This window comes from Diadema antillarum, unplaced genomic scaffold (assembly GCF_040938485.1).
Source record: "Diadema antillarum isolate AM-2024a unplaced genomic scaffold, OU_Dant_1.0 seq00000858_RagTag, whole genome shotgun sequence".
Classification (NCBI taxonomy): domain Eukaryota; kingdom Metazoa; phylum Echinodermata; class Echinoidea; order Diadematoida; family Diadematidae; genus Diadema; species Diadema antillarum.
This window is the reverse complement of record NW_027271729.1, coordinates 571583-713059: the sequence shown is the minus strand read 5'-3', so window position 1 is coordinate 713059 and position 141477 is coordinate 571583. Positions and strand designations below refer to the sequence as shown.

Sequence of the window (141477 nt, the reverse complement as noted above, 5' to 3'; positions counted from 1 at the left end):
TGTGTTACTAAAAAGAGGCATTTGATCAATTGAATGGAAATATAAATGAAAAGTTAAAGTGATTGGAATTCGGCAACGAGTGTTAACTTGTTTTCCATTTTAGGTACTTTCTTGGATATAAGTCAAGCATTTCCTGAGTCGTTGTATGAACTGCAACAGGGCCTACCTATGTTCTGTTGTAATAGAGGATGTACTCGTGAAGTTTACCAGGAATGTATGACATGTTGGAAGCTGATCTGCTATGAACATTTTGTCGCAAAGGATCCTTGCAGTTGTCACGATGGCAAAGCTTGGGAGGTAAGAGTTAGCACGTTAAGTCTAAGCTTTAATTTAAAAATATCAAAAAGAAACTAAATACTAACAGTTCACCAATAATTCCGCGTGAGGTTTCACATACTTGACATAGTAGACAGACCTTGACATACTATTGTTATTTTCATGAACTTCTCATAAAAAATATTGTCATGGTGACTTACAGTAAGCTTGGAGCTCGTTATTCAATATACACATGCATACATGAACTTGAATGTGATAAACATTGCCAGTCAATATTTATTCTAATTCTTCAGAGACTGTACCACAACATATGATTATTTCTAATGTTTCTATGTTGTAATCAAAATCAAACAAAAACTTAAGTCAATGGAAATGAACTAATATTTCTAATATTGATTTCTTCTTGCGAACAAACTAATGCAGATAGCATAAGAACTAAACAAGAAATCTTCAACACTTCGTTCACATGTAAACGGAAATAGTGTCGGAATTGAAACCAGATATGTTTTGATGCATTGTGTGTGACTCGTACTAATTATAGATAATTAAAATTGCGTTTAGTTCTTTATGAGAATTAAATTTCTGTTTGATTCTGATATATATATATATTATATATATATAATTATATATATGTAGGATGTTACAGACTTCGAGCGAGAGCGAAGCGACCGTGAGCAGCAAGATCCAGAGGTCTCACTTAACCATGCAGACTTCGAGCGAGAGCGAAGAGACCGTGAGCAGCAAGATCCGGAGGTCTCACTTAACCATGCAGACTTCGAGCGAGAGCGAAGCGACCGTGAGCAGCCAGACCCGGAGGTCTCACTTAACCTTGATGATGCTGAACAGCAGAAGGTAATACGGATTTTTTTTCTTCTCTTTCAAATATAAATCAGTGTGACAACAAGCAATCACACAATTAAAGACATATCGTCCTTTTTGCAGATCAGCAGAAAACCATCCAAACATCTGTAAACCCTAGAGCATGGTGGGCAGGTTGTATATTCAAAATGTGAAATAGTTAAATCATGTAAAATTCAAATAATGCACGTAAACAGTGCATGAGAGATAGTCTTGCTCAGACACTTGGAAGTTTTGTTTCTTGAAATAATAGTTATCTGTGTGTAATTTAAATTACAAAACACATTATGAACATAATGTACATTATAGAAGACATTATTCAATATTTTGTAAAAAGTAATTAAAAAGGACTGTGTCAGAGACTAATATATTTTTTCGAGGTTCGAAAAAATAAATTCAAATTATAACGGTAGTTTGTACTTCACAAGTGAAGACCCTACAGGTCTAAAAACTACACAAAGGTTTTTGTAACAGTGTCTTCTTCATTATATACCTTATTGTTTTACACCAATTGTATACACAAATTCAATGCAAAAGGGACATAATGTCTTTAAGGCTCTCCTTATCAATAAGTCCTCTAAATCACAAACTTATTAAAACAATCATATCAATTGTGCTTGTACTAGCATTTTGCTTATTTCTCCTGATGGCATAACGGCAATTGACTAAGCTCCTTCAAATTTAGCCAGGCAGAACGATAGCAGCCTCTTCCCGTGTTTTGAATAAAAGCGATATTTTTTATTCTTAATTCATAGATTTGTGAATTTATAACATAGTTCCCTGAAGACAGCATGAGCTTTCAGTTAAAACTATTAACATGTCATCACAGGCACCTTCAAAGCTTTTGAAAGGCTAATGAAAACTTTGCTAAAAATTTAACCCCCTTTTTGTATTCTCTGTTTCTTTTTGTTTTACTGAGTCCAGTTAGATATTCAGATAATGCTCTTACGTTGGCTTCTTGTCTCCATATATCACTCGAAGGATGAAATAAATGAGACGGAGCAAGATCAAGGTGACCGTGACTCCCTCGAGCATCAAGAGGGTCAGCATACCCAACATGAAGATAACATGCACGAGGTTCAAGACAGTCAGTCTGAGGTGATTATATGATATAAAAGGTGTCATGAATTATGATAATATGAGCAGTATTTCAACAACAAAAATCTCTGTCAAATCATTATCTACACTTAGTAACTGCTTATTTCGGAAAGTGTGATTGGCTCTTCATACACGGGTTATGTACTGTAGTTCAATTACAGACTTGCAATAGCTTACAATCAAGTCCATTGCAAACGCGCCAGAAATTTAGTTTCTAAATTCTAAATTCCAAAATTCGCTACAACTTGGGGCACACAAGGATCAGACTGGTTCCACTGTATGGAATAATCTCCTTTTAGTTAGATAAACTTTGCTCTTCATCAGAGTCCTTTAAAAGTAGTTTAAAACTCACTTCTTTAATGCTACCTTTTGATTACCCATGCCTTGTATTAATAATTTACTTTCTATCTTACTCTTCTATTTTCGCGTGGAGCATTCTACAGAGTGGATTTGCCGCATTACAAATCTCATCAATCATTATTATCATTATTACTTACTGTTGCAGAATTTTAGGGAAACTAATATGAGAACTGCCTCGTGCCGTTTTTTCGACCTCTAATTTACGTCTGTAAACTCGCTGAAAAACGCATACGTTTTTAGACGCTAAACGGTTCAGTGTAGGACAGTACCTTTGTATTCACGAAACATGGCCCATATCTAATATTGACTTTTCACTTGCATATTGACATGTTTCTGTGGATTATTTTTGAACCTTCAGTATATTCCCACTTTTTTACAATAAACTTATGAAACAAATTTCCTTTTTACATTCTGTGTGCTACTTGTAGCAAGGAGAAAGAAAGAGTTAATCATGTGTTATTTTCTATTTCAGAAACGTGGGAGGAAGAGAAAACGGAATCCAGAAGAATGGAAGAAAAGACAGCAGTCAAGAAAACGTAATCGGGGAGAGGAATATGTTGTACGTAATAAAACAATCCCTGCCAGAAAGATAGGAAAGAAGTGTAACACAAAATGTCCCCATAAGTGCTTCTCTAAGTTCTCTGATGAAGACAGGAAAACATTGTTCGAGGATTACTGGAAAACGGGCTCCTACACCCGTCAGCGAGATTTTATTCATCACCATATTTCTCGGTCCAAAGCAATACCTAGAAAAAAGAGAAAAAGTCAGAAGCGAGTGCGTCACATGTACAAATACCATCTCCCGCTCACATCACAAAGGGAACGAGTGTGCAAACATTTCTTTCTCAGTACTTTGGGAATTGGTTCCAAGCTTATTGAGTATACATTGAAGAAGTATGAAGGCCCGTTTGCACGAGAAGACAGGAGGGGAAAGTTACCGTCAGTGAACAAAACTTCAGAAGAAGATGTTAAGAAAGTATGTGAACACATTGATTCATTTCCTGTTGTTGAATCACATTACTGTCGTGCGTCTTCAAAAAGGAAATATCTGGACCCTTCTTTAAGCGTTTCCAAGATGTACGCAATGTACGAATCGTCTGTATCGAAACCAGTTTCCTTCGCAGTGTATAGAAACATTTTCAATTCCCAATATAATTTGGGATTTCATCATCCGAAGAAAGATGAATGTAACACATGTGCTTCATTCAATAATTCAACTCCGGAAGAAAGGGAAGTTAAAGAGCAGAACTACAAGAAACACATTGCTGAAAAGGAAAGTGCAAGAGAAGAGAAACAAAGAGACAAGGAACGAGCAAAGATCGATCCAATCTTTAGCTCCTTTACTTTTGATCTTCAACAGGTCTTGACTACACCCTATGGCCAGACATCTTCGTTCTATTACAAGCGGAAAATGTCTACGTATAATTTCACTGTATACAACCAGGCTACTGCATGTGGAAATTGCTTTGTCTGGCATGAGACTACAGCGAAGCGGGGAGCATGTGAGATTGGCTCATGCCTCTTAAAGTTCATGCAGTCACTTGATCCTGATACCACACACATAAGTTTCTTTTCTGACTGCTGTGGAGGCCAAAATCGGAACAGAATTATAGCTTGCACTTTGCTATATGCAGTTCTGCACACTAATGTTGCCATCATTGACCATAAATTCTTGATCAGCGGACATACTCAAATGGAATGTGACGCGATGCATTCCTGCATCGAAAGGAACAAAAGGGGAGTGACAATCCATCACCCCGACCAGTGGATACCAGTTATTCAAACAGCAAGGAACAGGAATCGGTATGAAGTTACCCACATGACGAAAGAGGACTTCCTTGATCTGCGTCAGTTGACAACACCCTGTGTGAAGTACATGAAGAAAGACAGGGCTGGCAATCCCGTCAACTGGTTGAAAATTCGTCAGATCCGCGTACAGAGGACAGACCCCTCTGTCATCAAAATAAAGTATGATTTCAACGAAGACTTCGTAGAAGTTCGCGTCTCGGGCTCAAGTCGAAGAAATGACATGCGTCTGCCTCTGTTGTACAAGCAACATCTCGCCCTCTCAAGGGAAAAGAAGCAAGATTTGCTTAGTTTGTGCAAGGACAACATTATCCCATCGATGTATCACAGCTACTATGAAAACCTCACGACAGAGGTACAACAGTCTCAGAGTGATGAATCCGAGGAGGAGGAAAATGATGGACACATGCATCAAACATCCGAACAGTGAATCATATTGTAGGCCTACTGTTGTGGCTTGAACACAGACGACAGTACAAATACATATACAGCTGTAGTACTCTTGTGCATCGTTTGAATTCTACACATCTTGCGACTTTGACATTTCACAGACATGATCCAAATACTAGTATCATTAGTTGTATACAGTGTTTGGTGTATTTAGGGAAGTCTGCAAAAGGACTTTCTAACTTTAAGGCGGAGATACACATACAGTATATAACATGAGCCAACCTGATGTCTGCATTAGAGCCTATTAGCATATGGAATGGAACTTTAGATTTCATACTGCCTTACTTTGGTAAAAGGAATCAAGAGACATACCATCCAAATTTGAGTAATTGACGTTTTTATATTACACCTAATGTGCTCTTCTTCCAAGTCAAATTTAATGCACAAACACTCACCTTGCTCAGAGATATAATAGGTTATACATTGTGATATTCCATTGATGCCCTTGCAAATTTGAGACACATTTTGGTCATTACAAGGAGTATCACTTTTGTCGCTTACTTCGTTTTGCCCAACTAGGGCACCACATTGAAGGGAGAATGCAATGACTTGGACTTGGACATTACTTAGATTGAACACGTAGGCCTGTACTTAGAAAATACAGTAAGTATGTACACATTTTTGGATGAATTAAAATGTATTCTAGGAATTCTGTTTTTCCATTGGTAATTCGAAATATTCAAAATTAAGTGCAAATAAGGACACTAACAATAATTACAGAAATACCTGGTATAATGTGTGCTTGTGTGACAATTGTATCATAATAAATTACAAAACGAATTGAATCGAATCTGCAAATCCTCAAACCTTGGGAAATTTGAATACATGTCTTCTTGTATTTCAAAATATTCCGATGAACTTGATGAGATTTGGGGTTTTTCGCCCAAAGTGAAGAAAATTTATGCTTAATTTACACCATTATCTTTATTTTTTGAAATGTAAGTATTGGAAGAATGTGACATGCCCTGCAAAATTACAAATGTGTTGTTTGAAAATTGATTTCTAAGTTGCAATTTGAAATGCCACGATTTCACTTTCTTAGACTACTTTCACAACATAACTAATAATTGTGATTAGCATTTGGATATTCTGCGATGCAATGACAGCAAGGAGAGCATGAATTCATATTAATGTAAATAAAGGCAAGAACAGTAAAAAAATGTCAACAAGTTTTGAAAAAGTATCATAGTTAGAGACGCGAGTATATACCTGGCAGAATGTCATCACAAGTCCTGCATAGATGCAACACTGTGTATTATTCGAAATGTATTAATCTAATTGTCGATTTCACTTTCGTAACTATATCTGCACAGCATGAACAAGAAAGTGAATAATATTTTGATATTTAGCATTGTTTCATATTTTATGCCTCCGCCAACGAAGTGGCCGCAGGCGTTATGTTTTCGGGTCGTCCATCCGTGCGTATGTCCGTCCCATTTTGTTTTTTTCAATATCTCAAGAACCGTGATGGTTTGACATCAAACTTAGTATGAGGGTATATGGGGGGGGGGGGGAATAATACTTTGGTTCGATTTTGGGGTCATTGGGTTAAAGGTCAAAGGTCACAGAGGTCATTTTGTGGAAAAATGAGGTAACTTTGAGAAAATAAATAAAATGAATTTGATTGTATTAACTGCCTTAAAGATGGTTCGTTCCTTGAATAGCTATGCAACATCGTAAGTTGATTAAAATGTAATTTTAGACAATCTGAAGCTTTCACGTTTGGAATCTTGATGTATACACGCAAAACATTATGCCGTTAAATTTCAAACGACCTTTTTTCATACCTCGAAACAAATATTAGTCTGTATTACAGTCCCTATTTGTAATTATGTAATGATGTGTGAAGTCCTTATTTTCACCATATTATTACAATATTTTCCAAAATATCTTCTACAATAATGAATAATATGTTCAACATTTGTTTTTTTTTTCAAATTATACACAGAAACCTATTATTTCAACAAATAAACATGTCAATTGTCTGAGCAAGAACTATCAATCATGTATTGTTTATGTGTATTATTTGAATTTCGCGTGACTTATCGACTTCAAATTTTGAATATATAGCTTAAAAGTGTCATGTCAGGTAGACCGATGCCGCAATTTAAATGTTAATTGGCTGTATATATATATATATATATATATATATATATAATAAACTCATTTGAACATACATGGTGTTTGATTTGATTTCATTGTTGGTATTTCATTGGTCAGCTACATTAGACCATTAAAGCACAAAGATAGCTTTGATAAATCTGAAAACCTTTGAAAAATACTTCTCAAAAAAATTGTAGTATCAATTTTGATCATGATCGTTGTGCCAAGTCATTGAGCAGTAGTAATTGCTCTAAATTTCTTCATTAATTTCTAAATAATTTATGTGAGTTATTTAAGAATGGTCTCGAGGGCATTCGAATGAATACATGCACATTATCAGCTATAGTTTACAAGGTGTAACTATGAATAAATCGTTAGTCTAATATTTGTTCAAAGCGTGAAAATTATTTAGAAACACTTGCGAGAATGTCTTAAGATATAAAGAGCAAGTTCTATTTTATTTTCTGTTTTTCATTCCCAAAACTATCTCTGTGCTTAGTACCAGACCACATTTAAAATTTTCTCGTACAATATACATGTATTATCTGTGCGTAACTCTTGATTATTTTTTTCTTTAAAAATTATGAATTATGTACCAAATGAAATAACCAATGCTGCAAAATATTATCCCCTTTTGTCACGGGCAAAATATGTTGAAATAGCTTGCAGGAATTATCTAAAGGCAAAATAAGCTGCAAATCCTTAAATTGGCAACATAATTCTATACACTGTTGTAGGTGCAAATTGGCAACTTTTTCGATTGGAAAGGATTGCCACATGTTTTTATGCCATATTGTATACACAAAGCATACATTTTCATAGAATTGACTTAGAAATGAAGAAATTTATGTTGCTAATTTTAATACTAAAAAGCGATTGATGTCCTCTTAGGAATGTGGTCTGGTATGCATGGGGTTAATGCATTTCTCACAAATACAATATATTGAATCCTATAATTTAGAATTTTCCAGTAATAAAATGGGGATAAGGCCCCACTACAGTATATAAAAGACACGACTGATAAAGCCTAGCAGTTACGTTAAAATCACTATTGGGTACAGACAAACTTAATGCACACATGTTATGGAGTGACAGTACCCTTTCAACACCGTCAGTTCGTGCGATGTTAAATGGCAAGAAGGGGTTATCGACGCGCGCTTTAGCGTTAACCCCTTTTTGCCATTCAAAAGCACGCGAAGATATGGCTGTATTAAGGTTACTAATGGAAAAATTGTAATTACTCAAAGATTTAATGAGGATTATCGCTGAAAGTACGCTTGTAAAGTAATTAATCGTTAATCTACACTATATATAAGAAATGAAGGAATCAACCTTGATTAAACCCAATTTTGAAGCCAAAAAACCTTTAAAGTCGATTATCTCGAAAACTTTTTTCGCGCAGCCCCGCGTAGCTCGGATGCGTTAACCCCTTTTTCCATTGAGGCGACGATACTATGACAAACGTATTTTCGCTTGCCATCTTCTATGCGAAGGGAAACTAAGATTAACTTTTACTAAATTTGAAAGGCGATGCATACACGAAGGCAAGTCTATGAGATACTATGACAAACTATAGATTGCGAAGTGATACGAATACGAGCGAATGACCTGACGAAAAAATTGGCGAATGCTGAGCTGCTCCCTGTGACCAGCCACTCACCACGCTACTCATATATAAACATTCCACCTGAAAGTTTCAAAATTTCTTCAGAAAAATGGCAGATGCAGCCCACCTCAGAGTCCAGTATTTACTGGCAATGGCTCAGAATGATATACATCAGCAGCTTAACCTACACCACTTCATCAGAGGCCGATTCAGATGAAGACGAGGCTTCAGACGACGTCGTATCTGGAGAAGGACGTGGCTGAACCCTGTCACAAGAAGGGCTTTTAGAATCTACGACCAGCTGTTGGTTGAGCTCCGAAAAGAAGACCCTCCGACTTTCAAGAAATTTCTCTGCATGCCCCTGAACTCTACGATGAAATCCTGGAGAGGGTCAGAGGAAGAATCAGGAGGCAGTACACCTGGTACAGGGAGCCGCTGGAAGGTGTCAAGTTGGCAGCTACTCTCCGTCATCTTGTGTCTGATGGCACCAAGTACTCCGACATGCAGTATGGGTGGAGGGTGCGTGACAACACCCTATCTGTAGTGGCCAGGGAAGTGTGTCAGGCCATATGTGACGAGTATGCAGATGAAGTCATGACAGCCCCTTCAACCCCTGATGGATGGAAACAACTTGCTAGTGGATCCTACAAGCGGTGGAATTTTCCCCACTGTGTGGCAGCTATTGATGGCAAACATGAGTGGTCATCAGAAAGCCTCCTCTATCCGGCGCTCGCTATGCTGCAACTACAAGGGTCTTTTTAGTATAATCCTGTTGGCTATAGTGAACAGGGACTACAAATTTATCTGGTGCGATGTTGGTGGTAGGTATGATACAATAGGGGAAAGGGGTAGGTCGAGTCAATTTAGGGGTACGTCAGATTTGTTACCACCTCACCTCCATTGTTACTGTTTCAATATTTTTTTTTGTTGCTAAAATGATAGCAATTGGGGCAATTCATCTCAGTTTTTGCTTGATACCCTTTTTCTTCTTCAAAAACGTGCTTTAAGAGTAATTAATAATATTGGATATTTATTTCACACAAATGATATTTTGTGTAGAAGCAAAAATCTGAAATTGATTGATTTGTTTCATTATAATGTTAGTATTTTTATGTATGAATTTTCAATTGTTGAGCTTCCTGATATTTTTGCACATATTATGTTCATAAGAAATAACTCTCTTCATACTTACCCAACTCGTCATTGTGATGACTATCACCTTCCACGTACTCGCACAATTTTGCGAAAAAAACATTAATATTTACAGTGCCAAAAATACTGGAATCTTCTGGCTGATTTTACTGTTTATCTTTGTCGTCCTTTAAATGTAAATGTTGCGTGGATGATTTCTCTGGCCGCACTGAAATCTGGACGGACCTAGCTGGTCGCTTTTATACTCCCCGAGGAGCGCACACACATGAACGAGAACGCCTGATCTATTCTTTCGTCTTCGTTTCCAATCGCACGCCATATCAAACCATTGCTCATTGTTCGTTCGTCTTATCGGGTCATATCAACCCTTCGCTCGCCTTCGGCCGCAATTTACTCAAAGAAGTGAACCAAAAAATCGTTATCATTCGCATGTCATATTTATCCTTCGCTTAAGCTGGTATCTCACTGAGCGGCGAACGTTTGCGAACGTAGCGAATTTGAGATTCGCCAACTTTTCTGACGAATGTTTGCGAAAAATCAAAGTTCGCTTCTGCCATTAGCGACAGTTAGCGACTTTTAGCGATGTTTAGCGACAATTAGCTACACTTTAGCGAATGTTTGCGAAAGTGTTTGCGAACACAGGTGGCGACTATTAGCGAATGTTAGCAAATGTTAGCGACAATTTTGCAAATGTTAGCGACAATTTTGCAAATGTTAACGACAGTTTTTGGTTTTGCAAATATTAGCAACTGTTTGCAAATCCTTTGCGACAATTTTGCGAATGTTCTTGGACCTAGAAAAGTACCAGGCGATTGTGTATAGTAAGACCCATAAAACGACATAAAACCTTCCACTGAATTCAGATCTCTTGTGACAACCGTTCAAGATGGATTTCCAAGATATGGAAATAAATTTCTGCCAAGAAGAGGCTCAAGGTGTTGCTTTCCTTGAAGAGCTGCTTTGTCAGGCTGCTGCTACAGCTATTCTCTCTAAAAAAGAAAGAGTGAAAATGTTCACTCTTGAAGAAGTGAATAACAGAAAAGAGTGAGTTTCAAGTGAAATTAGAGTGATTTTGGAGTGAAAATGTTCATTTTCACTCGTTTTTAAGTGACCTCAGGGATCACTCGGGATAACTCCAAGATTTTCGAGTGATCCCTGAGGTCACTCCAAAATGAGTGAAAATAAATATTTTCATTCAAAATTCACTCTAATTTCACTCAAAACTCACTCTTTTCTGTAATTCACTCCTTCAAGTGTGAACATTTTCACTCTTTCTTTTTTAGAGAGTTGTGCAGCATAAGAGAAATAAAATAAAGAAAAACAAGAAAGGAAGAAGAAAAGAAAGAGAGTCAGAGAGTGCTTGTTGCAGAGGACAGACTTTAGTCAATATGAAAAGCTTTTGAAGCAATTACAATCATGATGGAGATGTCAAGAGCTTCAAGAACTTTCTTAGAGTGGAACCTTGTCTGTTTCAGAAGCTTTTATATAGGAACCATGTGGTTACTTGTTCGCTAACAGTGGCGAATCATATAAAAACGTTAGCGACACCGTATTACGACCGTTTGCGAATTCTTACGAGTGTTTTGCGAATGTTTGCCAATGTTTGCAACTGTTAGCGAAAATACAAATTCGCAAAGGTTCGCAAAGAAATTTTGAACATGTTCAAAATTTCTTTGCGACAAGAAAAACTGTTTGCGACAAGAAAAACTGTTTGCGACAATAAAAACCGTTTGCGAACTTTCTTGCGAATGTTAACGAACCTTTTGCAACCGTTTACGAACCCTGGCAAATTCCCAAATTCGCTACGTTCGCAAACGTTCGCCGCTCAGTGAGATACCCCCTTACCGTTCGTTAATCATATTTGACTTTAGTTAATAATCGGATGATTTGAAGGCAATTTTATTTGAAATCGTTGAATTCGCGCGCATTTCGTGCGTTTTTCCCATTCGTCCCCCTTCGTCCCCCTACATTTGCTCAGGTGTGAGGGGGCTTTAAGGGGGTATCTCACTGAGCGGCGAACGTTTGCGAACGTAGCGAATTTGGGAATTCGCCAGGGTTCGTAAACGGTTGCAAAATGTCCGTTAACATTCGCAAGAAAGTTCGCAAACGGTTTTTATTGCCGCAAACAGTTTTTCTTGTCGCAAAGAAATGTTGAACATGTTCAAAATTTCTTTGCGAACCTTTGCGAATTTGTATTTTCGCTAACAGTTGCAAACATTCGCAAACATTCGCAAAACACTCGTAAGAATTCGCAAACGGTCGTAATACGGTGTCGCTAATATAATTCGCCACTGCTAGCGAACAAGTAACCGCATGGTTCCTATATAAAAGCTTCTGAAACAGACAAGGTTCCACTCTAAGAAAGCTCTTGAAGCTCTTGACATCTCCATCATGATTGTAATTGCTGCAAAAGCTTTTCATATTGACCAAAGTCTATCCTCTGCAACAAGCACTCTCTGACTCTCTTTCTTTTCTTCTTCCTTTCTTGTTTTTCTTTATTTTATTTCTCTTATGCTGCACAATAGCTGTAGCAGCAGCCTGGCAAAGCAGCTCTTCAAGGATTAGCAACACCTTGAGCCTCTTCTTGGCAGAAATTTATTTCCATATACTGGAAATCCAGCTTGAACGGTTGTCACAAGAGATCTGAATTCAGTGGAAGGTTTTATGTCGTTCTATGGGTCTTACTATACACAATCGCCTGGTACATTTCTAGGTCCAAGAACATTCGCAAAATTGTCGCAAAGGATTTGCAAACAGTTGCTAATATTTGCAAAACTGTCGCTAACATTTGCAAAATTGTCGCTAACATTTGTAAAATTGTCGTTAACATTTGCTAACATTCGCTAATAGTCGCCACCTGTGTTCGCAAACACATTCGCAAACATTCACTAAAGTGTTGCTAATTGTCGCTAATCATCGCTAAAAGTCGCTAACTGTCGCTAATGGCAGAAGCGAACTTTGATTTTTCGCAAACATTCGTCAGAAAAGTTGGCGAATCTCAAATTCGCTATATACGTTCACAAACGTTCGCCGCTCAGTGAGATGCGTTTGTGTCGCAGATCTAAAGCTCGCTAATAATCTAATGATGCTACAATCCACTGCGAAGGACTAGGCATTGAGACTGAAATGCCTTCCTTAAGGCAGTTGGGGCCAGCTTCTGCCTTCAGAGGACTCGAACCATACACTTTATTATTGAGGGTCTATTGCTTCCAGACCAATTTCAAAAGTACTTTTGAGTACAATAGTCTTTATACTAGTAACAGGGCCGGCGCAGTATTTTCAAAATTGTGGGGGCCCACATCGGGGTTTCATGAGCTAACAAGCAAAAAACAAAAAGAAAAGAAAAGAAAGGTCCTCAGCTAATCTCTCCCCGTCCACTTCCGGGGTTTTTCAGCTGACAAGCAAAAAAAAAAAGGTCCTCAGCTCATTCTCTCCCCTTCCATTTCCGGGTGTTTTCACCTGACAAGCAAAAAAAAAAAAAAAAAAAAAAAGGTCTTCAGAGAAAAAACATAACCTTGCTGCCGCCATACTTCAAGATCTCTATCTATTTCTATTTTAGTGCCACTTCCGTACTTCCGGGTTTAAAAAAGTGTGGGGCCCAAAGTGATGACACCTTATGTATTCCTTTGTATTGTGCACAATAAGTGTGGGAGCCCGAGCCCCCACGGCCCCCACGGCTGCGCCGGCCATGAATAAAGCGGTTAAGCTCTCAAAATCATGACAATTGTGCAAAATTTGACTAAAGCATGAAACTTTCACCAGTGTTAGTACATACCATAAGATTCATTTGTAAGATCGGGAGGTAAGTCTGATTTGAACTCTGATGACCTCCATAGGTCAATGAACTATAAATATCGGAATATTGATTTTGGAGGCATTTGTGAATGATAGGCCTGGATATGCCATGGTTACGATGCACGAAACATGCATTTGTACTACAAAGAAATCTTCCGATTCCACAGGGCATTGACAGGTTTCTACCTGGCGACCTTTAGAGGTCAATGACCTCAAAATATGATATTTATCTGTGATGTTATTAGTTAATGATAAACATGGTTAAGATGTGCAAACAAGCATATCTGTTTTACAATGAAACTGTCTTCGTAGTCCAAAGAGCACAAACATGTTCCTACCTTTGACCTCTGGTGATCGTTAGTGGTCAATGACCTCAAAATATCATGATATTGATTTGTGGTGTCATTGGTAATGATAAACATGGGTAAGATGTACAAAACAAGCATATCTGTTTTACAATGAAAACGTCTTCATATTCCAAAGAGCACAGACAGGTTTCTACCTTTGACCTTGTTTGACCTTTTATAGAGGTCAATTACCTCAAAATATTTTGAGGTTTAATGAGGGCGTGACATCAGACCGCTCAACGGACGGCCCAGCCACACTGACGAGATTGACAATGACATAAAGACGAGGACCTCATTCCTCGACCGTACCGATGTCGAGATAAGTGGCCACACCTACTAACATCATTTCTCCCCACAAACCAAATCCCTCCCTTTCCCATAGAATAAGACGGCATATGAAATGGTCTCAAAAGCCGCAAACACTTACTTAAGTGATGAGTGGAATGCTCAACTAAGTTGTGAGGAAAAAGAATTGTTTGTGATTAAGTCTCTATTTCAGACCTACAGGAAGGCAGGTCGTTGAATGAAAATGCCGTTATCTATGTAAATTTTATAATTCTCCTGCATTTTGCATTTGGTGTTGTGGAACAATATTTAGTTTCTTCTACTTTGGGAATTCGGTGATGATTGGTGTCTATGTGTGTAGGGGTGGATGGGGTGCCAGGGAGGGTTAGTACCTCTGACGGTCGAACAGTCGCACCTCTTGTGTAACACCTCTCAGTGAGGTGGTTCCGTCCGCTTTGGTTCCCACCTGACGCTCAGCTCTCATCTGTGGCTCCAAGCAGCTGTTTACGTGCGACAGCGGCCACACCCCGGAAAACCGTCTCGACTGGCGGGCCAAACCAGGTGAGTGTAGCTGGGGGGCTCATCGCCATCCGGTAAAGTATGTGACTTGCTCATCCTAGCATGGGAAGACTGTTTCGGTGGACTGGGCGAATGAAATCAACAAGTAGATCCAACGGCCGGAAAAGCGGTTCAGCAGGCATTGTGGAGTGCTTAGGGCAGGTAAGAGCACGGAAGATGACCTGGCCTTCCACGGCAGTCAACGAAGTTACCAGTTGTAACGATTCATCGTGCCATTGGATCATGATTTCTGCGACCGAGAGGATGGGGTTGCTCCCGCGCAACAGCTTCTCCATCTAAATCTCCTTCACGTGCAGGTTTCTTGTGCTACCTATCTGACTTTCCCAAAAGCCCTACGGCGATTGGGAATTGGTGAACCGATAGGTGGAGGTTACCACTGGAAGTCGCAGTTTTGAACCTGCACGTAGGCGGTCTGTGGACAAGGGGTCGCTCTTCTTTGAACCTAGAGCAGCAAAGAACTTCGGCAGCATCCAAGGCGACTAAGCAGCCCTGTTTAGGGACAGCACTGCTTAGCCTAGTATTAGGGAGGGGACTAGAAAAGGTGTCCTACACAAAGCCTGCCCTATTTAGCAACTGGTCAGCCTGCCGCAGCTGACAGTGTAACCCACAAAGCGTTCAACATCAACAGAAACAGACACAAACCAAAAAAAAAAAATCTTCACGGTGCATGGCATAATTATTAGCACCCTTATGGCCAGAGAGGGAACCTCCAGGCCCGCCAGCTCGGTACAAGTTGGACATTGTAGCCCTTAGTGAAATACGATTAGCAAATGAAGGATCAATCTCCGAGTTCGAAGGAGGATATACTTTCTTTTAGAAAGGAGCTGCAGAAAGTGAGGACAAAATACACGGAGTGGGATTCGCCATCAGAAACGGACTCCTTCGCCACCTACCTGCTTACCCACTGGCATCAATGAGCGTTTGATGAAGCTCCGCTTCCCACATAGCTCTCTCCGTCTCGACACATCACAATTATCAGTGCCTATGCCCAAACTCTTACCAATACAGCGAGGAGGCAAAAGAAGAATTCTATGAGAACCTTGACTCCATCATTAAGTCCACCCCGGCAAGTGATAAACTCTGACGGTCGAACAGTCGCACGGTCTGACGGTCAAATATATATACGACGGCGTGATATTCAAGCTGTCCGGATCACAAGAGCTATGAGGGGAACCGAATGCTGGACTGACCACCGAATGATCAGAGCTATCCTCAGTCTACACATAGTACCGTCACATCGCAGGAGACCAAAACAGGTTCGTCCATCATTTAACATAGGAAAGCTGTGTGTGTCAACTTAGAAAGAGCAGTACCAAGCTCACCTGGATGATCTACTGGCTGCCCATGGTCCCCTGACCGGTGATCTTACTGACAAATGGAACCAGTAGAAACTGATGCTTACTGGAGCGGCTAAGGAGGTTCTTGGACCCAAGAAACGAGCCCACCAAGACCTGCTCGATGAGAATAGTGCTGAGATTGGGAGACTCCTGGAGAAAAAGCGTGCTGCATACATCAGATGGCAGAGCAACATTAATTCCACGTCAAGGAAAGACCTTTTGAAACACTTGCAACGCAAAGCCCAACGAGAGCTTCGCGCCATGCAGGATAGCTGGTGGGACAGAGAAGCTGACGAGGTCAGACAGCCCAAACAACCCAAAGGAGTTCTTCAGATCTCTAAAGACTGTGTTTGGCCCACAAAGGCTTAGTACTAGGCCCTACTCCACTCCTTGCAGCTGACGGAACCACATTGCTCAAAGACAAATATAGCATTAATGATCGTTGGAGGGGATATTTCTCCACTCTGCTGAATAGGCCCTCCAGTGTTGACACCTCAGTAATAGAACACATTGATCAAAGATCCCCAGTGGAAGACCTCAATCTTCATCCATCCCTTGATGAGGTCCTAGAGGCCATCAAAGCAGACAAGACATCGGAAAGCCCCTGGGTTGGACGGCATCCCTGCTGAACTGTTTAAAGCTGCTTCCCCTGCATCTCTCAACATATTTCACAGCATCCTTGTCAGTATATGGGCTGAGGAGTCCATGCCTCACGAATTCAGGGATGCCACAGTTGTTTCTTTATTCAAAAGGAAAAGGAAACAAATCAGATTGTGCCAATTACCGGGGCATATCGCTCCTGTCTATTGCCGGTAAGATACTTGCACGCGTCATCTGAATCGAATATCTCTGCCTGAGAAGCTCAGTGTGGTTTCAGACCTGGCCGCAGCACTGTAGATATGGTCTCACAGTGAGGCAGGTCTGCATAGAACAGAATTTGGATATGTAATGGCCTGCTACTGTAATGGCCTGCTCTACGATGCTCTAGATGAGAAATGCGGGTTCAGAATGCAGCTGCCAGACTTGCCACAGGCACATCCAAATTTTCCCACATGCAACCTGTCCTCCGTCAACTGAACTGGCTTCCCATCAGGTCCAGGATCCACTACAAGATACTTCTGCTCACTTTCAAATGTATCCATGGTCTTGCCCCTCCTTACTTATCTGATCTCATAACCATCCGCCACCATCCCGGTACACCCTCCGCTCCTCACAAGGTATCACACTGAAGCACCCAACTTCCAAGATGCTGGCCACACTTGGTGATAAAGCATTTTAAAACATCTAAAAAACATCTAAAAACACACTTGTTCCGTTAATATCAATAGTCCACTGGTAAAGCGCATTTGAACATGTATGTTTATGGAAAATGCTCTATATAAATTTATTATCATTATGTATATCGCCTTCATCGACTTTACCAAAGCTTTTGACACAGTGAACAGAGAGGCCCTCTGGACGGTCCTCGCAAAGCTTGGCTGCCCACCTAAGTTTGTGAATCTCATTCGTCTTTTTCATGATGGAATGGAAGGTCTCATCCTCTCCAATGGTGAAACATCAAAGCCCTTTGAAATTGCCAATGGAGTAAAACAGGGATGTGTGCTGGCGCCTGTCCTCTTTAACCTTTTCTTCACCTGTGTACTAAACCACGCTTTGCGAAATCTGGAGAAAGGGGTGTACCTGAAATACAGATTGGATGGATCACTCTTTGATTTGCGGAGACTGAATGTAAGGACAAGGACTATTGAGCGACACCTGCAAGAAGTACTTTATGCTGATAACTGTGCCCTTATGGCGCATTCAGAGACTGACCTCCAAGCAATTGTCAACAGATTCGCAGAGGCTGCCCTATTATTTGGTCTGGAGATTAGCCTGGGCAAGACGGAAGTCCTCCACCAGCCATCACCAGGAACCACATCTACCCCACCAACCATCTCCATTGAAGGTACTAAGTTGAAGCCTTGATCAGTTCAGGTATCTTGGTAGCACCATCAGCTGTGATGGTAGTCTGGACAAAGAAATATCCACGCGCATCAACAAAGCAAGTCAGTCACTCGACCGCCTTCGCTCACGAGTGTTGAGCCACAGGAACATCAAGTTGAAAACGAAGATCAAAGTATACAGGGCAGTCGTCCTATCAACCCTACTGTATGGATGGGAAACTTGGAACCCCTACAGAGAGCACCTCAGACACCTAGAATGTTTCGCACTAGAGCACTGCGGTCAATCCTCGGGAATAAGTGGCAGGACAGAGTAACAAACCTAGAAGTCCCCGATAGAACAGGACTCTGTAGCATTGAGTCCATGATTGTGAAAGCCCAACTCCGCTGGACTGGACATGTGATCCGAAAGGATACCAGTCGCCTTCCTTATCAAATTTTGTATGGGGTGCTCTCCTGTGGACAAAGACGAATCGGACGACCAAAGAAGAGATATAAGGACTGTATCAAGGACACTCTCAAACGGAGCGACATCCCTCCACAAAAACTTGAGGTGTTTGCTGGAGATAGGCAGCACTGGCGTGACCTGACAAGAGAGGCCCTGTCTACCTGCGAAAACGAACGCCGGGAGCGAATCAACAGTGCCAGAAAACGCAGGAAGGCCTCTATCTCCGCAGCACCCCCACCAGCATCATTCCAGTGCCCACACTGCCCCCGAATGTGTGCCTCAAGAATTGGACTTGTCAGCCACATCCGGGTCCATGAGAGACGGTAGCACAACCCTGAATGACATCATCGACTCGATGGTCTACCAAACGGTGTCTATGTGAGTACCTAACCTCCAACCAGTATAGAGAGAAGCTGACAGACCCATCCAATATTTATTCGCCTCTGTACAATAATTGGTCGCCGTCTTGGAGAAAGTCGTAAGGAGTTTTAGGGAACCTACACAATAATGACGTTGTCTTCATAATATTCCAAAGAGCACAGACAGGTTTCTGCCTTTGACCTCTAATGACCTTGACAGGTTAATGACCTCAAATTATCAGAATATTGATGTTTGGCATCATTGATTAATGGTAAACATGATGATGTTCTAGAGAGCAATTGGTAGGCCCTATCTATTAATCTCGTCTGGTGCATACCGAAAAAAAAAACATAATTAAGATATCGACCATTCACCCTTGCAAAAAATACTGACCCGGAGGCCCCCGCCCCACGCTTAGAAAAAAAAAAAAAAACACACACACACACGCAAATTCCGCCGCCTCTGTTTACGTGTACTCTTTAGGAAAATAGAACATGGAATTGCGATTTAGTGCACGTCACCATGTCCCCGGGAAAAAATATTAATTACACTGTATAATGCACTCGCAAATTTCAAAAGGCAGCAAGTGACAAATGTGATATATTTCTTATGAATGAACAAATATTGCGCTGGCGATTCCAATGACATATCTCAATAGGATTGATTTGTACGTCATATTTTTCCAGGAAAACATCAATAAATAGGATTTGAGTAATTTGTCGAACCCTCCCTCCCCCCCCCCCCGCTAAAATATTTTTTCTGTTAAATCCTCTCTGATATGCTTTTTTTCATTAGCTATAGAGTTCAGGGTTCATCATCCATCCACCAATCATTCAATCACTAAATTCATTAATACGTAATGAAATAGCCATCACAATCCTTGCACAGCTGCATGCAGCACCAACTCTATGAAGCACATTCTCAATCATCCCCTGTTCCATTTCCCTTGTTCAGCGTGTAGGTATTCTCTCATTCTCTCTTTTTCTTTCTTTCCTTCAATTCTTTTCATCTATTCTGGCAAGTTGTGTCATGTTGTTGTGTTTCTCCTGTTTTTTCCCGTCCTGTCGTATACCGTATTTGTGACAAGTGTTTGTAAATAAGTAATTCATATGTTTTATGAGTGGTTCACAATGTACAAGTTTTGCTTTTTAGTGGACCTCTCAATTCTTTTTTTTTCAACTGAAGCATGACTTTGTATTCTTTTTTTTTCCAGTATGCGCTCTTATGTTTATCGGTGTCATTATCTATTGCAAAGGCAAGTGTTTGTGATGTAATTCCTGATTCATCTTGTGTTATGTTTTGTTGGAAAAAGAAGAATTAGAATAAATTAATTGAATTGAATTGAAAAAAAATGAAAAGTAGGACAGTACATGTACATATACAAGAGAGTAATCATTTAAGAGGAATTACTTTAATTTAGGTTTGAAGACATTTCAAGAGATGTAGTCTGATTTGTTAAGGGGGGAATCATTCTCAATGTTTGCAGTTTTGTAAACATACTTGTATCTTTGGCGAAAACTGTTCGAGTACGTGAACGGTGATAAGTATAAGTCACTGTCGAGTAGATTATGTATGAACAAAATGGTTTCATTTGAACATGTATTGTGTTGAAAACTTCTTGGTAATTCTTTTGCAGGCAGAATGTGTACATGAAAATTCCGATGTTAAAATAAAAGCATGTGATGGGAAATGTAATTAGTATGTGCACATGCTTCTATGTTTCCTGCTAAACTTATCTTTTAGTGGGGAAAAGAAAAGAAAAGTGAAGTCTCGCTCTACCACGTCTACATAACGCCTACGGATATCTTTGTTTCACATTGTTAGTTGGGAAAAGAAAAGAAGAGAAAAGAAAAGTCCCGCTTCATGAGAGATGTTCAGATCCCGCTCTAACACCACAACGCCTACGTGTCTATCTTAGGCTGCGTTTATCAACTTTCCCCAGTTTAAACGACTTTCGAAAGCCCTTTCGATAGCCCTTTCGATAGCCCTTTCCATAGCCCTTTCGAAAGCCCTTTCCATAGCCCTTTCGAAAGCCCTGTCCACTCCCTGTACCATTAATGTGCTGCTTGTTAGCTCTTGTTTTCGTCGGCTGCGTTTATCAACTTTCCATAGCCCTTTCCATAGCCCTTTCGAGAGCTCTTTCCAAAGCCCTGACTGCCTGTACTATTAATGTGCCGCTTGTTTTCTAAGAAGGGACGGCGAAAAGCTATTACCATCATAAAGACATATCTTCCTTTGAGAGTGAGGAGTCATGATACAATGCCACATGAATCAATTGTCTTCCTATCTGTGAGGCAGCTCCAGTTTAGCACATACTTCAAATATTTCTGAGTAGCGGCATGAGACATGGGATCAAAGGGAATGAGACTGTTGTTACTTTATTTCTCAAACCTTGTTGGTGAGAGAAACATCTCCTTGTTCCAAGCATAATAATTATGCGTGCATTAAACACAGCTGTATGTATACACCTGTGTACACGTACTCGTGTGCACTTAACGTGGCGCGCGTCTTTTCAGAAACTGGAAACGCATGGTTGCGCAACCGCAGTATAGGGCGACCTAAAGGGCTTTCAAAACAGCTTTGCGTTTATCAACTTCGAAAGGCTTTTACAAACAGGTTTCTGATAACCTGTTTAGGAAACCTGTTTGGATCGTCACAAATTTCGGGCTTTCGAAAAGGCTTTCCTAAAGGGCTTTCAAAACAGCTTTGCGTTTATCAACTCGTGAAAATTCCTTGAAAGCTGTTTGGATAACCTGTTTCTGCCGAGAAAGGAGAGTTGATAAACGCACCCTTTCGTAAAAGGCTTTCCTAAAGGGCTATCAAAACAGCTTTGCGTTTATCAACTCGTAAAAATTCCTTGAAAGCTGTTTGGATAACCTGATTCTGCCGAGAAAAGGAGTTGATAAACGCACCCTAAGCTGGAGGTGGGTTGGAACGTCTTGTATAGAGCACCAACCGTAAGTGCATAATTGGCACGCTATCTTTTGAAGAGAATGAAACAATACTTTGTGTCACATTGTCAGTTGGGAAACGAAAAGAAAAGAGAAGTCTCGCCTCATGAGAGATGTTTAGATCAACAATTTTGATCACTACGTTCCATATGGAGAGGGAAAAATAAGAAACAACAACATTGCAAGATTGATGCATTTCTGCCGCGGGAACTGATTCCACGTAAAATACATTAACATGTATGTTGATTTTTCCATGCATTTTCCCATGTCATTCCACACAAATCCCTGTCAAGCAGTGCAAAATGTGGAAAATTTTAATTACCCTGATATAAACTGTCAGTCTCTTGAAGTATATTGGGATTGAACAAAGTTTGGAAATCAATTGGATGTAGAGTTTTCGTGTTGTTGAATTTATGTGCTTTCAAATTATCTAGTTTGTTATAGATTTTCAAAATTGAGGGATGTAAGTTCCTCAGTACAATTAATTGAGATTACTACTAAATACAATTAAATCTGACTTTAATCATTTAAGTGACTTCATTATTGTAAATCAGGACGGTATCATTTTGTTGACATTTTCCAACTAGTGTAAGAAATAGTTATTTAGAATACCATTAAGGGTGTACTGTTTTTGGCGGTACATATTGGGCATACCGTAATACGTCATTCGTATCATGACGACCTTCAGGGTCCATTAACATTCTGAGGTGCTTGGATATGGTTGGGGAGTATATTTGGGTTCACGTCACGAGACCGACCCACGAATCATACGGCCCTCAAGTCGTACAGCCCATGAGTTCGACACTAAGCAAACTTTTATGTGATGGCCCCGTATATTTGACTGTAGAGCTAATATAACGCTGTAGGACATACAGGTCCTGCACAGTTGGGCATACCGCGTATACTTGAGTGTTCAGCTCACTGTGTGCAGACTGAGCACGACCCGATAACTCAGAACCCTTGACAGAGAAAGGATTGTAGCCTACCCCGCGAGTCGAAAAGAAGCTTTCTTATCATCTCTTGCATCATGTAAGCTAATATGTGCAATGCACTCATCATAGCGACAAACTTGTCTTCACCTAAACTGTATATTGCCATTGTAAGACTGATGTTCGCAGACAGTGGTTGTGCAGAGGAGATCTGTGTGAGACCTGCAATGTAAGCTCCATCACTTCACTGAAGACGCATATGCTGCCCTACGTCTTGAAAGAGATCGAGGGTATAGATCTACACCAATTTCAGCAGGAGGTTACACTGAATCATCACTTGCTGGCAGAGGGTTTTAACCGGATCATGCAGGCGATATTACCCGCTGCCAGCGTACCCTGATTCACCGTTGGATGCAAACCGGATGGCGGCCATATTGGAAACAAGCAATATTTGGTCATGTGGGCACCACTCTTGGCCAGGCCCAATCGTTTAGGAGTATAGAATATATATATGGGGGGGGGGGGGGGGGGGAGGGGGAGAGTTCCAACAGACCTTCCCTGAATAGATCAATCTCTCTGATGTAATATTAATCTCGTGGGCCTTGTTTTCCTCTAGTGTCGAGCTCGCGGACCGCACAGCTTGTGGACCTATCATATTTGGTGTGGAGCTCATGGACCTTGTTCATCTAGTGTTTAGGTCACGGGATGTATGACCCGTGGGCTGCGTAACTCATGGGCTGTACGACTCTAAGTTGTTTGACTTGTGACGTGCAGACACCCGATGAGGTGGGCCTGCTGTTTTCTTGTTAGCATCTTTCACCCTTTCATCCAGTTCAAGGGACTTTGCCATATGCCTGTTCACAAACTGTTGTGGCGAAAATGCGATAGAGTACCTTTAAAATGCTGCGGCTCATGCTCTTAATTTCTGAACACGTGTAAAAATCCCATAGAGTTTGCCGATGTGCTTTTCCTACGGAGAAATTGTATAGAAGGTCTTAGACCGCTTCCCCGCCGAAACATAAATATCATATTGAGGTCACTGACATCACTGAAGACGCGTAAGCTTCATTTCTGAAGTAATTGACCGCTCACATTCTTGAAACCTGTTACTATCAATCAATACTCTGTTGAATATGCATAATATTTTAATTATAACGTCAAGGCGTAATCAGTACATGATTAAACATTTAGGATTAAACCAATGAAGCCAAACATCTGTAATCCTACACAAATTCCGATATTCTCAAAGTCTGACCTCACATTGTCCTTAGAGGTCAAAGTTGGATATACACGGGGTAATGACCAATGCTCTGTGGAATGAGAAGACACTTCTATTGTACCATAAATATAATGCATGATTGCACATCAGGGCCATGTTTTATAATGAAGAGATATAATTGATTAATAGTTGATTTCAATCATTAGTCTATGGCAGCCTGTGTGTTAAGGAAATTTAAAGTCGATTATACCTGTTGATAAAACGGGACCCAGGTATACAGTTAACCAATGAATATACATTAAATATCAATATTATGATATTTTGAGGTCGTTGACATGTCACAGTCCTCAGAGGCCAAAGGCAGAGACATGTAAATAATATCCTTTGATCTGAGGAATAGGAAAACAATTCAGCTGTAACACAAGAATTTGTAGGACATTGTTATCATGTTTATCATCAACCAATTACAGCAAATATCAATATTCTGATAATTTGAGGTAATTGACTTCTGGACGTCATCGGAGGTCAAAGGTAGAAACCTGTCAAGAATCTGTGGAATATTGAGGCAAATCCACTATTTAAAAAAAAATGGTTTTAGTACATCGCCGTGTTTATCATTAACCAATGACGCAAAATATCAATATTCTGATATTTTGAGGTCATTGACCTCTGGAGGTCATCAGAGGTCAAAGGTAGAAACCTGTCAAGAATCTGTGGAACATTGAGGCAAATCCACTATTTAAAAAAAAAAATGGTTTCAGTACATCGCCGTGTTTATCATTAAAGGGGAAGGCTAGTAACTGATCAGTGGGAATCAGTGGAAATGCTGGGAGATGATTGTTCCAATCCTTATGGGATTCATTCAAGAGTTCATTGTATATCTATTGTTGTGTGAAAATGATTTGCTTCAGAACGGTGTCATATTCAAGTAATGTGCAGATTAATGCTCCGTCACTGACCAGGGACGCTAACCTGGAAGCATTAAACTGCACATTACTTGAATATGAGACCATTCTGAAGCAAATCATTTTCACACAACAATAGATATACAATGAACTCTTGAATGAATCCCATAAGGATTGGAACAATCATCTCCCAGCATTTCCACTGATTCCCACTGATCAGTTACTAGCCTTCCCCTTTAACCAATGACGCAAAATATCAATATTCTGATATTTTGAGGTCATTGACCTCTGGAGGTCATCAGAGGTCAAAGCTAAAAACTTGTCAGGGCTCTGTGGAACATGAAGACAATTCCACTACAACATAAATGATTTTTTGGACGTCATTACTCAATGACGCAAAATATTGATTTTCTGAAACTTTGAGGTCATTGACCTTTGGAGGTCATCAGAGGTCAATTCAGACTTACCGCCCGATCTTAAAATGAATATTATAGCATGTACTAACAGTGGTGAAAGTTTCATATATGTACTTTAGTAAAATTTTGCACAATTTTTCGGCTTATCTCCTCTACTATTATCCATAACGTATCATTTTAGACTTTGCTGCTATGTCGTATACATTCCACTACGCTGATGAAGATTTGGGTAGGTTGACAGGTTGTCAAACATTTGGCGTGTTAATAGATACATCACCGTCACTTCGTCACGACGTCTAGTTTGTAATGTGGCTTCTATGAAAAAAAAATGCTGCATAGTATTACAATATTTGATCATAAATTTTATCATATTTCTCAGCTATATCGCATCATTCCAGTGTTTATCATGGCATGGTAACAGGACGCAAAATGCCCATCACCCACAAATGTTACTTGTTGTTTAATTTAGATTTCGTTGTTGTAATGTCCCTTCAATTTCTAACTGTTTGCCTAAAACTAATTTCAGCGCATTGAACCCTAAGAAAGCAACTTACTGTGAAGAATGCAACATAACATTTAACAACCCGAAAGCGTAACGCCGGTCAATAAACCTTCAATCCATTTCTGCTGCACCCATGAATCGGTGACTATGAAACCATACTATTTTGTAACCCTTCTACTTTTGAACTATGACCTCGCCTCCCTACCGATAGCGATTAAGGTCGACGGTGTCAATGTGCGGGGATACACCGCCTGGTCTCTCCTAGATAACTTCGAGTGGGCCTCGGGGTACAACGAACGCTTCGGTATAGCATTACGTTGACTTCAGCGATCCCGCACGTCGAAGGGAAGCCAAGAAATCAGCCGGCGTCTATGCGACGATCGTCGCCAACAATGGCTTTGTTAGAAATTGATCTATCTATGGCGGACATTGGTTTAGCAGTTGGATCCCATCGACTGTATCAGATGCTGAAAAGTAGTTATTCATCTTGACAGCATTTTGTAATTCAGAGAGCCTATCAGTTGATTGGTATATCTATTGTGATTTGATATCGTATTAAGTCATATTATGCCGTTGAGCTCACAAGATTACATGTTTTAGGTGGAGAACTTTAGAAAGAGAATGGTAATGGTGACAGTGGCGATGATGATACCGAATGTCAAGGTGTGGTTGTTTAATAATGTCTGAAAATACGACAAAAACATGGGCTTTCTAAAAGACAAGCTGCCTACATTTTATTTTCTCTGCAACCCGCTGTAAGGTTGTTTAATCTTTTGACTGGATTTCGGTCAGGATGGGGCTGCGAAAAGTCTGACCACAAATTCCTGAAAATAATGGAATAATCGTTGCATGTAAACAGATACGGGTAAACTTTTTTAAGGAGTGTAATCTTGTGCAGGAAATCTAAGTAACGACGGATATAGGCAGTATAACTGAAATCAGCCAAAGAATGCAGATTATGGACTGGATATTCCAGTAGCATATTATTGTGTGTGGACAGAATTTCTTACTGTGAACTTCCAAAGCAGTCAATGAGTTTTAGGCAAACAGTTAGAAGTTGATGAGGTTAGTATAACCGGCGTTACGCTTTCGGGTTGTTAAATGTTATGTTGCATTCTTCACAGTAAGTTGCTTTCTTAGGGTTCAATGCGCTGAAATTAGTTTTAGGCAAACAGTTAGAAGTTGAAGAGGTTAGTATAATAGATACTTACGATAAATACTATAATAAATACTAGTCTTATTCGCTTTGATCCCATGCTCGAAGCCGCCACTCAAAAATATTCGAAGTATGTGTCAAACTGGATCTGCCGCTCAGACGCGAAGACAATTGACTCGTCTCTCATTGCATAATCGCCAGCCACTTTCCAAGGAAGATATGTCTTTGTGATGGTAATTACTTTTCGCTATCCATACTTTACAAACGATGGGCGGTAGACAATGGTAAAGGCACGGGGGTGCGAGAATAGAAATTGCTCAAATATTGCTGAAATAGATATCAAAATTACTCGACTGCACGTGTCTGTACGCTAATCTGACATATTAATTTATAAAGAACTACATGTATACTTGCAGATGATCCCATATTAGTTTCATTTGACGGAAATAAGGAGAAAAGTGATAAAGCCGGCTTTCCATGAGGGTAAAATTTCAAACACTTTCACAAAATACAGCTCAGATTTACATTTTTGCACATATTTTCGAACGGAATTGACTTTTGCTCTATATGCTTTATCATTAGGTGAAATTTCATTGCATTTGATATATAAACGAGCAGCATATGGTTAGCGTTAAAAATGAATCTTCAGATTGCTCAGAAAGATGGCGGCTTTAAGCATCGAACATCAAGGGCACAAATGCACCTGTGGAATTCTTTTGACCGTCCATAGAAAACTGACAGCTGATTGAATAATTATAGTCAGTTGTAACTCCATCTCTCGAACCTCCTTGGTCAAATCATGTGTCTGCACATGTGCTGCGTGTGTGCGTGCGTGCGTGTCAGTGTGTGTATGTATGTGTATTGCTTGTGCTGCTATGAACTTGCTGACTGGATTCTAAAGCTAAGTCGATGTGATTCTACCCATAACATCGAAAATACATCAAGACGGCCGTCTTAAACATTTCGTGTACTCGAGGTTCTAGAATTCGTAGGAATGATGATCAGGCCTATATCTCGTGAGCTGTCATGTATAGAGAAATAGTTTACAAGCATCCATATCGCACCTTTTTCTACAGTTTCATTGCGAGTTTACTAAACGTGTACAGACAGCGGGAAAACGGAAAGCACGTTACATTCTTGTACAAGAGCGTCAATAGCAACTTGCGTATCCAAAGAAATCCACACAATACGTTCCCAAAATGTATAAACGACATGGTATAGGGAATGACGGTCTGGCGCCAGCAAAGAACGTTAGCTGTGTTGTGATTATGTGCTAGTAATTCTTGGACAAGATGTCTTTTCCTATGCTCATCTTGACCAATGTGTGATGGTTACATGGAAATGCTGGGCTATCATCATGTCAGCGCCCTTCTGTAGAATAAAGCTAAAACTGTAAGAGGTCGCACTAATAGCAGACCATAATTTATGTCATTGCGGAATGCCAAGTCGTGACGACATAATTATTATAAAATGCGTCTCTTAAGTCATAATGTTAAGGCATATGACATGTGTGATATAGCTTAGCTGAACATCTACTGATTCATGTCCGTTCAACAGGGTCAGTGGATGGAAGGAAATATTTCATTCAGGAATATCTAGATGTATTTAGCAAGTCAAACGTTTTGTTTTGTTTTGTTTTTCAATCAATGAACAAGCAATTCTCATGCATGGAAATTGTCGTTGCGCCTGGTTGCTGCATGTGCTTTTTGCAATCAACATAATGACTTTTCCTTTTTTTGAGGAGTTCATTTTTTAACCTTGAAATGAAGTGCAATTGATATAGAAAGTATACAAATTTGACAAGTTATCTAGAAATTCAAACAACGTTTCCTTCCACTAATATGCCAGTCTGCATGAATAATGATATTCCATATTGTTCAATTTATATTCCTTTTTACTTTTTTTTTGTCAGTCATTGTTTGTTATGCTAGGTAATATAATGTATCTTTTTACGCTCAATTTCACTCTGCTAAAATATCGTCGCATTTCCTACCGAATTCATGAAAAATCATGGGCATACATAATCGAACAGGACTTTGTATGCCCTTGATGTCTTATTATGGCTACTACCAAAACACTTATTTACGTCGATGTAGGGCAATTTGTCAATCAGTCGCAATAAAACAACTCAAGATAACAATTTCATTAATTTGAAGATTCATTAAGCTGTTCGCTTTCACTGTTATTTCTATGACATATATTTTCTGTGTAGGCCTACTTACAGCCATATTATGACATCAAAGAATTAAAATCAATGAAAGTTGACTCCAAAAGACTATTTCAAAATGTGTTGCTTTCGATTTGTTTATCTTTTTACCAGCGTATAATTTCTTGCATTTCTGCTTGATTATAAAAATAATTGGTACGTGCATTCAGACAGCATACAATACGACATAGTCTCGACATAGTCTGACAACTCTTATAAGTGGCTGGAATTGAGAGTGTCTTCGTTCTTGGCAATTGACGCACAGACAAAGTTACACAAACGAATCTGAAGCTTGATAATGATGATTTTGAATTTTATTATACACATTTACTCACCACCTGCATGCATACTAAGAAGAGTCATACGTTCGCATCGCAAGCTTAAAGGACAAATTCACCTTCATATACATAAGGATTAAGAGAATGCAGCAGTATTAGTAGAACACATCAGTGAAAGTTTGAGGAAAATTGGACAATCCGTTCGAAAGTTACGAATATTTTAAGTATCTACGCAGTCACTGCTGGAAGAGAAGACTACTAGAGTGTATGATGTCACATGCGCACAACTATATAAGGAAAATAAAAAGAGAATTTCACAAAACTTTACTTTTTGAATAATGTGCACATATCTTCGACTTGCTACTGACGTATGTTAAGGGTAATATTATTCCCCCTGCCTTCTGAAAGAGAGAAGTCGAGTGTTCTTTTGTTATGCGAGAAAAATAGAAATATGTTGAATTTTCTTTATTCTTTCTTTATATCGTTGTACTCATGTGACATCACAAGCTATAGTAGTCTTTTCATCCAGCCGTGACTGAGCAGAAACTTAAAAAAATTCATAACTTTTTAACGGATTGTCCAATTTTGCTCAAACTCTCACTGATGCGTTCTACTACTATTGCTGCATTCACTCAACCCACATGTCTATGAAGGTGAACTTGTCCTTTAATAAAGTGTACTCTACACTTGCATGACCTTGGCAAAGGAAAAGTAAGATATTTCTCATACACACTTTTTTTTCATGATATTTATTGATTTCATTCAAATCATTCATAAATCAACCCATTCTACCCATTCTGGGTGTAACATGAACATGAACAGTACAAATGCCCTCCAAAACACAAACAAATCCATTTATCAACGTATACTGCCAATCATCTCTCTTCAACATAACAACTATACTGACAATTGACATATACAAAAACATATTCTTTGAATATACTGAATCATGTTACTCACACTCACAAGAGTATATACATAAAAAAGGCAACAAAATACGTTATACAAAACTAGAATGAAATCATTTCATCGAAGAAAAAAAAACCAACCAACCCTTCCCCTATCCACCAAAACAACTCTACATCTATCCTAAATAATTATTCTACCAATATCTTTCATACAATTTATAACTATCCTTCTTCAAATCATATCCCCACCCCACCAACCCCGATTCACTAAAACCTACCCCACACCCACACCCACAACCACCAACCTACATACACCCACACATACACACCAAACACCAACACCCATACACACATACACCCCCACACAAACACGCCCGAAGCGATACCACTTTCCTTCCTAATGAACGATTTCCAAATGTTGATTGATACGTAGAACATACAAGCTTGTAATAGACCGTATGCAGAAAAGCATCATCCGCCCGCACCCAAGCACCGCTCCAAATTCACATTCAAATCCATCAAACAAAACTCATCAGAATCCTAACTGCTGATAAAATCCTATAACCTTTATGCCAACAAAAACTTACCCCTCCCCGCTCGCGGCCAATAACACAATATCATTATATTGCCTTCACCACTGATAACTACACTGTACTAAAAAGAAAAGAAAAAATACCAAGCTCTTGTTTCAGAAGCACAGGCACGCACTTGTACACACACACACACACGCACACACACACACACACACACACACACACACACACAAGTACACCCTCACATACCCACACACACACGACCCTCTTTCCTCCAATAAGTATCAAATTCATCGTGCCTTCTTCTACTGGAAGCTGATGTTACTCCTGTAACTATATACGTTGCGCAAATCAAGTTTCCTCAATTCAAAATTCTCTTTACTTCAAAGTTCGTTGAAAAAACTCAAAGAAATAAAATTCTCTTCATAGTTTTTCGTTTGACATCGTATAAGATATGGTCCTTTACTAATTGAGTGGTCTTCAACAACAGTATTATAATAATGGAGGAGCAGCCAGATCGTTAGTGGTGTGTGTGCTTTTGTGTGTGTGGGAGGGTAAGAGTCAAGGGTTCGCGAGATATCCCCCCCCCCCCCCCCAAAAAAAAAAAAAACACCTCCGGGTATAACCTTCTTAGAGTCATGTGTTTAGTTGTAAGTTTTATACAAGAGCCAAGTGTTCCGCTGCCCCTCTTGCGAGGATATGTTGATAAGTACCAATTAAGTAAGAAATCAAAACGCATTTCAATCATTGAGCCATTCAAATTAATCTTTATCACAGAATGAAGGTGTGCCATTGTATTTTTGAGTAACGACGGTATTACTGCCCACGGTATATTATATACAGCTGTAATAAATATGTTTAACTTGTTGACAGCTTGTCATATGCTACGAAAAAAAAACACTTCGTTTTTCCCCCATCACGAAGAAAGAGCCAGAGCCCATGATAAAAGACTCATCAGACAAGTAAGCGCCACGCCACTGGCTTGAAATTTCATCGACGTCCCTTTACCCGTTGTTGGTTGGGGTGACGAAGTCCCGGCCCCGGCAATGAAGCCGTTGTTGGCGATGATCTCGGAGAGCACTGTGGTTGACTTCTTAGCCTCTCGTGGTCGATCAGGGTCGGTGAAGTCCACGTAGTGGAGACCGAAACGCTCGGTGTAGCCGGCTCCCCACTCGAAGTTGTCAAGAAGAGACCATGCCGTGTATCCTTTCACATCAACACCATCCAGTGTAATAGCTGCGGACAAGAATGAGGGAAAGGTTCAATGTTTAATCTATCATGTGATATCTTGCTAAGATTAAGAGAGGAATATAGTAGGCCCAAATCAGCGTGAAGTTTTCATAAAAACTGCCGTTATTGTTAGCAATAATTTACTTAGAATTTAATCAAATCTAAATTAGAAAAATGGTTTGACTTTCACAAGAATAAACAATGTGCGTTTGGATTATAAAAATGTTCGGCTCCCTCCTTGTGTTAGTATCATCCTCGTGACCAAATTTTTCCCTATCCTAATCTTCTTCTTTTATTCGTAGCACTTATATTCAGGATATACCTTTTAGGACTTCGTTGATGTATGCGCGGTAATAGTCTTGCCGGATGACGTCATCTATTTCGTAGACATCCTTGGTGGAGACGCCATTCTCCGTCACGTAAATGGGCACGTTGTACTCGTTGTAGATCCAGTTGACGAGACGGCGAATGCCCCACGGGACGATCTTGAGCCAGCCAGAGCCGGACCCCGGCCAGCTGCCTTCTTGCCACGAGGCGATGTCGGAGTCCGCCCAGTAGCTCGGGTCGCCGCCAAGGTTCTCCGGCACGGCGACGCAGAGATTGGTGGTGTAGGTGTTCAGACCAAAGAAGTCTCCGGTGCCCCTGATGTAGGCCTTCTCAGCTTCGGTGAATTCAGGCAGTCGAGATTGGTTGAAGCCCTGGGCGGCACTCTTTCTAGCCACTTTGGTCTTCATGATCTCCGGGTAGTCGCCATTGATGAAAATGGGATGAGCGAACCATCCGATGTTGAAGTTGAGGGCGCGGTCGGAGGCGTCGAGGCTCGTCTGGTTGGTCCTGTCGTACGGTTCGGACCAGTCGGAGTTTAGGGTGATCCCAACTTTGCCATTCTGAATTAAAGTATGATTGAAATTAGACACGTAAATGACCATGTCAAGCTTTGTCGTGAGCTTTGTTTTGATTTTTTTTTGGGGGGGAGGGGGGGGGGGGCTAGGAGTAAAGAGCATGATGTAATTTCCTGCAGACTATCTTCGCTTATCCATAGGGAAGAAGACCATTGAGCCATATAATGTATTACAATGTAATATACTAGTACTACTGAGTACTATGGAACAGTATGCAAGCACTGATAATGGACACAGAAAGTACATGGCGAACTGTTGTGTGCTCTGTCTTGGATTCGTCCGCCAAAATCACAAAGTAGCGACCGTTTGTAATATCGCTACCATTGGCTCTGATAGTGCTAGTAATTTTCATCAGGTATAGAGGTGATCCTATTTCTTGCAACCATCACAATATTTTTGGTAAGAATAAGACAAAATAATCTTATAACAGGGCCTAGGGTACATTTTCTCAGATATTTCATGCTCTCCTAGTACACTGTAGTAACTTAGATTATTAAGTTACGTGATTATAAATGCAGCTGTGCTTACCTGGCTTGCCTTGTACCTGTCGTCGTAGCGGTGATACGCGGCTGCGTGAGATCTGATTATGTTGTGAGTTACCCTGTACGGGGCAGACCCAATCTCGGCCAGCCCTGGGGCGAAGATGCCCGTACCGTAGCCGAAAACGGACACGATCCACGGTTCGTTGAATGTGATCCAGAGGGGCACTCGATCTCCGAATCGCTGGAAGCACAGTTCGGCGTAGTCGGCGAAGTAGTCGATGATGTCCTCGCTGTCCCACCCGCCTTTGTCTTGCAGGGCCTGGGGTAGATCCCAGTGGTAGAGCGTCACCATCGGCGAGATTCCGTTCACCAACATTTCATCGATGAGGTTGTTGTAGAAGGCGACTCCAGCTTCGTTGATGTTGTTGATGGTGCCGTCCGGTAGGACGCGAGACCAGGCGATGGAGAAACGGTAGTATTTGAGACCCATGGCTTTCATCAGAGCAACATCCGTTCGGTACCTGCAATGAACCGACGGACAGTCTCTTCTCATGAGTGAAATATAAAGGTATCCTCTTAACTTAATCATCCGCCATGCTTTGGGTAACAAAGGCAATGGATATCTCCATATCCCCCCCCCTCTCTCTCTCTCTCTTTATTACAAGATAGTGAGTACTCACTGTATATGTGTGCTCACGTAGCATTCTGGTGATGGTAAGGCAATCGGAGCCTACTCATTACTGTCTTTTTTTCCACTGACTTGGTAGACTTCTGACCTTTTTAGTTATTATTCGTTTTAGGCTGACATAGACGATCTCTTTGTTGCTACTTTCCTTTTCTTAAGCCTCATCCATGTCTACGTTGAAAGATAATCTCTGAAATGTTTCATGAAATATCGTCATGTCATCTCGAAAGTCCTTACAAGATTACTGACACTCTGATTTGATATAGCAATTAGCAGTATTAGCAGTAACTTAGCAGTAAAACCGGTGCTGAATTTCTTTCTCGCTGCTAACATTTTAGTCATATTGGGCAGACCACTTAATATTCTGATTATGCCGATTAAGTCAATGTAAATTTGCAGAGATTGACATTCGCCTGGTATTTCTGCGTTCAGCTGCTGAATGTTATTCTAATTTCCTTTTCTACTTCTTTTCTTCTTCTTTTTTAGATCGATCGTATGTTTTTGTCTCTAAGATAATTTCCTTGGCCTAGTTCAGAATTTACAATAGTGAGTAGATGCATAATCATAACACGAAAGAGCTGCAATCATGGACGAAAACACTGCCACCAGAATGCTGCAAACAGAAATCACATCATCAAAAATACGCATACGTCTATAGATTCTCATCTAGAGCTATCAAACAAGATTAAATGGATAAAATAGGAAAAGGAAAGTATATGAGGACTTACTTGTTGTAGCTGTCGCAAGCGACATCGCCATTTTGGTTGTAGGCAACGTGACCCCCTTCATGTGTGAAATTGTCCCAAATGCTCTCTCCCTTCCCGTCTGCGTTCCAAGCCCCTTCGATCTGGTAGGCGGAAGTAGCCGAACTCCAGATGAAGCCATCGGGAAACGTTCCGTAAATAAAGGCGTCCCGTTCCGGATCGTTCCAGTAATCGGGGTACACAAACTCAGGGTCTGCTGCTGAAACAGCAGTCACAAGACCAAGAAGTCCCGCCGCCAGTACAAGCAACCGGGTTGTTGCCATCGTGCTATTATCCTACTTTTTTGTGGTTATCCGTGGGGGGAAAATGAGGCCTAAAGCTTACAATCAAACCTCTTGCTCCAGCACTCAACTTTTCGGCAAGAGGTGGCTAGTGGACTGGGAGGCGAATCCAGTCGTGGCCTATCCTTTATGATTTCCTTATCTTTCCTCAATCTGTGCTACTAAAGCGTAACTCCCGTAATGGATTCTATTGAGTCAAGGGAGTTTTAAGGGTACAAAGATTGCAGTGATCATCACTGAGCTTTCGAGTACAATCACTAACCTCCTGATGCATGTACACATTAAAGGATTAGAAGGAGTTTCGTAACTGATCTTTAGAGCTTTCAGCCAATTGTTCCACAAAAAATAAAGATAGAGCACATTTGTGTCGCATTGAGCCTCACGTGCTTTTTTTTAATCCCTTGCTAACTAAACGGACTTGTAAAAAGAGAACGATACAAATATCATCATTACTATATCTAATTTGCTGCCTTCCTGAATTGTCTCTCCAAAGTCTCTTCTCATCTTAAACGTGTTCGTAGACTTACTGGATATTTCATGAGAGTGTCTCTGTAACATTCTAATGCCAGTGGTGGAGTATATCAACTCCTCATTTGAACGCATGATACTGAACACTGAAAGTAATATTGTCAAATTGTTATCATCTTAACCGTTAAAGCACTTAAATCATCACTGTTTCTTCTACCTATAATGAAAATATAAGCAGGTATGTTATTTGTTCTCTTTCATATTCAATGATTGGTGTGTGTTTTCTTAAACTAAACTTTGTCAATTATTTCAACCTTTTCCCTATAGAAAAGACTGTAAATCGATTCAGTTATTTATTTCTTTTTATCTAAAAACGCTTCTTTAAAACAACGGTACATTTTTCGGAGATTGCACTGGACAAATTACAACATGGGTGATAATGCATGACGGTATAAAAAGCTATGGTTAGAAATTTGTAAGAATGTGTACGTAATGGTTACCTCGGCAGGACCCACACCAGCGTATTTTGAAGGTTTCAATCTTTACACCGTCCATAATCTTAAACGTCTCAAGTAACTACGACCATATATCGAAACTGTTGGTCAACAACGACACATTATATATAGATATTAGCATTTAATCGAATATCCATTTGTCCAATGAATGCATTTTACAAGTTTTGAATTTTGTTGTTTGTTCATTTTTTTTCACAGCAATAAACACGTTATGAAGCTGATTTAGGGGATATATTCCCACATAGAATTCTTAAAGGGTGGGGGGGGGGGATAACAAGACTCCAACGAATGATGTGATAAATTTTTTCTCAGGGATACGACGCTAATTTCCCTCCTCGCATAAGCAACAATAGACTAAGTATTGCATTACCTTCTCTGTGGCTAAGGCCTACTTGAAAATGTATGAAGTCATATAAATTCGTTTCATAATATGTGTTCTAATGGATGCTGTCAGAAAATTAGAGTGCATCCAAATTACAAAATGTGTCTGTTATGTAAGGAGCAAATTGTGCTGAATTAAAATGACCCTTCCATCTCACCACCTATCTTTAAAACACACAAACACACACATAATTTACACACACATAGAAAAACCGATGACTTTTGTTGAATCAGTGGTATCTTTAAATCCCAGTCGGCCAATCGTGATTGGGTGGTATCTGTCTGCGATGTCACTTATCGGTGTTGCTCCTTGGATTTACCCATTCGTAGCAAGAGGGTATTGCTTGTCAACATTTCTTCATGATAAGACATGTTTGTAGGCCGACAGATTAACTGGTTTTTGTAACTACGTGCAAACATCAAAGTATATACACTCAGACACACAGACAGACAGGTACAAACACACACACACACATTCATTTAAGTCATTCATTTACCGATGATTTCTATTCTGTGTCTTTGTCTAGAATATTTAATATTAGTAATTAAAATTCTACTTCTTCAGTACCTAATAAGGTGAAAACAGCTTGCGTACAATGGCGCCGGAAGCGGGGGCAGGGTGGCACTTACCCCCCCCCCCCCCCCCAATAAAATTTTGGGGGTTTTGCCCCCCAAAGTGCCCCCTGTAACGAACAAGTAATCAACAATTTAAAGACCAAAATGAACAATAAAGGCACTTTTCTTTCCTAAAATTTGTCAATTTCATAACTGAAAATGCAAAATTGTAATGTCAAAAATCATAATTCATTATCAAGATACATCATAATATCTATACACTAGTATTTACTTATGAGTAAAATTAGTGCACAGATGGTAGCCTCGCGTCCTCGAGTGTGCCCCTGAAACATACCTTTAGTAAACCTTACACACCCTCCCACCTCCCACACCCTCTCCCTGCTCGGTCGCTTCTCTCCCTCGCCGAGGACCGTCACATAAATGTACCCCCGTATGTTATGACCATAGTCCTTCGCACTAAATTTTTTCAACTATATGTAATTTCCTAGAAATTTGCTTTTAAATGTTCTATAAATGCGACTTTTGTACTCTGTTTTTACAAAAAGTCCCTACCGTGGTACCCCGCTAGGTCGCTTCGCTCTCTCGCCGAGGATTTCACACCAACACAGTACCCCCGTCGAGATTTTGCCCCCCCCCCCCAAAAAAAAAAAAGTGTTCCGGCACGCTTGCTTGCGTAACCCGTAAACATAAAAGAGAATTGAATAACTATAGACCAATTACTGCTTTGACAATTTTTGCAAAATTTTTGAACAATGTATTTATAATAGATTTGTTCATTTTTTAGATTCATCGATTTTATCGGATTTAGACGGGGCCGTGCACTACACATCCGATTGCAATATTAGAATTGATTCATGTAAGGTAACTAATTATGTGCACAACACACACACACACACACACACACACACACACACACACATATATATATATATATATATATATATATATATATACACAAACCCACGTCCACTCAAAGTAACAGTGTAACGGTATATTGATAACATAATCTCAGTGCAATCTTGAACTATCCTCGATTTTTCAAACCAACCTCAGGCAAGGATAGACGCGAGAGACAAATTTCTTCCACTTAATTCTTTATATCTCATGAAAAAACAAACAAAACAAAAAAAAATATCGAGAAGGTAGTGAAAGAGGGAGAGAAGAACCGGAAGAACAGAGAAAGAAGTATATTGTACATTTACTAAAATGTACTTCTTTATTTTTGCATTGTCATGACAAACAAAGAGCTATACTTACTAATCTGTAATCTGTTTAAAGTATAAAGAAGAAACGTCTTTTTAAAGGTATCTTATAATGATTGCCATACTATTCGTTGATAACTGGCAATATAATGGGCAATGAACTAGAAAAAAAACACTGTACGGCCCTTTCTCGGATATCTACATCGACATATTTAACTTCAGTTACAGATAAAAAAGACTGACGAAAACTGACATCAAAAGAGCGTAGCACGTGACTCGGTGGACGCTCGAGCCGTCCGCAGTGGTGGACGGATAAGCTTCTGTGGGTGCTTGTGTCGAGGTCGTTTCCGGGTAGCCATTGTTCCTGATGACTTCGGCGAAGAAACTCGCCGACTTCTTTGGGATGCGAGTTCGCTCGGGGTCATTGAAGTCGATGTAGTGAAGTCCGAATCGTTCTGTGAAACCGACTGCCCACTCGAAGTTGTCCATGAGCGTCCAGGCGACGTAACCCCTGACGTCGACGCCGTCTAGTAAGTAGGCTGTGAAAAAACGGAAATGTATTTATTATGTATTTATTCTTAACAGAAGAAATGAGGGCGAAACCCTGATAAATCGGGGGAATTTTATAGCAAAGACGTTGCGGAGGACAGCACATCTATGATACCTTAAAAAAAGATTGTATAATCACTTCTCTGCAAATGAAGGTCAATTTCTACCAGATTATTGAGCATCGAAAGATGTAGTGAGAAGTGTCATGTGTCATGTATTTTTACCTGTCTGCAGTACTTTATACAGATCATAGTTCAGTCAATATTCACTTATGTCAATATATGCACTTATCTTCTGTTGAAAAAACAACAACAAAAACATCCAAACCCACATAACATTAATTGCTGTAGATGGAAAATAAATGGATGGAGGAATGAATGAACGAACGAATGAATGAATGAATGAATGATTGAATTAACTGGGTGTGAACATATCTCGCTGGTCTTATTTTGAGATATCGTTGTGACAAAGCTGGATCGATCAGTATCGAGAAGTTACCTTTGAGAACTTCGTTTGTGTAGGAGCGAAGGTATTTGACCCTTTCCTCATCATCGAGGTCATCAGTGTCGGTCGTTGCCATTCCATTCTCAGTGACGTAGACGGGGACATTGTACTCATTGTAAATCCAGGCCAGGAGCCTGCGGATGCCCCAGGGGACGATCCTGAAGCCCTGGTGGGCGGTGTAAGGCCAACTCTGGTCCTTGAAAGGGAGAACGTCCTGGTCCAGCCAGTAGCTGACGGGCAAGGAGACGTTGAGTTCGGGCACGGGAAGGACGAGGCTGCTGGTGTACGTGTTCAAACCGAAAAAGTCGGCCGTGTGGACGATGTACGCTTTTTCCTCCTCGGTAAACACGGGCAGTCGGGACTCGTTGAACTGCAATTGGAAGGCGCTCTTCTGGGCCACCTTGTACTTCATGACCTCCGGGTAGTCACCGTTGAGGAAGATCGGGTGAGCGAACCAGCCGAGGTAGAACTGGAAGGCGCGATCGGCAGCTTCGACATGAGATGGGACGCTACGATTAAAGGGCTCGTAAAAGTCGGAGTTTAGAGTGATTCCTATTTCTCCTCCCTGAAACACAATTCGATGAAAATTCATCAAAGAGTCAATCATTTTTATGCTTTATTAAGAGAAGTTTTAAAAATGTGTAAATTTATGGATTATTTTTTAGAGGTTCTTAGCACATTTATGATAGATTAATAGGGCGTTCTTGCAGTGGGCACAATTTTCAGTGTGCTGAAGTTTGTACAGTATTACACAAAAGTGCAAGAGGATTCTTTGACCCCGGAGAAGATGTTTTATTTTATATTTTTGTTAGAATTAATATGTTGTCATCTTATTCGATATTGATCTTAGCGATTGAACTACAAGAAGGTGTGGTGAAATATTCGACCAAGGTTAATAATTGCGTACCTGTATCCTACGGTAAGTGTCATTGTACGTGTGATAGGCACGGGCGTGAGCTTTGATGATCGTATGAGCGACGACGTACGTTATTGTACCGTCGCCCTCAATCCCAGGCGCAAAATCTCCGTTTCCATGGCCCAGCATAGTCACCACCCAAGGCTCGTTGAAAGTGATCCAGAGCTTCACCCGATCTCCAAATCTCTGAAAACACAGGTCGGCGTAGCGATTGTAGTGCTCGATCACGGACTCGTTGGTCCACCCGCCGACGTCCTGAAGGGCCTGGGGGAGATCCCAGTGATAAAGCGTGACCATCGGGGCGATGCCGGCATCCCTCATGGCATTGATGAGGTTGTTGTAGTAGGCGATGCCGGCTTCGTTGATGTAGTTGGTGGTGCCGTCCGGTAGGATGCGAGACCAGGAGATGGAGAAGCGGTAGTACTTGAGACCCATCGCCGTCATGATGGCGACATCGTCCATGTACCTTAACAAATTACAACAGATCGACATGGGAATGAGGTATCAACTTGCACCCTATCGCATTGACAGTGATGATTAAAACTTTAATCTTTGCATGAACAGTATTATATCATACTATTCTCCATGGAAATCTGGTAAAAAGTATTGTGTAACGTGAGCAGTACTTTAGGTGTCATTATCATGGCATTCGTGATGACAAGGTAGTGTTGAAGAGCAACAGTGAGTTTCAACCTTAAGGATGTCTACTTCAAGATCGAGAAATACAATAAATACAATAGCTAAGCAAACTACACAGCAAAGCAAGCAACAGAAATTTACGTGGTTGTCAAAAAAAAAATGGAACAGGACAGATGAACATACACACGCACAAACACACACACACACGCACACACACACACACAAAACATACGAATAATAGAAAGGGCAGTTCTACATCAATTTCCATTTACGCATTGATGATATAAATCAACAGGCCAACATCTAAATTACGCCCTGTGTTTAGAAAATGATGTCATATTATACTGCGTTCAATAAAATTTAGATAAATTTACTTTGTTTTGATTGAAGATGACAATCAAACTAATTCAAATCAATTCATGGGCCTACTTGTGGTAACTGTCGCAGGTAACATCACCCGTGCCGTTGTTGGCGATGTTTCCCGGTTCGTGTGTGAAGGTGTCCCAGATACTCGGCCCCTTCCCGTCGGCGTCCCAGCCGCCTTCGATCTGGTAGGCGGCCGTCGACGTGCTCCACAAGAAGTCATCGGGGAAGGTGCCGTACAGGAATGCGTCTCGCTCCGTGTCGTTGAAGACGTCTGGGTAGACGAACTCCGGTTCGGCTGCCGTCGTTGTGCCAATGACGACCAGGAGAACAGGAGCCAATAGCAATGCCGAAGTCCTCATGCTGATACATGCAAACATCCCTTTCTGATGTTGACGATAGTTAAAACATTCTCGTAGAGTCTGTTTAGATTTGCGGCACTTTGCTCGGGGCGTCTTCTTTGACGATACATGCATTAGAGTACCTTATTTTTGGGTGTGGAAGAGACTGATAATTCTGAGAGCAAATATCACTCAGGTTGACATGATAAAGGTTGCGATCGAGTTAAGCTGCGTTAATCCTCAAACTTAGATAGAGCTCGTCCTCCGGATATTTCTTATAATGGAAGGCAGATAGACGGCGTGGCATGACCTTCCTTAGTGAAATCAGGACAATAACAACTCCAGACTAACAGGTCAAGAGGAAAGCCCCAAACCCATTTTCGTGCTCTTATACGATTATGAATATTATTCAATAGAGCATCATACGGAGAAAACGACGATGTATACAACATACAAAAAAGACCCTCACCCCTCTTTCATTCATTTTTTAAATTTCTTTTGGCCACCCTGTGTAATAACTAAGAAACAACTAATTTTTAGAAAATAGAATTAAAATTTATTGGAGAGAGCACTGTCACTGGCCATCATAATTGATCAATTCAGAATTTTACCCGCGTAAACCCATGCCCGCCTTTCAACAGTTACTTCTTTACAACGGCATGCAGGAGAACAGCTACAGCGTTTGGAAGTTATTGTTTCTTAGCGAGGAGAGGGGGAAAGTTTGAAAAAAGGGCTTCCTAATTTGGTGACAATAATCTATAGTCCGTGTTTACATACACAACTAACAGAGAGAGAAGGAGAAGATGATAGACAGAGGGAGATAGTGAGATGGATAAGCGAGGGGATTGAGAGATAGATAGATAGATAGATAGATAGATAGATAGATAGATAGATAAATCCATATAGATAGAGATAAATAGATAGATAGAAAGATAGATAAATAATGGATAGAGATATATATAGATAGATGGATAGATAAATAGATAGATAGAAAGAGAGAGAGGAAGAGATTGGCCCATTATCGTCATGACATCATCGGAGTCTTAATTTTATTGCGTCATTTAGCTATAAAATGTATATTCTTTATTTTATGGGGGGGGGGGGTTATTGATGCATATGCTCAATAACTATAGTTCCCGTATACTGACCTTTCTAAGTGGTGGCATTGTACCAATACACTATGCATTTATAATCGATATGAAGACTTAATACATCCTTAATTGGTCATAACGAAGACTTTTCCTGACGTATAGAAGTCTTGTTTGAGGATTGCCAAACATAGCAACAATGAATGCATGCAAGATGGATTCAAAAAAAAAAAATTATATTCATGCATAGATGGTTGTCATAGCTTGGTACTAAGTGTCCTTAGAAGAAGAAGAAATATTCGTAAATCTGAATACAGCAATGCCCAGAGCAGTTCAAGATTATTTTACTAGTATTTGATACACCTAATGCAACATCACAGTTATGATTCTCCTACTTGAGTCACGAGAGTTAAGTGAACGATAGTCTATAAAGCGGGCATTTACTTTGACAAACACCAAATATCAGTCAAGGGATATCATTTCAAAGTTAGTTAGGATTATTAGTCATCCTCCAAGAAATATCATGAACGGAATACGCTTTGCTCCAAGTCATACATGCATCGTGCCCAGTCGAAATACAGCGTCTGGGTTCCACGAGCTCAACAGCGGCCAAGTTCGTATTTTGTTTATGTTACTTTGGGTTTTTTTAAAGGAGAGGAGAGGGGGTAAACGTGAGTGAAATAAAATCTCTTAGTAGAGATGATTATGTGTAAAAAAGAAAATAACACTTCTGATAAGCAATTGTTATTATGCCAATTTGAGGAATTGAATTTATTCATTTATTTTGTTGTTGATGCTCCTATGCGGCACATAGTTATGGTTAGATGCAGGTTGATTAGATGACATCTCTTATTTTACTCACTCGTAGGAGCATACAATAAGACTTATAGTATAAAAGCTGTCTGACTTGACAGCGCTCTTATACACCATTCGACAACGACACTCAAAATGCTTCTCGTTTACGAGAATGCTGGATGACGGTCAGTGCGATAAGCCGTTCAATGTCTAGGTCTCGTGAATACCATGGAAACTAAGATGGCTAACCAGAATTGCATAATCCAACGTTTGCATGGCAAACACGGCAGCCTATATGTTTCTGGTGGTGATTTTTTTTTCCTCTCGAAGGAAGAAAGAAGGATACTATACAGTGTAGTAGGCCTACATCGATAAATCTGCACCCCCGTTAAAGATTTCGTGCAATCTCTATACTTCACAAGTGTCCTTGGGCAGTATAGCCACGATGAAAACCATGGCTGTGGAACTCCTCAAAGTTACCGCGTTCCTATTCGTCGCATCCGTGGTGACCGGCGAAGACACAGAACCCGAGTTCGTCTACCCGACCCGCTTCAACGACCCCGTCAGAGACGCGTTCCTGTACGGAACGTTCCCCGACGACTTCGTGTGGAGCTCGGCGACGTCTTCTTATCAAATCGAAGGGGCGTGGAATGAGGACGGTAAAGGTGACAGCATTTGGGACACCTTTACACACGAAGGGGGCAATGTCTACAACAACGACACGGGTGATGTGGCGTGCGATAGCTACCACAAGTGAGTCTATCTGTTTGTTTTGTGTTTGTTTGTTTGTTTGTTTGTTTGTTTGTTTGTTTTTTATAGGTTCACGTAGGGCCCTAAAATTTTTATCCGATTTCTCGTTATTCGTTGCCATTACTGATATTTCTTCATTTTCTGTAACTATCATTGATAAGTATAATCTCAGTATAATTTTGGCAATATTTGATTTCGTGAGTATTAACTAAGCAGTTTGAACACCGCTTGACAGAAACTTAAGCTCTTTATGAGCGTATAGAAATATACAAAAGCAGACAAATCCTTGAAAAAAAAGATCATACATTAAAGTAGGTTAACTAGTGGTACCAGGAATGAGCATAATGGCGGTTACAAACGCTAAGCTGGTCGGATTGTTCCACTTTGAGAAAGGGCAAAATAACGATCTATAAAGAATTACGTCATCTCGTCACGTGTAGAACCTCGTGACTCTAGTACTGATGGTGAACACCTTACCTGAAGTACACTCGTCATTTAGAATTACGTGATTGTTTGTCCCAGACATACACTGAGAGAAGTAGTTTTAACTCCTCCCCTTGTTAAATGCAACTTTGACCGAAAACTTTAATTAAGATGTACTAAATCCATGTGCCCTTTGTTCTACTTAGTTTTCAGTATCAGCTTAGGAGCTGGAACGTTGTAATGTTTTTATTTTTGTTTCAAGGTGAAAACTGCTTTACAAATCATCCTCCCCGAAATAAATAAAAACAACAACAACATAACAAACACGTCTCACATACTTAGGCACATAAGGAGGAGGAACGCCTCAGACTGCCACAATTGAAAATGAAAATGTTGTAGAAACACTGATATTACAGCTAGAAGACAATATCATGGTATAAAAATGCCGTAACAAAGTTCGTGTATGTGTTTGGGTTTCACACTAGGCAAATGAGGCCCATGAGTTCGACATTAGGGAAAACAGCCCACAAGTTTGACATTACAACAAGGGTTTAATGTGTCGGTCTTGTGGGCCTTGTTTGCTTAGTGTCGAGAAGTAATATAGGCTGTATGACTCCTGGGCTGTATGACTCATGGGTTGTATGATTCGCGGGTGTCGAACTCGGGACGTGCACCCGGGCAAAACTGCTGCCTCCAGAGAGCTCGAACCATAGACTTCACTTATTGATGGCCATAGTCTGTCTCTTCCGGACAATAAAAAGGTTACCGAGTACACTCATGCAGTCTTTATCCATTTAGCGAAGACGGGTCTTTTAAGACTTTGCTGCTATGTTGCATAATTACACCAGGCTGATGGAGATTTGGATAGGTTGACAGGTTGACAAGTATATTTGGAATGTGGACAGATACATCACCGACAGTAACGTGCAGTGTCAGATGTGGATTCTGTAAAAGAAGTACCCCATAGTATTATATTGTTTGATCATAAATCTTATCATAATTTCTCAGCTATTGCATGTTTGCAGTGTATTTGTCTCAATGCCATGGTAACGCAGAATGTCCATCACCTATACTTACTCGACATGCTAATTGTTGTTTTACGGCGCATGTGCAGATACAAGGAAGATGTTGCGTTGATGAGTGCGATGGGTCTGAAGTACTATCGGTTCTCGATCTCCTGGCCGCGAATCCTTCCCGACGGCACCCTCAATCACGTTAACGAAGCCGGCATCTCCTACTACAACAACCTCATCAACGAACTCCGCGACAACGGCATCTCCCCAATGGTGACCCTCTACCACTGGGATCTGCCTCAGGCTCTCCAGGACGTCGGTGGCTGGGCCAACGAAACCGTCATTGAACACTTCAACGACTACGCCGAATTGTGCTACCAGAGGTTTGGTGATCGCGTCAAGCTTTGGATCACCTTCAACGAGCCCTGGATCGTCACACTGCTCGGCCATGGGATCGGCTACTTCGCTCCTGGCATCGTCGAAGACGGGACGACGATATACGTTGTGGCCCACAACATTATAAAGTCTCACGCGCGGGCATGGCACACTTATAACGACACGTACCGACAACATCAGGTAACATGTCGTTATGTTTAATAGATTGTGTCTCCATGGGTGTATGCGCGTCGAAGGGGGGGGGGGGGGCGCTTGGGAAAAATGAAGTCGACACTGCATGGGGTTGTATAGTACACACATGATACATTACAGACATTATGTATCGAAGAACCTATTTGTAACTATTGAATTATCATTTCACTTTTACGTGACCACTAAGGAAACAATCAAACAATGAAACTTTAAGGCCACCCCCCCCCCTCCCCCACCCGGACGCGCTAGCAAGTGACTGCACAATGTCTGGCACAGGTGGCAAAACTACTACAGCCGGGGATTCGAACAAGGGACCTCATGATTGATAACCAATCTTCTTATCCACTGGGCTGCAACAGCTCATCCGTCACAAATGAAAGAAAGAAAAAAAAAAGAAAGAAAGAAAGGAAGAAGCAATCAACGAGTAATAGAAAAAGAGTATAATTGCGTCTTAATCTTGAATAAAGGTTGATTTCATACAAAGTCGTCATGATGATGGTAGTTTTCATCCCCTACATGCTTCCTCGTCGTCCGACAACACGAAGATTCACAGATCCCATAAAAATGATCATAATATCGAGGGCGCTATTGGTAGGTTTCGGATAGAGGGGACTCGAGTTTTTGACAGTGTCATCTGTACGAAGCGTCTGATTACCGACTGTGCATCCGTCGGCACTGAGCAATGACCTCTTTGGGAAGTACAATAGAGATAAAGAGATCAGTGGGGATCAGTGGCACTATGGCGGTATGATGCTTTGTTAGGCAAGCATTCAATAAAATCATGCATGCCATGTTGTGACTTGCTGAAATCCAGTTGGCCAAACTTCTTTCATGGATGGCTCTGGTTTCGGATTTAATATTCAACGAAGTAATGGTCGAAGAAAAAAGCGTGATGAATGATTCTCATCACAACTATGTCTGTTTTGTTTTTGATTTGATCGGTGTAAAATTCTATTTTGCTACAGTAGTAATTTGTTTGTTCACATTGCAGCTCGTAAAGTTTATGGAGCAAACGAACAGGAAGCATTATTTATCAATTTGTGTGACAATTTGTTGTAAGGTTTCCAACGTTTGTTTGTTTGTTTTAATACAGAATGGACAAGTTGGTATCACCTTGAATTCCGATCACATCGAGCCCTTCGATCAGTCCAATCCCGCGCATGTCGAGGCAGCGGACAGGGCGTTACAGTTCCATTTGGGCTGGTTCGCGAACCCCATCTTTGTAAACGGGGACTATCCCGAAACCATGAAAGCCAACATAGCCAACAAGAGCGCCGCACAAGGGTTCAGCGAATCGCGTCTTCCTGCCTTCACCCCGGAAGAAAAGGAATATAACATGGGTATGCCTGAAACTAATGACAACTCACTGTTTTTCGTCTTTTGAAAATGCTTACATGCTGTGTGTGCGCACGTGTATGTGTGTTTTGATGATTTGAAATCCTTTGAGCAGGCAATGGGAAGCCAAATATCGACTTTAACAAGATATCAAATCGACAAGTGATAATAATTCCATACTAGCACGACTAGCCTATAGCAATATACTCATGGATTTTTACCTAACCACGGCCAAATTTGTCTCGACCGGCGAAACCTATTTGTTGATGAAAACGGTGAAAGTGAAGGCCTTGGGAATATTTCTCCCTGGTCTATTGAAAAAAAAATGCCAGTCTGACCACCGTGCTTGTATCAAACAGACGAAAGGTCATCGATTTGTGTTTCCCTAACTTACAGATGTTGAAACGTTTACAATGATAAAGGCATAACGTCCTCGATCTTAAGTTAGCGCCGTAAGATCAGAAGTGATATTCCTTTTTACTGTTTATCACACCTAAATATAACGACAGCAAGCGCACATTGGTATTAATGTTTTGATTTATTTTGCCCGCTATGATAGGTACTGCCGATTTCTTCGGTCTCAACCAGTACACCACCCTCTACGCCAACGACACACCGGAGGACTACTCCAGTCCTCCCGGCTACCTCAAGGATCGGAATGTCCTCACCTTCGTCGACGAGAACTGGGAGGTCGCAGGGTCGTCGTGGCTGAGGATCGTGCCCTGGGGCATCCGAAACCTCCTGAAGTGGATCCACACGAACTACCACGTCCCCATCTACGTCACGGAGAATGGCGTTTCTACCCATGACGTGTACGAACTTGATGACGTCATCAGACAGAAATATTATCGCGCCTACATCGACGAGGTCCTGAAAGGTAACTTTGATCCAAATGCCAACTTCATTGTAAAATGCTGAAAAAATAAGACACTTTAACAGCACTTCAGTAAGATGGGCAATTGAAGTTTAATCTTTATGAAAGAACGACATTATGTCAGGCATTGTATGTAAATGAAAAATATTACTCACTTCGAGTCAAATAGCACAGAGCAATGGACTGTTTCTGATTAAATCTTTTTTTCTTCGATAGAATAGATAGATAGGTAGGTAGGTAGATAGATAGACAGATAGATAGATCTATAAATCAATCGATCGACAGAAAAATAAAGCGGAAAGAAAGAGAGAGAGAGAGAGAGAGAAGAAGAAGAAGAGATAGAGAATCTCTGCTAACTCGCAAATTCATCTGAGCTTCAATTACAAGCATCTGTAATAGGAAATCGACGTATTTTACATCTCTGAAATCTGAGTGCGTATCGTTTCACTTTGCCACACCCAGCTATTTATGTAGACGGGGTCGATGTGAAGGGATACACGGCCTGGTCGCTTCTGGACAATTTTGAGTGGGCTTCGGGATACAGCGAACGTTTTGGCATGCACTACGTCGATTTCAACGACCCCGAACGACCACGAGAGGCCAAGCAATCTGCCAGAGACTACGCTGAGATCATCGCTAACAACGGGTTCGTCAGGAAGATTTCAACGACCACTATTCCCGACCCGACAACAGCAAGTGCGCCATCTATTGGTGCTACTTGTGTAATCATTGGTGTGTGGGTGTACCTTTTTGCAATGAATTTCATATTTTGAGCCTTTGTTTAACTCCTTAACTCAACAGTGACTAAAGTATTGGAGAAAATGTATTTATTGTGTATACAATATGCTTCACTGAAAATATGAAGTAAGAAGCAAATCCGTTCACCTCAATAACTTCTTAAAGGAATTCACGTTTATATACTTCTGCATATTACTTAGGTCTATATAACTTCACTAGTAGCCTCTTTATGCTGGGTTGTATGTTTGTTAAATCAATTTGATGCAGTTTCAAACGTTGTCTTATCCAATAATTGCTTTTATAAGAGCCCAGGGTGTAAGGTTGAGAATACATTCATTTTTGCAGCTCAGATCAAAATTAAAGCTCACAATGTATCATGATGTCTCTTTCTGGAATTCCTCACTTGGTGATTGTGCGCGTGTGGTGTGTTCGTTTGCATGCGGTATAATTTCGGTACAACCACTGGAGTTTCAGTATGTCAATCAAATCACTAAGTTTACGAATAAAATTGTTCATGGTTTTAATAATGATAAGGGAGTAATTTTACGTCAACAAAACCAGCCAATGGATCCAACGAGTAAACATTGCATTGACAATTATAAATGACAATTATATATATATATATATATATATATATATATATATATGAGAAAGGAAAGAGAAATCGGTGCGTAGCTTTGACATCATTATTCCTCTTAATGTTCCTCCTTTTTCGGAAAAGCGCAAGAGTTGAAAAATTGGTCTCCGCCGGGAATCGAACCCGGGTCTTTGGCACGGAACGCCAACGCCTTAACCGCTCGGCCACAGAGACGTCATAGCGATTCAGGCAGATCCAAGCTCGAATACCCGACGGACCAACCCTTCAACTCTTTATATATATATATATATATATATATATATATATATATATATATATATATATGTATATATCATATATAATATATATATATATACATATATATGTATATTATATTCATATATATACACATATATATATGTATATATATATACATACATATATCTGAAGAGTTTAATCGAAAAACTATAGCTAAATCCATTTTTGTTGAGTTGAGATATTTGTGATTAAAGCTGCTAAAAACAAATAAAATAATAAGAAAACACAGGATATTTCTAATCATAACTTCTAGAATATTCAATGTTATGTTACAAGTAAGAGATTACTAGCCAGTTTGATTTTGCTCGATCTGATGATGGACCTACTTTGAAAATGAAATGGCGCTTAGACCATTTTGCAAGAAAACTCTTCATATATATATATATATATATATGTATATATATATAATAATATATATATAGTATGTACATAATATATATATACATATATATATACATATATATATATATATATATATATATATATAATTACAAAACACTCACATAATACATATTTTACAGTTATGAGAAAATACATTATTTTCATTGAACATTATTAACATTTACGGTATAGGACCGTAGTGGGTTATCAATAACCTTTTCTTCAACAAAATGTCCTCTTGACGCATTTCTACGTGAAATGCGACATGACCGGACGAAAGGCATGGTTATTTTGCTGGAGTTTAAAAAAAGTGATATTAATTTGTCCTCTCGAGACGCCAACAAAATGAAGTTGCAGCAACTTTTAATTCGCAGCTATGAGACTTTTGTAGGACCAAAGGTGAATTAATATAGGCTATAGATACAACTCGGCATCCTCCGCGATTTGATTCGTCATTGATGATGCCATTACAATTCACGATGACGATCTTGGTGGTGGCAGTCTAATGATAGTGATGATGTCGAGGACAAAATTCTTATTTTTTAACGGCATTAATTCACACATCATTATCATACGGTACATGGCTGTGATTCAAACATCGCAGGTATGCCTATATTATACGTAGGCCTAAATAGTTTGCATCATTACAGGAAATACCTATGAATTTCGGCGAAAAAAGATCATTTTTTTCGTTTCACTTTCATGCTACCGATAGAAAGTTGCTTGTTCTCATTTTCTACTAGTATACTGAATAATATCAAGTCATCCACAGTTTTGTTTACATGATCATAAGACATTTAGGCCTATTAAGATATAAATCAAAATGGCAATGCTCGCTAAGCATATGACGCTCTGTCGTACTTCAGGAGTTCAGAATAGGCCTTTGGTGTGATAATATGAAATGAAACATTATAACAGAAATAAAGACGTGATCATACACAGGCAGACAGAAGGTATAAACGACGTGAAAACTCCGTCACCATTAAGAAATAACAATTCACCATTACCCTGGTTTCTAAAGTTAACGTTAGTATAGATTATAGAATCTGATGACATGAAGCATTTTACTGAAATGTGTCTCATATTCCTCGAGATAATAATAAGCAGTCAGAGAAAAATGAGGCACAAACGAGAAATACGGTTTGGTTTCCTATCACACAACAGTGATGAACTTTGAATACTTCGAACTCTACACCCACAGCAAAGATGAAGGAGAGTCTATCACCTGTACATCATCAAACGAACATTTCCACAAGAATAAACCGTAGCTCCATGTCATGGTAAGAATAAAATTTACATTATAATAAGACATAAAAAGATCAGACACGGACACAGAAAGGCTAAGATGGCCACCGATAAGTAAAAAACACCAATGAAAGATGAACAGAGTAAAAAAAACACACGAAAATGCATGATTGGAGTCTGTTTACCATGTGGGTCAGGTGATGCCTGATAACATTTAGTTCTTAATCCGCCTCAGCAAGCGGACGAGGGGGCTGATTACATTACTTAAAGTCGTCAGATAAGCGTAGGCAACAGAAGAAGTTGTCTGCATACTATTAAAGATTGCATAAAATAGGTAACACTGAGAACCCGTCACCTAGACTTCCAAGCAGGTCAATCCCCTAATACTTCACTGTTGGGCCCAGACCCATTGATTTCGATAAAAAAAAAATGGGGGCCCCGTTTCGAGTATGCGTGATTTTCCTGACTGTATCTTGGTCGATGGCGGCAGGCGAGCCGGAGTTCGTCTATCCCGATGTCTTCAACGACACGGAGCGAGACGCCTTCCTGTATGGCACCTTCCCCGATGACTTCTTGTGGAGCACGTCGACGGCCGCCTACCAGATCGAAGGCGGCTGGGACGCCGACGGGAAGGGGCCGAGTATCTGGGACACCTTCACACACGAAGCGGGAAACATCGCCAACAACGCCACGGGTGATGTTACCTGCGACAGTTACCACAAGTAGGATTTAGTTTTCTTTTTGATACTGTAATTAATTAAAAATTTTGAAGACACCACCAACAGCATAGGTTTATACGTTTATCTAACCATGGACCTACAACGTTGTAGGTCCATGATCTAACACAATCGACTCAGATGACACTTAGATAGCAGAGGTGGTCGTACGCCGGTTCTGTTTATATTATCATACTAATTATGATTTATCAACGACATAAGTTTCTCATGCATATACAGGAATATGTTTTTGTGATAGCATCACTGTCTATATACGTTGTGTGTTTCTCTTATGTTTCTATCCGTCTCACCCGACTGATGTACCTCTCTAGCTACCTGTCAGCTATGTTAATGTTAGATGTACCACTGCGTTTATCAGTGCGTGATTTTTCTTCTTTGCTCCTATGGTCTTGTTATAGATTTATTGTAGGTTGTCTATCTACCATAATGTTTTGTGAAATGGAAGCTATAGCTACGCAACATCTTTATTGTTCCCACATGTAGCTTTATAACTTCAATGAATGGCATGCATTCTGATATCATGATATCTTATCAACGTGGTTCCATAAAGGGAAGTGTCAACTTTCTTAAAAGACGTTTATGTTTCAGCACGACGACCCTACCCCAACACCCCCCCCCCCCAAAAAAAGGGGGAAATATGAACTGACGTCCATGCAGAAAACCTCATTCCCATGCATGTCATTTTGTTGTTACTTTTAAGGTACATGGACGATGTCGACATTATGACGGCGATGGGTCTCAAGTACTACCGCTTCTCGATCTCCTGGTCTCGCATCCTACCAGACGGCACCACCAACTACATCAACGAAGCCGGCATCGCCTACTACAACAACCTCATCAATGCCATGAGGGACGCCGGCATCGCCCCGATGGTCACGCTCTATCACTGGGATCTCCCCCAGGCCCTTCAGGACGCCGGCGGGTGGACCAACGAGTCTTTGGTCGAGCATTACGATCGCTACGCCGAGTTGTGCTTCCAGAGATTTGGCGATCGGGTGAAACTCTGGATTACTTTCAACGAGCCGTGGGTGGTGACCATGCTGGGTTACGGCACTGGAGAATTCGCTCCCGGTATTCGAGAAGATGGCACAAGCACGTATGTCGTTGCGCACAACATCATAAAGGCTCATGCTCATGCTTACCACACGTACAACGATACCTATCGCAAAATTCAGGTAAAAAGCAAACTGGCACGTGAGTGTGAGGACTTATGATTTAATTGCAAGTTACTCAGTTGTCTGAGGAGCCTGTTGTCGGCAACCGCTATATCAAATTCCAAGGTGCACTGTATTTCACGTGCAGCATAACCAACTATATAACTGTGACAGATAGCCATATTTTCCATGAAAAAAGCTTTATCATTTTCGTCAGCAATCCCATGTCCACATAAATTTCTACCCCGATAGTATCTTTATATGCCAAGAAAATTGTAGATCAAGAAATGCAAGATTGGTCACGCAACGACATCAACAGCTTAGACATGTATTACCTGACGCTAAATAAACATGAAAACTGATTAAAAAAAACAAGGGTAAGTATGAGTCTCTCATAGAGCATAAAGAAGGGATAAGCGAAGATCGTCATGCTTTATTCAACTTTCATTTGTAGTGTTCGTGTAACTCATTGACAAAATTGCAACGCAAACAATTCTTGATCAATATCACTCTTTCCTAAGGGCGGACAAGTCGGCATCACCCTAAACTCCGACTACTTCGAGCCCTACAACCCCAACATCACGTCTCATCGAGAAGCTGCCGAACGAGCCCTCCAGTTCAACCTCGGCTGGTTCGCCCATCCGATTTTCCTGGACGGCGATTACCCGGAAGTGATGAAGTACAAGGTCGCCCAGAAGAGCGCCGCTCAACCTCAGTTTAATCAATCTCGTCTTCCGGAATTCACCGCGGAGGAGAAGGCCTACATCAAGCAGACGGCAGACTTCTTCGGACTGAACACCTACACCAGTAGTCTTGCCCTGCCAGTGCCAGAGGTGAACGTCTCTTTGCGCGTTAGCTACTGGCTGGATCAGGATGTTCTCTCGTTCAAAGACCCCGCCTGGCCCAAGACTGCCAAGCAGTGGTTCAGCATCGTTCCCTGGGGGATCCGACGACTGCTGGGATGGATCCACAACGAGTATGGCGTCCCCATTTACGTCACAGAGAACGGCATGGCCACCAATGACACGAGTGACCTTAACGATGACGTCAGGGTCAACTATTTCCGTGCCTACATCAATGAAGTCCTCAAGGGTAATATTATAAGAGTGATAGTACTTCAAATGAACTGAGCTTGATTTTGAACAATAATCAACTTTCGTTGATTGGTAACTTTAACGTTTAACTTAGTATAAACAGCAAGCACTCCTGGAGAAATCAAGACTGACGAACAAGCCTCTACACCACACTTAACTATATTATGACAACCATTAACTTTAATAAACAAGACTTTTCTCAGCATTGAACTAATATCACAACTTTACTATCTGCTTCTTTCAATAACTTTAGTGATAAGGTTCATGCAGAGGGAAAGATTTATTATCAACTTGGGGTTATAAAAACGTTACCCACAATCTTGAAAAAAGTGCACCAAATAATAAAGGGAATGGAAAGGAGAACCGTTAGACTCTATAGGACCTGCTCACGGTACTCTCATCACTGACACTTCGGGCATTGTGCAGATCTAAGTTTCGACTCAGTTTTGATGTGTTTTCCATTCTTCGTCTAGCTATATCACTGGATGGCGTCGACGTCCGAGGCTACGTGGCGTGGTCGCTGATGGACAACTTCGAATGGGCGATGGGCTTCACCGAGCGATTCGGGCTCCACTACGTCGACTTCACGGACCCCGACCGACCCCGCGTGCCGAAGAAGTCGGCGAGCTTCTACGCAGGGGTCGTCGCCAATAAAGGATTCCCAGAAGTAAGCTCGACACAAGCACCCACTGACATCTCGACTACGATGACGAGCATGATCCCGGATAACGGGTCGAGTGCGCACCGGATCGCCATCTCGACGTGGGCTGTGATGACATCGCTTTTCGTCAATCTGTGATATCTCGTGAGGAGGAGACATCCTTGACGACGACTAACGCACAGTGTCCGCCATCTTCTATAGAAGATGGCGGACTTAACCACGCCTATATGCCGAAACTTCTCCAACTTGTTCATGTCTGCTTTTGGTTTGTTATGTTCATAAATATTGTCATTGAAATGCAGATCTCCTCAGGATAGTCTGTCCTGTCATTTCTGAAGTCGTTATACAAATTTTAATATCATCTTCAAAAAGGGTGAACACTGCTGGATACAGGCACAAGTCTCATTGTATAATAGCCAAACAATGAGGGATAAACGACTTGATGCTTCTGATATACCTTCTTAGCATTGACATTGCTAAAACTTTGCTAATGATGTATTTTTGATCCTGTGTGTTTAAATTGCTGAGGGTAGCCACTTTGAGTTCTATTTCTAGCTTGATACAGGACGACTCGTTTCCTTCCTTCATCAGACAAGCGTGATAAGACCTGTGATAAATTCGATTGTATCGTCAACCCGGAAGTTTGTTAGAAAACGATAAATTCTATCCGTTGATAATACCTTTCTTTTCGTACTGTCATCCCTTTGTTGTATAATTCAGTATGTACTTGGTGTAAATCTGTCAAAATGTCCATCTTCCATCATTGTTGGCTCTTAATTACAGGTCTCTGTAAAGCAACAACAGCAACAACAAGAACAACGAAAGCTGTGGTTTTGTGTATTTTTTTATAGCACAACAATATACTAAATGATTGTTTTCACTACATTTCAGATATTTCATGTGAAATGTCATAGTGACTATTTTCCTTTTGTGAGAAAGTGCATGAAAATGCGGTTTTTTACTTGTTATAGTTTGTTAGCTTTTTGATGTCGTGCAAATTTGTCTTATATAGTGAAATCACACTAAAACAGAACTGTTACAGCTTGTGCCAACTGCAAATGAAGGTTTTCTAGTCTATGGTATTACGCCTGATCCTTCCAAATTATTTGCATGAATTTATAAGCGTATAAGAAAAAAAACAAACAAACATCAAAAATCCAACTAACACCCAAAGATAACGCTTTCCCCCCTATATAGACCCTATACCAAACCGTATTGTTGCGCATGCATGTAATGCTGCGTTTACACCATGTTCCCGGCGGCCACGGCAGTCACGTTTCAGGCCACCGTCTGCAGTGGACAAAACGGAATGGACGTGAGACAACGCAGTGAGACTGGATAAACAAACGTGACAGGCCGTGATTGCCGTGGATGCCGTGTCAGGTTTTTAAACTGTCAAAACATTTGGCACGGCGGTCCCGGTGCTAATGAGGAACCTTGTATGCTGTAACAAAACTGGGTAAACGGAACAAGCCACGACGGCACGTATAGGGCCTATAGGCCTATAACAATGGAGGCGGTCCGTAGCGGGACGCGACGGAAAATATAGTCTAGCCTGAACGGACGCCGTGAGAACAGGGGAAAGAACAAGGTTAGAAAGAAGGGGGGGGGGGGGACGGGAGACTGTCTCATCTACCCACGACACACTTCAAGGTTTCGGGCAAACGGGACTGCCCTGGCTGACGGGAACTGAGCATTACGCAGCAATAGGCCTATATAGCTCAGAGCAGAATCACGATGTTCTGGCGGAGAAAACCATCTATTTCCGTAATCATACTTAACATATTTTGCAAACTTTCGAAATTCTTGTATTGTACATTGTAAAGTAATTTTTGCATTTAACTTCTGTAAAAAAGTTGTATGTTTCTGTTGGAAATGGAAAAATAAATGAATGTATGTATGAATGAATGAATAAATAATATCGTAAATTCCATTCAAATAATATAATCATTTGAATTGAATTGAATTGAATTGAATTGAATATGATTGTGATTTCTATATCAAGTGGTTGGTGTCGGTATCATATCAGTGCATTGTTAAAAAGCAAAGCAATGTACCAAAATTAAATTTGTTAACGAGTATTTCCAAAAGGCTTCTTTAGAGAGATGTCCCGAACCTCCTTTGCACATAGCCCTCCCCTCACCCTGCCTGAGGATGCTCCCTTATGCAGGGGAAGTTTCATTAAAACATTATTATTGCGATGCAAATTTAGGGAAAAAATATCAGTGAAACAATGAATGATTATTAAGGAAAAGCTGTCAATTCATTACTTTGAAAGGTTTTGTTTAATGCGTCTCTCTTTCTATAGTATAAGATGAGAATTAACTTCAATGATTGCTGTCACATTATGGCAGAAAGACAAAGAAAAAGATATAAAAGGAACATAACAAAAAGTATTCATATTAAACCGTAGGCCTCTGTTACTGAGACGATTTGACAGGCAATAAGTCTATATACGGCATTAGCCTGTCCTGATGGATGGAAGAGGTGAATCATTCAGATTTTTTTTTGATATCCTTCTGTAAAGAACATGACTCTATTATAGTGTATAATATGTCCGTGGTTTGATGAAATATACTAAAATTGTAGTGGAGTATATAATGATGTAGAGAGAGAAAGGCAATTACTTATCGATGAACATTATTGAAATTGATATTATCTTTAAAGTATATAGGGATTCAGTTTATGAATGCGATGTTGAAAGATAATTGTAAGATTGAGAGTTTTTGTAAAAACAAGCTCATTTTTGGGAAAATATGAAGGCGGAAAAATTGTCACGGATTATTCACTGAAAAAAAAATCTCCTCGGTATCAAGACAGTAATTCATTCGATTTCTTGATTGTTCTTGTATGTTTGTATGTGTATGTGTGTGTGTGTGTTTTATTGATCCAGTGTCAGTTTCAGTTTTATTTTCATTTCCAAACAATATAGGCCTATATGATATACACTGTATGTGTGTCACAAACAAGTACCATGATATCTTAACAAATAATATGAATACTTCTGTATGTATATCTTAACAAATAATATAAATACTTCTGTATGTAGGCCTATACTATAGGGCCTGGGACTAGACCGGGGGACTATACAATTGAAAATTGAGGGGCTGTTGTATATAGAAAAGCGAACTTGTATGATGCAGTTGGTAATTATAGCATATTATTGAACAAAATTTTCGAATCATATAATTATGATTCGAAAAACAGAGAGTATACTGTTTTTGGTGACATCAAAAAAACCTCGTTAACTTCCTTTTGAAGTCTTCCACTGTGGTTATGACCAATGTCTCTCATATTCGGTGAACAGAGTCATATGCATAATGTATAATGTCAAAAAACTCTCTTATAATCAAAGATAGAATTTGATGACTTTCTCATATAAGTCTGAATGCCAAGGTGAATATATAGCTCCCTATACGATAGTACTATCCTTGAATTCACACAGTGTGACCTTTCCTGATGAGATGACTTGCTTCCGTTTCTCATCTGCAGTTAAAACCCATGAGAAAAATTTAGGGGGAAAAGGAATTCTAGAAACGAAACCATTACATCACAGCATGCAGGAGTATTAAGAAAGTCACGCATGCCCTTGCAATGAAACATACACCATTGCATACAGCACATAATTTATATTGGGCCCATATTATATAGAGTTTTATCGCAAAACGGCTTAAGCGCCATTCTTTAATAATCATCGTAGATTTTTAGAGCAAAATAAAACATCTCCCATGACACCTCACCCCCTTGTTGCATAACATGACAATATACAAGGAATATATTCTTAGTTTAGAATATCCTATAATCATTTTCTTCTTCTTTTTCTTTTTCTTCTTCTTCTTCTTTTTTTTTTTTTAAGCAGGCTTGATAACAGTTTCTATCATAATTATACTGACAATAGGCGCCTACTATAACGTATATAAGGGTTAACTTATTTTGCGATGAAACCCTTAATGCAGGCCTATATAAGCAACCCATTATTTCAAGCCGACACAATGTCATGTGGACGCAGACTATAATACCGTATACTTCCGGGTGCAGCACGTGCATCAGGTAAAATTTACATCGACCTGCACATAATATAAACGTTCACATGCAATGGTTATGTGTGGTTCGTAAAGTCAGTGTCAGTCAAACATTACATCAAAGATGTAGGCATAAAACTGCCTATAGGCCTATAGGAGGAGCACGTTATAGGCCTGTCAATGATTATGTTTCTGAGTATAGGCCGAAGTGAAACGAGTTTTGCCTATAGGGCCCTATTAATTGTCACTCGCAGTATATTCAATCTAATACGAGACCTGCAGGATTTAGTACAGGTAATTCACTCGAAACAATTTGTTCTGATTGGGCAAAATGGATGGTTGTGAAAATCTTCCCCCCTTGGAAGGGACATCACTTTTGTGATATTCAAGAAATATACTATACTGTTCAATATACTGTTCAAGAAATTTTTGTGATAGGCCCAAGTAGAGAAATTCCAAATTTTCATATTCATCATACATCTTTTATCCAATTTTCATAAGATTTCACTCTCATGCTATTGCTTAGGCCTATAAAATTCCACATTCTTAATATTATCGATCGAATGACCATCATTCTTTCACTAGCAAGCCTCCCGCAACCTGCGTGCACCTGCGAAAACTGGCGTGTCTCTCTTTTGAATTCATGAGTTGCAACCAATATGTTCGTCTTGAACGCTTTTTTAACTTTCATTTCTATAGTTAAAAAAAGAACAAAAACATTTACCTAACATTCATTCCGTGTTGCATACTTTGAATATGGCAAATCCAGTTTGGTAGGCCCAGGACCTCATCATGTAGGGGCCGCGGAACGTTTTTCAGTGTGTGTGGACGTGTGTGTGTGTGTGTGTGGGGGGGGGGGGGCTGTGGGACGGGGGGGGGGTTCAAGGTCAAGACCCGCCTCCCCCCCCCCCCTCCTCCCTCCACTTTACCCTAATACTAGTAATAGACGGGAAGAATCTACAAGGACGGAATCTTTGGAGATTGAAATTCACTGGGTTTTGTGATTTTTTTTCCGATTTTTTTCCCCCATTTTTCTTTCTTACGACTCATGAGCCAAAAGTGTGTGTGTGTGTGTGTGTCGTGTGTGCAGTGTGTGTCGGTGGGGGGAGGGCTGCAGCCGCGGCCCCTGTTATCAAATACTTGTTTTTTTTTTTTGTTTTTTTTTTAATTCATAAGGAAGACTAGACCAAGACGCGTGACCTGATTGATCCTCCTTGCGTATACGTACTAGTATTCATTTGCAAACAAAAAGACATTGATCTGCAGATGAAGAGCATTTCTGGGCATCATGGGCCTACATACTGTCCATCCCGGCCCTGGTCGTTACTATACAAACAGTAGGCCTATACTCTTTTTCATCCGTACCTTTCCTTTCACAGTCATTTAGGTGGTCCTCACCACCTACTCACTCATACAAGCTCTTTGGTAGTATATCGACATTGTATTACCGATACCAATCTAGACTAGGCGGTATCACATGTAATTTTGTATCTGTCTTCCTCCTACTGCAAGTGCAAGCAAGCTGGCACAGCCATTATGACGATGTCATTGAAATGACCTTTTCAGGACACGGCGACACAACACAGACAGACCGCATCCCATGTGCTCTCTGGGTGTGTTCACGTGATATTCGCCCACGTTCATTCATTTTCTGTTTTGGTCGAAAGCATGCGAAGCAAGCCGACCTCAATCGTGGGTTTAGCTGCCAACCGTGACGTCACTAACCGCATCTCAATCAAGTGGAAACTGGGAGAGCTTTCGTACGGAGAAAGGCGCGCGTTCTTTTTGTTCCTCACATGTGGCGCCAAATGAATTGAAAACATTACCATCGGGAGTTGTGTACATTCGCGAATACCGGCAAAAATATACCGGCGAATGGTTCCGAAGATGTGCTTTCCGCGAATCTTTTAAACGATCCGTGTAACATGTTCTGAAGATATGCTATTTTCCAATTGATTTATGTAATTGCCTATGTGGATTCCTATTTTCAATGACGATCAGACGGGAAATTGCAAATTTTAATTGAGAATTGCTTTGCGTACTGGTGCGGTACTATTCGAGCGAGTGGAGCAGCGCCCGCCGGCGGCCTAGTGGAGAATGTTTCGGATACGGAGCCTTATCGTGAGGCCATCGACAAACTTGCACTTTGAACACGTGAAGCGCTGGGTGTCCAATACCACCTCGAGAGAGGTATCCAAATCTGCCTTGAGTGCCAGTCAGAGGCTGAAAGTTTTGCCGTACCCATACCTTCGACCGTGTCTAGATATGGCTAGTATTATCGACGGGAAAGGAATCGCCAAGTAAGTTGCTAAATTTGATTTTTGATAGATTACCTTGCCTAGAAATGAAAATGTACGTTGCAAGTGACGCACCCTCACCTCGTTAATTTTGGCGGTTCGACTCAGTCATAACCAAACTGTTGTTAAAAAATGCGAGGAGGTGGAGCATGGACATGGTGTGCCTGGCTTGAATGTACACCCATGTTTGCTGAAGGATACCGCGGCCTGGTTCTCTCCGACAGATCAAATATAACACGAGAGAGAGAGAGAGGAGAGAGAGCAAGGGCCCAAAACAGTCGAAACTACGTGCCCCACCATGCATATATCCAGACCATACAATCCCATGGGCATGGTCATGGACCATGCACCACCCAGGCCAGGGCAGGTGCAGAAGCAGTAACACATGTTCGACAGAAAAATCTGTCTGTCCGGAGGAGTCTTTTATTTTTATTGACGTTATCACTCTCCGTAGTAGAGGATCAGTGAAGCCAGATGCAGTCTCCGTAGAACATATCCCCGACGACCAGATACAGACCAATCTTTCGGTCAAGTGCAGCAGGGGCGGGCAGGGCCAGGCTGAGCTGCTTAGCTTTTTTAGCCTTAGTGAGTGAGCTGACGTGACTGTTTAGAGGGATGGTTTGGTATTGGTGGAGATGAGCATTGGGTTACCTTTAACTTTTTATGAGATATTGCAAAAACCATGTATATACAGTAAAACCTGCCTTAGCGGCCACCTGTCTATAGCGGCCACTGCAAAATCCCCCCCGAGAGAAGCGCCCTGTTTAAGACCCTGTGTATGGCGTCCACCTCTCTAACGCGGCCAGCGGCCACAAATTTTGTTTCCCGCGGGAGATATTAATCTGTCTATAGCGGCCAAAAACCCAATGGAGCCGTAGCCAAGCCGATAATTCAGCGTATTTTTCTGTTTTGGTAGCTGTGTGAGCGACGTTCAGTGATCGCCACCGCTGCATTTGTCCCTCATTCAGTCATGATAATGCACGATTCTTCACGACAATAAACATGCTACTGTGCAACAATTTCATATACACCGGAATGGTTAAATGCATGAAATACACGGTGTATGCATACATACACACATACACTGTACATGTACATGTAAGGATACAACGATGATACATGTACATGTAAGCAATGCACACAAAGTTGGATTACCTGTCTATAGCGGCCACCTGTCTATAACGGCCAATTTTTCCGTCTCCCTTGGGTGGCCGCTATAGACAGGTTTGACTGTACATATATGTTATATAAGACCATACCATTCTAATCTAAGACTAAGTAAGAGGAATTCAATTAATTCAGATTAATTATGAGATGAAAATTGGCTTTGGAATGGCTGACACATCCAAAAACAAAGTAACAAAAAGTGGGTCCCATGACATACGTCATCTGGCAATCCATCGCTGTGTGATGTGACGTTATCACAATAAAATCGCACAGTGTGAAAATTACTTTGTAAATATACGATGGCATATGAAGCTTGTCATCACATCTTTCTCATATTAATATTTTTCTGCTTCATTCATCCGCTACTGCCGCAAACAATCCTATGCAGGCGAGGCGTGTAGGTACGTGTGTGTGTGTTGGTGTGCATGCATGTGGTGGCTGCCTGTATATTGGTACACTGTAGGGCCTATGTACCCTGCCCCTGGATGGTAACTCTAGATGTAACAGATGGATCAGGGGGTATAAGATTTTTATGGATCCATTTTTTTTTCATCATGTCAAACTCAAAGAGTAATGTCGCCAAGAACAGTGGACATGCCCTCTGCAATGGGTAATTAGTGATCACCTGACTTGAAATGTGATACAGTGGCAGCAGAATGTTTTTCAGATTGGGGGGGGGGGGGAGGTAAGGTAAAAAAATCCAGAAAATGTACCGTAAAACAGATTTGTTGGTCGTTTGGGAAATGTACTGTAGATCTACCCTACCCTTCTCAACTAACTCATTATTTCAAAGAATAATGTCGCCAAGGACAGTGGACATGCCCTCTGCAATAGGTTAATTAGTGATCACCTGACTTGAAATATGATACATGGGCAGCAGAACATTTTTCAGATGGGGGGGGGGGGGGGGGTGGATAAGGTAAAAAAATCCAGAAAATACACCGGAAAACAAATTTGTTGGTCGTCTGGGAAATGTGCTGTAAATCTATCCTACTTTGAAGGGTGAGGGAGATGATAAGCAAAACATGATTGTAGAATCATATTGTGTTATGAAGAAATGTATGATGATGATTACTGATATCATCATTTCATTTAAATCATTTGCTGTAATGAACATAGGAGAAAAGTAAAGACATGTGCTGCGCAACATTACATAACAGTGGCCAGTAGCCGTCTAGTGTTTGCTCCCAATTGTGAGGGGAGTTTGTGTAACCACTCCCTTTGAACATAAAGAATCAATGAAATGAATATACACAGAAGTAGGAAAAACAGAAAGTGTGTGTGTGTGTGTGTGTGTGTGTGTATTTAAAATACACAGAACAGACAGGCAGTCCTGCACACATGCACACAATAAATAATAAGTGTGATATGTCTACCTGTAATTGTTTTGCAAACATGCCATTTATTTACAAGGTGTCACTTTCTGCACAGATGAAACATCAAAAGCCTCGAGGGTGGTGCCAGGAGAACTAAGGTGTTTGAATTCTGTGCATAATTTGCCTTTGTGATATCACATCAAGGTCCTCATTCCCAGGGCTGAGCTTAGGGAACTGAGATAACGCCTACATGTTTTGTCTTCTTCTATTGACAAGTAAACAAGGGAAATACGATGCACTGTGCTTACACAAGGTGTCTGTGCCTTGGTGTCACATGATTATCCCAGTGTGGGTTTTATGCAGAGTACATAGTGAACGGTGCCATCATGGCAAGTGAAATTACTACCAGTAGTGCATGAAATCATGAAAGTGTGGTGCCAATGCAGTGTCCATGTTTTGCTCTGACATGTAAGGGGAGAGAGAAATGTTGGTCTACGTGAGAGTGCAAGCACTTTGTGATGTCTTGTTATGAAATGTGTGTTGAAGTTTAATGACTAGTACATGTAAAGTCACCAATATAATGAGTAATTAAATGTCCCATTTTTTATTGATAAGAATTCAAAATTATTATTTTTTTGTTGCTTTACATAATAAGGACAGAATGTCTAAGTACGCATAATTTGACATTCTCTTTGGGAATCCTTGTAAAACTTTATCCCCACCTGGATTTGTCTTTCCATCCCTCTTATAAATCCTCTCCATTCCCCTCCCCCTCGCCTCCCACCTCCCCCTTGCCTCCCACCTCCCCCTTGTCTCCCACCTCCCCCCTGCCTCCCACCTCCCCCTTGCCTTCCACCTCCCCCTACCCTCTGCTTCTCCTCCCTTCCCCTTCTCTTTCCCTTCTCTACCCCCCTTCTCCCCTCTCCTTCACCCCTTTCTGCCACTTGCTATCTCTCCGTTATATCGTAATCAACTCTTCTATTGAGCTTCTTTTTTGTTCTTAAAGAGGTGTTTAGTATTTCATGCCAGAACAGAAACATTGTCACCTATATTTGCTTTCATTGAAGGGTTTTTATGTAGGATTTGTGTGTTTGTAAGTGAGTGTGTGTGAATGCTTATGACTACAATGCATATAGTAACATGGTCTTGTGTGTTTGTGAGATGTAAACTATCCTTCCATTCTCATTCCATGCTCTCTTTCCATTCCACTCTAGGGAGATCCGCCAGGAGCTCCAGGAGGAGGTTGCTATGCTGAAGGAGAGACATCCAGGTTTCATGCCAGGACTTGCCATTGTCCAGGTAAAACAACTAATAAGCAAACAAAAGAAGTGAATTCAATGTGCATGTAAAAATTACCTAGTGATGGCAGGAATAGCCTTCCTTTTTAAGTGCTCAGTTCTTAGGAGGATGTTTGATGTGCAGATGGCCTCTTCTGTTGGAATAGCATAATGTCCAAATCTAGATGACAATGCCCCCACACCAGAATGATTAATAAAAAGCTAGCATTGTTTATCATACATGTTGTACTTCTCTTCAGTACCCTTGTTGATTCATTTCTCACTAAATACATTGAATTGAGCTTGTTGTGTACATGTATGTCAGACTAGTTACCACATCTGTTGAATACTAAGTATCTGGTTAAATGTTTCGTCCTGGCTGTAACTTGAGTCTCATGACATTTTTAGGATTTTAGTCTTCAGGTACAGTAGAACCTCTCGTATCCGGACAAGTCGGGACCGGGGCTCATCCGGATAAGGGATTTGGCCGGATACGGGAGACTCAATGCTTTATACATGTACATATACATACACATGTACTGATGTAGCCCATTGTAGTACCACATGTAGTAATGTGTATACTGCAACCTTTTCATTGTTACACTCAGTAACAGACCCCAAAATAGAGGTTCGTGTTTGCAAGAATGAAATAATTTTCTTTTATAAATTCTTGGGATGATTTACCTAAATAATTATTAAGAAATGTATCAAGTATAATGTAATTCATTGTGTTTGTGTAGGAGATCTCAAGGAGTAATTATTAAAAAAAAAATCACGGCGAGATTGCGTCCGTATAATAGAGAGATCCAGATAAAGGGAGGCCGGATAAGAGAGGTTCAACTGTACTTGATATCTGCCTTTGACAACCACATGTGATGTTCCTTCCCAAAAAGACATTCAGTACAAGGGAAGCATCTTTCACTTTGTGTATATACTGTATATATGCTTTATTACCAACTGTATCACTAATTCCATGATGTAGATTGGTGACAGATGCGATTCAAATCGCTACATCAAGTTCAAGCTGGCAGCAGCAGCAGAGGTAAGATGGTTAAATTTTTTTATGCCCGTTGAAATCATTCTGATTATGAATTTCATAATCTTTGGGAGTTTCCATAGTGATTGTCATAATGCAGCCATTTCCTATTATGAATTTCACAGTCTGGGGGAGTTTTGATATCTGGTCAAGAGAAGTGAAACTTTGCTCTCAGTATGCATATATTGTAGGATTTGAAGCACTTGCCGGGATGCTGATTAGAAACGCATATCCAGGAAAATATAGCATTGGCAAAATGTTATACATCCTTATGACCAGGAGCATTATCTTCTGGATACCCATGCAAAATTAAAAAAGAAAAGAAAAGAAACAACAAAGGAAACAGTATTGTTCTGTGTTTCAACTTGAGTCGATTTTAATACTTCAAAGATTCAATTACTATTGGCCATTCTCTGCTGAACAAACGCTAAAGAAGCTAAGTTTGACTGGCTTTGTTTTTGCTCTTGCACAGATTGGAATGGTTGCCGAGCACTACAAACTTCCAAGTTCCAGCTCTCTTGCTGAGGTAAGCTACTCCTGCATAGCAAATGATTTCTCTGTGATACAAGTCTTACAATGAAATGCTTCTCTATGTAAAGCTTTAGGCCTGAAATTGTTACACTTTTTGTACACTCACTTCCAAGAACTTCATTCATAATCATCATCTGCTGAAATGTTATTACTTTTTTGCCTTTGAGAGCAATTCCACATAGTTGTGACAAGTAAGAAATTCAGATGAATTTGTTTCATGTTTCTGCGTGTTTTGTACTAGAGAGCAGTGCTGAAGCGATCTTTGTGCCATAATGTCCAAAATGCTCCACATCATGAAATAAAAGCAGGTCCCCTCATACCTTTGAATTTTCCTTTGATACAGGTGGTCCACAAGATCAGTGACCTGAACAAGGACCCTCGGATCCACGGCATCTTGGTCCAGATGCCTCCCGAGTCGGACGAGCCAATGGACCAGGATGCCCTCCTCAATGCCGTGTCTCCCAAAAAGGATGTTGATGGGTGAGCTGCCATTGCTTGCTTGGGAAGGGATGGTAATCTGTAACTCCTGCTTAACAGAAGCATGGTTACCTTTAATATATGTCTTTCCTTCCTATATCATACCTCAGCAGCTCTGAAAGCATGCATGGAACATTTCTGTGGCTAATTTTACATTGTTGACACACACACAGCCAAAACCCCCCCGGAAAAGTATTATCTTGAATTAATGTAGAATATTGTGTGCCCTCTTTATTGCTTTACTAGCTATCGTCATATAAGATGAATACATTTAAATAAAATGGCTTTCTTTTGAATCTGTAAGTAATATGACTTGTCACAGTGGTAAATTTAGAGATCTTGCATCTGTGACTGTCATGCAAGAAAGTATAGTTACTGTGATGCACCAACAGTTATCACCTGAACTGAACAGATGTGAACACAGTGGAATTTTGGTTTGAGTGTACACTGTAAGTGCCACTTTGTGCATGACTCTCGCCAGACTGACTGACCACAATGCAGGGAAGTTGGCCCGCGGTGAACTGGGACAGTGTTTCTTGCCATGTACTCCGCGTGGATGTATGGAGCTCTTGAAGAGATCGGGTAAGTTCGAAGCTACCATATCATTTTTTGCTAATTTTGCGAGGCTGGTGCCATTTTCAAATTTAAAATCACACAAAAATAGTTACTCTGATCTCAACTTGAATGTGACATGTGTGCAATTATTTTTCCATTAATTACTGTACTCCACAATTGTGAATCTACCCTCATGAAATTGTTCGGAAGTCCCTGATTCGAAAAAAAAAAAAAATTAGACTCGCAGAGTATATGGCGTGTACAGTATTACATACTAGGATCTGTCATGTCTAACCCTTTCTTTGTTTTGCTAGTTTAGCAGACAGTGATAAAATACAGACTTCAATTACTAGTCTTCAAGATTCACTAATAGTCTGTTAGCTGACTGCTTTCTGCATCCATTTGAGTCATCAGTCTGCTGGTTTGTATGAGTTTTGAATCTTATGATAAACAGTATTAAACACAGTCATTAAAAAAAAAAAAAAGAGCGAGATATGGAGAGACAGAAAACTAGAGCTAATATTGTAAGAACTTTGAACCATAGCTTTTTAATCATCAAATAATATCCTGTGTTAAAACTTGAAGGAAACTTGTGACATCCAGTGCCTTGAGTATCGGAAGAAACGTGAGTAAGGGGGTGCTGATAAGAAATGTGATGAAAATCCTCACAGTCTTAAAGGGGTCGTCTGTTTACAATGTGCCTTTAATGTATCAAACATTTCCACCCTTTCTCATCGATACAGGTGTGGTCGTGGAGGGGAAGCGGGTGGCGGTGTTGGGGCGGAGCAAGATTGTCGGTGCCCCGATGTCGGACCTCCTTCGGGCCCACAATGCCACGGTCACCATGTGCCATTCTCGCACCAAGAACATCGATGAAATCGTGAGTGACTGTAACCCAAATAACATCAAAGATGGTTATTTTCATGACACTGCATGACTGCCAAACAAGTTTGAGCCTGCTACCATGCTTGAGTTTGTCTTGCTTTGGTGTATTAACAATGTGATTACAAATTGCAATGCTGCATTGGTAAGGAACACATTGTTGGGATGTGATATGAGCGACAATAATTGGCTCCTGTAATGTCTTGTTGACACTCACTACAATCTGATTACAATCTGATAAAGGTCGATAATCAAATAAAAGCATTAAATATATACAAAAAAGTCCTACCCCATGTAACAATACGAGAACCCAAACTATACACTTAGATGTAAGTTATCTGTGTAGTCTTTGGAAAAGACTTACTTAAAATGTGGAGTCAAGATTAGGTTGAATACCAATAAATCTTTTTTGTGCAATTAATCAGTAAGTATCTGCCTAAGTTTGGCAAATCTAATATCTGGCCGTGTGTAGTATTGCAGACCAAGTCAATGGGAAGATGAGAGGGCAACATATTGCTGTTCTGTCTTTTACACCAAAAATTTTTAAAAATAAGTTCAAGAAGAGGTTGTATTGTAAATTGCTAATTTGACAAATTTTTGCTTTGTAGCAATATGATTTGGCCACTTCAAGATGTTTTGCCCACTCAATAATACCAAGCTTTATTTGTCAAAAGGGAATTGCTTGACTGGATGTTCAGTTATATGTTGCAAAGATTTCTTTTTTTAATGGTAGTAATGCTAAAACTTGTGTGATATGTTCATGTTTGGTGCAGTTTATAATCTTATTGAGGTGTCATAAACGAGGGAGGTTCATATCAAGCCACAAGTGGTCTGTTCACATACAATAGTTGAACATAGTGTAGAAATGATAAGCAAGAGATATCCCACTTTGTCAAAGTAAAAAGAAATTTGTTTACATGCTTCAGTGGTAAACAGTGATGTACCAAGAGGGAAGGCAAACACTTGATATGAGCAAATAAAAAAGTAATTGAAAGATCTGTAAAGTAAACAGATTCTATTCATAGTTGTAGTTACTGTGCGCTTTGATATGTAGATATTTTAGGGAAGAGTTTAAATGTATTTCAGTGCATGCTGATTGGGTGTTATATTTCCAATTCGACACACCGTCACAAGATAGAGTACATGAAAAGAGAAGCATTTCTTCCAATCGTATTCTTGAAATTAGCAGTTGTACAGATGGTTGACATACATAGAGCAGTTTCTTGAAGAGTTAAAAAAAATATTAGTAAAACCACAATATATATGAATTTTAGTAGAAGGTATTGTAGATGTGTCAGAATTGTCTTAATGGAATAACCTGAATGTAAGAGCAATAATGAGACAGAGTGGGTTATTATGATTTTCATAGAAAGCCATGGTAGAGTACATCCTGACTGTTAGGTGTATATGGTGAAGTAAAGTTATGTGATTTTGTTTTTTTCTTTTTCAAATCTTTTGTGGTCTGTTGTTATTGCTTCATGGCTATTTTGAACTGAGAAGAAAAAAATTTCTGTTTTGCATTTTAGCGAGCAGTTCTTTGATAGAATTTGGTTGCCACTTTGTATGGCAGTTTGTACCGAAACCTACTTATTAATCTCCTTTGTGGCTGTTTAACATACACACATCTACGCACACTCACAAAATCAAAATAAAACATATTATACTAATCATTTAACGCTATCAGTAAATGACCTGCCTACTCATCCCCCAGTGCCTAATGTCGATTTTACTTCAGATCCGCGAGTCTGACGTGATCGTAGTTGGTATCCGACAGCCTAGCTTCGTACAGAAGGAATGGATCAAGCCTGGTGCAGTGGTGATCGACTGCGGGATTAACTTCATTGATGGTATGTACCCTATTCATTTATTTAGAATTCAGTGTGAAAGAATACTGAAATAGGAGAGAGAGAGACTGAGAGAAAATGCATTAATGGAGAAAGAGGTAACAATCACAAGAGTGTACCTGCAGTGTAGGAAATCTTGTTGTTTTGTGTTACAAGTGATCAGACAATGGTGTGAGAATATTACTTCGCATACCGGCAATTTCCTTTGTGATATGTGAGGCATTGGTGGGCAGAATGTTTGACAAAGTTGTCTGAAGATCAGGAAGAACAGACATGAACAATGAGACTTTCAGTGGACTTGTAGCACATGAAGAGAGTTTGCTCAAAAATAGTGGTAATGAATGTCAAACAAGTGTGAGAAATGAACTCTTAATGACTGATTATAGGAATGATACAAAGTATTTTAGGGCAAGTCCAAGATAAGGTCCCCTCAGAAGGCAAAATTTCATCTTTGCTCAATATTGACATGTTTGGTACCATTTTGAAGCTTATGAGTTGAAGTTTTAATTTCCGTGGAGGAAAAAATGATATTATGTAAATTTATGCAAATTTCAAGGGCTTCATTTGCATAAATGTGAAACACAGCGTTACGTATGGGACATTTATAAAAATTCATATTAATTCAAAGGAAAGTAAATAATATTTGATTAATATGTGGACATAAGAAGTTCATCACATAGTTTAACTTGGCATGAAAATTTAGGGATTATGCAAATGATTATGCAAATTAGCTCGTGTCCTATCATGAGATGTCCCATACATAACAAAATGAGGTCATTTTTTTAGGTTTTTTCTGAAATTGCTAAGGTTATTTTAATGCCCTTTTGGAAACTTCTAATTTATTGTTTAGAGAAATTAAATACCAGAGAAAAAAGAAAAAAAAGTAAAAGATTTTTTTTTTATTAGGCATTGAAATAATGTTACGTATGGGACAAATGCGTTACGTATGGGACATCCTCATACATATTGCATGTGAATGCATGTAGCTAGCTGGGAAGGTCTCTCAGTATACAAATGGTCAATCATCCTGAAGAAAGCATCCCAACATTGTAGCTACTTTTTGAGTTATAGACACTTGAAACAATACATGAACTTGACTGAACAATTTTCAGAAAGGGGGAGGGGAAAATTGCAAAATACACAATGAAAAATCATCATTAAAGGGATGGTATAGTTTTTTGTAGAAATGGGGATTCAGTCTTCAACATTTAAAGAGATGATTCGAAACCAATTGTATGAATTACTTATTAGAGCATAAAATCCTAAGACTAGAGGAATTCAAAGTTTATGTGATGGAGATCCAATTTGAAATGGTTGTGATATATATAATAGAAAAAAAAGTAAAATGATTTTTTTTTTTTATTGCAAGTGATACACAAATTGTCCTTATTCAGTTTTCAGTAGTAGCCACAAAAAAATTCATGGGTATACATACTGAGGTGTGACTCGAATCAATGACCTGACTGATAGACAGACATCATACTGTATGTCTACTCGATCACTGGGGTTCCACGCAGCAGGCATTGCTTATTTATTAAACTTAATATTTCTTGTGTCAAGTTGTATTTTATTGAAACTAAATGGCAAACTGCCCTTCATCAATGGAAGTAAACACTTTAAACTATTCAATTTTTCAATAGTAACTATCCTGATAAAAATAGGGCATACATACTCAGGTTGGTCATAAAAAATATAGAATATGATTGAATGTGATTATGATGGCAAATATCTGGGGAATATTGTTCCCTTGTCAATCTGGATCAGTATTTGAGTAATTTCAACTGATTCCACCTCAATAATTATGCAAAAATTTGTTTATGGGTATTTTGCAAAATTATTTTGCAAAATACCCATAAACATGGTTCTCCACACACTAAACGAATGGGGGACAAAGGGCATGCATACCGAGGTTGGTCATAAAAATATAAAAATATGATTGAATATGATTATGATGATGAATATTTGGGGAATATTGTTTCCTTGACAATCTGGATCAGTATTTGAGTAGTTTCAACTGGTTTTACTTCAATAAATATGCAAAATACCCATAAACATGGTTCTTCACACACTAAATGAATGGGGGACAAACTGTCCCATACGTAACTGTCCCATACGTAACACGTCATGTCTGTCTTTAATTAGAACCTGTAATTAGAGCTTTTTGCCTCATGACATGAAACTTACCTGTGATAATCTTGAGTGTTGTGACTTTCATCACAGTGAGTTACAAGTTGTAGAATGATATACTTTCAGAGAGTTTTGAGGTTGAAAAAAATGTTCAAAAAAACAAAAATTTTCTGGTCCCATACGTAACGGCACTTATTTTCTCTTCTAGAATATAATTGTGAAGGTCATTTTTCTCCATTTTTTACATGATTATACTTCTTCTAGATATCAATCACCATGATGAAGTTCAATATGATCAAAGGCCATTAACACTTTTTTTCAGGTCATGAAAGTCTCTGAATGTCCCATACGTAACGTGCGTGTTATCTTGGACTTGCCCTTTATCAATCAGAATGATATCCATTTAATCAGTAACCATGGCCGGTCTTTGATCAGAGGATGTTTTATTACATAATCAGCAAAGTATACAAACAAAATGTCCAGCTTTTTGCCTGAGAAAGTGAATTATATCTTGAATCTGTATCAAAAGCTGTAATCAGAACCTCCTGTGTGGGAAAGTACATCAGTATATACAGTGTATAACAGTTGGCTATTGGAAACAACTTCTTTGATTTCAAGCAGTGTTGTCCTGCTTGTACATGAGCTATGTTAGAATATTCCTTGATTATGACTAATTATCAGATACAGTATACCGGTACTTAAAATTTGTGGTATGATATGTACTCACAAGGCTTGTAGGACAATAACAAACTAAATGCCTTGATTACATTAAATACATGCAGTATAGTAATGACAACTTACACACTGTGTACTCAGCGCATTTATTTAAATGTTTGCATTCAGCCATTTATACTCTTTCTGGTGTTTCAAAAATTTGTGGAAGATATATATTGGGCTGTGGATATCTTCTTTCACTTTCAGTAATGCTTATTAATACCATGCCTATCTTTGTATTGCCTCAATCATTCTGATTGCAAATGACTTCAGTGATCATGACACAATTAGTATTGTGTCCTATACTGTCTATTGTACACTTTATCATCACTCCGTGACTCCACTTCATTTGAAGTTGTTTAGAGTAAGATAGGAAAGAATTTGATTTGAAACAAGTCCCACAATAGTTTTTGACCTTTGTTATGACAGATGCATCACATGCTATGCAGATTTTGCTTGAAAAACTCTTCACTTATGATACCTGACCTACCTTTTAAAATTTCTTTGCTGTCGATTAAAATCGGTGCCGGGAATCTGATACCCCATTTATACTGCAGCAGAAAGTTTAAGCCTGTATGAATCATTTTGGGGTCTGTGTTGTGAAACATGTAGCCTACCTTCATGATGTATATGCACACTGTTTGGTTTTGTGTTCATAGTACACCATGAAGGATAATGGAAGATATTTGTTTCCAAGTTTTTTACAAAATTTCAATCCACTTGGTATTTACACTAAGCCAGACAGCTCTAAATTCTGCTTAAACTGTACAGAAAAGATTCTAAAACGACATATGGCTATCTGATCTCTTTACACTGAACACAAGACTCTTAATGAAGCATTATTAAGCGGTTTTAACCCGTTTAGGACTGGCTGATTTTGCTACACCACGCATTTCCCATGGACACTTGTCCGAGTATACTTGGGACTCGTCCTCAGCGGTTTAAGAAACAAGACTTCTGCTCAGTGTGAATGGGGTGTTATAGTATGAATTTTTAATCTTTTTATTATTTTTTTTTCTGCATGACGTTTTTAAAGCATATCAATATACCATATTTGTGCAAAAGTTCTCAAAGTTTGTTAATTGATTATATTTTTAGAATTTCATTTGGTTCTTATGGGTTCTTGTATAATTTGCATGTATGCATTCAAACTCAAAAGCTTGAGGCTATCACTTTAAAAGCCTTCAATCTTTTTATCTGGCCATTGATAAAGCGGTTGTCATTGAATTGCAAACACAATCCTGAGTGTATACACTGTTGCCTCTCAGCTTCTTATTTTACATGCCTCTGTTTTACCTTTCATCACGACCTTTGCCCTCTTTTTTTCTGTGCAAATTATTTGAAGGATTCTTATGCTGCTATATCAATTGGAAGATCAGTAATATTTATCCTCTCAAATTCTTCGCATGGACCACTGCACATACATAAGTTGCTGATACTTCTGTGGAAGTCCAGAGGTAGTATCAAAATCTCTGTTAAAATAAACTCAAACACACATGCACACACATGCTCACAATAAATAAAGAGCCATGCACCTCTTGAGGTTCTAAAATTCTATAATATTTCAGTTTATGCATCTTGTGCTCTTATATTTTTTCATCTTCACATGAATGGAAAAGGCCGTAATAAGTATATTTGTTAGAAACTGCCATATGTACATAGTGTATTTCCACCATGCTGTGATTGCCTCGAGTGCAGTAATGCAATATTTACCTTTCAGCACCTTTATCCAACAATTATTTCTGTCATTTAGCTCGCAGAGCATGTGTGTGAAGCAGCAAACATCACAGCCCCATAAATGAGTCTTTAAACTGAAATTGCCCTTTTCAAGGACCACATAAGTATTTATGCGATAGCATACCCTTTTTCATGATAATGTAGGTAAAAAGAATTTTATGATTATAAAGTCATAGGAGGAGAGGCATAGTCATTCCCATGTTGACATTATGATTATTCATATTCGGACTGAGATATGACGACTTGTTGCTCCACAAGTTACGAATGACAATTAAGGTTCTGTGTCAGCCAAGCTTGTGATTGTTTATTCAAGCATTATGGTACGTGTAACAGAGAAGCTGATTGCAAATTTTATCACTCTGGCAATAGTTTCATTCTCCACTCCATCTTCCAAGTTAGCTCCAAGCACAGATAAGAAAGTGCAGGTCACTTAATGGAACTTTCACCTGAAGAAAGTTATGAAATTTGGAACATTCGTATGTTATACTGAATATGCCATATATTTCGCGAGTCTATATTTTCGCAAATCAGGAATTCCCGACGCTTTCGCGAGTGGTTAAATTCGCGATCATGGAGTCCTGTACTGAATGGAGAAATGTACACGCATACATGTACGTCACATTCACATCGGGAATAGAGTCGATATTTTCGTGTCTTCAAGTTTGCGAATAGCACCCCGACTCGGGAAATTCGTGAAAATAAAAACCTCGCGAAATATTCGGCATACTCGTATACAGTAACCAAACATAGATATACATGTGATATCATAGCCTCACAAGCCTCCCATTGACCTTCACACAAGTCCTTATGAAATTTCCTGAATTGACATGTTAGATAAACTTTCATCCTGTTAGTAGACCATACCTCAAAATTTGAACATATGTGACCGGCGACAACGGTTTCAGGCAAAAGTCGGGAATTTTGAAAATTCATTTTTTCACTGAATCACATTGCCCATTTCCTAAGCTTTGCATTGATATAAAACACTTGTATTCTTCGGCACCATAAGTGGGCATAGAAAGAGAAATAAAATGCACTTTTCAAATTGTTAGCCTGACAAAATTGCGAGAAAACAGGCTTTGAAGATTCACCTCTTTCTCAAAGACAATGTCCGAGCGGCGATGCGAGGAGAGAATCACCCATCCGTACGATGGTGCCAATCGATGTTAAGCCCCGCCTCTAGCAACCACATCGCCTTCTGATTGGCTCACTGAGAGAGTCAAATTTCCCGGGCACCTTCCTCGGAGCTCAGTGTATGGAGCCGAAAAACAATGCGTTTCGCTCGGGTTTGTTTACCAGTACGTCTTTCAAGATGGCGAATACGATAATTGCACGTATGGTGTACATGTACATGACGTGTATGGTGCACGTATTACGCAATGGCATCCACACGCCATGACTGTGCAATGTGCATATGTAACAGGAGCGGTGGCGAATCCACACATTTACAAATCGCGTTTTCATTGTGGTTGATTTGTCTTTATCATTGGCGACCCTTTTGAAAGCAGAATTGCTACTGCTGGCAAGGGTCATGCTTAATTAAAAAAAAACAACACGACTCGTTAGTTTGGTGCGATTTTGACGCGTAGTACCGGTATTTGAATATAATTGGTCACATGTGACTGCTCCTTTCCTCTTATCTGCCTTCCATTGAGTCAGTCTGCTGTCATAATCTTTACTACATGTACAAGTAGACACATTTGAGAATATTTAGTTTTCTTTTCACACGATTATGTCATGCTACACGATTTTTATTTCACTTCCGTTGTCGAACATTGCGGTAGAATAGTTTGGACAGAAAGCCAAACGAAGAGCACGCACTACAGAGCGAGCGAGCGAGCGTATAAACCACTATAGCAAGAACAATGGAGCATGTAATCGTGCACGCATGGACAAAGCATTCCCCACACGCTGCAACTGGTGTCTCCGAAAGCCGAATTATGTAAATGTATGCGACGCACTAGCCAATCGTATGCGAGACCGTGCGCCGTAGCAACACTAGGGATATTGGCGCGGCGTTCGAAAGAAGCTCGAAACTGACGAGTGCGATCCAACATAGGGTGCTTAAAATTCCATTTTCGATAGGAAAAACTTAGTCTTATGCTATGAAATTTAGTGTAGATGTAGAAAACATATCAAAGATTCGATTTCTGCAAAAAACCTAAATCGACAAAAATAATGGTCAAAATCTTTGTACCCCGCCTAGGAGGGAATTTGCTCTTGCGACTTTTGCCTGAAACCGTTGTCGCGGGTCACATATGATGATGTTGCATTTAAGCAATCAACCATGGAGTGAGTTGTGAGTCAGTGACTTCATCACCTCAATAGGCAGCTTGCAGGAAATACTTTGAAACTCTCATTTTTCTCTAATTTGACAAATCTTATGTCAGATGTTGGCGAAACTTATGTTGTGTCATTCAGTTGCTCAACTTTACTGTGATAAGTCAACTTGAATGTGATATGGCATTGCTCAAAAGTCACTTTGTGAACCGTCCAGTGCTAAGTTGTCCTCCATTGTCGCATAATTCTGGAAGGTAGATTATAGGCACGGCATTGTACAAAACTGTATGTGTCTGACCTTTCTATTGTGTTGTATTGGGATAGAGCCAAATTTTGTAATTAATTCAAGGCATATGTCAGAGAGGAGGACATTTCCAAGAGAAGTGTTTTTGTGAACTCTTGTTGGCTTTTGTAGTAAATTATGAAAGGGATCAAACCTAAACTAATTTGTTTTATTGATTTTTTTTTACATATTGCTGGAAATTGAGGCATGCAGATAATTCTTCACTATCTAATACCACCATGAAACTAAAACTGGAAGCTGTTTCTTTAAGTTTCTGTAACCAAGGTTAAAACATCCAAAAAGCATGGAAATGTCCTCACTTTTCAAACCAAGTGTGACAAATTCATTGTCTAGAAGTTCCACTGTTACAGAATGAGATCAAAATGATCAAAAGCATTAAAATTAACACTTGCTTCGTAGTATTGTCTTACTTATTACTGTGGTATGTCCAGTACATGTAGATTATATCATGGAGTGTATGAAACTTGGAGTTTGTTTGTCTGTTGTTGTTGTTGTTGTTGTTGTTGTACATTTATTTTTCCCTCAAAGAAGCACTTAAGTGTTCAAACTTTTGGTTTCTAAGAAATTCGCATTGAATTTTGTGTAATGTCTACTGTACAGGAGGTATATGCTGGAGCATGGAGTTGGTTCTCTTTTCTTTTCTTTTCTTTTTTCTTTTGTGTGTAGCAGAGCTTCGAGTAATGAAAAAAACAAGAGTAATATTGAACCAGTTTTGAATAAATCTTCCAATAATGTGTATATTGTTTGTTTATCATTACATTCATAAATCCAGATGCCACAACAGGCTCTGAGTTAGAAGAAGACGGTAAGAATGGTTTCTTGTAGCCTTCAACTAAAGTAATCTGTCTTTTTTTCCCCCTCTTTTTTTCCTGTAATATTTGTCACATGGACCCCTTATCCTGTGTACATTGGGGTCTTGAATGTGAAAAAAAAAAAAATTACTTACAGGTGTGCTGTTATATGTGTACAGAGTCATAAGTGTTGCATGCAGTAAAGCACATGATATACACACTCATTAATCAGTTGTCAGAAATTTTTGTGTATTGTGTTTGTCCTAAGGTGTATGGTTGGTCATTCATTGGCCATGCACAAATATAATATACAGCAAGAAATAGGTGTCAATAGTGGATGACTAATACAAACTTTGACGGCAGGTCCACACAGCAGGACTATGAGTCAACGTTTTGACACCTTATCTGAATATTTATCGTATTTCACACACTTATAAAGGTTCTGTTATGTAGTCTATACAGGCATTCTCAGAAGGAATTATTCTGAGCTCATCACATTGTCAACATTTTTCAGATACATGTTTATCTGATATCATTTTCAGTACATTCACCACAAAAGCATGGTTCGTTTACTACCAATCGCATGTTCCATTGTCACATGATTTTGCTGATTTTTGTCAAAGACCCATGCAAACTTTGGGTGGAAGGTTATAAGAAGAAATGCTTGGTGTGATTGTATCATAAAAGTGTCATATGCTCTGCCTTTTCAAATGTGTCGTCTCGTATGCCGCAAGCCAATATTATGTAAATTATCATTGGGGCATCTAAGACTTGTAATGTTGTGTGATCATTTACTGTGGCTTATTCTGTAGGTTTCATGAAATACTATAATATTCACACAATGTCACAGTAAAACGAAAGTTTTTGTATTATAGTACCTGCTCAGTGGGAAGGGCTTGTTCTTCTTGTGTGAGAACCATAACTGTTCTTTGAAGAGTTCCAGTTTCCAACTGTACTGTATAAATGAAGTGCTGAGGCAGATTTAAAGTATTGTCAAGGGCCACATTTTGAGAGGATTTTATGTGTCTTTTGTTTTCAAGAACAGTGCAAAAGACAGAAAAAGCACCTCTGTACAATGATCAAATACTTCCTTGTTCCTACTTTGTTTTGAAATAGTATTGTCTCCTTGTGTGCCAATTCATTGTCATGAAAACTTCACTCTCATGCTGCTTATAAAATTGACCAAATCATCTTCCTTTGCCCACTGATTTGTTTTTTTCTTCTCATTTTACTATATTTAAAAAGACTCATAATGATAAAAAAAAATCAGTAAATACGGCTTCAAAAAATCACTCACTGGTCATCACTCATGGGCAAAAGCTGTAGGATCTGTAGCTGTAATGACATTACCAGAGGACTGCATGGGGCAATCTGTTGACTCCACATGATAATACCACCTTTCATTTTTTCTTCTCATTTCTTGTATCTATGATTTGATGCATTATTTCTTCTTTACTTCTTGATTTGTAAATATGTTGTGCATTTTTTTTTCTTCAAGGGAAAGGTGGCTAACAGCTATGCTTCAGCTGAAAAAAACCCCAAATGACTAACACTGCACATATGTACTTTATCCCTAGCTTTTAACCAGGCAATAAAAGAGCATTTTACTATTTTTAGGGAAGAAAACTTGATTTCTTGACTGCTCCGAAATTTCATTAACATCACCCCAACTCATCATATCTCGTACTGTGGGCTGCGTCATTCTGCTCATGCATTCTGTCTCCAACCTATGCTCCACCATCCCTCATGTAATTTCCTCCTTATCTTACAGTCGGTGGAGGAGATGGTAATCTTCATCTGAAATTAAGGGGGGGGGGGGATGATAGGGGAAATTGTACCCTGCATCACTCCACCCATGCATTCCGTGTCAATTTATTCCGTCTGCCTACAACATTGCACCGGCTCTTGAGACTTCTACTTGTTTGCATGGCTGGCCGAAATCACTTTACAATCTAACTATGTCTTCCCCCGCTAATGGAAGAAGCTGTCCCTTGTCGTTAGATCTGCAGATTGGAGGTGGCCTTTAATAAATAAAATAAAGGGTTTTCCGGGGGAGGGGAGATTCTGTGAGGGTACACTTTTTCTTTTCTTTTTTTTTCTTTTTTTTTTTGCTCTCCGTCAGTGCCACTTCTAACCTTGTCCTGCAATATTCACATAGAAAGAAGGCTACCAGCTAGTGTCTTGTCTTCAACAGTTTCTTCCTCCTAGCCATTGAAATGAGATACAATGTATTACAGCTGCATGAATTCATTACTTATTCCTACTAAGCATGGCATTTTTATGTTGTGCTTGTAAGATCATTTTCTCTTTGAAGAAAGAAAAAAAAAAGAAATTTCAATTCTTCTTAACATTCAAGTTATCTGATTTTTTTGTTTGTTTTGTTTTGCTGTTGAGCCTAAAACTTATGATTCACATCATAAATTCAGTACATTTTTTGGGAGATGGAGGGGGTGGAGTGGGGCTGTGGGAGGGGGTTGGAGAGGGTGAGGGTGACGAGGAGACTTAAGTGATCATTTCTGTTGAGTTTATTCCAGGTTTCTACAAGTGAATGACTATCAAATGCCTGTGTACTGAATGCTTCTGACCGAAATGTGGTCATTCTGTGATCAGGTCAGTTGTATGCACACTGTTCTTTTACTAATCAAAAGATCAAACACAAACTCTTTCAAAGTCCTTTTTACCCTTTTCTGTTTGCTGTTCAAGGGATCGTTTTTCCACATAGGATGTGCAGTGTTTGGGATCGGGTAGAACATCTGAATGAGTACAGTTCCATGAACTTTGAACTCTAGTTACATCATTGAGGTATTATATTGACACCAAACTCTTTCCCCACATCTGAAATGCATTCACCATGCTATACTATTGTGTCTTGTCATTCCACCATAAGATTATCTACTACTTATGTACATTGTACCTGCATGACTGTGTGACATTGAGTACCATAAAGTGTTCTGTGCAAACAGCATACATGCATGCTCTTGGTCTGCTTGTGCTTCGTCATGCCTTAGCAGCAAAATCATTCAATTTTTATGGTTTGATTTGGTTTGATTTCTCTGTCTTTGACTTATGAAACATTTGTCACATCATCTATTAAAAAAGGGATCTTAATCACTGTAAATGAATTCTAAAATTTTGACCATGAAAACGAAATTGACTGGGATACCATGTCGGCATTTGCTCACTTGATGTTGATTTTGTACATTTCGTGCTGTCCCCCCCCCCCCCCCCCCCCCCCCCACCCTCCCAACATTCCAATTCAGCAGTCTGTTCTGTGGAAATCAGTGTACTTGTAAACGACATACAAATGAAGAAGCATTCAGTGTATTGTGCGGGGTTGGCACTGCTTAATACAGTTTGTGTCACGTGTGTCATGTGTAACTTGACAACCTTTTCTGTAATGAGTGGGAATCGATATACAGTACATATATTTATGTCTGGCTGCTGTTAACAACCATCAAAATAAGCATTAACTGACAGTTTCAATCAGTCATATATTTCAACCCTTTGCTATCTTGCTGGTATCAGTGTGTGAATAGAAATTAAACTCACATGTTTGGTTTTTTCTCTCTCTCTCTGACTGCAAATAAAGTTGTGCAAAAAAAAAAAAAAAATGACTTCACTATACAACCCCCCCCCCCAAAAAAAAAGCAAATGCAAACTAGTGGCTAAAACATTCTGCTAAAAAGTAAACTTGGCATTTGTAGTGTGCAATTGAAAATACATAGTGTTCACTTCTTTCTAGTGCTTTCCTGTATTTGTTTATTCGTGTGCTACTACATAATGCAAATTAGCCATTTGTTTTCATTTTCCAGATCAGCTTGCTCCTACTTGCCATTTTCTCATGCCATGTTAACATACCTGTCCAGGTAGAAATTAGGCCTTCATTCCTACTAGTCAACAGCATCTCTGTCTTTAATATGAATAAATATCTTATGTAAAGAACTGGTTTTGTTAGTTACATGGTGAAATTCAATGTAACCACAAACCACAATTAAAAGGAAGAGAAATATCAGTCAGTTTTGCAGTTCTTCCTACCTTGTTGCCGAAGTTGTCAATGCAAAGAATTGAAATGAAAAATCATTAGAACTCTGTCATCAGAGCAGTTACATGTGGTTATGTTGTGGAAACAATGCATGAAACAGTCTTTTTCAAGACTGCATAAAACAGTCTTTTTCAAGACTTCATAAAACAGTCTTTTTCAAGACTACATTACAATGTATATACCCTGCAGTCATAACATGCGGTGAAATCCTAAACCTGCCTTCTATATTAGAAAGTAGGTGTTAGCAAGGGGCTTTGAAGAAAATGATTCTGCATCTCAATGAATGAAAATGATTGATAAAACTGTGAAGCTCCATGTGCTGAAGTGCTATAGCACTGTCTGTGTTTAGAAAGTGATAACAGAATCACTCCTTTTCATGATTTCAGGTCAACTAAGGAAGCAAATTCTTGACCCTCGAATAGAAGAAAACACATAGGAATGCCATGTCTTTACATTGTCTTGTCCTTTCACCCTGTTGTGTGTAGCTCAGTTCATGTGTAGTATGAGATATTTCATGTGATACATTAGATATGAATATATTCATCACTATTTAGCCACAGATAATACTTTCCTCTCATATATATCCTCATGTTTTATTTGTTAATGTTCACATCAAACCAAAGTGTTAGACTGCTCCCATTGTAATGGTTTCATGAGATGCTACCTGTGACTCTCATCATTTAACCGCACCTCTCTCTGTGTCGCTATAGATCCATTCTCCAAGACTGGCAGGAAGATGGTGGGGGATGTCGACTACAACGCAGTGAAGGAAGTGGCGGGCGCCATCACCCCTGTTCCGGGAGGAGTAGGGCCCATGACGGTGGCCATGCTGATGGGCAACACAGTGGAGAGTGCCAAGAGGACTGTGGAAGGGACACTGGTGAGTTATCCGGGTGCTGCAAAAACCCATGTGCTCGCTTACAGCTGGGCAAGTAAAATGAATGGAGGCTGTCCTGTTTTAGATATCTCACCCTTTGCCTGACTGCCCGTCTGAACAAGTGGGCGAAATGTTTTATGTTGTCCCTTGGAGTTCCAAAATAGGTGTGTGCATGATTTGCTTCACATATTTTTTGCTGTGTTTCAAACTTTTCTCAACAACAAACTGCAATGGTGTGAGCTTGAATTGCTAAGTTTCACATATTGAATCTACGATAATGTATGAGGCTAGGATTGCCTTGGCGCCAGTGAAAGTTTTGTATTTGCTGGCACTCTCAACATCATGTTCCACTTTGACCTGCTACTCATTGATATGCAATAATATTTTCTGTGTCAATGAAACTGTTCCATTACTGTCCTAACTTATTTGATCACATTTACAATTTCTTCACATTGTGGTGTAGGGCGACCAGTGGAAAATGCGCTACCTCCAACTCAGACCGAAGGACCCCGTGCCCTCAGACATAGAGGTCTCCAGGGCCCAGAAGCCCAAGGAAGTCTCAGAGCTGGCCCAGGAACTGCAGCTCCTGCCCAGCGAAATTGACTTCTACGGCAAGACCAAGGCCAAGATATCTCTGACAGTCCTGGACCGACTGAAGGACAGGGCTCCTGGAAAGTACATTGTGGTTGGGGGGTGAGTAGACAGAATTATACACACACACACACACACACACACACACACACACACACATACACACACATACAAATTCAAACAGCTATGCCACTGACACTTTGTTAAATTCTGTAATACTGTATCAAGAATGGAAATATTCCGTGCACAATAGAATGAATGGTATTTGGAAATAAAACTTAACTGAATTGAAATGACTTGAATTATTGGATCATAGGATTTCTGGATTAGTTTTGCTGCAGAAATTGTTTTGTTGAATTGGCAACTCTGAATTTTACTGAGTATACTGTACTTGGACGAGATTAAAAGGAGCCATTATAAATCATTATATCTGCAAAATCATAAAGTAATTTACAAAGATTTGTCATTTGGGAGAGAAAGCTTCTGACGTAACAAAAGGCTTTTTTTAAAAATCTGTGAAACGTTGTTTCTGGCGAATTGTGCAGCATTGATAGCCAATGTGCTTGCGGATCTACAGTCTAAATTCTAGGGAGCAAGGAGCAGCAGAATTAGATAGTAGTGGCTAATCTGGATCTATGATATTTAATCAGTGTGAACGTTTGTTCTTAGGATTACCCCAACCCCGCTGGGAGAGGGCAAGAGTACCACCACCATCGGCCTGACGCAAGCCCTGGGATCCCACCTCAGGAAGAATGTGTTTGCCTGCGTTCGTCAACCCTCTCAGGGGCCGACGTTCGGTATCAAGGGCGGGGCAGCCGGGGGCGGATACGCACAAGTCATTCCCATGGAAGAGGTAAGGATATGGGGAATTATTGATCTGTTGATCCCATGTGTGTCCATCGCAGATGGGGTTCTTTTCACATGAATTAAAAAAATATAAAGGAATTTAATACCGTGGATATGCAAGAAAAGAGCTTTAAAACCACAAAGTACTAATCTTAATCCCCTCAAGATCACAGAAAGAACACCAGTGACAAAAGTCAATAAATATGTGTTTGGAAAGCAACCTGCATCTTGTGGCACTGAAAATACAGTCATTTGATATCACGTTTTTTGTTCTTTTATTCTGAGATTTATTCTTTTCATTCTGTTTGACAAACACATTTAAGACTGTTCACTCTGACAAGGAAAGTTATTGATGTTATTGTCTTTAAAACTCAAGAATTTTGAGAAGTCAGAGGCATTATTAAATTCCTTCACAGCTTTTATCACTGTACCACAAGAGTTACAAGGTCACTGCCAACATGGCCAAAGTTTAAAGAGGTATGCCAGGGCTTTTTCATGCCTTTTGTTGGGGCTCAACAGAAATCTTGGTAACCAGTTCAGATACAGGTTCTTTCCACTACTGGTTTGGAAGGATATAATATATCCTATATTGAGGTATGATGACTAGAGGTTGTGTGTATATGCTTGTAAACTTATTTTCATGTTATCATGTTCTCTTGTATCTCAACATGAGTTTGAATTCATTGTATTCACATAGATTTCTGATAAGGGGTCCTAAATTGTGGCAAATACCTAATTTTGCTTCCTTTTTGCTTTGTTATAGAATGCCAAGAGAGGCTTTGAAACCATAGTTTTTTATGTGACTGATGTATTCAGATTAAGGTTGTCAGTGATGACATATGAAAATCATGTTTGTTTAATTTTTTTTTTTTGATCCCATGTTTCTTGTTTAGTTTAATCTTCATCTGACTGGGGACATCCATGCCATCACCGCAGCCAACAACCTCCTGGCTGCGGCCATCGATGCCAGGATCTTCCACGAATCCACCCAAACGGACTCTGCCCTCTATGGCAGACTTGTGCCAACCAAGAAGGGCCAGCGTGCATTTTCCGACATCCAGCTCGGCAGGCTTAAGGTATGATGATTATCGTGAATATTCATGTCAGTAACTTGAAATATCAATGGCTGAAACCTAACAGACAATTGACAAAGTGTAGCAAAAAAAAGCTGCTGACAACTGCTTATCCAGTAGTGGCGAGCCGATGGAGTAAAATGGAGTCAAAAGGGGCCTGAGCTTTCGATCCTAGCAGAATCTTCGTCAGAGGCAAAATGACAAACAGGCAGGGAAAGCAATCACATATAAGGACTACACACAACAAGAACAGTCAGGGGAAGGCTTGGGACACAGAACAAAGAAAACAAAAGGGGATGGTTGGGAGGTCATGGGCAAAGAGCCCAACAGGTAAAGGGAGGGGGATTAAAGGAGGGTGGACAGACAAAAGGCAGAGGAGGGTCAGTGATGATCCAGATGGCCATGGAGGGCAACCTTTCACTGATCATCACTGACCCTCCTCTGCCTTTTTTCTGTCCACCCTCCTTTAATCCCCCTCCCTTTACCTGCTGGCCTCCTTACCCATGACCTCCAACCCTCCCCTTTTGTTTTCTTTGTTCTGTGTCCCTAGCCCTCCCCTGACTGTTCTTGTTGTGTGTAGTCCATATATGTGATAGCTTTCCCTGACTGTTTGTCATTTTGCCTCAGACAAAGATTCTGGTAGGATCGAAAGCTCAGGCCCTTTTTGACTCCAGACTATTGACAAAGTTAAATCCCAATGTATGATGATGATGATGAATGTGTTTCCCCTGTAGCTAGGCAGCAAGTGTTCGACTTTCGGCTCATTCTCTTGAGTGCATTCAAGTTCTGTTTTAGACAAAGAGCATTTATGTTTGTACACCAGGTTTCTGCAGTTATTGCATTGTCATAAAATTGCAAAGTCATGCAGGAAGTTGGAAAAGAATTGTATTAGTAGAGTTTTTCTGAACTATCTTATTCCCCCTTCTCCCAGCGTCTTGGCATTGACAAAACAAACCCTGATGACCTGACCGAGGAGGAGATTCACAAGTTTGCCCGTTTGGACATCGACATTTCAACCATCACATGGCAGCGAGGTCAGTCCATTGGTTTCTGTCAATCTCTAAAGTTATTACACAGTTTCCTGGTGATGAGAATTTAAAAGGTTATTGTAGTTTCAGTTTGGATGGGAATTCAGGTTTTGACTTTTTACGAGATAATTAGAAACTTCTTATATGAAATATTAAAGAGCATACAATTCTTACAGGAATTCAAAGTTTATTTGATGAAATTGGTTTTGAAATGGTTGAGGTATCCAGAAACAAAGAGATCCTGATAAAAGGTGGGTCCAACCTTTTTAGCTCACCTGAGCCAAAGGCTCAAGTGAGCTATTGCGATCGCCCTTCGTCCGGCGTCCGTCGTGCGTCGTGCGTCGTCCGTCGTCCGTCGTCCGTCGTCCGTCGTCCGTCGTCCGTCGTGCGTCGTGCGTAAACTTTTTACATTTTCATCTTCTTCTTGAAAACCCCAAGACCGATTTTCATCAAACTTGGCAGGTAGCATCCCTAGGGGGTTAGGAACTCAATTTGTTAAAATGGGCACCATGCCCCACCCAGGGGGCCCCCAGGGGGGCCCAAACCCCCCAAAATTAAGGAATCTGTAAAAATCTTCTTCTCTAGAACCAGAAGTGATAGAGCTAAGTTAATAATATGAGTTAGTACATTGATGACTGTAGTTTCAAGTTTGTTCATGGCAGAATCAGGGGTGCCCCCCTTGGGACCCAGGGGAGGGGGGTGGGGAAGGGTTCTAATGGGGCCTAAATTGTACATTTTCATCTTCTTCTTGAGAACTCCATGACCCATTTTCACCAAACTTGGCAGGTAGCATCCCTAGGGGGTTAGGAACTCCATTTGTTAAAATGGGCACCATGACCCACCCAGGGGGCCCCCAGGGGGCCCAAACCCCCCAAAATTAAGGAATCCGCAAAAATCTTCTTCTCTAGAACCAGAAGTGATAGAGCTAGGTTAATACTATGAGTTAGCACATTGATGACTGTAGTTTCAAGTTTGTTCATGGCAGAATCAGGGGTGCCCCCCTTTGGACCCAGGGGGGGGGGGGGGGGGGGTGGGGGTGAGGAGGGGTCCTAATGGGGCCTAAATTGTACATTTTTATCTTCTTCTTGAGAACCCCATGACCCATTTTCACCAAACTTGGCAGGTAGCATCCCTAGGGGGTTAGGATCTCAATTTGTTAAAATGGGCACCATGCCCCGCCCAGGGGGCCCCCAGGGGGCCCAAACCCCCCAAATGAAGGAATCTTTAAAAATCTTCTCTAGAATCAGAAGTCATAGAGCTGAGATAATACTATGAGTGAGTACAGTAATGACTGTAGTTTCAAGTTTGTTCATAGGAGATCCAGGGGTGCCCCTCTTGGGGGTGGGGGGGGGGGGGGGGTGGTTGGAAGGGTCCAAATGGAGGCCTGAATTGTACATTTTCATCTTCTTCCTGAAAACCTCATGATGGATTTTTGTCAAACTTGGCAGGTAGCATCCCTAGGTGGTCAGGATCTCAATTTATCAAACTGGGCACCATGCCCCACCCAGAGGGCCCCAGGGGGCCCCAATTCCCCCAAATTAAGGAATCTTGAAAAAATTGGGCCCTTATTGTACATTTTCATCTTCCACTTGAGAATGCCTCGTCAAATTTTGGTAGAGCTGTGAATAATTTAGATTAGTGACTGCGTGAAAGGTGAACTTGCGATACTCAGGTGAGCGCTAGACCCGCGGGTCTCTTGTATTTTTTCAATATCTGTGTCCTGTTTTGTTTTTGTAGGAGCAAGGACAATTGACATGACTTGATATCATTCATTCTTATTGATAATGCTGCTTCCATGTTGCAGTGATGGACACTAATGACCGCTACCTGCGCAAGATCACAATCGGACAGTCCCCGACTGAGAAGGGCTTCACTCGCGAGACCCAGTTCGACATCACAGTGGCCAGCGAGATCATGGCCATTCTCGCCCTGACCAACAACCTGGCCGACATGCGCCAGCGCCTGGGCAAGATCGTCGTCGCCAGCAACAAGCAGGGCGAGCCCGTGACGGCTGATGACCTCGGTCTGGGCGGGGCCCTCACCGTGCTCATGAAGGACGCCATCAAACCAAACCTCATGCAGACTCTGGAGGTAATAATGACTGAAAGGGGATGTTTGCAATGATAATGGGGTTGCCTGGGTGTAATGATGATCATTTAAATGTTGAAGGTGATGGGGATAATTTGGAAAATGATGAAACTTGTGACTGGTGGTGGTGGTGGTGATGATGATGATTATGAATGCTGTGATAATGATTAATGTGATTATTGTATTTTTTTGTAAAAAAAAGAAGAAGCGTGAACTCTAATTACCCATTTTTTTTTAGGAAAGCAAGAGAAAAAGTGTCATTGAATTAGTCTTTGCAAATTTTCAATATGAGTTGATATAAAATCTTAAGTTGTATGTTAAACCATTTTAATTTGCCAGTGCCATTTTTTTTTTTTTGAGCTTGTTTGGTAAATTAAAATGATTTAAAATGAGCCTACCATCTGTGTGTGAATCAATCTCATATTTTTTAAAACCTTTGTGAATGAAAGGAAATGATGTCACAGTAGTTTAGACAGCAATGCTATTTTCAGAGAGCATGGGGACCTTAACGTAAAAATTGTGCATTAAAGTTACTTCCCACTTTGGTCAAACTGTGCGTTCATTGTGTCGTATATCATATGTGAGTTGTTTTCATCAATGTTCTATTTTCCAGGGTAACCCAGTGTTTGTCCATGCTGGACCGTTTGCCAACATCGCCCATGGAAACTCGTCCATCTTGGCTGACAAAATAGCGCTCAAGTTGGTGGGAGAGCATGGATTTGTCGGTGAGCCATCCTGGTACTCATTACGCAAGAAAGTCTCGGATTTAGCAGTGCTACCTGGTTTAAAGAAATCATTCCTTTAGATAGTGGCACTTCCTCAAAGTCTTTCGCAATTTCTTACCCACAGAGACTAATTGTCAATACTGAAGATAAAAGATGTGTGATTGAAGATTTACAGAATAGTTATCGAGAAAATTTCAACTACGCCCAGCCACTTGAAAGTTTTGAAGCTGTTGAAGCATAGAAGATACTAGCAAATCATTTGTGAATGCACTTTGTTCAAAGTTCAGCAACCAAAAAATTAAAGAAGCATTGAAAAAATCTATGTCTTTGCTTCCATCAATAAAGATTGAAGTCACACACAATCAGTGGTGTGATTGTGGTTAAACTAGTTCTTAGCTCACTTGAATTGAAAAGCTCAAGTGAGCTATAGCAATTGGTTCACTTTCCAGGGTCCATTGTGCATAAGCTTTTCACATTTTGTTGTCGTAAAAATTGGTAGCTGGATTGCAATGCTTGGATGAGTTGAGTTGAGTTGAGATTTGTTTAACACTTCTATGAAAGCAAATAACCAAAACAGACAGCATTAAAAAGAATAAGACATATATAAAACCATGAGAATTACAACGACATTCATGAGATACACGAAAAACAAACTGATTGGAAAGTGTTAGGCGACAGGCAGGAAGGCAAAGCCTTATATTTAAGTCTGTCTCTGAAAAGAACAATTGCATTAATGTGTCATCATGAGTCATGTTATTCAAATATTGTTTGTTAATTACAAAAATATCTTGTATTCAGCAAATTGATACAATGTCATGCTAACATGCACACGTAGGCACACACACACACCCTAACTCATAAATAGCCCAACAATCAGAAAATTAGTTGTATGAATTTATGAGGTAAAGCCTGTTCCTCCTCATGATAAGCCATGCAGTTCTCTTTATACCTCCTTGGGCAAAGTAACAGAAGCTTTGTGACCTATGAAATGCTTGATTTGAGTTGAAGTCAAACACTTAACCTGAGTGCAGTTGGGCTGCCTGATTATGTAGGTGTATCTCACAAGTGGGAAGTAAACATCTGTTAGGTTGACTATGCTGTGACCACACTATTTAACTCCCATATTTTATTCTTTTTTCCATTCCAGTAACTGAGGCAGGCTTTGGATCTGACATTGGTATGGAGAAGTTCTTTGACATCAAGACCCGCTACTCGGGCCTGAAACCCAGCGCGTGTGTGATCGTAGCCACTGTCAGAGCCCTGAAGATGCATGGAGGTGGACCTAATGTGAGTTGACACATTGTTGTCACCTGATTGCTGCCTCCCATTTGAATTTCTAAGCTTTTAAAATTCTGAATTTTTAAATTCTGAAATTGCCTAATGTGAATTTTTAAATGTCATGGAATGCACTTGCTAATAATATCCTTTCAGCAGCGCCATTGGAATTCACTTGTCAAGATGATGCCAATGCTCTTGCTGATTATATTAACAGTGCCATTGGAATTCACTTTTCAAGATGATGCAAGCTGTATTTGCCATTTGTAAAGTTATGTTTGTTGTTTTTTTTCCCCATTTTGTATATTTGTGTAGTTACTGTGGAGAGGAAAGCGCCTAGTACATTGTAGGCTATGCCTACAAACAGAAAAGTGGCTAATAAAAAACATGTAGTTTTTCAATGAATCCTTTTGTTATTATATAGGCATTTGCTCAACATAGTAATCTCCCACAGTTTAAGTATGAAAAGAAAACAAAAATGCTTAAAATCCAGCACAGAGAATGAGGTTACTGACAATGTTCAAGCATCTCCCCCTCCCCCCCCCCCCCCCCCCCCCCCCCACACACACACACTTTAGTCTCCACTTTAGAAGTAACAAAATATGTATACCATGTATTTCATTTCTTGTTTGTTTCTACAGGTGACTGCTGGAAAGCCACTCGCTCCAGAGTACAGCCAGGAAAACCTGGAGCTGCTGGAGAAAGGTTTCTGCAACCTCCGGAAACAGATTGAAAACACAAAGTACTTTGGAGTCCCGTGTGTGGTGGCCATCAACCAGTTTGCGTAAGAATTGACCTTTTTAAAACTTTGATGGAGATGTTTAAATGTGGTTTAATGTATTAAATGGCTTTAATGAGTAATGATTCTTCGTTTCATAATGCTTTAATTTGCTGGAGTAAGGAAGCCATCAACAATGTACAATAAGTTGAGTTTAAATGGAAGCTGGACCACTTTAAACAATGATTGTGTGCACCATTCTCTGGAATTCACATTTTCTACTTTAATTCGAGATGTCAGCTTTGCCTGTCAGTTGAGAGCTAACAGATTTAGGTAACTGATTATGAAGTATTTGGTCTGATTGTGTTTTGAATACTGTAAAAGTGGGAATTTTCGCAGTGTTGAAATTTTCGCACATTTCGCGCAACCAGAAACTAGCGCAAAAATAAAAGCATGTGAATATTTTTGCTTGCCACACTTGACAGTAGACGATGTCTTGATTCTGCAGAATTAAAACCTTGCAAAACTCATCTTACCCAGCCGAGCGCGAAAAATTACTCAAGCGAAAATATTCACTTTTACAGTAGTTTGTATGGATAGTCCACTTTCTTGTTGTATTTGTGAGAAAGTCAGCATATAATGTTGTACCCAAGTCAGTTTCACATCTTTCATATAAGCTGTTTTATCCTCATATGTTTAACAACCATGTGTAAAGAATCAACTCATTAAAACTTGATCTATATGGACACATTTATTCATTAAGAACTATGAGATTGTGATATAAATGTTGGAATTTATCCTCAACGTGGCAAGAAATGACTGAATACAAGCATGATTTTTCCCACATTTGAGATTGTGCACATGATGATCAAGACTCAAATGCATAATGCACACCAGGAGTTGGCCTTTGGTAATACAAATGTTATGTGATCTAATATCTCTGTATACCGCAGCTCAGACACGCCAAATGAGTTGGCCCTTCTCCAGCATCTGTCCAAGGAGTGTGGAGCCTATGATGCCGTGGTGTCCAACCACTGGGCCCTTGGTGGAGCTGGGGCAGTGGAACTGGCCAAGGCTGTGGAGAGAGCGTGCTACCAGCCCAGTGAATTCAACTTCCTCTATGAGCTGGATGTAAGTCCTGTTTGTCTGTACTTCTATTATAATTTCATTTCATTTCATTTTATTTCAAGCTATTTTTATATATCTCAATCCCAAAATACATTGGATATCACAAAATAGAATGATGCATGCCGTGATATTCAGCTTGGATGCACAATAAAATATTACCAACATATGAGGAGTTTATTTGCAAAAGGGGCTAGATCCACTTTTAGTACTTTAGAGAAAAACTGGTTTGTTTGTGAGAATTTGTACACAAGTGTATGGAAAATCAAAATCGTCTCTGAAAAACAGGTAGGTGGGGCCTTTTGCTGTCGCTGTTGTTTTTGCTATCACTTTGTCAACTACGTATTTACTATTGTCGGCTATTTTGTGCACTGTCTAAACAAATTGTGTCATTAATGTTGAAGGAACACTAAAGAACATCTAAAGGCCAAGTTTTCTAGTGACCTTCACAAATTCCCAGCAAATTTAACACCTCAAGAATCTTTTGGCTCAAGTAACAGAAATGCAGTGTATGTGTATCAACTCCAGGGTGGGAATTTGCTTGGATTTTTGTTTGAAAAAGGGCTAAAATTTATTCCACATTCCTTCCCAGTGGTTCTTAAGCATGCATGCACACCATTGTCTCACAAGTTCTGATTCCAAGAATATGCCTGTAAATATGGCATGTATAGTGGTTGCCTGATCTAGTTAGAGAGAATCTAGTATTTTTGCCTCCTGATGTATGCAGAGGAGTAACTATGGATCAATCTTATTGTTTGCACAGAAACAATATTTTACAAAATCAAAAGATGTTCTTGAATCTTGTATTCCATGCAATTTGATATGAGCTGAATCATTACACTCCTCATGTACAGAGGCCCATCGAGGAGAAAATCGCCACGATCGCCAAGAAGATCTACGGCGCCGACGACATTGAGCTGTCCGAGGAGGCCCAGAAAAAGATTGACCGCTACCGCAGCCAGGGGTTCAACGACCTGCCCATCTGCATGGCCAAGACTCATCTGTCCCTGTCGCACGACCCCAGCCTGAAGGGCACCCCCAGCGGCTTCAAGCTTCCGATCAGAGATGTACGGGCCAGCGTGGGAGCGGGATTCCTCTACCCACTGGTTGGCACTGTAAGTCATTGTGCTTCATATGATAAATATGTGTTTGCTACTGAATGGTCATACCTACATGACAGTGTCAGTGTATTCAAATTGGGACATAGCTATAGGTCCTGATTGAATAGGGAATTTGAAAACATCTCTTCTAATGTTTCTGTATGTAAAATGTTTGCCTACAAGTCAATGTTCTTTATGCCCTAATGTGAGTCGGAAATATTCAAAATTATCTCAATTTGAGAGTGATTACAGTTTGTGATTCTTGTGTTAGCTAGAATGCATAATTTTCCATTCACACTTGAAGTGAGTTACTTGTTTGAGAACTCCTTGTGCAAGGAGAACCTTTTGTAACAAAGTCAAGAGCAACAACAATTTCCCATGGCAGAGACATTGTCTCGTTGTTTACAACAAATGCAATATTTTTATGTTGAGCAATTACCAAATTGGCAATTCAATAGGTTACCATAGCATTTGCCCTACCCTCCCCTGCAGAAGTGCCAAACATTCAGGGGATCAAAATCATTGAATCTTCAGTGCATTAAAAGGCAGCATAAACTAACTATAGCTGCATTTCTGTGCACAGCTGTGTATCTGCACGCACTTAGTGACACAAGACTCAATGTCAATAGAATTCACAAGATGTAGCAATGTACATGCATGATTGATTGATTAATTGATTTGAATTTATTTCTCCTTCATGTTCACAATAACAAAGAAACAGATTTGATGAATTACAATGATTATTACAATACAGTGACATTTAGTTTTATGTGACATAGGCAATAGTCAAGATGTATACTTCAGCAACAAAAGGTAAAACAAATTAGAAATTAGAACAAAAGTGGGGGGACCTAAATCAAAAGCATAGCTTGTATATTTTAGGCCCCGTAAAATTGGATGCGTGTCAAAGCGTGCACAGAAATAGTTTAGATTAAAAACTGAAGGTTTGCTTCAATATGAGAAAGAGGAAAGAACAGAGAACAAGAAATGAAGGAGTAGATGAGACATGTTGAGATGGGAGGGTAAAGAAGAGTTGAGAGAAGGAGGGGACCGAGAAGGAGGATTACTAATTTCATACAGAATATCATTGCAGTCTGTTAACTGTTTGGAGGTCATGTTAACACTGGGTAGAAAGCATGCATGAGATATGACAGTGAATGAAACATTATACTACATGTATGTATTAAAGTAGTTGCTGTGGTATCACATTATCTGAAAGTGTGATCATGAGAGTTTTGTTTAGTGTCTTGTGTGACTTCAGTATTGTCCTTGAAATCTTTGCTGGCAGTCACTTTTTGAATACTGTCCAAGCCAGCACAGTGAGTGACCAATTGGTTTCAACCATTGCAATATTGCCACACGCTGGCAATGGTCAGTGTTGTGTGGACGCGACTTATAAAGCCCCCGTTCCACTATCACGATTTGAACCCCGATCTGTCCCGATCTAGTAGATCGGGAGAGAGCGGCAACAGCGTACGGAGATCGGAAGCATCGTAGCAGCAGCGTGTGGAGGTCGGGGTTGGAGCGGGCATTTTTTCAGATCGGGAAGAAATTTTGAACCGGTTCAAAATTTCTTCCCGATCTCCCCGATCAAAATTGACATATTTTTAATCGTACGGCAAGCGGGGAGAGCGTAAACGCAGTGGGGAGAGCGTAGTGACGGCGTAAACGCAGCGGGATGAGCGTAACAAGGTCTTTCTGAGCGTAGTAACATCGGCACAAGAACGGGAAGTAATTTTAGCTGTAATTTTAGAAGAAGAAGAAGAGATGAAGAAAAAGAAGAGAAGAAAGCAGCGAAGCAGCTACCCAAAAGGCGAAGAAAGAGAGACGTACTGCACGTGATGCTGAAAGAGGAGGAAGAGGACATAGCAGAATTTTGTAGAATATGAAATCATCTACAACTGGAGGAAGACGGACTATAAAAGCAAGGACATCAAGAAAAAGCCTTGGAAAAATCAGCACGTCTTTGTTTATACAATGGATTGCTGCAAAAGAACCGTGAGTTGAGGAGCCTCTTCGAGGTCCACAGTATATTTCTTCGGTTCTGCATGCTAATAAAAGTTGACTGACTGCAGACCGACAGTCGAATCGGGGTACATCGGGGCACATCGGGCACTTTTCAGCTCTCTGAACGGGGTAAGAGCGTGATAAGATCGTATAGATCGTTCGGAGCGTAGATGCAGCGTGCATCGATCGGATAACATCGGCAACATCGCACTGACAGCGTAGCTACATCGTTCAAAAGCGTACCGGCAGCGGCAGAGATCGTAATGTCTCATTCTCGATCATCGTAGTAAGAGCGTAGCAAGCACTTGGTAGTCGTAACTGCAGCGTGCTTAGAGCGTTCTAACATCGTACTGTGTCCAGATCGGCTCAGGTTTTACCCGATCCTTCCCGACCTGAGAAAATTGTCAAATCGTAGCGAGAACGGCATAGTGGAACGGGGGCTTAAGCTTGACACATTTATACTGTAGTTCTGAAAAGTTTGCACTGTCCTGCTAATTTGTCAAATTGATTTACAACCTCTTATTTTATGACCAATTCAAAAACAAAACAAAACACACACACATGCACACACAAAAGCAAAAACAAAAGCAAAACAAAATGATTTAATTGAAATGAGAATACAAATGTAGTTTCTGAAAGGGTATGTCCATCCTCGTCTACTGACAGTAATGCACTTCTGGAGTCGCTGTCACTCTGTATGAATGTTTGCCATTGGTATTACTATCAAACTTTTCCATTTTATCTTCTTCAATAGATGAGCACCATGCCTGGCCTTCCCACAAGACCATGCTTCTACGACATCGACATCGACTCGGAAACCGAGACAATTTATGGGCTCTTCTAAGGATCCTGGAATTGTTGACTGAAATGTTTAGAGGTCACAACTATGGTACTATTTTTTTTTTTTTTTTTTGTTTCTCCTGGAAACATGAATACACATTTCTATTCCTTCGTGGATATTTTTGTATAAATTTGGGCACAAGTGTTCCATTATAATGTGTGTGCTTAAACCTGCCTATATGAAAAGTGACAAAAGAAATGACACAAGGTTAACATTTTGTGTTGCAAACAAGTACAATAGAATGGCATCAGAAATGTGGCTATATAAAATCATTAGGATCATTTGATTGATGAAAGAAAAAGAAATTGATCAACTCAAACATCAAAGTGTGTGATTAATCTGGGCCCTGCATTATAGGGGGTGCCGCTGACATTATGTTTGTTTTGTACAATGTTAGGCATTCTGTGACACTTAAAAGTGCATGGCCCACATTTGTACAAGGAACATTGAAAGCAAAGCATCAGAGGATTTTTCACTGTCAAATTATTTCATGCAAGCATCAGTCATGCAATATGGTTTTAATTTGGCAAAGACACAGAAAGTAGACACATTCCATCAATTCTGTTTTATTCTTCTTTTGTACTACTCGGGCAATGTTCTTGGTTTTACAGAAATCATTGTCCCAATTGAGAGAGTATTAGAGTATGAGTAAGAGAGTGACAGTTTTCAAGACATGATTTTGTAATTTGGAATAATGGAAATCTTTGTGGTACTACCAAAGTAGAATTTGGTAAGTAACTATTGGTTTATATTAAAGGTGTGTTGTGTTATTTTCTCCTCTTTTTTTTCAAGAAGGAAAGAATGTCGGCTAAATGAATGCATAATGATAAATTCTTGGTTTTTATTTTGCTCATCAAAATTTTGTATTCAACATGTTGATAGGTCGTGTGGGTTGTTTTATTAGTACATTCTCTGCAAAAACTGAAGGGGAATGTGAGGTTCTTGAAATCAATACATCATCAAAATGCTGAAGAAATCTACTAAGGCTGTTTCAGTCATATATTGCTTTACTACATGGTAGGTCTTGAAAGCTGTGTCAAACAGTGCCAAGATGCTACACAGGCTATTGCAAAGACATTTAGTATATAAGTGGAAGATAAGTCACTTGACCTCAAAGTGGACATGTCATCATTAGAAGCATCATTATCAGTGTAAATTAAGGGAAACCCCTTTATAACAAACTTGCTCACAACGAGGAACTGTTTGAAATGCGGTAAAATGAGAGGTTCCGGCGACCATGATGGTTGTATTGTTCTTTGGTTTCTTTTGTTATTGTTGTATTGATAGATTATTCGCTTCCATTAGTGCCTACACAGAATGTCTGGGAAACTATTGTATGGATCTTTTAAGTCGTTTAAGGCCAGATAATGGTCAGTGAATATAGTATTAAAGTCACAATAGATTTTGCCTTTGATTCTAGCCATGTGACCTCGCCTCCATTTCCTTTTCCAATCTCGGCATCGGCAACATACTGCAATGAGGGTGAGTCCTTGAAATGAAAAATTTCAGACTATACACCCAGGGAGGCAGCATACTGTATACGCTATAATTTTCGCGTACATAAATTTTCGCGAATTGCCGCTGTCACACATTTTCGCGAGTGGTTAAATTCGCGATTGGGGGACCAGAGAAAATATGAAGTGGCAAAGAAAGTGTGAATTTTCAACTTACTAGCAAATAATTGATACTAGTTATACACTGCATGAAAAAGACTTGCCAAACTCTGCAAACTAGTAAGTTAGAATTCAACATTTTTGAAGTGGTTAAGTCCATCGCGCTAGATTTCTGACGAGTGGTCCCCTTGCGATAATGGATTGGCTCTCTACAGTATTCGTAAGTGCACGTGCGTAAACAAGCTTATCCAGTATGGTCTATTTGGTAAGCCGTGACATGGTATACTAGTACTGAAATGTTTGTATCATCAAGGCAAGGGATTCATTTTGGAAGGTAATATTTTCGCGTGTTGTTAATTTCGCGAATAGCTCCCGACTCGCGAAATTCGCGAAAATAAAACCCCCGCGAAATATATAGCGTATACAGTACTGCAATGAGGGTGAGTCCTTGAAATGAAAAATTTCAGGCTATACACCCAGGGAGGCACCATTGCAATGTTGGTAGATGCATATGCATGGTATGTTACAAAAAAAAGGAATATTGCCCAAGGTTCTGACCTTCTAACATTGTATTATACACACCTGGGATACATTTCCCTGGATTTTACCATGATTTTACACACCAGCATTGCTTAGCCTTCTATATTATCTTTGTAATGCCATACATGTATTATGTTTTGTCCGCTGTATGCAGATCATATATATATATATATACCAAGCAAGGGCAAACTTTGAAAGCAGAATGATAATGAAAAACAACAAACAAACAAACAATGGGACTGGAGATTTGTAAACCCTGAGGGCAGTATAACTGCAAAGACACGTAGCAAACCTCCACATGCTTATCTTTTCACACAATGAATATCTCAACCCACTATGATGCATGGTGTCCATACCTATAAATTCATACCTATAAATTCATGCCTATAAATGTAGGAAAGCCGTTTGCTGACTGTGCCTGTCTTTTGGATTTTCTGCCACAAGAGAGGCAGGCGTGTGGTTTTGGTGACTTATTTGCTTAACGAAGAATGAGAGGAACTGAAATTAAATTTACAGGGTGTACTGATTACTTAGAAAACACTTCCTGTGGGGGAAAAAAAAAGGTAAATGATTGAAATGAAATGATGACATGATTATTTATCTGTAGTTGTATTATATTCTGTTCTCATGGAACATTGTTTAATGTGAAATAATTGCTTCTGTAAAATAATTGTCTATTCTACCTATCAGCACTTACGCTTGGTAGGATTAACATGAAAAAAAAAAATGTTTGTAATTTTCTTGTCATGGAAGTTAATGTGAACATTTCATGTGGTCAAATACAATTTGCACAAAGTAATGTGTAATGTTTTCTTTTTTGTGTGTTACGAATATCTACATGTATTTGAAAATTATGTCAATGTATAGTTTATTATGTTTTGTGAATGAATACACTGCAAATGCATTGCATCAAGAAAGCTATTTTGTTCATTGAAAATAAAGTCTATGAAGAAATCGTTGAAAGAAGAAAACCTACTGGAGCAAGTGTCTATTTGTTATACCCCCGCCAAACGAAGTTTGAAGGGGGTATATAGGAATCAGCGGACGGTCGGGCGGTCGGGCGGTCGGTCCGTTGCAAATCTTGCGTCGCGAACTACTTCCTCAGTTTTCAACTGATTCCCATAAAACTTGGCACAGATGTGTGCCTTGGGTTGTAGATGTGCAAGACGTATTTTTTGACAGTACCCAAAAGTACGTTGCCATGGTAACGGCATATTATGGGCAAAAATGGGTACAAATCTTGTGTCGCGAACTCCTCCCACAGTTGTTGATCAATTTTTATGAAATTAGGTACAGATGTTCATCTGAATATGTTAATGTGCAAGACACATATTTCCGCAGTGGCAAAAAGTGCGTTGCCATGGTAATGCCATGTTATTGGTAAAATATAGGGCAAAATGCTTCATGGCAAAACTGCTTCATCAGTGTTCTTCCAATTCTCATGGAATTCATATTGAATGTTTGTCTTAGGATATAGGTCAGCATGACACATTTCTTGACAGTGACAAAAAGTATGTTGCCATGGTAACAGCTCACATATTATGAGCCAAAATGATGGAAAATTTTGTGTTGCAAACTACTTCCTCAGTTTTTGCCCAATTTCCATGAAACTTGGTACAGATGTGTGCCTTTGGTTGTAGATGTGCAAGACGCATTTTTTGACAGTACCCGAAAGTACGTTGCCATGGTAACGGCATATTAATGGCAGAAGATCAAGGAAAGATCTTGCGGATTTAACTACTTCCTCAGTTTTTTGACCAAAGCTTATGAAATGTGGCACACACCTTGATCTTGGTGGGAAGATGTGGAAGACATATTTTTCGGACGTGTCGGAAGCTGCGTTGCCATGGTAATGGCATATGAATGGCAGAAGATCAAGGAAAGATCTTGCGGATTGAACTACTTCCTCTGTATTCGACTGAAGCTCATGAAATGTGGCACACACATTGGTCTTGGTGGGAAGATGTGCAAGACATATTTTTCGGACGTGTCGGAAGCTGCGTTGCCATGGTAACGGCATATTAATGGTGGAAGATCAAGGAAAGATCTTGTGGATTGAACTACTTCCTCAGTTTTTGACAAAAGCTTATGAAATGTGGCACACACAATAGTCTTGGTGGGAAGATGTGCAAGACATATTTTTCGGACGTGTCGGAAGCTGCGTTGCCATGGTAACGGCATTTAAATGGCAGAAGATCAAGGAAAGATCATTCCATGGGTAAGACTGTCATCACGGGGCGGGGGTATTAATCACCTTAAGTGATATTTCTAGTTGTGTCTGCATTCATTTGAAGATTGCATCTACTCCAAAAGGCAGTACATTTTTGAGTTATATTATAATGTGTGTCCCTTCCAGTTCTTGCAATTTTTAAAAGGTACTGTGAGGTGACGACTCTGTTTTTGTTATATGATAGATACACATAGTGTATAACACTCATAAGCATATGCATGTAGTGTCACAAGTATATTTCATCCTGAATATTCCTACTGACTCTACAAGAGGACAGCATATTAGGTGTTACAAAAAACACTTCCCACTTTCGAGCCTTAACAGCTCAAAAACTATATATCAGATAACACTGACATAGATAGGCGCAATAGTTGAATAGTGTACAATTTTGATGGAAGTGATTTGAAAATGAGCACATAAATCAGTTTCATTAAATTTTATATTTATTTTTAAGTTAGGTTTCAGATTTTGCTCTATTTTCAACCCTCTGTACAAAACTTTAATTTTGCACAGGGGTCAATTGGTGTGTGTGGGAGTGTGTGGTTAACACCCAGACATTGGTCCTGAACAATGGCCTGGGTTTGACTGCTCTTGCTACATATTCATGAGAAATTTCACTGTCACAGCTAGTCTCTATTTATCCTGATATTGTAGTGTATGCAAGGACATGAAAACATGTGCTTATCTTTTTCATGTGCATGCATTTTACCCTATACCATGAATTCAGACTAGCAGTACCCAGGGCAATCCATCATGAATTATTAATAAAGCATTCATGTGTGTTGGAGCAAGAGTCCTGAAGCCTAATCAGCAGAGCTCTGAAAAGATGGTATTTGTAGTATTCATGTCTATTGTTCAGGGTCATTGTAAGTACACACTCACATACACATCATTGGTTCTTAAGTAAAGTTTAATTTTGTACAGAGCGTTCAAATTTAACCAAAATCTGCAACTTAACTTTAAAATAAATCATGGATTTAACCAAACTGATTCATACTCTCATATTCAAATCACCTCCAACCAAATTGTACACTATTCAGCTATTACTCACATCAATGACAGTGTTATCTGATGTATAATTTTCCAACTATTAAGGATCAAAAAAGGGAAATGTTTTTGTGAACACCTAAAATGTGCAGTCTTTAATGGGTTGACATTCTGTTATCAAACATCACTCAATACAATTGATGTATAAATACATAGAGCAATGTATTACCGGCCTCTTCACAAGCATCCAGTCACAAATACCACACGTGCATGCATGATAATGGTTAGATGGTCTATGCAGAATGTATAATGTGTGCAATGGACTGATGCTTTACTACTAGTATTCATTAGTATCATTGATGCAATGAACCACATAGAATAGAAGCAGAACTTGTACAGGCACTGATACATTCAACATAGAAAACGAACAAAAGTTGCTCACAGAATCTTGTGTTCGATAAATTTAATTAACACAATTTTTCCCCCTTGGTTTTCACTTCACAGAAATTGTTGCCATGACACGTGCTTCATTGGCATTTGTGTTTAGAGAAAAAAAAAACCCGACAAACAAAAAGTTTTTCTTATCCTGTACAATATTCTGTGGATTTTTTTAGTAGTGTACAAGTAATTGGCCTCGGTATGCTACTTTAGGTGCAGATGTGCTGGTAATTTTTTTTTTTTTTTTTGGCAAAATCTGTCAAAGATCGCTGAACTGTGGCTTAGAATGCCATATGTTTCAGCGTTAACTTTATCTGGATCGTCTGGTAGAAATATCTGATCCTGAGGGCATTATGTATATTAATGGGCAATTGTTTGTACTGCATAGAGTGATAGTGGCAAAATTTCAAGCAGAAATGTCAGTGTGCTTTTATTAAAGGAAACCAAAACCTGAATATGAATGTGACTTGAGTGAAAGCAACAATATTAGTTCAACATATCAGTGAAGGGAAAATTGGACGTTTCATTCAAAAGTTATGAATTTTTGTAAGTTTGGTGCCATCCTCGCTTGATAAGGAGATTACTACACTTCATGACGTCTTTATGAACAACAATATAAAGAAGATATAAGGAGAATCTTATTCCAGATCGCCTGTATAGTTACTGCATATGTTAAGGGTAATATCATTCCCCCTGTTTTCTGAAAGAGGTAAGTCAAGCACTCTTTCATTATGCTAGAAAAGCGCAAATTTGTTGGTTAGTTGGAATGCACACGACAATGGCTATAAAGCCAGGGATGTCTCTTTAAACTTCCCTGCTACAATCATTCAGATTTTGCATGACGACAGGATGTATAATGGTACTGATCGGTACTTTTTGGTTACATCTACACAACAACAACAACAACAACAACAACAACAACAACAACAAACTCCTCCCTTTAGTAATCATAATAGCGTAACTTTTCAACAAAGGTTTAGAGCAAAATAATTTGACAGGAGAATTTCTGCATTTATTGACTAACTTCTGTGTGAACATCAAAATTATCCGTTCGGTCATGATGAATAAGCATATAGAGAATGATCACACTTTAACAGTCACTTATACAAGAGTTATTTTTGGGAGGTTTGTAAAACCAGGGAGGTGCCAGAAAAGGAGTATAGAAACAAGAATCATTCTTTCGTACCCATGCTCAGTGCCGCCGAGAAGTTTTGTGCTTTATTGTTTATAAATTGCTTTGACAAAAGACAGCACTTCTGTTTAAGTAAGTATCATTCCTAAAATACAACATACCTAGCCAGTGGCAATTCACTGTCGCCTTCAATATTTCCGGCCGCAATCATTTTAAGTGTCTTGTGCAAAGGATATAGGACACGCAACGAAAATTAGTACAAAACTTCTTTAAATGTAAAATGCTACTAAACACGAAGAGCTACGCACGAAATAGTCAAATACTTAATTCGAAAGATGCAATATTCAAGTGCTAACTATGGCAAACAATATTACACAAAATTAATGTGCACAATATGGTTAAAAGTTAACTTTTCTATGAGATACTGTTACTCCTTTAACTCACTTTGGGGTGTTAAAAATTAACAAGCAGATTTGAAGAAAAACTTGTGGTTGTTCGGTACAAGATTACCACCAAGTTCCATACAGGATTTCAACATTTCCTCTGACATAGTACAGCTTAAAATTGTTTATATCACGAACATCACTTTTGGTCTCCATATCCAAACTCTATATAGAGCGACTTGGAGCATGGAACATCAAAGCTAGAGAATAATATTATGGTGAAATACCAAGTATTCAATTTTCGTGCTATAGAACCCACGCATATATTTGCACAAATTGCGAAAAGATTCCACTCCTTCTCTGACACCTCTCTGATTAAACACTCAGTTTCTGGTGTATGTTTGAAGACGAAATCCACCCCAAAACTGAATAAACTTCAAAATAAAGAGACAATATTCCCTACATAACGATATAAAAATGACAAAAATCGGATAAGAAATAAGGAAGATATGACATTTTGAATTTTCACTTTTTTTTCGAAACATTTCTTGACGAGTCCTAATGAAAAATCAAATGAGCGAGTTGATGATGCCATATTCACACAAGTTTTCATGTATGTTATGAATTATATGAAATTCTGAAAAAAACCTATATTCTGGCAGCAAATAAAAGTAAAAGCACGTTCTCATACCAAGATATGTCAGAGTTAACATTTGTTCTTTTTTATTTTGGGTGGTTTTAAGGCAGGTTTTATATTTGTACTGCTGAAATATGAGATCATTGTCATTTGTGATTATGAAATGAACAAGAAATTATGTGAGAGCATGACATTGTAAACTTGCTCATTTGAATATTCAGAAGGCTACACTATAGTCAAGAAATGTTTTCGAAAAAATGAAGTTTTGAAATGTCATATCTTCCTTATTTCATATCCAATATACTTGTCATCTTTGTATCATTCTATAGGGAATATTTTTCTCTTTCTTTTGAAGTTTTTTTTCCCTTGGGTGGATTTCCTGTTTTAAGTATACTGCTGTTGTTTTATCTTCCATCCTTTCACCCCCTCTCACCTATCCTAAAACTTTCTTTTTTTTTAACGGTTAGGTTTGTTTGTTTATAGAAAATCAACATATTTCATACAGTAAGAAGAATGTTTTACATAAAGGTGAGCTTACTCTAAGGGCATTCGACATTCACATTTTTTCCCCTTTTAAATCCATACAGTTCTTGAAAGAAAAATGACATCAGACATTGTTACCAACAAGAAACGGCCCCGGAAACAGCAAATATTACGTGAACATAGAACTAGGGAGTCGTTGTGTTGTGATTGAGTGAAAACACTGTAAAAAATGAAGTATGAAATATGATAAACTGCACTGTATAGATATGGCTTGGACCCAGCATAAGGGGGTCAAACTATGGATGATTAACAATTAAACAATGAAACATTTACCTGAAAAGAGAATGTTTCACAGACCTCCAAATGATCGACTTATGATATAATAAGTCACACAAACACGCACACACATACATTATGTATATGGTGTGTGTGTGTGGGGGTGTATGTGTCTGTGTTATGTTACATATTTTGTTATGTTATGATTGTTTTTCAGGAAACCACCTCAGCTTCTCCGTGTCATTGCACGCTTCCTGCAGAACTTTTTTCCGCTTTCATAATCATTACATCACAGTTCTATCCGTGCAAAATACCACAATGCTCACTTTCCGCGCCTCATTCGCGGCTTGTTATGGTCGAGTGGTTACTGGAGTATGTAATCTTCGTTGGTGTGTACACGTGCGCGCTTACGTCTCGTGCTGAGACAGGTACCCGATTTAGATACGAAATAACTGCATGCCAGGCGCGACTCGGAGAATACAAAGCTATATCAGTCTCCCTCAAAGCTTTCGTAACTCGTCAAATTTCATAACAGCTCACTAGCGCTGCACAGCCAGCAAGCAGCAGACGACGGGCCGCATTCGCCAGTACAATCCGATAGGCTCTGTCAGAGAAGTGTGAAGGAGCAAAGGGTGTGAGCTGACCACTGACCAGCATTTTTCTATTTTTTCTCGAAGAACGAGGCCGAGTGGCTAGTCGTGCAGCGCGTCCAACCGGAGAAACTGTCTACCATTAGCATTTTATATGAATATATGACATCCCTGCGGGTTACGAGATTAGGTAATGTTATGAATATTTTTTTAAAAAGTTTACTTCGTTTTTGTCGTGATGCAGTGACTGAATGAAGTATGAAAAAGAGTCTGATTGTCTGTGTCTCTTTTTCTTCTGTGATGTTTTACATTTCGAAAGAATCGGGCAGTGTTGTACACTACCATATGCTCAGATTTAACAAAGAAAAATGTTGATAAAATGTCAAAAAATGTACTCAGGTCTTAAGGAATGATATTGAAAAATAATTCCCATTTACCGATTTGAAGTTGAGGTGGAATTATGGGCGTATTATGTTTGTCTTGTACGGGAAAGAGTAAGTGAATGGTGATCGAAGGTCATATGTTGTGTACATACATGTAGGCCTATACATATAAGTGCCCAGCCTGACCAGATGCGACAATTCTAGGCTGCGTATGGTTTAGCACATTTCGCTCTTTATAACTAACTTCTGTGACTTTTAATTGTTAACATATCCGACTTGAAGATTGAATCTGAACCCAGGGCGCTGCTTTGGCAAAGGATCGAATTTGCTAAATGACTTCCTCATGTCTTTATACTCTCACACCGTATAGGCAAGATACATGTATCGATATTACCAAGGAGCTAGTTAAAGCTCCTTGATATTACTGTAATTATTGTAGGCCCACTACTGATTTGATATAGTAGATCTTTGTCACAGACTCGAATACAAATTATAATATAGGACTCTAAAACTAAAAAATGCAGCTCTGAAGAGTCCATCAGATATTGACACAGCCTATACAAATTTAAGTCAGCTATGTAAGTTGAATTGAGTGTTCTGCTGCTGTTTGTTAATAATCTCAGACAGTAGCATTAAATGTTTATGCTACTTGTGTATAATGCAATTCACCAACAAAAAAACAAAAAATAAAAACATATTTGATTACTGGTTAAACCTGACTTACTCTAAACAGCAAAGCCTAATCAACTGGACTTCCCTTGTTAACTTTTGGGTCTCTCTTTTCCTCACCATATGTGTGTATTTTATTTTTTTTTTTGTATACTAAAACAGAAACCAGAACAGGCTATCAGCTGGCTATAGAGACGTACAGTAGTATACAGTACTATTAAATGGCTAGTAATGGATAAGTGGGAATCAGTGAGAATGCTGGAGAATTATTGTTCCAATCCTTGTGGGATTCATTTTTTATTGAACAAGTATGTACATTATATATATATATTGTTGTGTGAAAATTATTTGTGTAGGGACTTATTTTGAACCATTTATTATCAGTGTTTTCCCCCTTCTGTTATAACATGTACCACCCCTCTACACACCAATACATCAACCCACATTACATACATATTCACATCCACATGCATCCACGCACCCCACCTATCACAGACACACCACATATCACATGACATTTTCCCGCTCTTTTCACTTCACATCCATTGGTCCCTGTAATACTGAAAACATGCCAAAATCACCCAAGCCTACACATCATTTACATATTATGAATATTTAGCTGTAACCTTTGTTTCCTTATTTGCATGTTTTGTTATGTTGATTCTGTATATGAATACTCCTGTTACAACCTGGATTTTCATGTGAACTCATGCTAAATTACGAAGAATAAACTGGCTACAAGTTAGTTAGCCAGGGGACTCCTTCCAGGTACCACGTGTGTGCTGCTCTAGTCTGCTGTTGGTGTACGTGTGATGAGTGCTAGAGAGCTGAGAGAACCCGAGCCTTACATTTGCTTTAGAATGGTCTCCTAATCAAGTAATCATCCCCCAGCATTCCCACTGATCAGTTACTAGCCATCCCCTTAAAGAGGGATGTTATTTCACATTTACCCTTTTTGAAGCCATGGTGAACAGTTTTTCCTGATCTTGTGGTAGCAAGGAGGTGGGAAATGTGAACTTTTCAACATAAAAAAGTGTAAATTGCACATATTTGTAAATATATGTGACATTATCAAGATTTTTTGGATGCTTCCAAACCAATGATTATAATATGATGATGCATCTATTTTACAAAACTTTAGTAATTATACCTTCTGAACAGTTTGTCTGAAGTTCCTCTAACTTCACTGAAATACACTTTTTTCCTTCAATCACTGAATCAAGCTAGGCATATAAAATTTTGGGAAATTCCCCTTGCCTTAAACTTAATTTTGTAAGCCAAGAGTGGAGTGGATTCCGAGGGTACTTGTAACTGTGATATGCCTATATCTCTTTCTGTGTTCACAGTTTACTCAGCTCAAGAGATTGTGATAATCCAACATGTTGGCTAAAACTCTTCGCACAACCCTTCACTGTGTGACAGGCCTTGTGTCTGTGGCCCTCCTGAGGTCTGCCTTCCAGTCGTCATCGTCTGGTGTCGCCATGGCAGCACAGCCAATCAGATACCGGCACAATGATCACTACCATTACATCTACCCCGAGGAAAGGCCGGGATCTCGCCAAGGTCCATCGGTAGACACGCCCACATCATGGTTTGTCAGCATGAGCGAACAAGTCCTCACGGCCCAGTCGAATCCTACCCAGCTCAATTATGGCATCGCTGTGACTGATGTTGATAATGATGGTGAACTGGAGATTGTTGTTGCTGGGTAAGTAGCCATCCTCAATCCACATCTGTCCATAGCATGGATAAATACTTCCAAACTTTCCATCATGCACTGAAGAGGTCTTGTATCATTTAATTCATTCACTACCTGGCATAGCATTGTCTGGGAATGATTTCATTACTATCCTAGAATGGAACTGAAGAACGTTTGGAGGAATATAAGAAAAACAAGTGTGTTTACAGTACCGGTATGCTATTTTACACAATGTCACTGTTCTGCAGGTTCAATGGACCGAACCTTGTGCTAAAGTACAACCACACCATCAGCCAGCTGGAGAACTTGGCCATCGATGATGCTTCATCTCCCTTCTATGGGCTACGAGATGAGGGGGGTCAGGCCATAGGAGTGTGCGCCTGTGATGTCGACGGCGACGGCAGGGAGGAGATCTACTTTCTCAACACGAACCAGGCCTACTGGGGGACCAAGTCCTACCCAGACAAGCTCTTCAAGTGGAGAAATGGCCGCTATGAAGATATTCTCTCAGATTCTGCAAATGCTGATGTAACCAATGATTTTGCAGGTAAGAGTACTGAGTACATCTTGAGTGCATCTTTATATCTACACTTTTTGGTTTTCTGGAATAGCATGTGACATATATGTGACTGCCCAACTCAAAACCCACAACCCACGTTTGTCGTATCTGGGAGATATCTACCTACTGTCAAAATCTGGTGGCTTAGTACAAAATCGAATCCATATATTAGCAGTTTTTCTTGCCCATATTTTTTTTTTCATTTTTGGACAGGTGCTGCCTTCACTGTGAAATAGAACATAATAACATCAATACCTCTGCACAGCACACTTAGGTGACCCTAATCTTAAGATCGCCATTTCTCCTTTTCTATGAATCTGCATCTCCTAACAGTCTCTTTTTCAATCACTTTTTCAATGGATTGTCCTGTTTTTAATAATCTTTGTGGATAATTCGAATATAAGTTTGGTCTCCTTTTTGGTGTTTTAAGCTGGGTGGTCACATACTAGTATGTGTCAGTATTTCTTCAAATATTTTGTGCCTTTTTTGCTTTTTCACTGTCTGAGTGCGAGACGATAAAAAATCCTGCTTACGAAAGAAAAAAAAATCAAAAGTTACTGAAGACAGTTCAAACAACCCAGTGGTATTATTGTCAGTCTTTGAAATCATCAGAAAGACCACAAGCTTTGATAGTGCAAGAGAGCAAAATGTTACAGTGATACCACTTTTTCATGTATTTACTTGAGTAGCAATCTCATTAATATCCCAGGGCGCTCAGTGGCATGCATTGATCGCAAGGGAACTGGCCGCTACTCCATCTACTTGGCCAATTATGCAAATTACCAGCTGTCTCCACCCGTCGGAGCCTGTGCCATGATCGAGATGAATGAAGCGGAGAGTAACGTGTCGGAGGGAACCATCAAGATCGAGAATGTGGCTAGTCAAGTTGGGGTCCGGAAATTCATTGGTAAGTTGACCAAATTTTTGTGCTTGTGTGCTGACTGCCTGGTCTTTCAGGTCTCCTAAAAACTAGGAGCATTGTGCTAGTTTTTGGAAGTATTATGAATTATCAGTAAAAAAAAAATCAACAACAACAACCTGAGACTGTTGATATTGTCTTGCTTTGCATTGTTTGTTTTCTTCTTTAAAGTGTTCCTCACTTTGTGATGCATGGGAGATGTCCAATTCAGCACCAGGGGCTCATTGCCAAGAACTCTGCACTGAAATGCAATTTGTAAAATAGTAATATCAGTTTGAATTTTGGATGAACAGAAGATGTTGTAAGATTTCATGAGATGAAAAAATAATCAAGATTTCGTCCTCTAGTGTGGGGCATCCCACTTTGAAGTTTATCAGAGCTTGAAAGTGAAACATGATCAGCTTTATAATCATATGTGTTCTCATTTTTCTTTAACTCAGACAACTTTCAAGACAATACCACTACTGAAATATTCCCATGCTCTATTATAAAACATATGTTGCACAACAAAAACATATGATAAAGTCACACATTTGTAAGACTGACATTGAGAGGTGTTTGTAATTTTTTTTTTCCAAACAGGAGGGAGAGGGGTTACAGTTGGACCCATTCTGAATGATGAGGGCAGGTCTGATATCTTTTGTGACAATGAGAGGGGCCCAAACTTCCTGTACAAGAACAATGGACAGGGAGTGTTCACTGAAGTAGCTCAAGAACATGGTGAGTGTACAGAATCTTGAAATTTGCATTGGTTGATTGATTTTCTTGTTCTTGGAAACATTCATCATTCCACTGTCAAACATGACAGGTTATGTCTCATTGCAGTGATAAGACATTAGAAACAAAGAATGGACCACATTGTCTTCTGTATGCACTCATTTACATAATTTGGGACCAGAAGAACCACATCTCAGAAATTTGGGACAGGTTTAACAACATATTCAACAAAAGATTGCAAACTGATAATGTGCATACAACCGATAATATGAGTAGAAGAGATCATTGTAATGTTCTATGTAATTGGTTTTTAATGTCACAAGTTGTGGAAAATGCTTGAGCCCACAACAGTCAACTTTGTAGTATATCAACTTGAAACTATTCAGGTCAACACAATGTCCTGTATAGGCCTACAGGTTAAGCTTCTGTTGTAGGTTTCTGAATGTTGTAAAGGATTGTCGCATGAGAATAGTGTAAGTTATGTCTATTTCTTCCATGGTTTACTCTACAGGTGTGGCAGACCCATACAACAATGGCCGAGGTGTTGCTCTGGCTGACTTCAATGGAGATGGCAAGCTGGACATTGTTTATGGAAACTGGAACGGAGAGCACCGACTTTATCTGCAGCAAGAGAGGCAAGGCAGGAGACGCTTCAAGGTTTGTTTCAATACCAAGATGCAGATCAGCACATATATTTTGGGCCCTAGTAATCACATTCAGTACTAATAGTAGAAAAAAAAATCTGTATGGATGATGTAAAAAAAGAAGTACAGCTACAATCTCTGCATGACCCCACCACATTGAATATGTATTAACGTTAATGCCTGATTGAGTGCATTTCTATGTGGAGTCATGCTCTTAGTTTCATCAAGGAGGTCTGAGAGTTGGAGGTTCAACTGGCTGTAATTATTCAAACAGTTGTCAGATTTCTATTGATGTACAAAAGAATTCCACAGGTGCATTTGTGCCTCTGATGATCGATGTTCGACGCCGCCGTCTTGCTGAGCCATCTGAAGATTCATTTTGAACGTTATCATAATGTTGGCCATATTTTGCTTATTTATTCATTGAATGAAATGAAACTTCACTTAATGATAAAGCATGTAAAACAAAAGTCAATCCTGTCCAGAAATATCATGTGAAAATGTTAAAAACTGTACCATCCTGGAAAGTTGGTTTTATCACTTTTCCGCTTACCGGTAATTTCCATAAATGAAACTAATATGGAATAATCTTCAAGTATAATTCTTTATTGATAGATGTATCAGATTAGTGCCCGGGTATGCCCAGTCGAGTAATTTTCATCTTTATTTCAGCATTTTTTGCTCAATTTCTATTCGCGCATCCTCGTGTCTGCACCACCTACCTTTTATAAGAAGGGATAGCGAAAAGTAATTATCATCGCAAAGACATATCTTCCTTAGAAAGTGGCTGGTGATTATGCACTGAGACATGAGTCAATTGTCTTCCTATCTGCGCGGCAGATCCTGTTTGGCACATGCTTCAAATATTTTTGAGCGGCGGCTTCGAACATCTAGCAAAGGAAATAAGACGGTTGTGACTCCCTTCTCTATAACCTCTTTGGTTTCATTCAGTGCAAAAGGTATACATGTAAAGAACACCAAGGCAATAGTACATACATTCTATGGTGTGATTGATGATGTTTTGGGTTTATCGTATATCCCATGGGTAGAGACAAATATGTTACTTTTGTTTTTTTAGTGTACATAATATCACCTGTCATAATATGAAGTGTGTATTTCAGTATGAAGTCTTGGAGGCATATGCCATACTTGAGCTATAAATGTATCTTGAAGACAATCATAACTGGATTTGATGTATTTATTTCTAAAGTAAATCTTTCTGTTGAAAATCTTCCCACCTGTAGGATGCAGCTACCCCGGAATTTGCCAGACCGTCTCCTATCAGGACGGTCATCGCTGCCGACATGGACAACGATGGTGTGATGGAGGTCTTCTTCAACAACATCGCCTACCGTGGCAGGGCCCCTAATAGGCTCTTCAAGGTCAGCCCATCTGAGAACGGGCGGGTGCAGATTGAGCAGCAGACTGAGCTTGGAAAAGCGGTGGAGGAGACTGGGCATGGTACAGGTATGTGTGGCAAGCGCGTTGTAGGAGTTTTCTTAGCAAGCATTTTAAACAGAGCATCAACTTCTTCAAGAATGACTCAGTCATGCTTAGGGCAGGTCCGTTGATCCCTCTCTCATGCAACATACATGATAGCCATTCAAATTGTTGAATACTGTTTTAAAGCATGATCCTCACAGAATTCATGTACAGTTTCAAGTGCCTGTTTACTGAAGTTCATTGGCGGAGCATGAGAACTGTCAATCACCGCTGACCACCAATCACCAATGAAATGCATTTTGAAAGATTTCTCATTTTATGAACTGTCTTTGTAATCTGTACATGCTAAAACACACACTCACACACACACACACACACACACACACACGCACACACACACGCACACACACACACACACACACACACACACACACACACACACACAAAGTCACACTTATGCACTCTAAGACACATATTATATAACACTGCATCGCCTTATTTGAGTATGTATCTACAATGCCTGTCATATATGTGACCTCAGCTTTATCTTCCCCTCACATAATTCAATTCTTTTTTTTTCACCAGGTGGAGCAGTGACAGACTTTGATGGAGATGGACAACTGGAACTCATCCTGGCTCATGGAGAGAGTGCCGAGGAGCCACTCACTGTCTACCGCCCTCGCCAGGGAGCAAACAACAACTGGCTGCGGGTCATGCCCCTGACCCAACAAGGTGCCCCTGCCCGTGGGGCCCTGGTCAAGGTCACATCGGGAGATGGTGTGTCCCAGCTCCGAGTGATCGATGGCGGGTCCGGCTATCTGTGCCAAATGGAACCTGTGGCCCACTTCGGCTTCGGAGACCAAGAGCCGACGCTGACCCTGGAGGTGAAGTGGCCAGACACGGCAACCTTCACCCGTCCACTGAGGGCGGAGGAGAGGAACACCATGATCAGAATCCCACATCCTGGTCAGACAGCAGAGGCTGGCCAACAGGGGTCATCAAATGGCGATCAGCAGAGTCCATGACTAGTCATGGTCATGCTTCAGAGTGGACTCCTACTAATTTGGTCTCTGACTTAATCATATCAGATCAATTACTTCTGTGTACAGGGATTTTCATCCAAATACCTCTGCTGATGCAGCAAAATGCCATTTTCATTTTGTTACTCTTATTCCAATCTTTGCATGTGAAAGTGTGTGGTAACATTTGTACTATGGCGATCATGGCGATACAATGCATAGGGCAGGAAGTTATGTTTCTCCTATTGAATATTACTTGCTCAACAAAGCTGAGAATTCTTCCCATGACCTGGTTATAAATGTTATATGATGTGTCCAATTCTAGCCACTTGACTGTGTTGAACATTGGCAATGTGAGTGGAGCTAGCTGTTGTTATCCATTGATAATCAGGTTTATATTTAAATATGACAATTGAAAGATCACACATACAGGACTCAAATATCACTATTTTTGCATTTGGAATTAATCAAGCACTTGGTCACATGAGTACCGGTATACATGCAGTTGCCAGGTAGTGTAGCTTTACTCATAATGAATGAATGAGACAAGATTATGAAGATGGAACAAGATTGGGTTCTTAGAAATATTTAAGTTCCAAGAGAGCATGTTCAATAATTACTGTGAGACTAAGATATCGAGTTCAGTATTTATTCTTTGAAGCAGAAGAGGTGATTGACAACACAGACAGCAAGTCCAAATGGCCAAGCATTGTCAGTGTTTAAGGGATTTTGGTAACATTTTATATCAAAACAGACATTTCATATCAAAACAACAAAATATATAAGTGTAGTCTTTGAAAACCTGGTATTGTCCATCTCTTAGTGTAGGACATTTCTGCTGTTAAAGTGTGTGCTACCACACCATTCTTGCCCAGGTAATGTGAAAGGATTGAGTCTTTCATGTAGACATTTGTGACCCACTTCAACAAAAGGATCCAAAAGTCGGGGGAGGACAATTTTCTGAAAATGGCATGACACTATCCTCTTACTCTTCTACTTTAATTTCATATATAACACAACTCATAAAAGTACTCGGTTGCCGAGATATCGCTGATTTGATTAGGACATGTCAAGTTGCTGGGGAAATACGAGTTTGAGAAAAGTGCCTTCAAAATTCATAATCAAGGGGAGGCGAGACACTTTTCACCGCTTGACAACAGATTGTATGCTCCTAGCGACCTCCGAGATGTTCATTCAAGCTTAGCACCAGCAGTCTACGCATGACCAATCAGTAATCGGGATGTCACGCACTGACCAATGAGATCACTCCTTAGTTGCCAGGGGCGGAGTCTAGCTGCGGCGCTACATCCAAATCTTCGAACACGTTTCTGTTACGTTGAAAGTCAGAAAATCATGGCTCAGAAAAACGCTGATTTCTTGCCTTTCTTTTGATCATTTAGCTTCGAAATTTTGGCAGATGATAGACGAAACATTAGACAACAAAATTACGCCAGAAACAGAAATCCGATTGTTTTGACCAATTTTGATGATATGACTTCAAACTCGATTTTCTCGGCTCAGTCATCAGTGACTTTAGGATCCTTGTGTTGTAGCGGGTCACATATATACTTTCACTGGAAGCACAGAGTAAACGGCTTAATCTGATGATATGACACCAAGACTTTTAAACCACATATGCAGTGAAAAAATGAATATTATGTACCATACAAACTGACTGCTGTAACAATTGCAGGGTAAAATTGGAAAAAGTCCAATGCTCTAATACATAATGCACGATACATTTTCATGTAGTAGACCAGTTTGCAAGTGAATGGTCTCCACTGTGTCTGTATGTGGTTGGACACGTTTTCTAAGGCTCAAGTAAGTAAATTTATTTTTTTTGTGGTTCAAAGTGTAACTGCAGTGCACTCACATTGTAATGAAGTCCTGGCAACTGGCAGTTTTCTTACATTATATCAAAATGTCATTATAGCTGAACAGTAAAGTGTATAAAGATTATACACTGCAGATTTATGATAATTTTGGGATCTGAATTTCGATTTCGTTGTAACAAGAATTTTGTTATATCCGTAAACGGGAGTGCACTCTAATATCATAATATGATATAAATAAAGCATATTATGCTTCACCCATGCACTCTCTTGGTTAGCCACACAACCAATGTGTTTTACTCTTTGCATTTAGCATTTGCGCGACGTGGCAGCTATAAAAGCAAACAACTACAGGCCAGATGGCTCTATGAAGGACATTAGCACTGAGGATGATGTGCTGGCCTTATTAATGGACACAGCTGCAGCAGCCAGGGAATGACCAGGGACCTCATGATTGACCACTCATGGTCTTATCCACTGAGTCATATGACACCAGCTGTTACATCTTTTTTTGTATTAAGGAAGGCAAAAAAAAAAGAAGAAAAAGAATGACCAGTCACCTTGGTTGTCTAGCAAAGTGACCTGAGGGTGCTGGTGTTGGATTACTGTACAAGGTTACAATGAATGCTTGTATGAATAACCTTTTGTTTTTTATGAATGTCTCAGGCTTGGACGCATAGTTACCCAATGTGAATTCTCATATCTGCTGTACATGTTTTTCATTTTTCCCCACTTTTGTCCCACAGGACAGACGAAAAATTATCTTATCTCGTCAGACTGCACAATGTCCTTAAAGGCAGGCAAGCTTGAGATATGAGTGATGGGGGTGGGTAGGGATGGTGATGGAAGCCAGGTATAATAGGATGTGAAGTTGTTAGTGCTTGTGTGTATTACACCAGTGTGTTTCTGTGCATGCATAGATTAGAAGCCAGCACAAAGTCTGGGTTTTATATCAGTGTAATAGAATGCAAAGTTGTTAGTGTTTATGTGTATTACACCAGCGTGTGTTTCTGTGCATGCATAAGTTAGAAGCCAGCATAAAGTCTAGTTTTGATATCTGAAATCTTCCACATTGATAAGTATCCAAGTTGTTGTATGATAAAATCATAGCAGTTTATTCATAAGTATTGATAAGTAAAGCAGGGTGACAATGAATTTGTACTTTTCTACTTTCTCTATTCAAACTGTGCTACATTTGTACATTGTATGAGTTTTTAACTTCCATATTTCTCCTAACGTGTTACTTTTTCATGAGTAATAAAGAATCTGTTTCTCTCTGAATATCTGAGTGAAGATATTAGGCTTTGATAATACCTGCTGCAATATGTGATTGAGAGTAACTGTGAACAGAAGCATGGACTGTGTAACATCTGTAATGAAAGTGTATGCTACATGCCTCACTACATCCAGTTCATTGCACATTATTTCTCCCTGTACTTCACACACACTCTCTCTATCTCTCTCCCCCGCATTAATCTCCTTTTTCTCCCCTATCTATCCATGACTTCATTCTCCCGTCATTATGCACCTACAATGCTCTCATGATTCCGATTTTCACTTCAAGGGGAATGATATCCAAACACATCTGTGGATTGAGTGAATATCAAATTGAAGGAAACATCGGTGAAGTTTTAGGTAAACCGGACAATCTGTTCAAAAATTGTAAAGTTTTTAAAGTTTCAGTGCTGCCATCTGTGGATGAGAAGAATAGAACAGTTCAAGACTCTATTTTTATTATTCTCTGGCATAATGGAAGAGCTTTTGACCCTCTTTAAGAAAGCAGGGGGAATACATATTACCCTTAATAAATGCTAGTAACAAGTCGAGGGAATGTGTACTTATCATTTTAGAAAAATGAAATTTTGTGGAATTCTGTTCACTTTTTATATGGTTGTCTTGCAGTGAGGTCAAAAATTGCAGTCTTCTCAATCCATCAATAATGGCACAAAAACTTAACATTTTTAAGGATTGTCTACTTTCCTTCATATCTAAATAATGTGTTCCACTTACCAGTTTACAGCTGCATTCACCCAATCCACGGACATATTTGGGGTTCACTTCCTATTTCATACCTTCGTCTTAAAGCAAAAATTCGGCTGAGCTTAGCACTTCCACTATCCACACACATGTATGAAAATGCTAATATGATAATTTGTACTGTCACTTGTTATATTTGCAAGTAGTCACACAGACGTCACATTTTTAGCAAAGATTGACCGACGCAACTCTGTCGAAAGCACAACTTGAAGCTCATCTTGTAAGAAGTGGTGGACATCGCTTAAAGTGAAAACTAAGTGTTGGTAAATGCTTGAGAACCCGTCTAGCACCATTTCATTTTTGCTTGCAATATATCGAAAGAGTCCACTAAGAAACTTACCTGGCTGACGCGGTTTGCCGGAATGATGAGTCGGTTTGGAGTATTTTGAGAAAAATGCTAATAGTAGGAAAACCGACTTTTATTCCAGAAGGCTCCAGACTAACTCGGTCTCGGGAAAAATTCGACCCTACTTCAGACAATTCACACGCAGTTCGTGATCGCCACATTCTACTGGCCACTGCATAATACCAAATGAAGCCTAACTGAATGGACAGGAAAGTGCGTGCTAACGTAATCCTGTACAAAACAAAACAAAAATGACAGCGCGCGGTCCTCAGTTGCTGAGATGCGCGGTCTTTGGAGTTTTTGTTGTTGTTTATCAAGCGCCTTTGATTGTTTTAGAGGTGCTTGATAGGCGCACACTAATTTTGCATGCGCGCAAAAGAGGTTTTTTGATGCGCGCGTTGTAACAACTCGGACCATTACTGCGAGTAGCCAGAACACGAAGCGCTAGTTTATACAGGCCGCTCCCATAGGACAACACTGTACAATCAGAGGGACAACCATTACAACTCATCCCGCCATCAAAGCCGAAGCCGAGTTATCCCCGAGTCCGAGTTTAGCCTGACCCCGTTCGGGTAAGTACTGAGACTGAACCTTTTTGGTTAATATTTCGCATTTTCGTCGTTACCCATCGAATATCTTGTTATAACATCGTTATCCTGCACATTTCCTAAGCATACGTTCACATTTGGGAGCGAAATTTGACAACTTTTGCAGGCGTACCAGAACTTTGTTTGGGCTTTAAAGGACAAGTTCACCTTCATAGACATGTAGGTTGAGTGAATGCAGCAATATTAGTAGAACACATCAGTGAGAGTTTGAGCAAAATCGGACAATCCGTTAAAAAGTTATGAATTTAAAGTTTCTGCTCAGTCACGGCCGGATGAAAAGACTACAGTTATAGCTTGTGATGTCACATGAGTACAACTATATAAAGAAAGAATAAAGAAAATTCAACATATTTCCATTTTTCTTGCATAACAAAAGAACACTCGACTTCTCTCTTTCAGAAGGCAGGGGATGATTAACATACGTTAGTAGCAAGTCAAAGAAATGTGCACTTTATTCAAAAAGTAAAGTTTTGTGAAATTCTCTTTTTATTTTCCTTATATAGTTGTATGCATGTGACATCATACACTGTAGTAGTCTTCTCTTCCAGCAGTGACTGCGCAGATACTTAAAATATTCGTAACTTTTGAACGGATTCTCCAGTTTTCCTCAAACTCTCACTGATGTGTTCTACTAATATTGCTGCATTCACTCAACCCACATGTCTATGAAGGTGAACTTGTCCTTTAAAGGGATGGTACAGTATTGGTGGAGACGAAAATTGGGCTTTTAACTTTTTGCGAGATACCAAGAAAACACTTACACGTATGATATAGTACACAGCATACCATTTTAAGAGGAATTCAAAGTTTATTTGATGAAAATCGGGTTTGAAATGACTGAAACATCCAAAAACAAAGTAAATCAAAATGATCGTAAAGTAGAGTGTGGGTCCCACACTTTATTAGAATTGCTCTCTTTTGGATATCTCAGTCATTTCAAAACCAATTTTCATCAAATAAACATTGAATTCCTCACAGAATTACATGCTCTTTCATATTTCATAGAGGTTTCTCATTATCTCACCAAAATATGTTAGAAACCTGAAATAAGGTCTCAACCAAAACTATATGATCCCTTTAAAAGATCACAGATATGAGAACTACGTTTGATGAGCAAAATATCAGAATGAAAAAAAAAACCAAAAACCTCAACATACACTAATGCATTCTCCCAGCTTAACTCATTGAGGACGAGTCCCGAGTATACTTGGGCAGGTGTCTATGGAAAATGTGTGTTGTAGCAAAATCAGCCCGTCCTCAATGGGTTAAGATATGCCATGTAGACAATGATTTCAATAATTCCTCTTAAAATAAGGTATACTTGCTGCAAGTGAAGAGAACAGGGGCTAGCTGTTAGACAATCTCCCTTATTCATCCTATCAAAAAGTCAGTTATGTGTAAAGCACTTCTTGCAAATTATGTTGCTATTCATCCATGCACATATATTGAGCTTTCTTCATTCTGATATTTTGCTCATCAAACAAAGTTCTCACATTACAACACAGTCAAGAGCTTGAAACAAACATCAATTTACTGGTACACCCTTTTTCTCTCACTTATACCAGTTCAGTGGTGAATGTGAGATCCCAATTTCCCACATTCAATGTTGTTTCTTATAATATTTCATAAATACTAATATGAGATCTGTACCAAATGCTTTCCACAGAACAAATTTCTGGTGGCTTTTGCTGAAGAGTTTCATTCTTGGCTAATACTATTTTCAATGAAAGTAGAGCAAAAGGTAACCTTTTAAGTGGTCCTTAAAGATGGTTTCATTAGAAGTGAGTGGCTCACCAGGGCCCCGTTTTATAAAAACAAATTGATATGATAACAACTCTTGCTGGAATGGCAATTGTCATGGTAACGACAAGAATCCAACTTCCTGATTGGCTGTTGCTATTGGAAGTTGCCATTCCAGCAAGAGTTGCCATCTTAACATCTTTTAAGAAACAGGGCCCAGATCCACTCCTTCCTCCTTGTCCATGTGTATGAATCAAGTCTTTGAATTGAATTGAATTGAAATGAATAGGGTTTTCAGATTTGGCAGCCCAATGGCTGAATTGCATCTGGTTTACAAACAATGATTAAAAACATCAGTCTTATGGAAGAAGCAATATGGGTGGGGTAAAAGTGCCTTTGTCATGACTTCCCCTCCTCCTTGATAGTGGTCTTAGGGGTATCCTTGGTTTCTTCCTTTGCCTGAAGACCAGTCACTTTGGCACTGATGTCCCACAACTTGGCCGCCAGTTCGTCATCTTTGCCAGTGTCTGCACATTCAGTCTGCTTGCAGTCCCTGAAAGATGAAAACAACACATGGATACATGAAATGATAGGCCTACTGCAGTCAAAGTGAAGCCAGCACATGCCAAGTTCCACTCTCCATAACCAGTAGACAAGGGCAAAAATAATACACTCTCTACACTGCTTCAACCAAGGAGGTACTAGGCAAGTACCTCCTTGCTTCAACATAACATTGATTACTGGTGTTTCTACCCATTCGTCCACATACATAAGTATGCGATTTTGGACATAAATGTCACCCTACCATAAGGCAAACTGTCATAAAGCTTGGGGGAACACCTCTTCTGTCATGGACAAGGGGAAAAACTGCAGTGATGACCGACTCAAGATTTGGCAAACTGGACATCGGGACCACCATATTCACCTCTTTAAAAATAGTACCTCATTGTGAGCAAGTGAGTTGTAATAGTTGGTAAAAAAAAAAATTGCTGATTCATTCTATAACCATCCCCCTTTTTCCTCAACTTTTTTTTTTTTCCCTCAAAACGTTTGGCTTTCTCCTGTATGTTTTTTTTAAAATCATGACTTACTGGAAATACTGTCCTGAGACTGTCTCCAGTTCCTCCTCGATGGCGCAGTAGATGGATGTCTGGGCTCCCTGCTTTGGGGTCTTGACAAACAGCCAGAAGATGGGACTGAGAATCATCATGGAGAATCCAGACTGATGCATCCCTGTGTGGCGGCCAATGTTGGTCTTCACCACCCCTGGATGCAACACATTGGCAGTGACACCAGTCCCTGCAGGAATTTAGGACAGATAGAGGATTCAGTGAAGATGTGTTTTCATTTTCTTTCTTCATCAGCTTTGCTCTTCCTGCTGATTATCTTTTTTTAAACTTATTCAGTGGTTAAAGGACAAGTTCACCTTCATAAACATAAGGATTGAGAAAATGCAACAATATTAGTAGAACACATCAGTGAAAGTTCGAGGAAAATTGGACAATCGATGCAGAAGTTATGAATTTTTAAAATTTTTGTGTTGGAACCGCTGGATGAGGAGACTACTACAGCTTGTGAGTCATATGCGTACAACAGTATAAAGAAAATGTAAAAGAAAATTCAACATATTTTCACTTTTTTCACATAATAAAAGAGCACTTGACTTGCCTCTTTCTAAAGGCAGGGGGAATAATATTACCCATAACATTTGTCGGTAACAAGTCAGGGGAATGTGTACTTTTTTCAAAAGATGGAATTTTGTGAAATTCTCTTTATGTTTTCCTTATATTGTTGTACGCATGTGACATCTAAGTTATTCATACACTGCAGTAGTCTTCTCATCCAGCGGGTACTGCACAAAAACTTCAAAAATTCATAATTTTTGAACGGATTGTCTGATTTTCCTCAAACTTTCAATGATGTGTTCTACTAATATTGCTACATTCTCTCAATCCTTATGTTTATGAAGGTGAACTTGTCCTTTAAGATAAGTGAAGGTCATCACAGTGTTAAAATGAAGGCCTACGTATGTAGTTGTGACAAATTACTGAGATTGGAAGAAAGGGGGAGGCATCCCAACACATTGCACGTTGTACAATGTACTTGAATGCCCCTGCCTTCATGTGAAATTGCACTGGGGCTCAGGTTTCAGTAAACAAAGATGGATGGAACTTACGAGAAAGCGTAATTGTGTTCCATCATGACCCATGACAGGTCAGCGTAAAATCAGCCTTGTGAAGAAGGCAAAGTCTAAGTAGTTTGAAGGAAACAAGTCACTACTCAAACACAACACATAGACAGACAGATAGACAAAAATTTCAACTGAATAAAGATATATAAAGTGTGACATTACTTTATGGCGAGGTAGCGAAGTCAAACTGGATCTATAGTAGAGAAACTAATGACATCAATGAGACAGTTGCATTCACCTTGAAGTCTTTTACCGAGTTCCCTCGTAAACAGAACATTGGCTAGCTTGCTGTTGGCATATGCTTCTGCTGAATTGTATCTCTCCTCACTGTTCAGGTCTTCAAGGTGGACTTGGCCCACCTTGTGAGCTATGGACGACACGTTGATGATTCTACTGGGAGCTGAAGCCTTCAGCTTGTCTAGCAGAAGGTTTGTCAAAAGGAAGTGACCTATAACATGGAAAAGAATGACAAAAAACACACTTTGCTGAAGAAAAAAATCCACACACAAAGATCACAGCTTACTTGTAATGTCACAGCAACTGATTTTGGAAAACAAATCATCTACTGATCTTAGCCATCTTAACAAAGCAACATACTTATGCATAGTAAATCACAATCACTCTTGAAATATCTGTCAATTGACCAATCTGATTGAGAACATCATTTAAAAGTATGTACAGAACGAAGAAGCATTTGTCTTTGTTTTTATATATAATAAACTCCTGGAAAAATAAACAGTATGTCTCATTTCCATAAGAATTCAAACACACACAACATGCAGAGTAAAGCTCTTGAGCAATTATCTTTCACATATTTTAGCAGTTTTAGATCTATATCATATCATCCACTGCAAAAAAAAAATAAACTGTGTGTATTCATTAGCATTATATAGAAAATTTCATGACGTTTTAAGTATTGAAAGCAAGAGGGGTGAAGGTTGAGGTGTGAATTTTCGTTTTGTTGCAATCTTACAAATTTCATTTGTAGAGGAAGACACATTGAAGAAAATTCACACCTCAGTGCTAAGTCTTGTTGGCAACAAATACTGAGTCACCAGCATAAGCTCTGGTTTAAAAAAAAAAGAAAAAAAAAGAAAAAAAGAGAGACTCTTACCAATATGATTGACACCCATCTGCATTTCAAGGCCATCCTCTGTGTTCCACTTTGGGCATCTCATCACACCAGCATTGTTGATGAGAACATGAAGATTACTTTCATCTGCAGTATGTGCAATAGGCAAAACCCAACAGAACACTCTCCTGATTATGAGAGATTTCTTTTTTCCCCCCACAAAAGTACTTTTCATGTATTGTAATACAGTGATTGTATACATCAAAAGTGAAATGTACAGAATTGCTACAGATGGAATTATGATGAAATGACAGAAAATACCCCAACAAACTCTTTACTTACTTCATTCATCCCACCTCCTCCTCCTCCAATAAGATTCAGAGGCTGGCAATCAATGAGAAAATCCACACATACTTTTTCTCCATCATCTAGTACATGTATGAAGACATCTTGAAAAATTCTCTATTTCTAGTATCTGTCACACTCACGTACAATAGCTGTAGCTGTGCTTAGTTGTTTCCAAATTAAATGTGTATCGCATTCAGTGTCTTTTTGCATGAACTTTACTCACTGCGTATTTCAAAAAATGCATTCAAGAACTTCAAATTTAGTTCCCTAAAACCAAACCAAAATGGAATAATTATAAATAGAAATAAAAATTGCCTAACATCAAAATCAACACAACTTCTCTTTCTCAGTGCAAATTGAACATAATATCGAAATAAAAATGACCGAACATTAAAATCAACACAACTTCTTTTTGTCAGTGCAAACTGAACAAAGTAATATTAAAAAAAAAAAATCACCTGATTTCACCTTCTCTGCGAACCGCCTTATGGAGCTGAAAGACGCCAAGTCCAACTCCATGGCCCTCACACTGACATTGCCGCTACCAAGGATGATTTCTTTTCTCGCCTTTTCTGCTTTCTTCATATCCCTGCAGGCCAAAATGACTGTGCCACCTAATTACAACATTAGAAAATCAAACAAAAGATAAACAGATAAATACTAAATGACCCATTGATTTGCAGTAAGATGTAATAATTATAATCTCAAATAAGTATGCATTTCAAGTGAAGGCAGTGTTTATGTCATCAGATGCTCATTTTGACACAGCTCATACACAGAATTGTAATCATAATCTCAAGTAAGTATGCATTTCAAGTGAAGGCAGTGTTTTATGTCATCAGAAGTTCCATTTTGACACAGCTCAAACACAGAATTGATGGAAAAACTTGAACATTGGTTTATAAGAATGAAGTCAAATTAAAATGGGACAATGAAAATAAAGACTGTATTACTGATCTTACCTCTCTTTGCCAGTTCCATAGCTGTTTCTTTGCCAATCCCCGAATTTGCGCCTGTGATTATGAAAACTTTACCGTCTACCATGGCTTTGCTTTTACATTTTCCTCCAGCAAAGTAGTCCCTGGTGAAAAGATTTTGATGAAATGGTGAAAAGATTTCGATGAAATGTTGCAACAAGATGAATACATCAAAAAGAAATGCCAATACCCCACATTTTAAAAGATTTTCTTTTACTTTTACAGGGTAAACAAAACAGCCGAACATCTTCCTACTCCCTGGATATTTCTTACATTCTTACATAAGCTGTAAAATACTAACATGTATAGCCTCATGTCACATGGTGAACCCTCAAAAACTAGCGTGATTGGGTTGATATCATACAAAAACTTACAAATGCTACCAAGGAGAGGACAAAATGCCTCACCTTTTCAACTTCTTACGGTTCCAGTAGGCGAGTGGGTAAGAACTAAGATCTGAGATCTAATTGGTTGATTCCATTTCCACTTCTTTATTGCAAGAATTAGGTAAAAAAGGCAAAATGTGAGCACCAGATCTCCTTACTTGACTGGAGTGGAAGTTCTTATTTAAATTCGAGAAGTAGAGCGAATTTTGGTCGAGGTACAAGATCTCATCTTTTCTCAAAAAGTTGAAAAGGTGAGAAGGCGCCTTCTCTGTTGTTGCCTTCTCACACAGCTTTAAATTCTGGGGCATAATCGTGATATCCCACCGCTGCTGCCTGTCCGTATTAAATACAACCCTACCTAACCCTTAACTGCGACAGCAGCTGTGGCACGGTCTCCGGGGCTACCTAACCCTATACCCTAACCCTAGTCCGCGGGTGCACGCGCACTGCGGTGGGGCCTACGGTGGGGACTATATCACGATTATGCCAAAATTCTGGACCACAGAAGTTGAGAAGATGTGATCTCGACTTCTTGCCCTTGGCCTTGCTTTTTTTCAACAAGGTGAGTCAATTCAAGAAGATGCAGTGAGTGGTATGCTGGTAGACTCTATGCCATTGCTATGTAGGTCATGACATGAGGTCGGCTATTAGTATAGATCTAACGTTAGTGCAGCTGCTAGCTAATGGATAGACAGAAAGATCCGTCTGTCCGGAGGACTCTTTTTATATTTTGCCATTAACGTTGTCCTCCGGAGGGGATCCGTGAAGCCAGATGCAGTCTCCGCGGAACATTCCCCGACGGACAGATACAGACCGATCTTTCGGTCAAGCTAATGGACAGCAAGGAAACGCACCGACAGTCTTAAAGTCTATTAATAGTATTAGGCCATGGGGTGAAGCTGAAAAAGAGGCTTAGAAAATGGGTTTCGTTCCAGCAACACTGGCACTACTTTCTGAATGCGGAAATGTGATGTTTTGTACATCCTAAATATACTGTAAAAAGTTCTCCTCGAAATATCCTGCAGTTTTTGCGAAAATCCATATTTTATGAACTGCGACCAGCAGCCCAATACACATATCGTAATGGGGCTGCGGATTGTAGCATTTAGGATCATGACAGGAAAGTATCGCGGACAAATGTCAACCTTAAATCGAACAAAAATTCTTCAATTTGAAGACTTACAAGTAAGGTTGAAGTATTGACAACAGGGTTCGTGCTAGGTTTGGTTCTACATATAGTCATTTTCTGTTCGATTTGATGACTTAATATGACTAGGTCGAGAGGAATCTGGGAGAGCTACGCTGAATTGACGGTCAGCGCAGGCGCACACATCACTGCGCACAAATTTCGTATCCATTGACTGGATATTAGATGTCTGTGTGTGCATGCGCTGGCCGTCAATTCAGTGTAGCTCTCCCAGTTTCCTCTCGACCGAGTCACATTTAGTCATCAATTTGAACAGAAAGGAACTATTTGCAGAAGCAAACCTTGCACGAACTCTGTTATCAATACTTCAAATTTATTAATAAGTCTTCAAATTGAAGATTTTTTTCCGATTTTAAGTTGATATTTGTCCGCGATAAAATATCCGTCATGATCCTGTATGCTACAGTTCACAGCCCCATGACGCTATGCGTATGGGGCTGCTGGCCGCAGTTATGCGTATGGGGCTGCTAGCCGCAGTTATGCGTATGGGGCTGCTAGCCGCAGTATAGTTCCCATAGTGTTTCTAAGCTGAAATAGATATACACATTTGTAAAGCACTGCTTTTAGCCATATACCTAGAAAAAAAAGTGAAGTTTTGGTTTAATAGTTGCATTATATCTCATGTTTCAGCTTTTCCTGATGCTGGCTATGCAAAGGAGGACAAGAGCAAAGTGGTTCAAGACCATATGAGAGAGAGCACTGACTGACCGTCAGAGGTCAAGGCAAATGCCTTATATTCTGTTCAAAGACATGTTATTAATCAAATGACTAATCATTCAAGGCAAAAAAAAAAAATCAGTGTGTTTGTTTGTGTGTGTGTCCGCATGCATGTGGGAGAATCTTATTGTACACACACACACACACACCCTCACATGCACACACACATACGCACACACATAGTTATGAAGATTCAATATACCCAAGTGTATTAAAATATTATTCTACATGCCTTGGCCATTTATCACATCAGCATCATAAAAAAGATTATCATAAACATGAACGCACACAATGATATAATACATGTACTGATCAGTGCATTACACATACACAGGTGCATAAAAACGCTGACATATTATATACACTCACACGCACACATACAAACTCATTTACACACATGGGCCATTACTATTAAACAGATCATATTGTTTATCAGTAAACATGTTTTTCTTTTCTTCTTCTTCTTCTTCTTAAGAAGCTTTAATATACTTAGATCACATAGCAATCACGTTGTTCATGAAATATTATACATTACTTTAGCACTAGAAAATTTAATCTTCATAAAATTTCCTGAAGTTTTCATTGCTATCATTAGGTTACAACATGGTGGGACACTACCTCCTTTCATGTAAGATAGCTCAAAATGATAATCAGTCAAATTTTCTAGTTTTAATAAATTTCCTGGAACATTCCATGGTCCAAATATCCTTGAAAGGGTGTAAAAGTTTTGAAAAATGCCAATGTATAAAATAAAGGCAAAATTATAGTTTACCCATTCATGAGTGAAAACTGTTGGATTCTGCATTGGAGGCAATGTGTACCTGAAAATCTTGGAGAGAATAAAACAGGTTTGGCATTAAAAATTATGATAACATTGCAATTAACATCCAATATCACAGGATCTGTGCAAACCTGACTCAACTTATGCACAATTTTCATTTGGCTGGTGTGTATTAGTTTTAGCAAACTGATTTTGTACTCACACCTACATTGTACTGACCTTTCTACATGAACATTCTGTTTCAGTATTAATAATAGTTACATATTTTTTTCCCCAGAGTGGGAGAAACAAATTTTAATCGTAGTCATTCAGTTTTATGAAAAAAAAAACACACTTAGGAAAACATCTTTGTTCTTAGAATAATTCAACCCTAATCAAATCATAATAGTGGGCAGAAATGTTTGCTAAAGGGCGAACAATCACATACTGAGGCAAGGAGTCAAAACATGTTGCATAAACATTGGCATTCAAAATACAGGAAGCAATCTGTATTACAAAGACATTTTATCATGCACAACTTTGGTAAGATGTCAATTCTTGAATATCAATCACATTGACCAAAGCATTGGTGCATATACAGTACATTCTGTTGTTTCTGAACTTTGCACTGAAGTTCTTTGTGTATGTGTGTGAATGTTTCAGTGGTGTATAGGCCTATATATTGCTCCATTTTATCAAGGACAACTTATAGTAACATGACAATGTTTTCATGCTTCAATATCAATCATATTAACCTATTTCCCTTGGCAAGTAATGAGCAGGTTGACTCTGTTGCAAATGATGCATTTCACAGGCAACACAGCAGAACCTGAAGAGCTTCCAGAAGAAAATCTTGATCTTGATGTGAGCGTCTTAGGGGAGGAAACAGATGCTCCTGCTGACGGACCAGGCTCCTCCTTCAGCTTTCGTTTCCTGGCGAGATTCAGGCGTTTGCTATCTATAAACCTCTTGTAGCACGTTTCATGGAATCCTATTTAATACAATGGAGAAATGAACAGCAATGATTAGCCGTTGGATTTTGTTAGGGGGAAAAAAGGCTAAATGCTAGAGGGAGGGGTTGAACATTACACTCAATATATCATTAAATGTACGGTAGACTATTGACTGCCAATATTTGAATCTTGTAATTACCAGTACACAGGCCCTAGTACTATGCCAGGTAATCATTTGTTAACACCTCATGATCATTGTCATCATCAACTACTTCAACTTGTACTTGCAGTGCAATTACTGATTTCAAGTTACATCTACAGCTTTCAGCACCTGATCACATGCAATATCAATTATCATAGTTATGAATACAACTGCCTTATCATCATTAATACTAGTAATCCTTGGCCTTTCACTATCACCACCACCCACTGCTTTATAGTTTGGCACAACATAATGTTAATCATATGTTTTAGGGAGTTTAATTGTTGCAATTATGTTATTGTCATTGTTGGTCTTTTAGATCTATTTATATCAAATATTAATAAGTTAATTTAATGAGATGCTAAATGTGTGTTTTGAGGGAGGATTCGCCAATTTCGGGGTGAGAGAAACAGGATGGATTTTTAATATTAATACTCCATGGCCATGATTATGAAAATATAAATTTACATGCAGTTTAGACCTTTTTCAATCCATTCCTTTGTGTCAAGACTTTTACAAAACAATATCACCGATCAGCTACATCAACCTAACCTGGTCCTGGGCTGTACATAGAACAACATGTAAAATTACATCTAGGCGACATTATAACGGCGCTATGCCATGCCAAGGTGAAATGCAAGATAATTTATCTAAGTAACAGACACGCTAACGGCTAAGCTACTGTATTAGCGCCCATTATAACATACACAAGCAACGTTCATAACATAGCTATTAAACGTTGTACAATTGTACTTGTAGTCATCATGGTCATTAACATTATGAGTGAGACTGCACTGCAGTGTCGACTGCTACGACTCGACTGTACGCACGTAAACTAACCTGTAAATTATCCTACTACGTAGGTTGCAGTCAGTCCCCCTGAGCAGCTGAATCACTTCGTTCTGGTCTGCGATTTCACGGTCTCCCCCACTCAATTTGATCCACTCTTTGGCACACAAAATAGGTTTCGTCTATTTTAGGTTTGTCATAGCCGTGAAATTTTCAAACTTCATCGATGTTACATGCATAATAACGCATAATAAGTTTCGGCTGAGCAGACGACGTAGACGCGTCGACAGGCTCACAGGGGGCGGCCATTTTGACTCGTAAACAATAATTCTCGATTCGGATTGGATAACATACATCACATGATCGTTCGCGAATGAATATCGTACACGGCAAAGTGTACATATTCAGCTCCTCAGTGACAAAAAAGTTCACTGTTTCCCCCTAAATTACCAAAATACTGCAGGAGGGTTTGTGTCGAACTTTTTCCTGTAGCCTTTTTGGTTATTTGTTTACACGTAGCTGTGGAGAAATTTTAGTGCCGCAGTTGTCGGAACGAAACAAGCGAAAAAACCAGCTCACCCCATGGCCTATATTATTGTCTCCAACGTTAAAAGGATAGGAGCGCAGTGCTTACTTGGCGAGTACAGTGCATCCGACTAGCGTTCCAAACGTAGAAAATGGAATCACTAGTCGTGGGTGAAACATTTTATTCACGAACTCCATGTCTTTGAGAATTGCCGTCTGCTTGTCACTGCTCACAAAAGAATAGTAAATTGCCACTAACGTTGTTGTAGATCTTGTGTCCAAGCAGCCACTTGCACTTTACTTGTCTCTCGCTCGCTTGCTTGTGTACATGCTGCTCCAGCAGTGCAGGGAATGACCTAAGAAATATTATGCAACAACCTCAGTTACAAAAAGATCGCGCGTAGCATGACCAATTTGATGAATATTCATATATTGATGTTACGTTGACCGTTTCTAGTTTTGTACGTAACTGCTCATCCTGCATACGTCACTCTACTTCTATGCTCTCCACGAATATTATTTTGCTCTGTACAGTACACATGTAGAAGCTTTATCGAGCCTGAAGTCCAAAATGTCAGAGCTAAATGTTAACGTTGTCGTTGGAAACATCACCATGGTTGATCCGGAGGTGTATAGATACTGGTTGGATGGTTACTCAGGTAAGTGGTGTTGTGAGATATGATAAGAATTGTGGCAGAGACTCGAGTATAAACCTGAACATCAAGTGAGTGAGCATTTATTAGTTTAGTCCCACATAATATCATTCCATGTAAGTTTGAGTTACGTGAACAAATATCCGCGTGCATGCATCATCATGCATGCATCTTAGTACATGTATACGCTTAGGCCTACGCCTGATGATCTAGCAATCCGGGGGTTTAGGAGCTGAAGGCGTGAGCACATCATCAGGGTATATTACTGTTAATTATTAAAAGCTGATGTAGCACCCTGCACATTTATTTTCCCGTCATGACATTGATGACAGACTGAGTGTGTTTCACGAGTAGAGCCTGACCTGTATTGTTTACTGAGCTGACTGAGGTATCAAAGTACAGTAAATTAGACCTAGATCTAATTGTAACGTTAACTTAGAGAGTATAGAGTAGCAATTCTAGGCCCACTAGGTCTAGTCTATGTCTACTTCGTAAATTTACTTGTACTAGAAGTATAACTTGTGTCAATTTATAACAAAAGTAAATTAAAGACATAAAGTTATGCCTTGTAGACGTAGACTTTAGTTGTATTTTGTTGTTGTTATTGTTGTAGCTGTGTATGTGTGTATGAGTGTGTGCCTGTCATAGGCAAAATCTAGGTCTATCTAGACTCCAGGCCTATTAATAAAAGTAATGAATACATTTTTATCTGCTAGAGTAGTAGATATGTGCATACAACAACATGCATGTGGATGGATTTTTGTAAAAGAAACTTAATCTGTTGTGCTTGTGGAGTCATGTTGCCTCCTTTTAGAAAGTGTAAAGCAATCTTCACTCTGCATTTATAATCTAAGATGTAACACTTGACTCTATTCATCATCTCCAGTGCAGCTTGATGTGTTCATTTCTCATTTCCTCATCTTACATGTGATGGCATCACTTGAACAAGCCATAAATGATGCATCACACGTTACCCCGGGGTACCACATTGTGTAGCGCCACCTCACATCCACTCGAGGACAGCCGCAGAGAAATGCATGCACTGAGTGTGGGTGTACATAGTCATTCCCATTCCACTGCATGTTATACTATCCATGCATGGCACGCTGTGCTAGCAATAGCGTGTGCTTCAGTGCAGTGCAGAGCAGTGCAGTGCAGTGGCTAGCGCATGCTAGCTCCAGCACCAAAATTATTTTCACTTTTCGGCAACCCAGGGTACAACCTTTAAAAAAAAAGTAATAATTCAACAAAATGGCTTATTTTTATTTGGTACCCCAGGATACCATTTATGTCATCAAATGCCTATCCATATTGAATGCCTACCACAGAATCTCTTTCATTCGTCAGTGAGTCAAAATTGTTTTCCTATGTTATTGTTGTTGGATACCAGTATCTGGTATTTTACCATGCATATTCAATGATGGTGATGATGCCATGATGAATATGATTATGAAATGAAACTATAGTTAAAGTTATGATATCAATGCCATTTTTCAATGTTAGTACCATCATCAGTATTTCAAATATAGTGGTAGTATTTGAATAGTAGGAGTAACTGTAAGATAAGTACAGCAATGGTACATTAAAAAAATTAATTATGTCACTCTGCAGTCATTGTCATCATACCCTATTACCAATTGCCTCTATCTTGTTTGCATTTATCTCTACTTCTATTACCTCAATTGCTGCAACTCAAGAACTTATTACTAAATACATGTGTGTTTGTTTTTTTGTTGGCATTTTTTTTTCCAGCATATGAAGCTACAAGGAGGAGACATCAGAAGGTCAACAGACAAAAGCCTGGATACTCTTTTGATATCATCAAGAATGATACAGACGATAACTACCGTGCATTTATCGCAATGGAGAAGCATCTGCACAATCCACCAAGTCTTGCCAACCAGCCCCTGTTTCAAATTCCAAATGACATGAAGAGATTTCTTATTGAAAAGTAAGTCATTGTGAATGTATTTAAAGGTTTCAGGAATAGCGATCTCATTGAAAATGCACTGTATTATCAAACAAAATGTTGTCAATGTAACTCTCAGCTCTTGTGCAAAAGACGTCTACTGTTGAAGCAAAATACCCTGTGTAGCATGGTGATGTGTGGTTAAACTCTTTCCCACCAGACTTTCACAGGCATCTATATGCAGGTAATGAAATGTGAGATGAAATGTCACACTGCAGGAACTTGTGTAGAGCAGGGTGGTAGAAACCCATTTACTTACTCGCACGGGACGACTCGAATTCGCTGCCAGGCAGGTGATATGAATAGGCACATGCCTGTTTAAATAAAAGTATGGGGTCATTTTCTCAATTTTCTGAATCTTACAGTTGTCAGAAATGTATTTTGTAACACCCTGTGGTGTTTGGTAAACAACTGAATATATTGCAATTGTATGCTACCTTGTCCTAAATTATCATGACATATATGTACGAGTGTGTATAATCAATTGAGATCCCAATCCCCTCCTCTCCCCCTCCCACCCCCCCCCCCCAAAAAAAAGAAAAGAAAAGAAAAGAAAGAACAAAATAAAGAAAAATGAATGGAATTCAGATACTCTAAGGAAGACTGCCTGGGACAAGATTGCAAACATGCTGATGGCTATTTCATTTCAGACGTGATTACTTGCATATTGTTCTAAACAGGTTGTCACATTTCATTCTGATGTCCTGCCTCTGTTACAGTGCAGGAAGATGTTATTTTGACAACAGAATCATATAGTCAACATGTTTCTTGTTTTAAAATAGCGCAAGTGTGGCCATCACTCCCGATCAATGAAGATTAGCACATCAATGTTACAAGTTCCTTTTCATTTTCATTACTCTTGACTGATAAACAAATGCATATATTTATCCTACAAACTTTTGAAGGTATTATGAACTGGACTCCTCAGTTGCCAGAGAAATTCTTGGAAAGAAGCTCTCCAGCAGACATCGAAAGGACCTCGATGAAATAGGAGAAAAAACAAATGTTGCACTGCGAAGCTGTAGAAGACAGGTTAGGAGTTCATACTACATATTTCTTGTTTAAATTGTTTGGTCTTGACATGTATGCCTCTATATCATGTATTGGTGTCACAGACATAATGCTTTCAGATTTTCCTTTTGTTCTACATTGTATTTGTCTGTCTGTCAGTCTGTCCTACTTGTAGTTGCCTTGTTACCACTAGACAGAGAACACAGCATGTGGTAGTGGTACTGTAATGAAATTTTGAATTTAATAATAACAAAGAAATTACATTATTTGAGTTTTATCGGTAAGGTCAGAAGTCATCACAGGGCCGTAATAAAGCAAAATTTGTCTCAAATTTAGCGATTATTCAAGAAGTGCATTTAAAATTTTGTTTTTAGAGGTGTAGTTTACTTTACTTACTTACTTACTGTCCTTTAATCCAACGATGGTATCAGACGATGCCTGTTCATCAATCATCTGTGTTTCCACATGCACATTTCCTTTGACTTTCTAGTTGAATGCATTTGGATCTGAAGATACATTAACTCTACTGGCCTGGACAGGAAGATGCCAAAAGCTATGTGACTGGGATAACAGCTTTTATACTCCTGACCTCTGAATTTTCTGATGTGCAGCAAAGGCCATCATTGCTTATGTGTGTATGTATGTGTGAGTGCACGTATGTGTGTGTGAAATGAAGATACAATTATACATGTTTATCTTAGAAAGGTCTTCTTTGTTCCTTGTCTGTTTGCATTGCAGTATGACAATTTCAAGAGAGTATTCAAAACAGTCGAGGACATGGAAGGCCCGATGGTGAAAAACATCCAGAAACATTTTCTGCTATCCGAAGAACTTGCAAAGTAAGAGTCTCAGTAATGATTGTCAGTTAAAAATCACTCACTCAGATGGCAAATATCCAAATAACCTAGGAGAGATAACATAGCTAGTTTGAACTAGACTGTAATTGTCATCTTTCCAAGCAATGGGCAATTCTCCTTATAAAGAGAATTGCAAAAAAGTGAAGAGATGCTTATTCATTGATGTATTAATTTGTTTGTTCGAAATCGATGTTTGCTTGTCAATTTAGTTACAGAAGTTTCTTTCAATTTTCCATATTCAACTGTCTGTTCATTGTCTATGTTTATTTGTCCATTGAGGGACTTTCTATTGAGCAATCTATCTGTCTGCCTGTACTGAGAATCACAGTTCTTTTTATGCAAGGTTGCCACATCAGTAGTCGTATTCAGTGACCATGATCCATGAAGAATTGTTTAGAGTGTAATTGTTTCTTAGACCAACATCTTAATAAAGAACATAAAGCATCACTATTAGTTATTCATTCCTTTGCCAACAGGAAATATGCTGCCATTGTGTTCTTCGCCAACAATCGGTTTGAGACGGGAAAGAAGCGGGTGCAGTACCTGACGTTCAACGACTTGGCGTACTGTGCAGACCAGATGATTATCAGCTGGACAGCAGGGTCCATTGGTATGTCCAGTAAAGTAAACAATACTCTAAACAGACAAGGGTGTGAAGGGAAATGAAAGTAGGAAGGAATATTCGTTTCTTGTGAATATTATTTTGGTACTTATGTTGGAAATTCAGTGTTTGTACACCCGTTCCATAACATATGAACATCGCTTTTCAGTTGTTGTTGTAGTATGAGATTTAGATTATTTCTAAAACATAGCTCCACACTGCGTTCAGATTTACTTGAATGAGTTGAGTAAAACCAGACAACAGAATGGTAGAAGTTGGATGAAAAACAAGAGTGTTTTAGAATTTTACATTTTTTTGTTTTCACAGAGAAGCAATAATCAATTTAAAAAAAAAAACTTTTAAACAGCACATGATTATAATCATACATGCATACATGCATATTATACCAGTCAGACATTGCGATGATGTCATCACCTCAGAAGTATCCAATTGAACTGTACATGAAAGAAAACAAAATGATGAGGTTGTATTCTTTGCATGTACAGTTATTATTTTGTATACATCAACTGACTAGCAGTGCTGACTTTTCCAGGTGCAGGGTATAATGTGATTACCATTAATAACAACAACAACAACGACAGCAGCACACAAAAATCCAGGACCTTGATAATAATTTTGTCAATGAACTACTAGGAGAGTTGTGAAGTGAAGGATATCATCACCCCTTGTGGTTGCTAAGCAGAAGTCACTATTCAATGAAAACATGTGACACTTTGAAATTATAGAACTTTCTTATCTTCAGTCAGATTTAAATGATACTTCTGGTGCTCTGTTTGTCTGGTGATATAGTCAGCTTGAACATACTGTTAAATTGTTCTTTAAATCAAGCATCAGTTGCATGATTATTCCCTTGTCATGTATGTTATGGAAGATTACTGTAAAAGTGGATATTTTTGCGCGAGTAATTTTTTTTGTTCGGTTGGGTAAGATGAATTTTGTGTGTCTTTAATTCTGCGGAATCAGGATATTAACTATTGGAACATATGGCGTGCAAAAATATTTGCATGCTTTTATTTTCGCACTAGCTTCAATCTGTTAACACGAAATGTGCGAAAATTTCCACACTGCGAAGATTTCCACTTTTACAGTACGTCTCTTTCAGCAATCAGCAAACCACTTATACAGATTAGCTTGAACAGGACAGTAGTTTGAATGTATGGCAGCAGACAACAGTTGTTCTTTATTTGCCGGGCAGACTCCAGGAAGGAAGATCTGGATGCGGACTTTGACCGAGAGTTTCTGCAGATGCTGCGAGAACTCAAGTTTCTCGCCTACGACAAAGACGCCAGCGATCAGCACAGAATGTGAGCATTGCATATTGCCATGTGATTGGACAATGTTGTATGTTTGTTTGTTTGTTTGTTTTTCCAGAGGCAATCCAGCAGAAAGTGATTTGTGATGTTATGAATAATCATGAATAAGAGTTAATTTTCTTTGAAAATGTTTAGAAAATCCCAAAGAATAGTATTGGGTAATAGTCTGAATAGAGGAGAGTAAATGATTTTCGTTCATTTCAGTTTGGCGTCATTTCATTTTTGAGCTGATTATCAGAATGATGAAAAGACAGAAAGGGTTCAAAGATACACTAATCTTTTATGAGAACAATGCAAAAAGTATAGTTATTATAAATCTTTGTTACATTCTATCAAAATTGTCATGTTCAGCCAAGATGCCAGTATCCAGTAGAAAGCAATGCTTGCAACACATAGATACCTCAAAGGAAAAGAAGATAGAAAGTTAAAATTATTGCACTACTACATGATTTGCAACAGCACATGAAGTGATGTAAATCATTATTGAACATACAACATGCTGGAATGTCATATTAGAACTGGGTGGCTTAGGGAAGAGATTGACATTATTTCATCTGTTGTTTTTGTGACACAGGTTCCTGGGCAATGCAATAAAAGGGAAGGTTGCAGAGCGAGTCCAATCTGACATAGAAAGTGATTTCAAGGTAACATCAACATATTGCTATGTGATATCATTGATTGCTTTTGTTCCTTTTCCCTTTATCGGGAATTCCAGTGCAGTTAAACATTGGTCTGAAAAGGAGTAGAATTTTCATAGCAAGACAATGACAATTTGATCAAAATCGGATGAAAACTGCAGAAGTTACGACATTTTGAAGTTTCCCAAATTTTTCAGGAAACGCTTCTTGAACAGTCAATATGAATATGCAAATGACGAAGTGATGATGTCATCTACTCACAACTTGCCATATAGTTTGTGCATAGAATTTATACATTTCCAGTTTTTCATTCAAATGCAATTATCCCCCAGTCATACATGTAAATCCTTACATGTATATATCTAACTGATATTATTCTGAAGTTAGTCAGGAATAACATAATGTTTTATCAGAAACAGTGAATTTTTGTCATTTTTTTTTTCATGATCAATGGGAAAATCATAAGGTGATGACATCATCAGCTCACTCATTTGCATATTCTTATCAGCTGCACGAGAACTGTTCTGCAGAAATCAGAGAAACTTCACAATTTCATAACTTCCCTAATTTTTATCAGCTTTTGATAAAACTTTCACTAGCCGCATTTACACTTACTAACATCGCGATTTTTAAAATCGCAATATTTTGGTTCCACCGTTTACACTTGCGCAAAAGCATGCGAAGTTTGAGCTTCACGAAACATCGCGATTTTTTGGTCGGTAGTGCGCATGCGTAATTTACCTCTTTTCAACACTGCAGCGGAGTGGAAGCGCGCGCTATTCTGTTCGTTTTCACTGCAGTGCAGTATATTTTGATCACAATGGTTGGAACGTTGAGCCAGGGCTTTTTATCAGTACAATGCACACATAAATTTGTGCTTCTCGAGACTGTTATACTTACGGTAAAACTATATAGCTTGCTTTATTAGATCACATACGTAGTAGGTGTGTAAAACTTCATCTACAGCAGCATTCAGGAGGATCATGAAATTTCGCCGATATGACGAAAGTGAGAAGTAGGACTTGGAAGTTAGGACTGGTATTTTATCAGGCGACAGCAAGAACTCACACTTGTTACGTACTCCTGTACTAGTATTCCACAAACGGCGTATATCGAGAGCAGTACAGGCTCTCTCACAATCTGAATCAACGCATTTCTGGGAGAACATTATTTTGTTAAGTCGTCTTGGGGTGATGATACGTGGTTGGAGAACTTCAGGTTTGCTATATTATACTAGTAGTAGTTTTCACGTACTAGTTTCATCAGTGAGAGGGAGGTGAGAGACTACGAGCCGATCGAGGATCAGTCGTTCAGACCTGTACACAGCTGTCTATACCGTGTACTAGTACTCTGGCCAGTGACCGACGTAGAGCTCCTCTTAAACACGTTCCAAAGAGGGATCGGGAGCACGCGTAAACTCCAGGTGCAATCCGAGACCGAAAGTCACGTGATGAAAAATCGTGATATTTCTGCAGCTTGGGTTTACACTCGCTAACTTCGCCTCAAACTTCGCGATGTTTCAAAAAAATCGCACTCCGGCTGGCGATTTTTCTGGCGATGTTTCGAGGGCGTTTGGGTGTAGTTGCTTAGCAACTTACACCCAAATGTCGCGATTTTAGAAAAATCGCGATTTTTCCAAGCAAGTGTAAATGGGCCTACTGAGTGTTGTATTTGCAAGATTTTGCTCTATCTTTAATATCAGATTAACTTCTATTAACTGGACTGGAATTCTTCTTTAGTACTGTAATCAGAGATTGATCCCCTAGTGATTTAACAATATGATTTTAAACATCCATACTGATTGTTTTCTGTCATCTGCAAAGGATGTTTCTCAGCATATTTCTTGTTCTATTTCTTGATGCAAGTAGATCTTGGTCTGGTTTACATGAATACACAATGTTCATTCCAAAATAGCGAATACAGTCCCCATGTATATCAAACACACCCCCTCTTGTAATGTAGATATGTTTAGAGGGTAGAGATAGGAATATTTGTCCATAGATTCATACTGTGAAATTTTGTCTTTGAAAGATACCTGAAATATATTTGGCTGCCAACCTTTCTCAAGCTCTATTTTGCTATAAATTTCAGAGTTTGTCTCGCGCCATCATCAGCATTGCCTGCGGCATGGTACATTCCAAGGAGCTCAGAGACTTCTTTTGTGATGTGGTCGAGAAGGTACATGGAAGACATTATAGAGTTCACCTTTATTTTGAGCTCAAAGTTAATCTGTATGATTATCAACATCGCCTTGGGCATGAATCATTGTTGGAAGCTGTAGGACAGCAGTAATCTAGAAATAAGATGCATGGGCATACATGATTGATTAGCATGTCTTTTTTTGACATGCAGCATGATACATTCCAAGGAGCTCAGAGACTTCTTTTGTGACGTGGTTCAGAAGGTACATGGAATACATTATAGAGTTGACCTTTACAGTGTATTTTCAGCTCAAAGTTAATCTCTATGATTATCAATATCGCCTGGGGTATGATTCATTGTTGGTAGCTGTTAGACAGCAGTAATCCAGAAATAAGATGCATGGGCATACATGATTAATTAGCATGTCTTTGTTTCTTTTCATTTGATCATGAAATATGAGGCCACAATCAGCCAAGCCTGTTTTTTTTTTTTTTGTGTGTGTTTTGTTTTGTTTTTTGTCAATAGAAGCTGTTGATATGATAGAAGAATTACAATTGCATAAGTCAAAATGCTTGGGAATCAAGATGGGGCTTCTACAGATGACAGGTTTGACAGGAGGCCAAGGCAAATGTTGGTTATGATTGACATCCTACATGAACAGACTGAAGTGGACATATGTTTGGTTAACCCCATTTCTGATACTATCTTTATGTGAGATTAGAAAGTGAACACTTAAAACTGATGAGTATGATGTACATTTCTGACAGTGAAGTTGATGTTTACTCATTTCATGCTACTCAGATAAAGAAGCACCTTTTGTTTGTTTTCTCAAGTCTATGTGATTATTTCTTGTGGTAGAACTGCCCCACCAGCCAAATCAGGTACTTACAAACAGAAAGTGAGATACAATTTCAATCCCACACTATTAAAAGTAATACATCAAATTCATGGAGTTCACACCCTTATTTTGAGTTGATTAATGCCCAATACTAGCCCGATGCACCAAAAATTTTTGGAAATGTGGAAAATTTCAAGCTGTGAATGATCTTTGTCATTCTAACTATCGTGCAGTAAAACAACATTTCATCCAAGTTACATAAACATTTTGTCATGTATGGCAACTCTCGCAGAATGCCCCTTGGGAGTCACAGGGGAT

General features: G+C 39.5%; 6 protein-coding genes and 1 long non-coding RNA gene across 7 annotated transcripts in view; 5 read left to right on the top strand and 2 right to left on the bottom strand.

Moving 5' to 3' along the window:
* Positions 1–38: 38 nt before the first annotated feature.
* On the top strand, positions 39–6348 carry LOC139740527 (uncharacterized). The gene is made up of 4 exons (XR_011711565.1): positions 39–297; positions 913–1128; positions 2116–2232; positions 3065–6348. It is a non-coding gene; the product is annotated as an uncharacterized lncRNA (long non-coding RNA).
* Positions 6349–31719: 25371 nt separating this feature from the next.
* Positions 31720–41622, bottom strand: LOC139740533 (lactase/phlorizin hydrolase-like). The gene is made up of 8 exons (XM_071651122.1): positions 41327–41622; positions 40250–40724; positions 39337–39907; positions 38634–38828; positions 34831–35056; positions 33464–33938; positions 32356–32920; positions 31720–32039 (listed from the first exon to the last, which is right to left on the bottom strand). The coding sequence occupies exons 1-8, from the start codon at positions 41620–41622 to the stop codon at positions 31720–31722; spliced, it is 3123 nt and encodes a 1040-aa protein (XP_071507223.1).
* Positions 41623–43929: 2307 nt separating this feature from the next.
* Positions 43930–55510, top strand: LOC139740532 (lactase/phlorizin hydrolase-like). Its single transcript, XM_071651119.1, has 10 exons — positions 43930–44237; positions 45772–46246; positions 47352–47598; positions 48153–48470; positions 48930–49113; positions 49674–49678; positions 52217–52448; positions 53164–53638; positions 54139–54709; positions 55185–55510. The coding sequence occupies exons 1-10, from the start codon at positions 43930–43932 to the stop codon at positions 55508–55510; spliced, it is 3141 nt and encodes a 1046-aa protein (XP_071507220.1).
* A 6022-nt stretch (positions 55511–61532) lies between these two features.
* Positions 61533–97103, top strand: LOC139740539 (C-1-tetrahydrofolate synthase, cytoplasmic-like). Its single transcript, XM_071651128.1, has 20 exons — positions 61533–61694; positions 65389–65473; positions 66434–66493; positions 66960–67013; positions 67362–67498; positions 67977–68077; positions 68794–68930; positions 70668–70779; positions 83482–83651; positions 84112–84341; positions 84909–85092; positions 85979–86161; positions 87090–87192; positions 88991–89277; positions 89888–89999; positions 91147–91286; positions 91916–92058; positions 92946–93123; positions 93972–94232; positions 96979–97103. Exons 1-20 carry the CDS (start codon positions 61660–61662, stop codon positions 97066–97068), a joined length of 2802 nt encoding a protein of 933 aa, XP_071507229.1. The 5' UTR covers positions 61533–61659; the 3' UTR covers positions 97069–97103.
* Positions 97104–108805: 11702 nt separating this feature from the next.
* Positions 108806–114432, top strand: LOC139740531 (cartilage acidic protein 1-like). Its single transcript, XM_071651118.1, has 7 exons — positions 108806–109134; positions 109374–109672; positions 110394–110591; positions 111186–111323; positions 111832–111977; positions 113209–113431; positions 113993–114432. The coding sequence occupies exons 1-7, from the start codon at positions 108806–108808 to the stop codon at positions 114430–114432; spliced, it is 1773 nt and encodes a 590-aa protein (XP_071507219.1).
* A 6956-nt stretch (positions 114433–121388) lies between these two features.
* LOC139740530 (retinol dehydrogenase 13-like) lies at positions 121389–131300 on the bottom strand. The gene is made up of 7 exons (XM_071651117.1): positions 131226–131300; positions 125563–125681; positions 125059–125214; positions 124295–124399; positions 123419–123628; positions 122081–122288; positions 121389–121542 (listed from the first exon to the last, which is right to left on the bottom strand). Exons 1-7 carry the CDS (start codon positions 131294–131296, stop codon positions 121389–121391), a joined length of 1023 nt encoding a protein of 340 aa, XP_071507218.1. The 5' UTR covers positions 131297–131300.
* A 363-nt stretch (positions 131301–131663) lies between these two features.
* Positions 131664–141477, top strand: part of LOC139740528 (acidic fibroblast growth factor intracellular-binding protein B-like) — a 10981-nt gene continuing 1167 nt past the window's right edge. The window contains exons 1-8 of the mRNA XM_071651116.1: positions 131664–131775; positions 133522–133720; positions 134644–134770; positions 135488–135588; positions 136083–136216; positions 137424–137532; positions 138116–138185; positions 140271–140357. Coding sequence (XP_071507217.1) covers positions 131688–131775; positions 133522–133720; positions 134644–134770; positions 135488–135588; positions 136083–136216; positions 137424–137532; positions 138116–138185; positions 140271–140357 — 915 coding nt within the window. The 5' untranslated portion in view covers positions 131664–131687. The remainder of the gene's footprint in view (positions 131776–133521; positions 133721–134643; positions 134771–135487; positions 135589–136082; positions 136217–137423; positions 137533–138115; positions 138186–140270; positions 140358–141477) is intronic.

Excerpts from the sequence above, each read along its gene's own strand:
- LOC139740531 (XM_071651118.1), top strand. The coding sequence starts at position 108,806 with ATGTTGGCTAAAACTCTTCGCACAACCCTTCACTGTGTGACAGGCCTT. Across the intron at positions 110,592-111,185 it reads TGGGGTCCGGAAATTCATTG|GAGGGAGAGGGGTTACAGTT; the intron begins GTAAGTTGACCA and ends TTTTCCAAACAG. Across the intron at positions 111,978-113,208 it reads AAGGCAGGAGACGCTTCAAG|GATGCAGCTACCCCGGAATT; the intron begins GTTTGTTTCAAT and ends TCCCACCTGTAG.
- LOC139740533 (XM_071651122.1), bottom strand. The coding sequence starts at position 41,622 with ATGAGGACTTCGGCATTGCTATTGGCTCCTGTTCTCCTGGTCGTCATT. Across the intron at positions 40,725-41,326 it reads ACCTGCGACAGTTACCACAA|GTACATGGACGATGTCGCCA; the intron begins GTAGGCCCATGA and ends TAATTTGTTAAG. Across the intron at positions 38,829-39,336 it reads CACAAACGAAGTTCTCAAAG|CCTACTTACTAGACGGCGTC; the intron begins GTAACTTCTCGA and ends GTTTTTTCACAG.
- LOC139740532 (XM_071651119.1), top strand. The coding sequence starts at position 43,930 with ATGAAAACCATGGCTGTGGAACTCCTCAAAGTTACCGCGTTCCTATTC. Across the intron at positions 46,247-47,351 it reads ACACGTACCGACAACATCAG|AATGGACAAGTTGGTATCAC; the intron begins GTAACATGTCGT and ends GTTTTAATACAG. Across the intron at positions 52,449-53,163 it reads ACCTGCGACAGTTACCACAA|GTACATGGACGATGTCGACA; the intron begins GTAGGATTTAGT and ends GTTACTTTTAAG.
- LOC139740539 (XM_071651128.1), top strand. The coding sequence starts at position 61,660 with ATGGCTAGTATTATCGACGGGAAAGGAATCGCCAA. Across the intron at positions 68,931-70,667 it reads CCAAGAACATCGATGAAATC|ATCCGCGAGTCTGACGTGAT; the intron begins GTGAGTGACTGT and ends ATTTTACTTCAG. Across the intron at positions 90,000-91,146 it reads GGGAGAGCATGGATTTGTCG|TAACTGAGGCAGGCTTTGGA; the intron begins GTGAGCCATCCT and ends TTTCCATTCCAG.
- LOC139740530 (XM_071651117.1), bottom strand. The coding sequence starts at position 131,296 with ATGTTTCACCCACGACTAGTGATTCCATTTTCTACGTTTGGAACGCTA. Across the intron at positions 123,629-124,294 it reads GATGGGTGTCAATCATATTG|GTCACTTCCTTTTGACAAAC; the intron begins GTAAGAGTCTCT and ends TCCATGTTATAG. Across the intron at positions 122,289-123,418 it reads ACTCGGTAAAAGACTTCAAG|GGACTGGTGTCACTGCCAAT; the intron begins GTGAATGCAACT and ends AAATTCCTGCAG.